Genomic DNA, 144,179 nt, shown 5'->3' on the forward strand with positions numbered 1-144,179 from the left:
AAAAGCTTGACTGGAGTCACAGAGTACTACAGCACAGAAACAGCCATTCAGCCCATCTAGTCTGTGCCAAACCATTATTCTGCCATGGTTCCTGAACAGTTATTACCCTGCCACCAAATCTTGTCATCAGCAAACTTACTAATTGGACAACATCACCCAAGACTGGTGCCTGGGGGTGTAACGGAGGCAGATCACTGCACACAGGCCATGTTCTCTTCAAAGTACTACCATCGGGCAGGAAGGACAGGAGCCTTAAATCCCACACCGCCTGGTTGAGGAACAATTATTACCCTGCAACCTTCAGCCTCCTGAACCAGAGAGGATAACTTTGCTCGTCTCAACACTTAACTGATTCCATAAGCTACAGACTCACTCAATCTACAACTCAGTACTATACATTTTTTTTTATTTACACATTGGTTGTCAGTCTTTTTCTCACATAAATTCTACTGTATTTCTTATTTTCCCTTATTTCCTTGGCTGCAAGAAAACAAATCTCAAGGTAGTATGCAGTAACATATACGTACCTGTTGAGACAGGGCCCGAAACAATGACTAGACTCTTTTCCACAGATGCTATCTGGCCTGCTGAATTCTTCCAGCATCCTGTGTGAGTTGCTCGGATTTCCAGCATCTGCAGATTCTCTCTTGTCAGGGTCATGCCTGCCAGTTCTGGTGTACTGGGTTACTGAGATCCATTGTAACATCTAACCATCAGGAAGGTGGTCCTGCAACACTCCGTGGAAAGGGAAGGGCATGATAATGCACAGAGGAAGTCATGGTCATCTACTGCATCAAGGAAGACGCCAGTTGTGATGACAACTCATACCACTGGATCTGGTCTTTCAAGGGCTAAAGTGTGTAACTGCCCCAGTGCAATAGCTTTACCGCTTTAAAAAGTCTCCCATTCAGGTTTCCTGTCATCATCAGATATGACAGACAACCACCATACATACTTTGATAATAAGCTTACCTCACTTTGCATGTTATGTGTTCTATCTGGAAATGTATGGATCTCCTTCGGTTCCAGTGGGCTCATATATTCACCCACCCAAGAGCAGTGAGAGAACTTCTTCTGTTACGTAACCGGCAACAATGAATATCAAACGAGACAGGTTATATAAAAACAACCAAACGTTTATTAAACACAGATAAACGATAAAAAAAACAAACAAAAACCTTAACCGGAAGTTAACCGTTATGTAGCTGTTCAACAAATCGTCTCTTGGCACTGGTTCTTAAAGTGTTAAATGCGAAAACAGTTCTTAAGGCGGTAAAGTCAGATATAGTTCTTAAAATGGTAAATTCGTAAGTCCAACAGATTTATATGTTCAATTGGGAGAGACTTCTCTGGAGAAGGATTTCTTCATAGACGTGACTTTCCTGCTGGTTCTGTCCAAAGGATTCACAATGCAGGAAATAAACAGTTTAAAACAACTGACCTTAATTTCTTTTAGAGAGCAAACCTTGCATGAACTCTTTTCTCTTTCAGCAAGAGTTATCTTCGATGCAGGTCACTACTCCTTCAACAAAGACTCAATAAGGTCAATCCTTTGTTAAATTGCTGAACGATACTGACTCCCCTCAATCCTTCGGGTCCTGTACTTCGATAAAGTCTTCACTCTCCCTTCTACTACTGCTGGAATAAGGTACATCAGCACATCTAGCCAAAAATTTCCAGTCCAGTAATATTGTACCTTGCAACAAAACGTACAACCGTTTTAAGAATGAAACTGCGTCATAAAAACAAATACGCAACAGAAACAGAGACACAGTACGTTCTAGCTGGAAATCTAAAAACTTAAATCTAAACTGCGTCATCTGAGGTCTTCCCTTATATACCCGTGGTGCACATGTCATCACGTGACCTCAGATCGGCGGGAAAATTACATCAGGTGACCTCCAAAAGACCATTACTTCATTCTCACAAAAAAAATCACAAATCTCCTTGAGGCATGTAACAATTCACAATAAGAATAGTTCAAGTTTAATTGTCATTCAACCATACATGAATACAGTGTTACTCTGGGGCTCAAGTGCAAATCACTGTACCCACAATCTTACACAGCACCAGGCATATACAGCATGTATAAAATAGCAAGTATGTATAAGTTATCAGTAAAATACAGCCACATAAAAAAGTATAGTCCATGGTCCCAAGTCCATAGATGTCGAACACGATACAGCTTGTTGTTTGATGAGTGAACACTAGGGGGCAGCACCAACTCCAGCTTGAAGGCTGTGCCACTCTACCTCCGGTGGAGCACACCAACTCTGACGCCCCTCTCCTGGGAGGCTGTAAACAGGAGACGCCACAGCTTGAGGCCTACTCCTTTTTTTACAGTAAATGCAGTCGTGAACCATAGCCAGATCAGAAATGCTGATCAAGTCAACTAGTTCCCAAAGAGAACTCTGATAGGCCAATCGGTTGGTTCACTGCTGCTCAGCAATAGAACACACAAAAAAAATCATACGTACAATTAAGAAACATTAAAAATTATTAGAGATACTGGAGTCATGATGATCATGATGAAGTCTGCTGGAGAGAGATATTTATACACGTGCTGTCCTCCATAATTCAAAGAGATTGAAGGGTGACAAAACGTGGCAGGAGAACATGGAACTAAAAACTAATCCCTACCGGGAGAAAACAGCACCTGCTCTTTCCGCACTGTTCTCCAGCAGTTTAAGGACTAAGTCCAGCCGGAACATAACTCACAAGTGCTCTTGAAAGTCAGGTATGACCAGGGTCATGCAGCTCCCTCACTGTCCAGCTCTACTGTCCTCCAATAAATCCGTGAATCAGACTTAGAACATAGAACATAGAATACTACTGCACAGTTCAGGCCCTTCGGCCCACAATGTTGTGCTGACCATCAAACCCTGCCTCCCATATAAGCCCCCACCTTAGATTCCTCCATATACCTGTCTAGAAGTCTCTTAAACTTCACTAGTGTATCTGCCTCCACCACTGACTCAGGCAGTGCATTCCATGCACCAACCACTCTCTGAGTAAAAAACCTTCCTCTAATATCCCCCTTGAACTTCCCACTCCTTACCTTAAAGCCATGTTCTCTTGTATTGAGCAGTGGTGCCCTGGGGAAGAGGCGCTGGCTATCCACTCTATCTGTTCCTCTTATTATCTTGTACACCTCTATCATGTCTCCTCTCATCCTCCTTCTCTCCAAAGAGTAAAGCCTTAGCTCCCTTAATCTCTGATCATAATGCATACTTTCTAAACCAGGCAGCATCCTGGTAAATCTCCTCTGTACCCTTTCTAATGCTTCCACATCCTTCCTATAGTGAGGTGACCAGAACTGGACACAATACTCCAAGTGTGGCCTAACCAGAGTTTTATAGAGCTGCATCATTACATCGCGACTCTTAAACTCTATCCCTTGACTTATGGAAGCTAACACCCCATAAGCTTTTTTAACTACCCTATCCACCTGTGAGGCAACTTTCAGGGATCTGTGGACATGTACCCCGAGATCCCTCTGCTCCTCCACACTACCAAGTATCCTGCCATTTACTTTGTACTCTGCCTTGGAGTTTGTCCTTCCAAAGTGTACCACCTCACACTTCTCTGGGTTGAACTCCATCTGCCACTTCTCAGCCCACTTCTGCATCCTATCAATGTCTCTCTGCAATCTTTGACAATCCTCTACACTATCTACAACACCACCAACCTTCGTGTCGTCTGCAAACTTGCCAACCCACCCTTCTACCCCCATATCCAGGTCGTTAATAAAAATCACAAAAAGTAGAGGTCCCAGAACAGATCCTTGTGGGACACCACTAGTCACAATCCTCCAATCTGAATGTACTCCCTGCACCACCACCCTCTGCTTTCTGCAGGCAAACCAATTCTGAATCCACCTGGCCAAACTTCCCTGGATCCCATGCCTTCTAACTTTCTGAATAAGTCAACCGTGTGGAACCTTGTCAAATGCCTTACTAAAATCCATATAGATCACATCCACTGCACTACCCTCATCTATATGCCTGGTCACCTCCTCAAAGAACTCTGTCAGGCTTGTTAGACACGATCTGCCCTTCAGAAAGCCATGCTGACTGCCCCTGATCAGACCATGATTCTCTAAATGCCTATAGATCCTATCTCTAAGAATCTTTTCCAACAGCTTTCACACCATAGATGTAAGGCTTACTGGTCTATAATTACCCGGACTATCCCTACTACCTTTTTTGAACAAGGGAACAACATTCGCCTCCCTCCAATCCTCCGGTACCATTCCCGTGGACAACGAGGACATAAAGATCCTAGCCAGAGGCTCAGCAATCTCTTCTCTTGCCTCGTGGAGCAGCCTGGGAAATATTCCGTCAGGCCCTGGGGACTTATCTGTTCTAATGTATTTTAACAACTCCAACACCTTCTCTTCCTTAACATCAACATGCTCCAGAACATCAACCTCACTCAGATTGTCCTCACGATCATCGTTCCCTCTCATTGGTGAATACCGAAGAGAAGTATTCATTGAGAACCTCGCTCACTTCCACAGCCTCCAGGCACATCTTCCCACCTTTATCTCCAATCGGTCCTACCTTCACTCCTGTCATCTTTTTTTTTCTTCACATAATTGAAGAATGCCTTGGGGTTTTCCTTTACCCTACTCGCCAAGGCCTTCTCATGCCCCCTTCTTGCTCTTCTCAGCCCCTTCTTAAGCTCCTTTCTTGCTTCCCTATATTTCTCAAAAGACCCATCTGATCCTTGCTTCCGAAACCTCATGTATGCTGCCTTCTTCCTCCTGACTAGATTTTCCACCTCACTTGTCACCCATGGTTCCTTCACCCTACCATTCTTTATCTTCCTCACTGGGACAAATTTATCCCTTACATCCCACAAGAGATCTTTAAAGATCGACCACATGTCCATAGTACATTTCCCTGCAAAAACATCATCCCAATTCACACCCGCAAGTTCTAGCCTTATAGCCTCATCATTTGCCTTTTCCCAATTAAAAATTTTCCTGTCCTCTTTGATTCTACCTTTTCCATGATAATTATAAAGGCCAGGGAGCGGTGGTCACTGTCCCCCAGATGCTCACCCACTGAGAGACCTGTGACCTGCCGGTTCATTACCTTGTACTAGATCTAGTATGGCATTCCCCCTGGTCAGCCTGTCCACATACTGTGACAGGAATCCGTCCTGCACACACTTAACAAACTCTGCCCCATCTAAACCCTTGGAACTAATCAGGTGCCAATCAATATTAGGGAAGTTAAAGTCACCCATGATAACAACCCTGTTATTTTTGTACCTTTCCAAAATCTACCTCCCAATCTGCTCCTCTGTATCTCTGCTGCTACCAGGGGGCCTATAAAATACCCCCAGTAGAGTAACTGTTCCCTTCCTGTTCCTGACTTCCACCCATATTGACTCAAAAGAGGATCCTGCTACATTACCCACCCTTTCTGTAGTTGTAATAGTATCCCTGACCAGTAATGCCACCCCTCCTCCCCTTTTTCCACCCTCTCTATCCCTTTTAAAGCACTGAACTCCAGGAATATTGAGAATCCATTCTTGCCCTGGTGCCAGCCAAGTCTCTGTAATGGCCACTACATCATAATTCCATGTATGTATCCAAGCTCTCAGTTCATCACCTTTGTTCCTGATGCTTCTTGCATTGAGGTACACACATTTCAGCTCTTCTACCTTACTGTCTTTACACCGTTTATTCTGCTTCTCTTTCCTCAAAGCCTCTCTGTATGTTAGATCTGGCTTTACTCCATGCACTTCTTTCACTGCTCTATCACTCTGGGTCCCATCCCCCTCGCAAATTAGTTTAAACTCTCCCGAACCATGCTAGCAAACCTACCTGCAAGGATATTGCTCCCCCTCGAGTTCAGGTGCAACCCATCCAATCTGTACAGGTCCCACCTTCTCCAGAAGAGATCCCAATGATCTAAAAATCTAAAATCCTGCTTCCTGCACAAACTCCCCAGCCACACATTCAACTGCCATCTCCTCTAATTCTTACCATCACTGTCACGTAGCACTGACAGCAATCCTTGAAGCACTCCGCATTAACAATGTCCAACAGGGTCTTGCCAGCACAAGAAAAGTGACTAAGGTGATCATTTGCTGCTACACTGCACACCTCCCTCGCGCACCGATGCCTCTGACTCAGGCAGCAGGACAGTCCGCACGAAGTCCAGCTCCTTCAATTTTTCTGCCATCACTGATGGGGTAGACCTGCAGTACTCTAAGTTCTTCATATCCAGCAGTGTCTTGCGATTGTAAAAAGTACATTTTAAAAGGACAATAACCCCTTTGGCTGACCCCGTCAAAGGCACTGCGATTGAATGTGCTGCCATCTTACCAGAAGAAATCTTAAAACTAGAAGAAGGTTCAAGGCAGCAGTTCATCACTTAAAGGTCAATTTTGGGTGAGTGCTAAAGACAGGCTTTGTTGTCCTGGGAATAAATGAAAAGAGGAGCAAAAGGAAAATCACGCAGATGCTGGAAGTCCAAAATTAATTATAATTGGGTGGCATGGTTGCAGTGTTTTACAGTAGAGGTGACCTGGGTTCAATTCCCGCCACTGCTTGTAAGGAGATTGTATGTTCCTCCCGTGACCACAAGGGTTTTCTCCTGGTGCCGTGGTTTCCTCCCACAGTCCAAAGACATACCAGTTGGTAGGGTAATCGATCATTGTAAATTGTCCCGTGATTAGGCTAGGATTAAGTTGGGGGATTGCTGGGTGGTATGGCTCCAAGGGCTGGAAGGGCTGAATCACAATAAAAAAAAATAAAATTGTTTATTTTTGTAAATGATAGCAATTTGTATGTATTAGACTATACTACTTCTGCAAAGCAACACATCTCATGGCGTACAGTCAGTGGATACTTTATTAGGTACACCACTACATGTGCTGATGAGGGAGGTCAGAGGAGAATGGCCGGACTGGTTCAAGCAGACAGGAAGGTGGCAGTAACTCAGATAACCACACGTTACAACAGTGCAGTGCAGAAGAGCACCTCTGAATGCACAACCTTGAAGCATCCTACAGCAGAAGACCATGAATATACACACTGTGGTTACTGTATTAGATACAGGAGGTAACTAATAATGTGGCCACTGAGTGTATGTCAGTGCTAATAAACTTGATTCTGAAACACTCAGCTGGTCAAACAGCATCTGTGGAGAAGAGAACAGTTAATATTTCAGGTTGAAGTCCTTTTCAAAACTCAAGTCATTGAGCTGAAATGTTAAAGAGCCTGTTCCTCTTTCTACAGACTCTGCTTAACTTGATGGATGTTTCCAGTTGGTTAAAGAACCAATAGCATTGGCAAGGAACCGTAACCATGGGAACAGAAGTTCACAGGAACTGAAAGATTATGGGATGGGGTTAGGGTATAGGCTGGAGATGGACAACTGAAGAGGGTTAGAAAGTGAACTGGGGCAAAGGGATTGGAAAGCAGGAATGAAGGGGTCTTCACTGGGAACAGCCTGATGATGGTTTCAGGAAAGATGACAATGGGTGGCTGGAATCCTGTGAGACGTCAAGAGCTATGAAGCAACTGCAGGTACAAAATTATTCAGCAGAGAGAGATGTAGATATGAACGTCATGTCCTCAGTGCTTTGTTCAAGAACTGTTTGTTACTAACTAATGATATGCCTATTTGGGTGTCTATCTACACACCTACCCCTCTGTTTATATGTCTACCTACCTCCACTGCTCTCTAAATAGCCATCCCCCTCTCTCTCTACATCCATTTTTTCACTCTCTCTGTCTATCTGTATCTAACTCTAGCTAAGTGCCTATCTCTCTCTCACTCTATCTATCTCTCTATCAACACTAGATACTGCAAATGCTGGAACCTGGAGCAGCAAACAGTCAGCTGAAGACCCTCAGCCGGTCAGGCAGCATCCGTGGAGGGAAATGGGCAGTCAACGTATTGGGTTGAGACTCTTCATCCCTCTCCCAGTCTATTTATTCCTGTACAGTACTGTGTATAGCCAGGGTGCCCAAGCCTTTTCCACAGCAACATATTTGCCAATGTGGAGCGGCGAGCAAGATTGTAAATCTGGTGGGACTCGAGGATGTTGGGAGTGGCGAGGGTGGAGTGCCACAGGAGGGGTGTGTGCCAGAGGTAAGGGGGAAGGGGGTGGTCTAGGTGCAGACTCATTCAGACCCAGTCCTGAGACACCAGGCAAGTTCATTCAGTTCCTAACAATTGGTTTATTAATCATTATAGAAAGTCTCTCTGGTGCTTCCCACCCTCCCCTCTCCCTTCCCCTTTTCCCAACCATGATTCCCCTCTCCCTGCCCCGCTTCCCACTCTCAGTCTAGAGACCCATATCAGAATCAGGTTTATCATCACTCACATATGTCATGTAATCTGTTTTTTTTTTGTGACAGCAGTACAGCACAATACAAAAAATTTCTACAGTACCGTGCAAAAGTCTTAAGCATCCTTGCTTTATACAGTATATGTGCCTAAGACTTTCGCACAGTAATATATAACTACATATATCTATTATCTCTATCTATTATCTATCAATGCCTATCTGTCTATCTGCCTCCCTACTTCCCTGCCCACCCCTCTCCCTGTCTAGGAGAGGACACAGGTTGAGTGGAACCAGCCTCGGTCCCTGTCCTCCAATGAAGGGTCTTCACTCTTGTGTCATCTGCCTCAGAGGCCGAGGAGGAAGTGAGTGTGGGTTAAAGTTAAATCTGGAGAGGACTGGCGACAGGTTGGAGAGACACTGAGTCAGAATAAAACCTCCCAGCATGCAAGAGCTGGCTGGAGGGTGTTATTATCTGGAACTGCACAGTCCACATTCTGGTGATACGTGCGCTGAAGTCTCAGGACAAGGTTTGCTGCTGTCTGACTTGAAGGTGATGTGTTTCACGTCAGTTAACGGACAATTTCAGAAGTTCTGAAGCAATCCCTGCTCCAAGCTTACTTAGAGGGAGAGAGGTGGACATGAAGTTCTCCAGCTCTGTGGTTCCAATCTGTTTGTTACTAATTAAAGGTCAGTCAATATGTCTATTCATCCAGCTTTTCAGCTGTCTACCCATCTCTCCATCTATCAGTCCATCTGCCCGTCTCTCCAACCTACCAGTCCACCTACCTGACCGTCTCTCCAATGCCCAGTCTATCTGACTATCTCTCCAACCCCCAGTCCGTCTACCTGACCGTCTCTCCAACCCCCAGTCCGTATATCTGACTATCTCTCCAACCCCCAGTCCGTCTACCTGACCATCTCTCCAACCCCCAGTCCATCTACCTGACAGCCTCCCCAACCCCCGGTCCGTCTACCTGACCGTCTCTCCAACCCCCAGTCCGTCTATCTAACTATCTCTCCAACCCCCGGTCCGTCTAACTGAACGTCTCTCCAACCCCCGGTCCGTCTAACTGAACGTCTCTCCAACCCCCGGTCCGTCTACCTGACCGTCTCTCCAACCCCAAGTCCATCTACCTGACCGTCTCTCCAACCCCCAGTCCGTCTACCTGACCGTCTCTGCAATGCCCAGTCTACCTGACCGTCTCTCCAAACCACAGTCCGTCTCTCTGACCGTCTCTCCAGCACCCCAGTCCGTCTATCTGACCGTCTCTCCAAACCACAGTCCGTCTCTCTGACCGTCTCTCCAGCACCCCAGTCCGTCTATCTGACCGTCTCTCCAATGCCGAATCTATCTGACCGCCTCTCCAAAGCTCAGTCCGTCTACATGACCGTCTCTCCAACCCCCAGTCCGTATATCTGACTATCTCTCCAACCCCCAGTCCGTCTACCTGACTGTCTCTCCAACCCCCAGTCCGTCTACCTGACCATCTCTCTAACACCCAGTCCGTCTACCTGACCGTCTCTGCAATGCCCAGTCTACCTGACCGTCTCTCCAAACCACAGTCCGTCTCTCTGACCGTCTCTCCAGCACCCCAGTCCATCTATCTGACCGTCTCTCCAATGCCGAGTCTACCTGACCGCCTCTCCAAAGCCCAGTCTGTCTACATGACCGTCTCTCCAACCCCCAGTCCGTATATCTGACTATCTCTCCAACCCCCAGTCCGTCTACCTGACCATCTCTCCAACACCCAGTCCGTCTACCTGACCATCTCTGCAATGCCCAGTCTACCTGACCGTCTCTCCAAACCACAGTCCGTCTCTCTGACCGTCTCCCCAGCACCCCAGTCCGTCTATCTGACCATCTCTCCAATGCCCAGTCTACCTGACTGTGTCTCAACGGATGTCAGTGCGGCTCAGGTGTGTGGAACGACTCGGGCTGAGCTGCTCGTCGGGCCCAGGCCCCGCAGCCTTACCCGAGAGACGAATCCACACAACTTGAGCCGTCTTTCATCAACACCCACAATCCCGTTCAGGGATGCAGGCAGGAGGTACCTTTATGGGCTGCTGCTCCACACCCTCCACTTCCTAGCATTTGTCCACCGTCCCGACACGCCATGGCGGTCGGTCTTTCCACCTGGAGGTGAGGGGGGTCCCCAGTGGAAGTCCCTCTACAAGGGAGTCCTTCCCATGCACCTTGGGGATCTCGGCTGGAGGGTGCTGCATAAAGCGATGCCCTGCAATAAGTTCTTTAGTTTGTACACGGATCTCCCAGCCACGTGTCACTTCTGCGGGCTGGAGGAGACCGTGTACCATATGTACGTGGAGTGTGTGAGGCTGCAGCCCCTTTTCGCGTATTTGCGTGGGCTGCTTCTCGCCTTCTGGTTGCATTTCAGTCCCACCCTATTCATATATGGTCATCCAGTAAGGAGGGGGGCACAGAGGGATGAGGATGTCCTTGTCAACTTGCTCCTGGGGCTGGCGAAAATTGCCATCCGTGGCTCCTGGAAAAGGGTGGCAGGAGGTTCTCCCCGGGCGGACTGCCTGGCTATGTTTAGGGGGTATGTTCGAGCCCGGGTGAACATTGAAAAGGAATACGCACAGTCCACGGCGACCATCGAGATGTTCCGGGACCGTTGGGCTCCGCGGGGTGTAAATGCCATCATTGATGAGGATGGCAATATATTGGTTTAACATGTATTGTCTGTTTGTAGTGTAGTAAATGTGTTATTCACTGGGTTTGTAAATATTGTATAGCACCGACATTTGTAATAAAGAATTTTGTTTAAATAAAAAAAAAGGTCAAAAAAAAAAGTCCATCTACCAGACCGTCTCTCCAACCCGCCCAGACTGTCTAACTGACCGTCCCTCCAACTCCCAGTCTATCTGAACGTCTCTCCAATGCCCAGTCCGTCTACCAGACTGTCTTTCCAACGCCCAGTCCATCCACCTGATCGTTTCTCGGACTCCCCAGTCCGTCTACCAGACCGACTCACCAACGCCCAGTCCGTCTACCTGATCGTTTCTCGGACTCCCCAGTCCGTCTACCAGACTATCTCTCCGACACCCTAGTCCGTCTACCAGACCGTCTCTCCAACCGCCCAGTCTGTCTATCTGACCGTCTCACCAATGCCGAGTCCGTCTACCAGACCGTCTCTCCAACGCCGAGCCGGTCTACCAGACCGTCTCTGCAATGCCTGGTCCGTCTACCAGACTGTCTCTCCAACGCCCAGTCTATCTGACCATCTCTCCAACCCCCAGTCTATCTGGCCATCTCTCCAACCCCCCAATCCATCTTCCAGACTGTCTCTCCAATGCCCAGTCCGTCCACCTGACCATCTTTCCGACCCTCAGTCCATCTACCAGACCGTCTCTCCAACCCACCAGTCCGTCTAACAGACCTACTCTCCGAGCCCCCAGTCCGTCTACTAGACTGTCACTCCAACCGCCCAATCTATCTGACCATCTATCCAATGCCCAGTCTGTCTACATGACCGTCTCTACAACGCGCAGTCCGTCTACCAGACTGTCTCTCCAACGCCCAGTCTATCTGACGGTCTCTCTAAAGACCTGTCAATCTGACTGTCTTTCCAACCCGCAGTCCGTCTACCAGACTGTCTCTCCAAACCTCAGTCCGTCTAATGGATCGTCTCTCCAACGCCCAGTCTGTCTACCAGACCGTCTCTCCAAAGCCCAGTCCGTCTACCTGACCGTCCCTCCAACACCCAGTCTATCTGACCGTCTCTCCATTGCGCCGTCTATTTGACTGTCTCTCCAACCCCCAGTCCGTCTACCAGACCGTCTCTCCAATGCCCAGTCCATCTAACAGACTGTCTCTCTGAGCCCCCAGTCTATCTACCAGGCCGGCTCTCCAACGCTGAGTCCATCTACCAGACCGTCTCTCCGAACCCCCAGTCAGTCTACCAGACCGTCTCTCCAACGCCCAGTCTGTCTACCTGACGGTCTCACCAACGCGCAGACCGTCTACCAGACCGTCTCTCCAACACGCAGACCGTCTACCAGACCGTCTCTCCATTGTCCAGTCCGTCTACCAGACGGTCGCTCCAACTCCCAGTCTGTCTACCAGACGTTCTCTCCAATGCCCCAGTCCGTCTACCAGACCATCTCTCCAACCCCCCAGTCTGTCTATCTGACCGTCCCTCCAACGCCCAGTCTATCTGAAAGTCTCTCCAACGCCCAGCCTATCTGACCCTCTCTCCAACGCCCAGTCTATCTGACCGTCTCTCTAACGCCTAGTCCGTCTACCAGACCGTCTCTCTAACGCCCAGTCCGTCTACCAGATCGTCTTTCCGACCCCCCAGTCCATCTACCTGACCGTCTCTCCAACCCCCGGTCTATTTGGCGATCTCTCCAACCCCTCAGTCTATCTGGTCATCTCTCCAAGCCCCAGTCTATCTGGTCATCTCTCCAACCTCCAGTCTATCTGGTCATCTCTCCAACCCCCAATCCGTCTTCCAGACTGGCTCTTCAATGCCCAGTCCATCCACCTGACCGTCTCTCCGACTCCCCCCCCCAGTCCGTCAACAAGACCATCTCTCTGACACCCCCAGTCCGTCTACCAGACCGTCTCTCCGACCCCCCTAGTCCGTCTACCAGACCGTCTCTCCGAACCCACCCCCCCAGTCCGTCTACCAGACTGTCTCTCCAACCCACCCAGTCCGTCTAACTGACCATCCCTCCAACGCCCAGTCTATCTGAACGTCTCTCCAACGCCCAGTCTATCTGACGGCCTCTCCAACCTCCAGTCCTTCTACCAGACCGTCTCTCCAACGCCCAGTCCGTCTACCAGGCCGTCTCTCCAACGCCCAGTCTATCTGACCGTCTCTCCAATGCTCCACCTACCTGACTGCCTCTCCAACCTCCAGTACGTCTACCAGACTGTCTCTCCAATGACCAGCTCGTCTACCTGACCGTCTCTCCAATGCCCATCCGTCTACCTGACCGTCTCTCCAACGCCCAATCCGTCTACCTGAACGTCTCTGCAACGCCCAGTCTATCTGACCATCTCTCCAATGCCCCGTCTATCTTTCTGTCTCTCCAACTCCCAATTCGTCTACCAGACCGTCTCTCCAACGCCCAGTCCATCTACCAAACCGTCTCTCCATTGCTTCAGTCCGTCTACCAGACAGTTCTTCCAATACCCAGTCCGTCTATCAGACTGTCTCTCCAACGCCCAGCCCATCTATCGGACCATCTCTCCAACCCCCCAGTCCGTCGAACAGACCGTCTCACCAACGCCCAGTCCGTCTACCAGAAGGTCCCTCGAATGCCCAGTCAGTCTGCCTGACAGTCTCTCCAACGCCCAGTCTATCTGACCGTCTCTCAAATGCCACGCCTATCTGACTGCCTCTCCAACCTCCAGTACGTCTACTAGACTGTCTCTCCAATGCCCAGTTCGTCCACCTGACCATCTTTCCGACCCTCAGTCCGTCTACCAGACCGTCTCTCCAACCCGCCAGTCCATCTAACAGACCTACTCTCCGAGCCCCCAGTCCGTCTACTAGACTGTCACTCCAACCGCCCAATCTATCTGACCATCTCTCCAATGCCAAGTCCGTCTACCAGACCGTCTCTGCAACACCCAGTCAGTCTACCAGACCGTCTCTCCAATGCCCAGTCCGTCTACATGACCATCTCTACAACACGCAGTCTGTCTCTCCAACGCCCAGTCGGTCTACCAGACTGTCTCTCCAACGCCCAGTCTATCTGGCGGTCTCTCTAAAGACCCGTCTATCTGACTATCTTTCCAACCCACAGTCTGTCTACCAGACTGTCTCTCCAAACCTCAGTCCGTCTAACAGATCGTCTCTCCAACGCCTAGCCTGTCTACCAGACCGTCTCTCCAAAGCCCAGTCCGTCTACCTGACCGTCCCTCCAACACCCAGTCCATCTGACCGTCTCTCCATTGCGCCGTCTATTTGACTGTCTCTCCAACCCCCAGTCCGTCTACCAGACCATCTCTCCAACGCCCAGTCCGTCTACCAGACTGTCTCTCCAACGCCCAGTCCGTCTACCTGACGGTCTCACCAACGCGCAGACCGTCTACCAGACCGTCTCTCCAACCGCCCAGTCTGTCTATCTGACTGTCTCACCAATGCTGAGTCCGTCTAACAGACCGTCTCTCCAACGCTCAGTCTATCTAACCATTTCTCCAACACCCCTTCTATCTGGCCATCTCTGCAACGCCCAGTCTGTCTACCAGACTGTCTCTCCAACACCCAGTCCGTCTACCAGACCGTCTCTCCAACGCCAATTCCGTCTACCTGACCGTCTTTACAACACGCAGTCTGTCTGCTTGACCGTCCCTCCAACGCCCAGTCTATCTGAATGACTCTCCAACCTCCCGTCTATCTAGCCATCTCTCCAACCCCCCAATCATACTTCCAGACTGTCTCTCCGACCCCCAGTCTGTCTATCTGACCGTCCCTCCAATGCCGAGTCCGTCTACCAGACCGTCTCTGCAACGCCCAGTCCGTCCACCAGACTGTCTCTCCAACGCCCAGTCCGTCTACCAGACTGTCTCTCCAATGCACAGTCTATCTGACGGTCTCTCCAAAGACGCGTCTATCTGACTGTCTTTCCAACCGGCAGTCCATCTAACAGACTGTTTCTCCAAACCTCAGTCCATCTACCAGATCGTCTCTCCAACACCCAGTCCGTCCACCAGACCGCATCTCCAACGCCCAGTCTGTCTACCAGACGGTCTCTCCAACGCCCAGTCCGTCTACCAGACGGTCTCTCCAACCCTCCCAGTTCGTCTATCTGACCGTCCCTCCAATGCCCAGTCTATCTGAACGTCTCTTCAACGCCCAGTCTATCTGACTGTCTCTCCAACGCCCAGTCCATTCACCCGACCGTCTCTCCGACTCCCCAGTCCATCTCTCCGACCCCCCAGCCTGTCTATCTGACCGTCCCTCCAACGCCCAGTCTATCTGACCGAATCTCCAACCCCCAGTCTATCTGGCCATCTCTCCAACCCCAAGACTATCTGGCCATCTCTCCAACCCCCCAATCCGACTTCCAGACTGTCTCTCCAACGCCCAGTCCATCTGAACGTCTCTCCGACTCCCAGTCCGTCAACCATACCGTCTCTCCAACCCGCCAGTCCATCTAACAGACCTACTCTCCGAGCCCCCAGTCCATCATCTAGACCGTCTCTCCAACCGCCCAGTCTGTCTATCTGACCGTCTCTCCAATGCCGAGTCCGTCTACCAGACCATCTCTCCAACGCCCTGTCCGTCTACCTGACTGTTTCTAAAACGCGCAGTCCGTCTACCATACCGTCTCTCCAACGCCCAGTCCGTCTACCAGACCGTCTCTCCAACGCCCAGTCCGTCTACCAGACTGTCTCTCCAACGCCCAGTCTATCTGACGGTCTCTCCAAAGACCCGTCTATCTGGCTGTCTTTCCAACCCGCAGTCCGTCTACCGGACTGTTTCTCCAAACCTCAGTCCGTTTACCAGACCGTCTCTCCAACGCCAATTCCGTCTACCTGACTGTCTTTACAACGCGCAGTCCGTCTACCAGACTGTCTCTCCAAACCTCAGTCCGTCTACCAGACCGTCTCTCCAACGCCAATTCCGTCTACCTGACCGTCTTTACAACGCGCAGTCCGTCTGCCTGACCGTCCCTCCAACGCCCTGTCTATCTGAATGACTCTCCAACCCCCAGTCTATCTGGCCATCTCTCCAACCCCGCAATCATTCTTCCAGACTGTCTCTCCGACCCCCAGTCCGTCTACCAGACCGTCTCTCCAACCACCCAGTCTGTCTATCTGACCATCTCTCCAAAGCCGAGTCCGTCTACCAGACCGTCTCTGCAATGCCCAGTCCGTCTACCAGACTGTCTCTCCAACGCCCAGTCCGTCTACCAGACCGTCTCTCCAACGCTCAGTCCGTCTACCAGACCGTCTCTCCAACGCCCAGTCTGTCTACCAGACTGTCTCTCCAACGCCCAGTCTGTCTACCAGACTGTCTCTCCAACGCCAATTCTGTCTAACTGACCGTCTCTCCAACGCGCAGTCCGTCTACCAGACTGCCTCTCCAACGCCCAGTCTGTCTGACGGTCTCTCTAAATACCTGTCTATCTGACTGTCTTTCCAACCCGCAGTCCGCCTACCAGACTGTCTCTCCAAACCTCAGTCCGTCTAATGAATCGTCTCTCCAACGCCCAGTCCGTCTACCTGACCGTCCCTCCAACACCCAGTCTATCTGACCATCTCTCCATTGCGCCGTCTATTTGACTGCCTCTCCAACCCCCAGTCTGTCTACCAGACTGTCTCTCCAATGCCAATTCTGTCTACCTGACCGTCTCTCCAACGCGCAGTCCGTCTGCCTGACCATCTCTCCAATACCCAGTCTATCTGACTGTCCCTACAACCACCCAGTCTGTATATCTGACCATGACTCCAACGCCGAGTCCATCTACCAGACCGTCTCTCCAACGCCAAGTCTGTCTACCGGACCATTTCTCCAATGCCCCGTCTATCTGATTGTTTCTCCAATGTCCCGGCTATCTGACTGTCTCTCCAACCCCCAGTCCATCTACCAGACAGTCCAACCAAGGCCCAGTCCGTCCACCAGACCACCTCTCCAATACCCAGTCCATCTACCAGACGGTCTCTCCGACCCCCCAGCCTGTCTATCTGACCGTCCCTCCAACGCCCAGTCTATCTGACCGACTCTCCAACCCCCAGTCTATCTGGCCATCTCTCCAACCCCCAGTCTATCTGGCCATCTCTCCAACCCCCCAATCGGTCTTCCAGACTGTCTCTCCAATGCCCAGTCCGTCCATCTGACCGTCTCTCCGACCCCCAGTCCGTCAACCAGACCGTCTCTCCAACCCGCCAATCCATCTAACAGACCTACTCTCCAAGCCCCCAGTCCGTCTACTAGACTGTCTCTCCAACTGCCCAGTCTGTCTATCTGACCGTCTCTCCAATGCCGAGTCGTCTACCAGACCGTCTCTGCAACGCCCAGTCCGTCTACCAGACCGTCTCTCCAACGCCCTGTCCGTCTACCTGACCGTTTCTCCAACGCGCAGTCCGTCTACCAGACTGTCTCTCCAATGCCCAGTCTGTCTAACAGATCGTCTCTCCAATGCCCAGTCTGCCTACCAGACCGTCTCTTCAAAGCCCAGTCCGTCTACCTGACCGTCCCTCCATCACCCAGTCTATCTGACCGTCTCTCCATTGCGCCGTCTATTTGACTGTCTCTCCAACCCTCAGTCCGTCTACCAGACCGTCTCTCCAACGCCCAGTCCGTCTAACAGACTGTCTCTCCGATCCCCCAGTCCATCTACCAGACCGTCTCTCCGGCCCCCAGTCCGTCTACCAGACTGTCTCTCCAACGCCCAGTCCGTCTACCTGACGGTCTCACCAACGCGCAGACCGTCTACCAGACCATCTCTCCAACCGCCCAGTTTGTCTATCTGACCGTCTCTCCAATGCCGAGTCCGTCTACCTGACCATTTCTCCAACGCGCAGTCAGTCTACCATACCGTCTCTCCAACGCGCAGTCCGTCTACCAGACCGTCTCTCCAACGCCCAGTCCGTCTACCAGACCGTCTCTACAACGCCCAGTCCGTCTCTCCAACGCCCTGTCCGTCTACCTGACCGTTTCTCCAACGCGCAGTCCGTCTACCAGACTGTCTCTCCAACGCCCAGTCTATCTGACGGTCTCTCCAAAGACCCGTCTATCTGACTGTCTTTCCAACCCACAGTCCGTCTACCAGACTGTCTCTCCAAACCTCAGTCCGTCTAACAGATCGTCTCTCCAAAGCCCAGTCCGTCTACCTGACCGTCCCTCCAACACCCAGTCTATCTGACCGTCTCTCCATTGCGCCGTCTATTTGACTGTCTCTCCAACCCTCAGTCCGTCTACCAGACCGTCTCTCCAACGCCCAGTCCGTCTAACAGACTGTCTCTCCGAGCCCCCAGTCCATCTACCAGACCGTCTCTCCGGCCCCCAGTCCGTCTACCAGACCATCTCTCCAATCGCCCAGTTTGTCTATCTGACCGTCTCACCAATGCCGAGTCCATCTAACAGACCATCTCTCCAACGCCCAGTCTGTCTACCAGACTGTCTCTCCAACACCCAGTCCGTCTACCAGACCGTCTCTCCAACGCCAATTCCGTCTACCTGACCATATTTACAAAGTGCAGTCCGTCTGCCTGATCGTCCCTCCAACGCCCAGTCTATCTGAATGACTCTCCAACTCCAGTCCATCTGGCCATCTCTCCAACACCCCAATCATTCTTCCAGACTGTCTCTCCGACCCCCAGTCCGTCTACCAGACCGTCTCTCCAACAGTCCAGTCTGTCTATCTGACCATCTCTCCAATGCCGAGTCCGTCTACCAGATCGTCTCTGCAACGCCCAGTCCGTCTACCAGACCGTCTCTCCAACGCCCAGTCCGTCTACCAGACCGTCTCTCCAACGCCCAGTCCGTCTACAAGACTGTCTCTCCAATGCCCAGTCCGTCTACCAGACTGTCTCTCCAACGCCCAGTCCGTCTACCAGACTGTCTCTCCAATGCCCAGTCTATCTGACAGTCTTTCCAACCGGCAGTCCATCTACCAGACTGTTTCTCCAAACCTCAGTCCATCTACCAGACCGTCTCTCCAACGCCAAGTCTGTCTACTTGACAGTCTCTCCAATGCCCAGCCCGTCTACCGGACCATTTCTCCAATGCGCCGTCTATCTGATTGTTTCTCCAATGTCCCGGCTGTCTGACTGTCTCTCCAACCCCCAGTCCATCTACCAGACAGTCCAACCAAGGCCCAGTCCGTCCACCAGACAGTCTCCCCAATGCCCAGTCCGTCTACCAGACCGTCTCTCCAACGCCCAGTCCGTCTAACAGACTGTCTCTCCGAGCCCCCAGTCCATCTACCAGACCGTCTCTCCGGCCCCCAGTCCGTCTACCAGACCATCTCTCCAATCGCCCAGTTTGTCTATCTGACCGTCTCACCAATGCCGAGTCCATCTAACAGACCATCTCTCCAACGCTGAGCCGGTCTACCAGAACGTCTCTGCAATGCCCGGTCCGTCTACCAGACCGTCTCTCCAACGCTCAGTCTATCTAACCATCTCTCCAACACCCAGTCCATCTGGCCATCTCTGCAACGCCCAGTCTGTCTACCAGACTGTCTCTCCAACACCCAGTCCGTCTACCAGACCGTCTCTCCAACGCCAATTCCGTCTACCTGACCATCTTTACAAAGTGCAGTCCGTCTGCCTGATCGTCCCTCCAACGCCCAGTCTATCTGAATGACTCTCCAACTCCAGTCCATCTGGCCATCTCTCCAAACCCCCAATCATTCTTCCAGACTGTCTCTCCGACCCCCAGTCCATCTACCAGACCGTCTCTCCAACCGTCCAGTCTGTCTAGCTGACCATCTTTCCAATGCCGAGTCCGTCTACCAGATCGTCTCTGCAACGCCCAGTCCGTCTACCAGACCGTCTCTCCAACGCCCAGTCCGTCTACCAGACCGTCTCTCCAATGCCCAGTCCGTCTACAAGACTGTCTCTCCAACGCCCAGTCCGTCTACCAGACTGTCTCTCCAATGCCCAGTCTATCTGACAGTCTTTCCAACCGGCAGTCCATCTGCCAGACTGTTTCTCCAAACCTCAGTCCATCTACCAGACCGTCTCTCCAATGCCAAGTCTGTCTACCTGACAGTCTCTCCAACCACCAGTCCATCTACCAGACAGTCCAACCAAGGCCCAGTCCGTCCAACAGACCACCTCTCCAATGCCCCGTCTGTCTACCAGACGGTCTCTCCGACCCCCCAGCCTGTCTATCTGACCGTCCCTCCAACGCCCAGTCTATCTGACCGACTCTCCAACCCCCAGTCTATCTGGCCATCTCTCCAAACCCCAGTCTATCTGGCCATCTCTCCAACCCCCCAATCGGTCTTCCAGACTGTCTCTCCAACGCCCAGTCCGTCCATCTGACCGTCTCTCCAACCCCCAGTCCGTCAACCAGACCGTCTCTCCAACCCGCCAATCCGTCTAACAGACCTACTCTCCAAGCCCCCAGTCCGTCTACTAGACTGTCTCTCCAACCGCCCAGTCTGTCTATCTGACCGTCTCTCCAACGCCCTGTCCGTCTACCTGACCGTTTCTCCAACGCGCAGTCCGTCTACCAGACTGTCTTTCCAATGCTCAGTCTGTCTAACAGATCGTCTCTCCAATGCCCAGTCTGCCTACCAGACCGTCTCTTCAAAGCCCAGTCCGTCTACCTGACCGTCCCTCCATCACCCAGTCTATCTGACCGTCTCTCCATTGCGCCGTCTATTTGACTGTCTCTTCAACCTTCAGTCCGTCTACCAGACCGTCTCTCCAACACCCAGTCCGTCTAACAGACTGTCTCTCCGATCCCCCAGTCCATCTACCAGACCGTCTCTCCGGCCCCCAGTCCGTCTACCAGACCGTCTCTCCAACGCCCAGTCCGTCTACCTGACGGTCTCACCAACGCCCAGTCCGTCTACCTGACGGTCTCACCAACGCGCAGACCGTCAACCAGACCATCTCTCCAACCGCCCAGTTTGTCTATCTGACCGTCTCTCCAATGCCGAGTCCGTCTACCAGACCATCTCTCCAACGCCCTGTCCGTCTACCTGACCGTTTCTCCAACGCGCAGTCCGTCTACCATACCGTCTCTCCAACGCGCAGTCCGTCTACCAGACCGTCTCTCCAACGCCCAGTCCGTCTACCAGACCGTCTCTGCAACGCACAGTCCGTCTCTCCAATGCCCTGTCCGTCTACCTGACCGTTTCTCCAACGCGCAGTCCGTCTACCAGACTGTCTCTCCAACGCCCAGTCTATCTGACGGTCTCTCTAAAGACCCGTCTATCTGACTGTCTTTCCAACCCACAGTCCGTCTACCAGACTGTCTCTCCAAACCTCAGTCTGTCTAACAGATCGTCTCTCCAAAGCCCAGTCCGTCTACCTGACCGTCCCTCCAACACCCAGTCTATCTGACCGTCTCTCCATTGCGCCGTCTATTTGACTGTCTCTCCAACCCTCAGTCCGTCTACCAGACCGTCTCTCCAACGCCCAGTCCGTCTAACAGACTGTCTCTTCGAGCCCCCAGTCCATCTACCAGACCGTCTCTCCGGCCCCCAGTCCGTCTACCAGACCATCTCTCCAACGCCCAGTCTGTCTACCTGACGGTATCACCAACGCGCAGACCGTCTACCAGACCATCTCTCCAACCGCCCAGTTTGTCTATCTGACCGTCTCACCAATGCCGAGTCCATCTAACAGACCATCTCTCCAACGCTGAGCCGGTCTACCAGAACGTCTCTGCAATGCCCGGTCCGTCTACCAGACCGTCTCTCCAACGCTCAGTCTATCTAACCATCTCTCCAACACCCAGTCCATCTGGCCAACTCTGCGACGCCCAGTCTGTCTACCAGACTGTCTCTCCAACACCCAGTCCGTCTACCAGACCATCTCTCCAACGCCAATTCCGTCTACCTCACCATCTTTACAACGTGCAGTCAGTCTGCCTGATCGTCCCTCCAACGCCCAGTCTATCTGAATGACTCTCCAACTCCAGTCTATCTGGCCATCTCTCCAACCCCCCAATCATTCTTCCAGACTGTCTCTCCGGCCCCCAGTCTGTCTACCAGACCGTCTCTCCAACCGTCCAGTCTGTCTATCTGACCATCTCTCCAATGCCGAGTCCGTCTACCAGATCGTCTCTGCAACGCCCAGTCCGTCTACCAGACCGTCTCCCCAACGCCCAGTCCGTCTACCAGACCGTCTCTCCAACGCCCAGTCTGTCTACCTGACGGTATCACCAACGCGCAGACCGTCTACCAGACCATCTCTCCAACCGCCCAGTTTGTCTATCTGACCGTCTCACCAATGCCGAGTCCATCTACCAGACCGTCTCTCCAACGCTCAGTCTATCTAACCATCTCTCCAACACCCAGTCCATCTGGCCATCTCTGCAACGCCCAGTCTGTCTACCAGACTGTCTCTCCAACACCCAGTCCGTCTACTAGACCGTCTCTCCAACGCCAATTCCGTCTACCTGACCATCTTTACAACGTGCAGTCAGTCTGCCTGATCGTCCCTCCAACGCCCAGTCTATCTGAATGACTCTCCAACTCCAGTCTATCTTGCCATCTCTCCAACCCCCCAATCATTCTTCCAGACTGTCTCTCCGGCCCCCAGTCCGTCTACCAGACCGTCTCTCCAACCGTCCAGTCTGTCTATCTGACCATCTCTCCAATGCCGAGTCCGTCTACCAGATCGTCTCTGCAACGCCCAGTCCGTCTACCAGACCGTCTCCCCAACGCCCAGTCCGTCTACCAGACCGTCTCTCCAATGCCCAATCCGTCTACCAGACTGTCTCTCCAATGCCCAGTCTATCTGACAGTCTTTCCAACCGGCAGTCCATCTACCAGACTGTTTCTCCAAACCTCAGTCCGTCTACCAGATCGTCTCTCCAACACCCAGTCCGTCCACCAGACCACCTCTCCAATGCCCAGTCCGTCTACCAGATGGTCTCTCCAACGCCCAGTCCGTCTACCAGACGATTTCTCCAACCGCCCCAGTCCATCTATCTGACCGTCCCTCCAATGCCCAGTCTATCTGAACGTCTCTCCAACGCCCAGTCCATTCACCCGACCGTCTCTCTGACTCCCCAGTTCATCTACCAGTCCGTCTCTTCGACCCCCCAGCCTGTCTATCTGACCAACTCTCCAACCCCCAGTCTATCTGGCCATCTCTCCAACCCCAAGTCTATCTGGCCATCTCTCCAACCCCACTATCCGTCTTCCAGACTGACTCTCCAACGCCCAGTCCGTCCATCTGACCGTCTCTCCGACCCCCAGTCCATCAACCATACCGTCTCTCCAACCCGCCAGTCCATCTAACAGACCTACTCTCCGAGCCCCCAGTCCGTCTACTAGACCGTCTCTCCAACCGCCCAGTCTGTCTATCTGACCGTCTCTCCAATGCTGAGTCCGTCTACCAGACCGTCTCTGCAACGCCCAGTCCGTCTACCAGACCGTCTCTCCAACGCCCTGTCCGTCTATCTGACCGTTTCTCCAACGCCCAGTCTGCCTACCAGACTGTCTCTCCAAAGCCCAGTCCGTCTACCTGACCGTCCCTCCATCACCCAGTCTATCTTACCGTCTCTCCATTGCGCCGTCTATTTGACTGTCTCTACAACCCTCAGTCCGTCTACCAGACCGCCTCTCCAACGCCCAGTCCGTCTAACAGACGGTCTCTCCGGTCCCCCAGTCCATCTACCAGACCGTCTCTCCGGCCCCCAGTCCGTCTACCAGACCGTCTCTCCAACGCCCAGTCCGTCTACCTGACGGTCTCACCAACGCGCAGACCGTCTACCAGACCATCTCTCCAACCGCCCAGTTTGTCTATCTGACCGTCTCTCCAATGCCGAGTCCGTCTACCAGACCATCTCTCCAACACCCTGTCCGTCTACCATACCGTCTCTCCAACGCGCAGTCCATCTACCAGACCGTCTCTCCAACGCTCAGTCCGACTACCAGACCGTCTCTCCAATGCCCAGTCCGTCTACCAGACCGTCTCTGCAACGCCCAGTCCGTCTACCAGACTGTCTCTCCACCACCCAGTCTATCTGACGGTCTCTCCAAAGACCCGTCTATCTGACTGTCTTTCCAACCAGCAGTCCGTCTACCAGACTGTTTCTCCAAACCGCAGTCCGTCTACTAGACTGTCTCTCCAACGCCCAGTCCGTCTACCAGACCGTCTCTGCAACACCCAGTCCGTCTACCAGACTGTCTCTCCAACGCCCTGTCCATCTACCTGACGGTTTCTCCAACGCGCAGTCCGTCTGCCAGACTGTCTCTCCAACGCCCAGTCTATCTGACGGTCTCTCTAAAGACCCGTCTATCTGACTTTCTTTCCAACCCGCAGTCCGTCTACCAGACTGTCTCTCCAGACCTCAGTCCGTCTAACAGATCGTCTCTCCAATGCCCAGTCTGTCTACCAGACAGTCTCTCCAAAGCCCAGTCCGTCTACCTGACCGTCCCTCCAACATCCAATCTATTTGACCGTCTCTCCATTGCGCCGTCTATTTGACTGTCTCTCCAACCCTCCGTCCGTCTACCAGACCGTCTCTCCAACGCCCAGTCCGTCCAACAGACTGTCTCTCCGAGCCCCCAGTCCGTCTAACAGACTGTCTCTCCGAGCCCCCAGTCCATCTACCAGACCGTCTCTCCGGCCCCCAGTCCGTCTACCAGACCGTCTCTCCAACGCCCAGTCCGTCTACCTGACGGTCTCACCAACGCGCAGACCGTCTACCAGACCATCTCTCCAACCGCCCAGTCTGTCTATCTGACCGTCTCACCAATGCCGAGTCCGTCTAACAGACCGCCTCTCCAACGCTGAGCCGGTCTACCAGAACGTCTCTGCAATGCCCGGTCCGTCTACCAGACCGTCTCTCCAACGCTCAGTCTATCTAACCATTTCTCCAACACCCAGTCTATCTGGCCATCTCTGCAACGCCCAGTCTGTCTACCAGACTGTCTCTCCAACACCCAGTCCGTCTACCAGACTGTCTCTCTAAACCTCAGTCCGTCTAACAGATCGTCTCTCCAACGCCCAGTCTGTCTACCAGACAGTCTCTCCAAAGCCCAGTCCGTCTACCTGACCGTCCCTTCAACATCCAGTCTATTTGACGTCTCTCCATTGCGCCGTCTATTTGACTGTCTCTCCAACCCTCAGTCCGTAAACCAGACCATCTCTCCAACGCCCAGTCCGTCTAACAGACTGTCTCTCCGAGTCCCCAGTCCATCTACCAAACCGTCTCTCCGGCCCCCAGTCCGTCTACCAGACCGTCTCTCCAACGCCCAGTCCGTATACCTGACGGTCTCACCAACGCGCAGACCGTCTACCAGACCATCTCTCCAACCGCCCAGTTTGTCTATCTGACCGTCTCACCAATGCCAAGTCCGTCTAACAGACCGCCTCTCCAACGCTCAGTCTATCTAACCATCTCTCCAACACCCAGTCTATCTGGCCATCTCTGCAACACCCAGTCTGTCTACCAGACTGTCTCTCCAACACCCAGTCCGTCTACCAGACCGTCTCTCCAACGCCAATTCCGTCTACCTGACCATCTTTACAACGCGCAGTCTGTCTGCCTGACCGTCCCTCCAACGCCCAGTCTATCTGAATGACTCTCCAACTCCAGTCTATCTGGCCATCTCTCCAACCCCCCAATCATTCTTCCAGACTGTCTCTCCGACCCCCAGTCCGTCTACCAGACCGTCTCTCCAACCGCCCAGTCTGTCTATCTGACCATCTCTCCAATGCCGAGTCCGTCTACCAGACCGTCTCTGCAATGCCCAGTCTGTCTACCAGACCGTCTCTCCAACGCCCAGTCCGTCTACCAGACCGTCTCTCCAACGCCCAGTCCGTCTACCAGACTGTCTCTCCAACGCCCAGTCCGTCTACCAGACTGTCTCTCCAATGCCCAGTCTATCTGACGGTGTCTCCAAAGACGCGTCTATCTGACTGACTTTCCAACCGGCAGTCCATCTACCAGACTGTTTCTCCAAACCTCAGTACGTCTACCAGACCGCCTCTCCAACGCCCAGTCCGTCTACCAGATGGTCTCTGCAACGCCCAGTCCGTCTACCAGACGGTCTCTCCAACCCCCCCAGTCCATCTATCTGACCGTCCCTCCAATGCCCAGTCTATCTGAACGTCTCTCCAACGCCCAGTCTATCTGGCCATCTCTCCAACCCCCCAATCCGTCTTCCAGACTGTCTCTCCAACGTCCAGTCCGTCCATCTGACCATCTCTCCGACCTCCAGTCCATCAACCATACCGTCTCTCCAACCCGCCAGTCCATCTAACAGACCTACTCTCCGAGCCCCCAGTCCGTCTACTAGACCGTCTCTCCAACCGCCCAGACGGTCTATCTGACCGTCTCTCCAATGCCGAGTCCATCCACCAGACCATCTCTGCAACGCCCAGTCCGTCTACAAGACCGTCTCTCCAACGCCCTGTCCGTCTATCTGACCGTTTCTCCAACGCCCAGTCCGTCTACCAGACCGTCTCTCCAACGCCCAGTCCGTCTACCAGACAGTCTCTCCAACCGCCCAGTTTGTCTATCTGACCGTCTCTCCAATGCCGAGTCCGTCTACCAGACCATCTCTCCAACGCCCTGTCCGTCTACCTGACCGTTTCTCCAACGCGCAGTCCGTCTATCATACCGTCTCTCCAACGCGCAGTCCATCTACCAGACCGTCTCTCCAACGCCTAGTGCGTCTACCAGACCGTCTCTCCAATGCCGAGTCCGTCTACCAGACCGTCTCTGCAACGCCCAGTCCGTCTACCAGACTGTCTCTCCAACACCCAGTCTCTCTGACGGTCTCTCCAAAGACCCATCTATCTGACTGTCTCTCCAACGCCCAGTCCGTCTACCAAACTGTCTCTCCAATGCCCAGTCTATCTGACGGTCACTCCAAAGACGCGTCTATCTGACTGTCTTTCCAACCGGCAGTCCATCTACCAGACTGTTTCTCCAAACCTCAGTCCATCTACCAGATCGTCTCTCCAACACCCAGTCCATCCACCAGACCGCCTCTCCAACGCCCAGTCCGTCTACCAGATGGTCTCTCCAACGCCCAGTCCGTCTACCAGATGGTCTCTCCAACGCCCAGTCCGTCTACCAGACGGTCTCTCCAACCCCCCCAGTCCGTCTATCTGACCGTCCCTCCAATGCCCAGTCTATCTGAACGTCTCTCCAACGCCCAGTCTATCTGACCGTCTCTCCAACGCCAAGTCTATCTGACCGTCTCTCCAACGCCAAGTCTATCTGGCCATCTCTCCAACCCCCCAATCCGTCTTCCAGACTGTCTCTCCAACGCCCAGTCCGTCCATCTGACCGTCTCTCCGACCTCCAGTCCATCAACCATACCATCTCTCCAACCGCCAGTCCATCTAACAGACCTACTCTCCGAGCCCCCAGTCCATCTACTAGACCGTCTCTGCAACCGCCCAGACGGTCTATCTGACCGTCTCTCCAATGCCGAGTCCATCTACCAGACCATCTCTGCAACGCCCAGTCCGTCTACAAGACCGTCTCTCCAACGCCCTGTCCGTCTATCTGACCGTTTCTCCAACGCCCAGTCCGTCTACCAGACCGTCTCTCCAACGGCCAGTCCGTCTACCAGACAGTCTCTCCAACGCCCAGTCTATCTGACGGTCTCTCCAAAGACCCATCTATCTGGCTGTCTTTCCAACCCGCAGTCCGTCTACCAGACTGTTTCTCCAAACCTCAGTCCGTCTACCAGACCGTCTCTCCAACGCCAATTCCGTCTACCTGACCGTCTTTACAACGCGCAGTCCGTCTGCCTGACCGTCCCTCCAACGCCCAGTCTATCTGAATGACTCTCCAAACCCCAGTCTATCTGGCCATCTATCCAACCCCGCAATCATTCTTCCAGACCGTCTCTCCGACCCCCAGTCCGTCTACCAGACCGTCTCTCCAACCACCCAGTCTGTCTATCTGACCATCTCTCCAATGCCGAGTCCGTCTACCAGACCGTCTCTGCAACGCCCAGTCTGTCTACCATACCGTCTCTGCAACGCCCAGTCCGTCTACCAGACTGTCTCTCCAACGCCCAGTCCGTCTAACAGACCGCCTCTCCAACGCCCAGTCCGTCTACCAGACTGTCTCTCCAACGCCCAGTCTGTCTACCAGACTGTCTCTCCAACGCCCAGTCTATCTACCAGACTGTCTCTCCAACGCCAATTCTGTCTACCTGACCGTCTCTCCAACGCGCAGTCCGTCTGCCTGACCATCTCTCCAATACCCAGTCTATCTGACTGTCTCTCCAACCACCCAGTCTGTATATATGACCATGACTCCAACGCCGAGTCCATCTACCAGACCGTCTCTCCAACGCCAAGTCTGTCCACCTGACTGTCTCTCCAACGTGCAGTCCGTCTACCAGACCGTCTCTCCAACGCCCAGTCCGTCTACCAGACCGTCTCTGCAACGCCCAGTCCGTCTCTCCAACGCCCTGTCCGTCTACCTGACCATTTCTCCAACACGCAGTCCGTCTACCAGACTGTCTCTCCAACGCCCAGTCTATCTGACGGTCTCTCTAAAGACCCGTCTATCTGACTGTCTTTCCAACCCACAGTCCGTCTACCAGACTGTCTCTCCAAACCTCAGTCCGTCTAACAGATCGTCTCTCCAAAGCCCAGTCCGTCTACCAGACCGTCTCTCCAACGCCCAGTCCGTCTAACAGACTGTCTCTCCGAGCCCCCAGTCCATCTACCAGACCGTCTCTCCGGCCCCCAGTCCGTCTACCAGACTGTCTCTCCAACACCCAGTCCGTCTACCAGACCGTCTCTCCAACGCCAATTCCGTCTACCTGACCAACTTTACAACGTGCAGTCCGTCTGCCTGATCGTCCCTCCAACGCCCAGTCTATCTGAATGACTCTCCAACTCCAGTCTATCTGGCCAGCTCTCCAACCCCCCAATCATTCTTCCAGACTGTCTCTCCGACCACCAGTCCGTCTACCAGACCGTCTCTCCAACCGTCCAGTCTGTCTATCTGACCATCTCTCCAATGCCGAGTCCGTCTACCAGATCGTCTCTGCAACGCCCAGTCCGTCTACCAGACCGTCTCTCCAACGCCCAGTCCGTCTACCAGACCGTCTCTCCAACGCCCAGTCCGTCTACAAGACTGTCTCTCCAACGCCCAGTCCGTCTACCAGACTGTCTCTCCAATGCCCAGTCTATCTGACAGTCTTTCCAACCGGCAGTCCATCTACCAGACTGTTTCACCAAACCTCAGTCTGTCTACCAGATCGTCTCTCCAACACCCAGTCCGTCCACCAGACCGCCTCTCCAACGCCCAGTCCGTCTACCAGATGGTCTCTCCAATGCCCAGTCCGTCCACCAGACCACCTCTCCAATGCCCAGTCCGTCTACCAGATGGTCTCTCCAACGCCCAGTCCGTCTACCAGACGATTTCTCCAACCGCCCCAGTCCGTCTATCTGACCGTCCCTCCAATGCCCAGTCTATCTGAACGTCTCTCCAACGCCCAGTCCATTCACCCGACCGTCTCTCTGACTCCCCAGTTCATCTACCAGTCCGTCTCTTCGACCCCCCAGCCTGTCTATCTGACCGTCCCTCCAACGCCCAGTCTATCTGACCAACTCTCCAACCCCCAGTCTATCTGGCCATCTCTCCAACCCCAAGTCTATCTGGCCATCTCTCCAACCCCACTATCCGTCTTCCAGACTGACTCTCCAACGCCCAGTCCGTCCATCTGACCGTCTCTCCGACCCCCAGTCCATCAACCATACCGTCTCTCCAACCCGCCAGTCCATCTAACAGACCTACTCTCCGAGCCCCCAGTCCGTCTACTAGACCGTCTCTCCAACCGCCCAGTCTGTCTATCTGACCGTCTCTCCAATGCTGAGTCCGTCTACCAGACCGTCTCTGCAACGCCCAGTCCGTCTACCAGACCGTCTCTCCAACGCCCTGTCCGTCTACTGACCGTTTCTCCAACGCCCAGTCTGCCTACCAGACTGTCTCTCCAAAGCCCAGTCCGTCTACCTGACCGTCCCTCCATCACCCAGTCTATCTTACCGTCTCTCCATTGCGCCGTCTATTTGACTGTCTCTACAACCCTCAGTCCGTCTACCAGACCGCCTCTCCAACGCCCAGTCCGTCTAACAGACGGTCTCTCCGATCCCCCAGTCCATCTACCAGACCGTCTCTCCGGCCCCCAGTCCGTCTACCAGACCGTCTCTCCAACGCCCAGTCCGTCTACCTGACGGTCTCACCAACGCGCAGACCGTCTACCAGACCATCTCTCCAACCGCCCAGTTTGTCTATCTGACCGTCTCTCCAATGCCGAGTCCGTCTACCAGACCATCTCTCCAACACCCTGTCCGTCTACCATACCGTCTCTCCAACGCGCAGTCCATCTACCAGACCGTCTCTCCAACGCTCAGTCCGACTACCAGACCGTCTCTCCAATGCCCAGTCCGTCTACCAGACCGTCTCTGCAACGCCCAGTCCGTCTACCAGACTGTCTCTCCACCACCCAGTCTATCTGACGGTCTCTCCAAAGACCCGTCTATCTGACTGTCTTCCCAACCAGCAGTCCGTCTACCAGACTGTTTCTCCAAACCGCAGTCCGTCTACTAGACTGTCTCTCCAACGCCCAGTCCGTCTACCAGACCGTCTCTGCAACACCCAGTCCGTCTACCAGACTGTCTCTCCAACGCCCTGTCCATCTACCTGACGGTTTCTCCAACGCGCAGTCCGTCTGCCAGACTGTCTCTCCAACGCCCAGTCTATCTGACGGTCTCTCTAAAGACCCGTCTATCTGACTTTCTTTCCAACCCGCAGTCCGTCTACCAGACTGTCTCTCCAGACCTCAGTCCGTCTAACAGATCGTCTCTCCAATGCCCAGTCTGTCTACCAGACAGTCTCTCCAAAGCCCAGTCCGTCTACCTGACCGTCCCTCCAACATCCAATCTATTTGACCGTCTCTCCATTGCGCCGTCTATTTGACTGTCTCTCCAACCCTCCGTCCGTCTACCAGACCGTCTCTCCAACGCCCAGTCCGTCCAACAGACTGTCTCTCCGAGCCCCCAGTCCGTCTAACAGACTGTCTCTCCGAGCCCCCAGTCCATCTACCAGACCGTCTCTCCGGCCCCCAGTCCGTCTACCAGACCGTCTCTCCAACGCCCAGTCCGTCTACCTGACGGTCTCACCAACGCGCAGACCGTCTACCAGACCATCTCTCCAACCGCCCAGTCTGTCTATCTGACCGTCTCACCAATGCCGAGTCCGTCTAACAGACCGCCTCTCCAACGCTGAGCCGGTCTACCAGAACGTCTCTGCAATGCCCGGTCCGTCTACCAGACCGTCTCTCCAACGCTCAGTCTATCTAACCATTTCTCCAACACCCAGTCTATCTGGCCATCTCTGCAACGCCCAGTCTGTCTACCAGACTGTCTCTCCAACACCCAGTCCGTCTACCAGACTGTCTCTCTAAACCTCAGTCCGTCTAACAGATCGTCTCTCCAACGCCCAGTCTGTCTACCAGACAGTCTCTCCAAAGCCCAGTCCGTCTACCTGACCGTCCCTTCAACATCCAGTCTATTTGACGTCTCTCCATTGCGCCGTCTATTTGACTGTCTCTCCAACCCTCAGTCCATAAACCAGACCATCTCTCCAACGCCCAGTCCGTCTAACAGACTGTCTCTCCGAGTCCCCAGTCCATCTACCAGACCGTCTCTCCGGCCCCCAGTCCGTCTACCAGACCGTCTCTCCAACGTCCAGTCCGTATACCTGACGGTCTCACCAACGCGCAGACCGTCTACCAGACCATCTCTCCAACTGCCCAGTTTGTCTATCTGACCGTCTCACCAATGCCAAGTCCGTCTAACAGACCGCCTCTCCAACGCTGAGCCGGTCTACCAGAACGTCTCTGCAATGCCCGGTCCGTCTACCAGACCGTCTCTCCAACGCTCAGTCTATCTAACCATCTCTCCAACACCCAGTCTATCTGGCCATCTCTGCAACACCCAGTCTGTCCACCAGACTGTCTCTCCAACACCCAGTCCGTCTACCAGACCGTCTCTCCAACGCCAATTCCGTCTACCTGACCATCTTTACAACGCGCAGTCTGTCTGCCTGACCGTCCCTCCAACGCCCAGTCTATCTGAATGACTCTCCAACTCCAGTCTATCTGGCCATCTCTCCAACCCCCCAATCATTCTTCCAGACTGTCTCTCCGACCCCCAGTCCGTCTACCAGACCGTCTCTCCAACCGCCCAGTCTGTCTATCTGACCATCTCTCCAATGCCGAGTCCGTCTACCAGACCGTCTCTGCAATGCCCAGTCCGTCTACCAGACCGTCTCTCCAACGCCCAGTCCGTCTACCAGACCGTCTCTCCAACGCCCAGTCCGTCTACCAGACTGTCTCTCCAATGCCCAGTCTATCTGACGGTGTCTCCAAAGACGCGTCTATCTGACTGACTTTCCAACCGGCAGTCCATCTACCAGACTGTTTCTCCAAACCTCAGTACGTCTACCAGACCGCCTCTCCAACGCCCAGTCCGTCTACCAGATGGTCTCTGCAACGCCCAGTCCGTCTACCAGACGGTCTCTCCAACCCCCCCAGTCCATCTATCTGACCGTCCCTCCAATGCCCAGTCTATCTGAACGTCTCTCCAACGCCCAGTCTATCTGACCGTCTCTCCAACGCCCAGTCTATCTGGCCATCTCTCCAACCCCCCAATCCGTCTTCCAGACTGTCTCTCCAACGTCCAGTCCGTCCATCTGACCGTCTCTCCGACCTCCAGTCCATCAACCATACCGTCTCTCCAACCCGCCAGTCCATCTAACAGACCTACTCTCCGAGCCCCCAGTCCGTCTACTAGACCGTCTCTCCAACCGCCTAGACGGTCTATCTGACCGTCTCTCCAATGCCGAGTCCATCTACCAGACCATCTCTGCAACGCCCAGTCCGTCTACAAGACCGTCTCTCCAACGCCCTGTCCGTCTATCTGACCGTTTCTCCAACGCCCAGTCCGTCTACCAGACCGTCTCTCCAACGCCCAGTCCGTCTACCAGACAGTCTCTCCAACCGCCCAGTTTGTCTATCTGACCGTCTCTCCAATGCCGAGTCCGTCTACCAGACCATCTCTCCAACGCCCTGTCCGTCTACCTGACCGTTTCTCCAACGCGCAGTCCGTCTACCATACCGTCTCTCCAACGCGCAGTCCATCTACCAGACCGTCTCTCCAACGCCTAGTCCGTCTACCAGACCGTCTCTCCAATGCCGAGTCCGTCTACCAGACCGTCTCTGCAACGCCCAGTCCGTCTACCAGACTGTCTCTCCAACACCCAGTCTCTCTGACGGTCTCTCCAAAGACCCATCTATCTGACTGTCTCTCCAACGCCCAGTCCGTCTACCAAACTGTCTCTCCAATGCCCAGTCTATCTGACGGTCACTCCAAAGACGCGTCTATCTGACTGTCTTTCCAACCGGCAGTCCATCTACCAGACTGTTTCTCCAAACCTCAGTCCATCTACCAGATCGTCTCTCCAACACCCAGTCCATCCACCAGACCGCCTCTCCAACGCCCAGTCCGTCTACCAGATGGTCTCTCCAACGCCCAGTCCGTCTACCAGATGGTCTCTCCAACGCCCAGTCCGTCTACCAGACGGTCTCTCCAACCCCCCCAGTCCGTCTATCTGACCGTCCCTCCAATGCCCAGTCTATCTGAACGTCTCTCCAACGCCCAGTCTATCTGACCGTCTCTCCAACGCCAAGTCTATCTGACCGTCTCTCCAACGCCAAGTCTATCTGGCCATCTCTCCAACCCCCCAATCCGTCTTCCAGACTGTCTCTCCAACGCCCAGTCCGTCCATCTGACCGTCTCTCCGACCTCCAGTCCATCAACCATACCATCTCTCCAACCGCCAGTCCATCTAACAGACCTACTCTCCGAGCCCCCAGTCCATCTACTAGACCGTCTCTGCAACCGCCCAGACGGTCTATCTGACCGTCTCTCCAATGCCGAGTCCATCTACCAGACCATCTCTGCAACGCCCAGTCCGTCTACAAGACCGTCTCTCCAACGCCCTGTCCGTCTATCTGACCGTTTCTCCAACGCCCAGTCCGTCTACCAGACCGTCTCTCCAACGGCCAGTCCGTCTACCAGACAGTCTCTCCAACGCCCAGTCTATCTGACGGTCTCTCCAAAGACCCATCTATCTGGCTGTCTTTCCAACCCGCAGTCCGTCTACCAGACTGTTTCTCCAAACCTCAGTCCGTCTACCAGACCGTCTCTCCAACGCCAATTCCGTCTACCTGACCGTCTTTACAACGCGCAGTCCGTCTGCCTGACCGTCCCTCCAACGCCCAGTCTATCTGAATGACTCTCCAAACCCCAGTCTATCTGGCCATCTATCCAACCCCGCAATCATTCTTCCAGACCGTCTCTCCGACCCCCAGTCCGTCTACCAGACCGTCTCTCCAACCACCCAGTCTGTCTATCTGACCATCTCTCCAATGCCGAGTCCGTCTACCAGACCGTCTCTGCAACGCCCAGTCTGTCTACCATACCGTCTCTGCAACGCCCAGTCCGTCTACCAGACTGTCTCTCCAACGCCCAGTCCGTCTAACAGACCGCCTCTCCAATGCCCAGTCCGTCTACCAGACTGTCTCTCCAACGCCCAGTCCGTCTAACAGACTGTCTCTCCAACGCCCAGTCTGTCTACCAGACTGTCTCTCCAACGCCCAGTCTGTCTACCAGACTGTCTCTCCAACGCCCAGTCTATCTACCAGACTGTCTCTCCAACGCCAATTCTGTCTACCTGACCGTCTCTCCAATGCGCAGTCCGTCTGCCTGACCATCTCTCCAATACCCAGTCTATCTGACTGTCTCTCCAACCACCCAGTCTGTATATATGACCATGACTCCAACGCCGAGTCCATCTACCAGACCGTCTCTCCAACGCCAAATCTGTCCACCTGACTGTCTCTCCAACGTGCAGTCCGTCTACCAGACCGTCTCTCCAACGCCCAGTCCGTCTACCAGACCGTCTCTGCAACGCCCAGTCCGTCTCTCCAACGCCCTGTCCGTCTACCTGACCATTTCTCCAACACGCAGTCCGTCTACCAGACTGTCTCTCCAATGCCCAGTCTATCTGAATGACTCTCCAACTCCAGTCTATCTGGCCAGCTCTCCAACCCCCCAATCATTCTTCCAGACTGTCTCTCCGACCCCCAGTCCGTCTACCAGACCGTCTCTCCAACCGTCCAGTCTGTCTATCTGACCATCTCTCCAATGCCGAGTCCGTCTACCAGATCGTCTCTGCAACGCCCAGTCCGTCTACCAGACCGTCTCTCCAACGCCCAGTCCGTCTACCAGACCGTCTCTCCAACGCCCAGTCCGTCTACAAGACTGTCTCTCCAATGCCCAGTCCGTCTACCAGACTGTCTCTCCAACGCCCAGTCCGTCTACCAGACTGTCTCTCCAATGCCCAGTCTATCTGACAGTCTTTCCAACCGGCAGTCCATCTACCAGAATGTTTCTCCAAACCTCAGTCCGTCTACCAGATCGTCTCTCCAACACCCAGTCCGTCCACCAGACCGCCTCTCCAAAGCCCAGTCCGTCTATCAGATGGTCTCTCCAACGCCCAGTCAGTCTACCAGACGATTTCTCCAAGCGCCCCAGTCCGTCTATCTGACCGTCCCTCCAATGCCCAGTCTATCTGAACGTCTCTCCAACGCCCAGTCCATTCACCCGACCATCTCTCTGACTCCCCAGTTCATCTACCAGTCCGTCTCTTCGACCCCCCAGCCTATCTATCTGACCGTCCCTCCAACGCCCAGTCTATCTGACCAACTCTCCAACCCCCAGTCTATCTGGCCATCTCTCCAACCCCAAGTCTATCTGGCCATCTCTCCAACCCCCCTATCCGTCTTCCAGACTGTCTCTCCAACGCCCAGTCCGTCCATCTGACCGTCTCTCCGACCTCCAGTCCATCAACCATACCGTTTCTCCAACCCGCCAGTCCATCTAACAGACCTACTCTCCGAGCTCCCACTCCGTCTACTAGACCGTCTCTCCAACCGCCCAGTCTGTCTATCTGACCGTCTCTCCAATGCTGAGTCCGTCTACCAGACCGTCTCTGCAACGCCCAGTCCATCTACCAGACCGTCTCTCCAACGCCCTGTCTGTCTATCTGACCGTTTCTCCAACGCGCAGTCGGTCTACCAGACTGTCTCTCCAATGCCCAGTCTAACAGATCGTCTCTCCAATGCCCAGTTTGCCTACCAGACCGTCTCTTCAAAGCCCAGTCCGTCTACCTGACCGTCCCTCCATCACCCAGTCTATCTGACCGTCTCTCCATTGCGCCGTCTATTTGACTGTCTCTCCAACCCTCAGTCCGTCTACCAGACCGTCTCTCCAACGCCCAGTCCATCTAACAGACTGTCTCTCGGATCCCCCAGTCCATCTACCAGACCGTCTCTCCGGCCCCCAGTCCGTCTACCAGACCGTCTCTCCAACGCCCAGTCCGTCTACCTGACAGTCTCACCAACGCGCAGACCGTCTACCAGACCATCTCTCCAACTGCCCAGTTTGACTATCTGACCGTCTCTCCAATGCCGAGTCCGTCTACCAGACCATCTCTCCAACGCCCTGTCCGTCTACCTGACCGTTTCTCCAACGTGCAGTCCGTCTAACATACCGTCTCTGCAACGCGCAGTCGATCTACCAGACCGTCTCTCCAACGCCCAGTCCGTCTACCAGACCGTCTCTCCAATGCCGAGTCCGTCTACCAGACCGTCTCTCCAATGCCGAGTCCGTCTACCAGACCGTCTCTGCAACGCCCAGTCCGTCTACCAGACTGTCTCTCCAACGCCCTGTCCGTCTACCAGACTGTCTCTCCAACGCCCAGTCTATCTGACGGTCTCTCTAAAGACCCGTCTATCTGACTTTCTTTCCAACCCACAGTCCGTCTACCAGACTGTCTCTCCAAACCTCAGTCCCTCTAACAGATCGTCTCTCCAATGCCCAGTCTGTCTACCAGACAGTCTCTCCAAAGCCCAGTCCGTCTACCTGACCGTCCCTCCAACATCCAGTCTATTTGACCGTCTCTCCATTGCGCCGTCTATTTGACTGTCTCTCCAACCCTCAGTCCGTCTACCAGACCGTCTCTCCAATGCCCAGTCCATCTACCAGACCGTCTCTCCAATGCCGAGTCTGTCTACCAGACCGTCTCTCCAATGCCGAGTCCATCTACCAGACCGTCTCTGCAACGCCCAGTCCGTCGACCAGACTGTCTCTCCAACGCCCAGTCTATCTGACGGTCTCTCTAATGACCCGTCTATCTGACTTTCTTTCCAACCCACAGTCCGTCTACCAGACTGTCTCTCCAAACCTCAGTCCGTCTAATAGATCATCTCTACAATGCCCAGTCTGTCTACCAGACAGTCTCTCCAAAGCCCAGTCCGTCTACCTGACCGTCCCTCCAACATCCAGTCTATTTGACCGTCTCTCCATTGCGCCGTCTATTTGACTGTCTCTCCAACCCTCAGTCCGTCTACCAGACCGTCTCTCCAACGCCCAGTCCGTCTAACAGACTGTCTCTCTGAGCCCCCAGTCCGTCTACCAGACCGTCTCTCCAACGCCCAGTCCGTCTACCTGACGGTCTCACCAACGCGCAGACCATCTACCAGACCATCTCTCCAACCGCCCAGTTTGTCTATCTCACCGTCTCACCAATGCCGAGTCCGTCTAACAGACCGCCTCTCCAACGCTGAGCCGGTCTACCAGAACGTCTCTGCAATGCCCGGTCCGTCTACCAGACCGTCTCTCCAACGCCAATTCCGTCTACCTGACCATCTTTACAACACGCAGTCCGTCTGCCTGACCGTCCCTCCAACGCCCAGTCTATCTGAATGACTCTCCAACTCCAGTCTATCTGGCCATCTCTCCAACCCCCCAGTCATTCTTCCAGACTGTCTCTCCGACCCCCAGTCCATCTACCAGACCGTCTCTCCAACCGCCCAGTCTGTCTATCTGACCATCTCTCCAATGCTGAGTCCGTCTACCAGACCGTCTCTGCAATGCCCAGTCCGTCTACCAGACCGTCTCTCCAACGCCCAGTCCGTCTACCAGACCGTCTTTCCAACACCCAGTCCGTCTACCAGACCGTCTCTCCAATGCCCAGTCTATCTGACGGTCTCTCCAAAGACGCGTCTATCTGACTGTCTTTCCAACCCGCAGTCCATCTACCAGACTGTTTCTCCAAACCTCAGTCCATCTACCAGATCGTCTCTCCAACACCCAGTCCGTCCACCACACCGCCTCTCCAACGCCCAGTCCGTCTACCAGACGGTCTCTCCAACGCCCAGTCCGTCTACCAGATGGTCTCTCCAACGCCCAGTCCGTCTACCAGACGGTCTCTCCAAACCACCCAGTCCGTCTATCTGACCGTCCCTCCAATGCCCAGTCTATCTGAACGTCTCTCCAACGACCAGTCTATCTGACCGTCTCTCCAACGCCCAGTCTATCTGGCCATCTCTCCAACCCCCCAATCCGTCTTCCAGACTGTCTCTCCAACGCCCAGTCCGTCTACCAGACCGTCTCTCCAACGCCCAGTCCATCTACCAGACTGTCTCTCCAACGCCCAGTCTATCTGACGGTCTCTCCAAAGACCCGCCTATCTGGCTGTCTTTCCAACCCGCAGTCCATCTACCAGACTGTTTCTCCAAACCTCAGTCCGTCTACCAGACCGTCTCTCCAACGCCAATTCCGTCTACCTGACCGTATTTACAACGCGCAGTCCGTCTGCCTGACCGTCCCTGCAACGCCCAGTCTATCTGAATGACTCTCCAACCCCCAGTCTATCTGGCCATCTCTCCAATCCCGCAATCATTCTTCCAGACCGTCTCTCCAACCCCCAGTCCGTCTACCAGACCGTCTCTCCAACCACCCAGTCTGTCTATCTGACCATCTCTCCAATGCCGAGTCTGTCTACCAGACCGTCTCTGCAACGCCCAGACCGTCTACCAGACCGTCTCTCCAACGCCCAGTCCGTCTACCAGACCGTCTCTCGAACGCCCAGTCCGTCTACCAGACCGTCTCTCCAACGCCCAGTCCGTCTACCAGACCGTCTCTCCAACGCCCAGTCCGTCTACCAGACCGTCTCTCCAACGCCCAGTCCGTCTACCAGACCGTCTCTCCAACGCCCAGTCTGTCTACTAGACTGTCTCTCCAACGCCCAGTCTGTCTACCAGACTGTCTCTCCAACGCCCAGTCTGTCTACCAGACCGTCTCTCCAACGCGCAGTCCGTCTACCAGACTGCCTCTCCAACGCCCAGTCTATCTGACGGTCTCTCTAAAGACCTGTCCATCTGACTGTCTTTCGAAGCCGCAGTCCGTCTACCAGACTGTCTCTCCAAACCTCAGTCCGTCTAATGAATCGTCTCTCCAACGCCCAGTCCGTCTACCTGACCGTCCCTCCAACACCCAGTCTATCTGACCATCTCTCCATTGCGCCGTCTATTTGACTGTCTCTCCAACCCCCAGTCTGTCTACCAGACTGTCTCTCCAACGCCAATTCTGTCTACCTGACCGTCTCTCCGACCCCCAGTCCGTCAACCAGACCGTCTCTCCAACCCGCCAATCCGTCTAACAGACCTACTCTCCAAGCCCCCAGTCCGTCTACTAGACTGTCTCTCCAACCGCCCAGTCTGTCTATCTGACCGTCTCTCCAATGCCGAGTCGTCTACCAGACCGTCTCTGCAACGCCCAGTCCGTCTACCAGACCGTCTCTCCAACGCCCTGTCCGTCTACCTGACCGTTTCTCCAACGCGCAGTCCGTCTACCAGACTGTCTCTCCAATGCCCAGTCTGTCTAACAGATCGTCTCTCCAATGCCCAGTCTGCCTACCAGACCGTCTCTCCAAAGCCCAGTCCGTCTACCTGACCGTCCCTCCATCACCCAGTCTATCTGACCGTCTCTCCATTGCGCCGTATATTTGACTGTCTCTCCAACCCTCAGTCCATCTACCAGACCGTCTCTCCAACGCCCAGTCCGTCTAACAGACTGTCTCTCCGATCCCCCAGTCCATCTACCAGACCGTCTCTCCGGCCCCCAGTCCGTTTACCAGACCGTCTCTCCAACGCCCAGTCCGTCTACCTGACGGTCTCACCAACGCGCAGACCGTCTACCAGACCATCTCTCCAACCGCGCAGTTTGTCTATCTGACCGTCTCTCCAATGCCGAGTCCGTCTACCAGACGATCTCTCCAACGCCCTGTCCGTCTACCTGACCGTTTCTCCAACGCGCAGTCCGTCTACCATACCGTCTCTCCAACGCGCAGTCCGTCTACCAGATCGTCTCTCCAACGCCCAGTCCGTCTACCAGACCGTCTCTGCAACGCCCAGTCCGTCTCTCCAACGCCCTGTCCGTCTACCTGACCGTTTCTCCAACGCGCAGTCCGTCTACCAGACTGTCTCTCCAACGCCCAGTCTATCTGACGGTTTCTCTAAAGGCCCGTCTATCTGACTGTCTTTCCAACCCACAGTCCGTCTACCAGACTGTCTCTCCAAACCTCAGTCCGTCTAACAGATCGTCTCTCCAAAGCCCAGTCCGTCTACCTGACCGTCCCTCCAACACCCAGTCTATCTGACCGTCTCTCCATTGCGCCGTCTATTTGACTGTCTCTCCAACCCTCAGTCCGTCTACCAGACCGTCTCTCCTGCCCCCAGTCCGTCTACCAGACCGTCTCTCCAACCGCCCAGTTTGTCTATCTGACCGTCTCACCAATGCCGAGTCCATCTAACAGACCATCTCTCCAACGCTGAGCCGGTCTACCAGAACGTCTCTGCAATGCCCGGTCCGTCTACCAGACCGTCTCTCCAACGCTCAGTCTATCTAACCATCTCTCCAACACCCAGTCCATCTGGCCATCTCTGCAATGCCCAGTCTGTCTACCAGACTGTCTCTCCAACACCCAGTCCGTCTACCAGACCGTCTCTCCAACGCCAATTCCGTCTACCTGACCATCTTTACAACGTGCAGTCCGTCTGCCTGATCGTCCCTACAACGCCCAGTCTATCTGAATGACACTCCAACTCCAGTCTATCTTGCCATCTCTCCAACCCCCCAGTCATTCTTCCAGACTGTCTCTCCGATCCCCAGTCCGTCTACCAGACTGTCTCGCCAACCATCCAGTCTGTCTATCTGACCATCTCTCCAATGCCGAGTCCGTCTACCAGATTGTCTCTGCAACGCCCAGTCCGTCTACCAGACTGTCTCTCCAATGCCCAGTCTATCTGACAGTCTTTCCAACCGGCAGTCCATCTACCAGACTGTTTCTCCAAACCTCAGTCCGTCTACCAGATGGTCTCTCCAACGCGCAGTCCGTCTACCAGACGATTTCTCCAACCGCCCCAGACCGTCTATCTGACCGTCCCTCCAATGCCCAGTCTATCTGAACGTCTCCCCAACGCCCAGTCCATTCACCCGACCGTCTCTCTGACTCCCCAGTTCATCTACCAGTCCGTCTCTTCGACCCCCCAGCCTGTCTATCTGACCGTCCCTCCAACGCCCAGTCTATCTGACCGACTCTCCAACCCCCAGTCTATCTGGCCATCTCTCCAACCCCAAGTCTATCTGGCCATCTCTCCAACCCCCCTATCCATCTTCCAGACTGTCTCTCCAACGCCCAGTCCGTCCATCTGACCGTCTCTCCGACCCCCAGTCCATCAACCATACCGTCTCTCCAACCCCCCCAGTCCGTCTATCTGACCGTCCCTCCAATGCCCAGCCTATCTGAACGTCTCTCCAACGCCCAGTCCATCTGACCGTCTCTCCAACGCCCAGTCTATCTGGCCATCTCTCCAACCCCCCAATCCGTCTTCCAGACTGTCTCTCCAACGCCCAGTCCGTCCATCTGACCGTCTCTCCGACCTCCAGTCCATCAACCATACCGTCTCTCCAACCCGCAGTCCGTCTACCAGACTGTTTCTCCAAACCTCAGTCCGTCTACCAGATCGTCTCTCCAATGCCCAGTCTGTCTACCAGACCGTCTCTCCAACGCCAATTCCGTCTCCCTGACCGCCTCTACAACGCGTAATCCGTCTTCCTGACCATCTCTCCAAAGCCCAGTCCATCTGACTGTCTCTCCAACCCCCAGCCTATCTGACCTTCTCACCAACAGCCAGTCCGTCTACCAGACCGTCCCTCCAACGCCCAGTCCATCTACCAAACAGCCTCTCCAACGCCCAGTCCATCTACCAGACCGCCTCTCCAACGCCCAGTTCGTCTACCAGACGGTCTCTCCAATGCCCCAGTCTGTCTATCTGACCGTCCCTCCAACGCCCAGTCTATCTCAACGTCTCTCCAACCCCCAGTCTATCTGGCCAGCTTTCCAACCCCCAGTCCATCTGGCCATCTCTCCAACCCCCAGTCCATCTGGCCATCTCTCCAACCCCCCAATCCGACTACCAGTCTGTCTCTCCAACTCCCAGTCCATCCACCTGACCGTCTTTCTGACCCCATAGTCCGTCTACCAGACTGTCTCTCCAACCACCCAGTCTGTATATCTGACCATCACTCCAACGCCGAGTCCACCTACCAGACTGTCTCTCCAACGCCCCAGTCCGTCTACCAGACCGTCTCTCCAACGCCCAGTCCGTCTGCCTGACCGTCTCACCAATGCCCAGGCTATCTGACCTGCTCTCCAACGCCCAGCCTATCTGACCATCTCTCCAAGGCCCAGTCCATCTACCAGACGGTCTCTCCAACGCCCAGTCCGTCCATCTGACCGTTTCTCCGACCCCCAGTCCGTCAACCAGACCGTCTCTCCAACCCGCCAATCCGTCTAACAGACCTATTCTCCGAGCCCCCAGTCCGTCTACTAGACCGTCTCTCCAACCGCCCAGTCTGTCTATCTGACCGTCTCTCCAATGCCGAGTCCGTCTACCAGACCGTCTCTGCAACCGCCCAGTCCGTCTACCAGACTGTCTCTCCAACACCCAGTCTATCTGACGGTCTCTCCAAAGACCCGTCTAACTGACTGTCTTTCCAACCCACAGTCCGTCTGCCAGACTGTTTCTCCAAACCTCAGTCTGTCTACCAGATCGTCTCTCCAACGCCCAGTCTGTCTACCAGACCGTCTCTCCAACACCCAGTCCGTCTACCAGACCGTCTCTCCAACGCCAATTCCGTCTACCTGACCATCTTTACAACGCACAGTCCATCTGACTGACCGTCCCTCCAACGCCCAGTCTATCTGAATGACTCTCCAACCCCCAGTCTATCAGGCCATCTCTCCAACCCTCCAATCATTCTTCCAGACTGTCTCTCCGACCCCCAGTCCGTCTACCAGACCGTCTCTCCAACCACCCAGTCTCTCTATCTGACCGTCTCTCCAATGCCAATTCCGTCTACCTGACCGTCTCTCCAACGCGCAGTCCATCTGCCTGACCATCTCTCCAACGCCCAGTCTATCTGCCTGACCATCTCTCCAACGCCCAGTCTATCTGATTGTCTCTCCAACCCCCAGCCTATCTGACCGTCTCTCCAACAGCCAGTCCGTCTACCAGACCGTCTCTCCAACGCACAGTCCGTCTACCAGACCGTCTCTCCAACCGCCCAGTCTGTCTATCTGACCATCTCTCCAATGCCGAGTCCGTCTACCAGACCGTCTCTGCAATGCCCAGTCCGTCTACCAGACTGCCTCTCCAACGCCCAGTCCGTCTACCAGACCGTCTCTCCAACGCCCAGTCCATCTACCAGACTGTCTCTTCAATGCCCAGTCTATCTGACGGTCTCTCCAAAGATGTGTCTGTCTGACTGTCTCTCCAACGCCCAGTCTGTCTACCAGACCGTCTCTCCAACGCCAATTCCATCTACCTGACCGTCTCTCCAACACGCAGTCCGTCTGCCTGACCATCTCTCCAATGCCCAGTCTATCTGACTGTCTCTCCAACCCCCAGCCTATCTGACCGTCTCTCCAACAGCCAGTCCGTCTACCAGACCGTCTCTCCAATGCCCAGTCCATCTACCAAACCGTCTCTCCAACGCCCAGTCCGTCTACCAGATGGTCTCTCCAATGCCCAAGTCCGTCTATCTGACCGTCCCTCCAACGCCCAGTCTATCTCAATGTCTCTCCAACCCCCAGTCTATCTGGCCAGCTCTCCAACCCCCAGTCTATCTGGCCATCTCTCCAAACCCCCAATTCGACTACCAGACTGTCTCTCCAACGCCCAGTCCATCCACCTGACCGTCTTACTGACCCCACAGTCCGTCTACCAGACCGTCTCTCCAACCGCCCAGTCTGTATATCTGACCATCACTCCAACGTCGTCCATCTACCAGACCGTTTCTCCAAAGCCGAGTCTGTCTACCTGACCGTCTCTCCAATGCCCAGTCCATCTACCAGACTGTCTCTCCAATGCCCAGTCTATCTGACGGTCTCTCCAAAGACGCGTCTATCTGAATGTCTTTCCAACCCGCAGTCCGTCTACCAGACTATTTCTCCAAACCTCAGTCCGTCTACCAGATCGTCTCTCCAATGCCCAGTCTGTCTACCAGACCGTCTCTCCAACGCCAATTCCGTCTACCTGACCGCCTCTCCAACGCGCAATATGTCTGCCTGACCATCTCTCCAAAGCCCAGTCTATCTGACTGTTTCTCCAACCCCCAGGCTATCTGACCTTCTCACCAACAGCCAGTCCGTCTACCAGACCGTCTCTCCAACGCCCAGTCCATCTACCAAACAGCCTCTCCAACGCCCAGTCCATCTACCAGACCGCCTCTCCAACGCCCAGTCCGTCTACCAGACGGTCTCTCCAATGCCCCAGTCTGTCTATCTGACCGTCCCTCCAACGCCCAGTCTATCTCAACGTCTCTCCAACCCCCAGTCTATCTGGCCAGCTCTCCAACCCCCAGTCCACCTGGCCATCTCTCCAACCCCCCAATCCGACTACCAGACTGTCTCTCTAACGCCCATTCCATCCACCTGACTGCGTTTTTGACCCCAGAGTCCGTCTACCAGACTGTCTCTCCAACCACCCAGTCTGTATATCTGACCATCACTCCAACGCCGAGTCCACCTACCAGACTGTCTCTCTAACGCCCCAGTCCGTCTACCAGACCGTCTCTCCAACGCCCAGTCCGTCTGCCTGACCGTGTCACCAACGCCCAGGCTATCTGACCTGCTCTCCAACGCCCAGCCTATCTGACCATCTCTCCAAGGCCCAGTCCATCTACCAGACGGTCTCTCCAATGCCCGGTCCGTCCATCTGACCGTTTCTCCGACCCCCAGTCCGTCAACCAGACCGTTTCTCCAACCCGCCAATCCGTCTAACAGACCTACTCTCTGAGCCCCCAGTCCGTCTACTAGACCGTCTCTCCAACCGCCCACTCTGTCTATCTGACCGTCTCTCCAATGCCGAGTCCGTCTACCAGACCGTCTCTGCAACGCCCAGTCCGTCTACGAGACTGTCTCTCCAACACCCAGTCTATCTGACGGTCTCTCCAAAGACCCGTCTAACTGACTGTCTTTCCAACCCACAGTCCATCTACCAGACTGTTTCTCCAAACCTCAGTCCGTCTACAAGATCGTCTCTCCAACGCCCAGTCTGTCTACCAGACCGTCTCTCCAACACCCAGTCCGTCTACCAGACCGTCTCTCCAACGCCAATTCCGTCTACCTGACCATCTTTACAACGCGCAGTCCGTCTGCCTGACGGTCCCTCCAACGCCCAGTCTATCTGAATGACTCTCCAACTCCCAGTCTATCAGGCAATCTCTCCAACCCTCCAATCATTCTTCCAGACTGTCTTTCCAACCACCCAGTCTCTCTATCTGACCGTCTCTCCAATGCCAATTCCGTCTACCTGACCGTCTCTCCAACGCGCAGTCCGTCTGTCTGACCATCTCTCCAACGCCCAGTCTATCTGCCTGACCATCTCTCCAATGCCCAGTCTATCTGACTGTCTCTCCAACCCCCAGCCGATCTGATCGTCTCTCCAACAGCCAGTCCGTCTACCAGACCGTCTCGCCAACGCCCAGTCCGTCTACCAGACCGTCTCTCCAACGCCCAGTCCGTCTACCAGACCGTCTCTCCAACGCCCAGTACATCTACCTGACCGTCTCTCCAATGCCCAGTCCGTCTACCTGACCATTTCTCCAATGCCCCATCTATCTGATTGTTTCTCCAATGCCCCAGCTATCTGACTGTCTCTCCAACCTCCAATCCGTCTACCAGACAGTCTATCCAATGCCCAGTCCGTCTACCAGACCGTCTCTCCAACGCCCCAGTCCGTCTACCAGACCATCTCTCCAACACCCAGTCCGTCTACCAGACCGTCTCTCCAATGCCCATTCCGTCTACCTGACCATCTCTCCAACGCCCAGTCCGTCTGCCTGACCGTCTCACCAACGCCCAGTCTATCTGACGGGCTCTCCAACGCCCAGCCTATCTGACCGTCTCTCCAAAGCCCAGTCCGCCCACCAGACCGCCTCTCCAACGCCCAGTCCGCCCACCAGACCGCGTCTCCAACGCCCAGTCCGTCCACCAGACCGCCTCTCCAACGCCCAGTCCGTCCACCAGACCGCCTCTCCAACGTCCAGTCTGTCTACCAGACGGTCTCTCCAACTCCCCAGTCCGTCTATCTGACCATCCCTCCAATGCCCAGTCTATCTGAACGTCTCTCCAACGCCCAGTCTATCGACCATCTCTAAAACGCCCAGTCTATCGACCATCTCTCCAACGCCCAGTCCATCCACCCGACCGTCTCTCCGACCCCCCAGCCCGTCTATCTGACCATCCCTCCAATGCCCAGTCTATCTGACCGACTCTCCAACCCCCAGTCTATCTGGCCATCTCTCCAACCCCCCAATCCATCAACCAGACCGTCTCTCCAACCCGCCAGTCCATCTAACAGACTGACTCTCCGAGCCCTCAGTCCGTCTGCTAGACCGTCTCTCTAACCGCCCAGTCTGTCTATCTGACCGTCTTTCCAATGCCGAGTCCGTCTACCAGACCGTCTCTGCAGCGCCCAGTCCGTCTACCTGACCGTCTCTCCAACGTGCAGTTCGTCTACCAGACCGTCTCTCCAACGCCCAGTCCATCTACCTGACCGTCTCTCCAATGCCAATTCCGTCTACCTGACTGTCTCTACAATGCGCAGTCCGTCTGCCTGACCATCCCTCCAACGCCCAGTCTATCTGCTTGGCTCTCCAACCCCCAGTCTATCTGGCCATCTCTCCAAACCCCAATCTACCTAGCCATCTCTCCGACCCCCAGTCCGTCTACCAGACCGTCTCTCCAACACCCAGTCCGTCTACCAGACTGTCTCTCCATCGCCCAGTCCGTCTACCAGACCGTCTCTCCAACGCCCACTCTATCTAACGGTCTCTCCAATGCCCACTCTGTCTGACGGTCTCTCGAAAGACCCGTCTATCTGACTGTCTTTCCAACCCACAATCCGTCTGCCAGACTGTTTCTCCAAACCACAGTCCGTCTAACAGATCTTCTCTCCAACGCCCAGTCTGTCTACCAGACCGTCTCTCCAACGCCCAGTCCGTCTACCAGACCGTCTCTCCATTGCTCAAGTCCGTCTACCAGACAGTCCCTCCAATGCACAGTCCGTCTGCCAGACCGTCTCTCCAACCCCCAAGTCCGGCGACCAGACCATCTCTCCGACACCCAGTCCGTCGACCAGACCGTCTCTCCAACACCCAGTCCGTCTACCTGACTGTTTCTCCAATGCCCCGTCTATCTGACTGTCTCTTCAACCCCCAGTCCGTCTACCAGGCAGTCTCTCCAACGCCCCAGTACGTCTACCAGACCGTCTCTCCAACGCCCAGTCCGTCTACCAGACCGTCTCTCCAACCCCCCAGTCCGTCTATCTGACCGTCCCTCCAACGCCCAGTCTATCTGAACGTCTCTCCAACGCCCAGTCTATCTGAACGTCTCTCCAACGCCCAGTCTATCTGAACGTCTCTCCAACGCCCAGTCTATCTGAACATCTCTCCAACACCCAGTCCATCCACCCGACCGTCTCTCCAACGTCCAGTCTGTCTACCAGATGGTCTCTCCAACTCCCCAGTCCGTCTATCTGACCATCCCTCCAATGCCCAGTCTATCTGAACGTCTCTCCAACGCTCAGTCTATCGACCATCTCTCCAACGCCCAGTCCATCCACCCGACCGTCTCTCCGACCCCCCAGCCCGTCTATCTGACCATCCCTCCAACGCCCAGTCTATCTGACCGACTCTCCAACCCCCAGTCTATCTGGCCATCTCTCCAACCCCCCAATCCGTCTTCCAGACTGTCTCTCCAACGCCCAGTCCATCCACCTGTCCGTCTCTCCGACCCCCAGTCCGTCAACCAGACCGTCTCTCCAACCCGCCAGTCCATCTAACAGACCTACTCTCCGAGCCCCCAGTCCGTCTGCTAGACCGTCTCTCCAACCGCCCAGTCTGTCTATCTGACCGTCTTTCCAATGCAGAGTCCGTCTACCAGACCGACTCTGCAGCGCCCAGTCCGTCTACCTGACCGTCTCTCCAACATGCAGTCCGTCTACCAGACCGCCTCTCCAACGCCCAGTCCGTCTACCAGATGGTTTCTCCAACGCCCAGTCCGTCTACCAAACCATCTCTCCAACGCCCAGTCCGTCTACCAGACTGTCTCTCCAACGCCCAGTCTATCTGACGGTCTCTCCAAAGACCCGTCTATTTGACTGTCTTTCCAACCCGCAGTCCATCTACCAGACTGTTTCTCCAAACCTCAGTCCGTCTACCAGATCTTCTCTCCAACGCCCAGTCTGTCTACCAGACCGTCTCTCCAACACCCAGTCCATCTACCTGACCGTCTCTCCAATGCCAATTCCGTCTACCTGACTGTCTCTACAATGCGCAGTCCGTCTGCCTGACCATCCCTCCAACGCCCAGTCTATCTGCTTGACTCTCCAACCCCCAGTCTATCTGGCCATCTCTCCAAACCCCAATCTACCTAGCCATCTCTCCGACCCCCAGTCCGTCTACCAGTCCGTCTCTCTGACCCCCTAACCCGTCTATCTGACCGTCCCTCCAACGCCCAGTCTATCTGACCGACTCTCCAACCCCCAGTCTATCTGGCCATCTCTCCAACCCCCATGTCTATCTGGCCATCTCTCCAACCCCCCAATCCGTCTTCCAGACTGTCTCTCCAACGCCCAGTCTGTCTACCAGACCGTCTCTCCAACACCCAGTTCATCTACCAGACCGTCTCTCCAATGCCAATTCCGTCTACCTGACTGTCTCTCCAACACCCAGTCCGTCTACCAGACCATCTCTCCAACACCCAGTCCGTCTACCTGACCGTCTCTCCAACGCGCAGTCTGTATGCCTGACCGTCTCGCCAACGCCCAGTCTATCTGACTGTCTCTCCAACCCCCAGCATATCTGACCTTCTCTCCAACAGCCAGTCCGTTTACCAGACTGTCTCTCCAACGCCCAGTCCGCCTACCAGACCGTCTCTCCATTGCTCAAGTCCGTCTACCAGACAGTCCCTTCAATGCCCAGTCCGTCTGCCAGACCGTCTCTCCAACCCCCAAGTCCGGCGACCAGACCGTCTCTCCAACCCCCAAGTCCGGCGACCAGACCATCTCTCCGACGCCCAGTCCGTCGACCAGACCGTCTCTCCAACGCCCAGTCCGTCTACCTGACCGTTTCTCCAATGCCCCGTCTATCTGACTGTCTCTTCAACCCCCAGCATATCTGACCTTCTCTCCAACAGCCAGTCCGTTTACCAGACTGTCTCTCCAACGCCCAGTCCGCCTACCAGACCGTCTCTCCATTGCTCAAGTCCGTCTACCAGACAGTCCCTTCAATGCCCAGTCCGTCTGCCAGACCGTCTCTCCAACCCCCAAGTCCGGCGACCAGACCGTCTCTCCAACCCCCAAGTCCGGCGACCAGACCATCTCTCCGACGCCCAGTCCGTCGACCAGACCGTCTCTCCAACGCCCAGTCCGTCTACCTGACCGTTTCTCCAATGCCCCGTCTATCTGACTGTCTCTTCAACCCCCAGTCCGTCTACCAGGCAGTCGATCCAATGCCCAGTACGTCCACCAGACCGTCTCTCCAACGCCCCAGTACGTCTACCAGACCGTCTCTCCAACGCCCAGTCCGTCTACCAGACGGTCTCTCCAACGCCCAGTCCGTCTACCAGACGGTCTCTCCAACGGCCAGTCCGTCTGCCAGACGGTCTCTCCAACGGCCAGTCCGTCTACCAGACTGTCTCTCCAACCCCCCAGTCCGTCTACCAGACTATCTCTGCAACCCCCCAGTCCGTCTATCTGACCGTCCCTCCAACGCCCAGTCTACCTGAACGTCTCTCCAATGCCCAGTCTATCTGAACGTCTCTCCAACGCCCAGTCTATCTGAACATCTCTCCAACACCCAGTCCATCCACCCGACCGTCTCTCCGACTCCCCAGTCCGTCTACCAGTCCGTCTCTCTGACCCCCTAACCCGTCTATCTGACCGTCCCTCCAACGCCCAGTCTATCTGACCGACTCTCCAACCCCCAGTCTATCTGGCCATCTCTCCAACCCCCATGTCTATCTGGCCATCTCTCCAACCCCCCAATCCGTCTTAGAGACTGTCTCTCCAACGCCCAGTCCGTCCACCTGACTGTCTCTCCGACCCCCAGTCCGTCAACCAGACCGTCTCTCCAACGGCCAGTCCGCCTCTCCAACGCCCAGTCCGTCTACCAGAACGTCTCTCCAACGCCCAGTCCGTCTAACAGACCGTCTCTCCATTGCTCCAGTCCGTCTACAAGACCGTCCCTCCAATGCCCAGTCGTCTACCTGACTGTCTCGCCAATGCCCAGTCCGTCTACCTGACTGTTTCTCCAATGCCCCGTCTATCTGACTGTTTCTCCAATGCCCCGGCTATCTGACTGTCTCTCTAACCCCCAATCCATCTACCAGACAGTCTATCCAATGCCCAGTCCATCTACCAGACTGTCTCTCCAATGCCAATTCCGTCTACCTGACTGTCTCTATAACACCCAGTCTGTCTACCAGACCATCTCTCCAACGCCCAGTCCGTCTACCTGACCGTCTCTCCAACGCGCAGTCTGTCTGCCTGACCGTCTCGCCAATGCCCAGTCTATCTGACTGTCTCTCCAACCCCCAGCATATCTGACCGTCTCTCCAACAGCCAGTCCGTTTACCAGACCGTCTCTCCAACGCCTAGTCCGTCTACCAGACCGTCTCTCCATTGCTCAAGTCCGTCTACCAGACAGTCCCTCCAATGCCCAGTCCGTCTACCTGACTGTTTCTCCAATGCCCCGTCTATCTGACTGTCTCTTCAACCCCCAGTCCGTCTACCAGGCAGTCTCTCCAACGCCCCAGTACGTCTACCAGACCGTCTCTCCAACGCCCAGTCCGTCTACCAGACTGTCTCTCCAACCCCCCAGTCCGTCTATCTGACCGTCCCTCCAACGCCCAGTCTATCTGAACGTCTCTCCAACGCCCAGTCTATCTGAACGTCTCTCCAACGCCCAGTCTATCTGAACGTCTCTCCAACGCCCAGTCTATCTGAACATCTCTCCAACACCCAGTCCATCCACCCGACCGTCTCTCCAACGTCCAGTCTGTCTACCAGATGGTCTCTCCAACTCCCCAGTCCGTCTATCTGACCATCCCTCCAATGCCCAGTCTATCTGAACGTCTCTCCAACGCTCAGTCTATCGACCATCTCTCCAACGCCCAGTCCATCCACCCGACCATCTCTCCGACCCCCCAGCCCGTCTATCTGACCATCCCTCCAACGCCCAGTCTATCTGACCGACTCTCCAACCCCCAGTCTATCTGGCCATCTCTCCAACCCCCCAATCCGTCTTCCAGACTGTCTCTCCAACGCCCAGTCCATCCACCTGTCCGTCTCTCCGACCCCCAGTCCGTCAACCAGACCGTCTCTCCAACCCGCCAGTCCATCTAACAGACCTACTCTCCGAGCCCCCAGTCCGTCTGCTAGACCGTCTCTCCAACCGCCCAGTCTGTCTATCTGACCGTCTTTCCAATGCAGAGTCCGTCTACCAGACCGACTCTGCAGCGCCCAGTCCGTCTACCTGACCGTCTCTCCAACATGCAGTCCGTCTACCAGACCGCCTCTCCAACGCCCAGTCCGTCTACCAGACGGTTTCTCCAACGCCCAGTCCGTCTACCAAACCATCTCTCCAACGCCCAGTCCGTCTACCAGACTGTCTCTCCAACGCCCAGTCTATCTGACGGTCTCTCCAAAGACCCGTCTATTTGACTGTCTTTCCAACCCGCAGTCCATCTACCAGACTGTTTCTCCAAACCTCAGTCCGTCTACCAGATCTTCTCTCCAACGCCCAGTCTGTCTACCAGACCGTCTCTCCAACACCCAGTCCATCTACCTGACCGTCTCTCCGACTCCCCAGTCCGTCTACCAGTCCGTCTCTCTGACCCCCTAACCCGTCTATCTGACCGTCCCTCCAACGCCCAGTCTATCTGACCGACTCTCCAACCCCCAGTCTATCTGGCCATCTCTCCAACCCCCATGTCTATCTGGCCATCTCTCCAACCCCCCAATCCGTCTTAGAGACTGTCTCTCCAACGCCCAGTCCGTCCACCTGACTGTCTCTCCGACCCCCAGTCCGTCAACCAGACCGTCTCTCCAACGGCCAGTCCGCCTCTCCAACGCCCAGTCCGTCTACCAGAACGTCTCTCCAACGCCCAGTCCGTCTAACAGACCGTCTCTCCATTGCTCCAGTCCGTCTACAAGACCGTCCCTCCAATGCCCAGTCGTCTACCTGACTGTCTCGCCAATGCCCAGTCCGTCTACCTGACTGTTTCTCCAATGCCCCGTCTATCTGACTGTTTCTCCAATGCCCCGGCTATCTGACTGTCTCTCTAACCCCCAATCCATCTACCAGACAGTCTATCCAATGCCCAGTCCATCTACCAGACTGTCTCTCCAATGCCAATTCCGTCTACCTGACTGTCTCTATAACACCCAGTCTGTCTACCAGACCATCTCTCCAACGCCCAGTCCGTCTACCTGACCGTCTCTCCAACGCGCAGTCTGTCTGCCTGACCGTCTCGCCAATGCCCAGTCTATCTGACTGTCTCTCCAACCCCCAGCATATCTGACCGTCTCTCCAACAGCCAGTCCGTTTACCAGACCGTCTCTCCAACGCCTAGTCCGTCTACCAGACCGTCTCTCCATTGCTCAAGTCCGTCTACCAGACAGTCCCTCCAATGCCCAGTCCGTCTACCTGACTGTTTCTCCAATGCCCCGTCTATCTGACTGTCTCTTCAACCCCCAGTCCGTCTACCAGGCAGTCTCTCCAACGCCCCAGTACGTCTACCAGACCGTCTCTCCAACGCCCAGTCCGTCTACCAGACTGTCTCTCCAACCCCCCAGTCCGTCTATCTGACCGTCCCTCCAACGCCCAGTCTATCTGAACGTCTCTCCAACGCCCAGTCTATCTGAACGTCTCTCCAACGCCCAGTCTATCTGAACGTCTCTCCAACGCCCAGTCTATCTGAACATCTCTCCAACACCCAGTCCATCCACCCGACCGTCTCTCCAACGTCCAGTCTGTCTACCAGATGGTCTCTCCAACTCCCCAGTCCGTCTATCTGACCATCCCTCCAATGCCCAGTCTATCTGAACGTCTCTCCAACGCCCAGTCCATCCACCCGACCATCTCTCCGACCCCCCAGCCCGTCTATCTGACCATCCCTCCAACGCCCAGTCTATCTGACCGACTCTCCAACCCCCAGTCTATCTGGCCATCTCTCCAACCCCCCAATCCGTCTTCCAGACTGTCTCTCCAACGCCCAGTCCATCCACCTGTCCGTCTCTCCGACCCCCAGTCCGTCAACCAGACCGTCTCTCCAACCCGCCAGTCCATCTAACAGACCTACTCTCCGAGCCCCCAGTCCGTCTGCTAGACCGTCTCTCCAACCGCCCAGTCTGTCTATCTGACCGTCTTTCCAATGCAGAGTCCGTCTACCAGACCGACTCTGCAGCGCCCAGTCCGTCTACCTGACCGTCTCTCCAACATGCAGTCCGTCTACCAGACCGCCTCTCCAACGCCCAGTCCGTCTACCAGACGGTTTCTCCAACGCCCAGTCCGTCTACCAAACCATCTCTCCAACGCCCAGTCCGTCTACCAGACTGTCTCTCCAACGCCCAGTCTATCTGACGGTCTCTCCAAAGACCCGTCTATTTGACTGTCTTTCCAACCCGCAGTCCATCTACCAGACTGTTTCTCCAAACCTCAGTCCGTCTACCAGATCTTCTCTCCAACGCCCAGTCTGTCTACCAGACCGTCTCTCCAACACCCAGTCCATCTACCTGACCGTCTCTCCAATGCCAATTCCGTCTACCTGACTGTCTCTACAATGCGCAGTCCGTCTGCCTGACCATCCCTCCAACGCCCAGTCTATCTGCTTGACTCTCCAACCCCCAGTCTATCTGGCCATCTCTCCAAACCCCAATCTACCTAGCCATCTCTCCGACCCCCAGTCCGTCTACCAGTCCGTCTCTCTGACCCCCTAACCCGTCTATCTGACCGTCCCTCCAACGCCCAGTCTATCTGACCGACTCTCCAACCCCCAGTCTATCTGGCCATCTCTCCAACCCCCATGTCTATCTGGCCATCTCTCCAACCCCCCAATCCGTCTTCCAGACTGTCTCTCCAACGCCCAGTCTGTCTACCAGACCGTCTCTCCAACACCCAGTTCATCTACCAGACCGTCTCTCCAATGCCAATTCCGTCTACCTGACTGTCTCTCCAACACCCAGTCCGTCTACCAGACCATCTCTCCAACACCCAGTCCGTCTACCTGACCGTCTCTCCAACGCGCAGTCTGTATGCCTGACCGTCTCGCCAACGCCCAGTCTATCTGACTGTCTCTCCAACCCCCAGCATATCTGACCTTCTCTCCAACAGCCAGTCCGTTTACCAGACTGTCTCTCTAACGCCCAGTCCGTCTACCAGACCGTCTCTCCATTGCTCAAGTCCGTCTACCAGACAGTCCCTTCAATGCCCAGTCCGTCTGCCAGACCGTCTCTCCAACCCCCAAGTCCGGCGACCAGACCGTCTCTCCAACCCCCAAGTCCGGCGACCAGACCATCTCTCCGACGCCCAGTCCGTCGACCAGACCGTCTCTCCAACGCCCAGTCCGTCTACCTGACCGTTTCTCCAATGCCCCGTCTATCTGACTGTCTCTTCAACCCCCAGTCCGTCTACCAGGCAGTCTATCCAATGCCCAGTACGTCTACCAGACCGTCTCTCCAACGCCCCAGTACGTCTACCAGACCGTCTCTCCAACGCCCAGTCCGTCTACCAGACGGTCTCTCCAACGGCCAGTCCGTCTACCAGACGGTCTCTCCAACGGCCAGTCCGTCTACCAGACTGTCTCTCCAACCCCCCAGTCCGTCTACCAGACTATCTCTGCAACCCCCCAGTCCGTCTATCTGACCGTCCCTCCAACGCCCAGTCTACCTGAACGTCTCTCCAATGCCCAGTCTATCTGAACGTCTCTCCAACGCCCAGTCTATCTGAACATCTCTCCAACACCCAGTCCATCCACCCGACCGTCTCTCCGACTCCCCAGTCTGTCTCTCTGACCCCCTAACCCGTCTATCTGACCGTCCCTCCAACGCCCAGTCTATCTGACCGACTCTCCAACCCCCAGTCTATCTGGCCATCTCTCCAACCCCCATGTCTATCTGGCCATCTCTCCAACCCCCCAATCCGTCTTCCAGACTGTCTCTCCAACGCCCAGTCCGTCCACCTGACTGTCTCTCCGACCCCCAGTCCGTCAACCAGACCGTCTCTCCAACGGCCAGTCCGCCTCTCCAACGCCCAGTCCGTCTACCAGAACGTCTCTCCAACGCCCAGTCCGTCTAACAGACCGTCTCTCCATTGCTCCAGTCCGTCTACAAGACCGTCCCTCCAATGCCCAGTCGTCTACCTGACTGTCTCGCCAATGCCCAGTCCGTCTACCTGACTGTTTCTCCAATGCCCCGTCTATCTGACTGTTTCTCCAATGCCCCGGCTATCTGACTGTCTCTCTAACCCCCAATCCATCTACCAGACAGTCTATCCAATGCCCAGTCCATCTACCAGACTGTCTCTCCAATGCCAATTCCGTCTACCTGACTGTCTCTATAACACCCAGTCTGTCTACCAGACCATCTCTCCAACGCCCAGTCCGTCTACCTGACCGTCTCTCCAACGCGCAGTCTGTCTGCCTGACCGTCTCGCCAATGCCCAGTCTATCTGACTGTCTCTCCAACCCCCAGCATATCTGACCGTCTCTCCAACAGCCAGTCCGTTTACCAGACCGTCTCTCCAACGCCTAGTCCGTCTACCAGACCGTCTCTCCATTGCTCAAGTCCGTCTACCAGACAGTCCCTCCAATGCCCAGTCCGTCTACCTGACTGTTTCTCCAATGCCCCGTCTATCTGACTGTCTCTTCAACCCCCAGTCCGTCTACCAGGCAGTCTATCCAATTCCCCGTCCGTCTACCAGACCGTCTCTCCAACGCCCCAGTACGTCTACCAGACCGTCTCTCCAACGCCCAGTCTGTCTACCAGGCAGTCTCTCCAACGGCCAGTCCGTCTACCAGACGGTCTCTCCAACGGCCAGTCCGTCTACCAGACGGTCTCTCCAACGCCCAATCCGTCTACCAGACTGTCTCTCCAATCCCCCAGTCCGTCTATCTGACCGTCCCTCCAACGCCCAGTCTATCTGAACGTCTCTCCAACGCCCAGTCTATCTGAATGTCTCTCCAACGCCCAGTCTATCTGAACATCTCTCCAACGCCCAGTCTATCCACCCGACCGTCTCTCCGACTCTCCAGTCCATTTACCAGTCCGTCTCTCTGACCCCCTAACCCGTCTATCTGACTGTCCCTCCAACGCCCAGTCTATCTGACCGACTCTCCAACCCCCAGTCTATCTGGCCATCTCTCCAACCCCCATGTCTATCTGGCCATCTCTCCAACCCCCCAATCCGTCTTCCAGACTGTCTCTCCAACGCCCAGTCCGTCCACCTGACTGTCTCTCCGACCCCCAGTCCGTCAACCAGACTGTCTCTCCAACGGCCAGTCCGCCTCTCCAACGCCCAGTCCGTCTACCAGAACGTCTCTCCAATGCCCAGTCTGTCTAACAGACCGTCTCTCCATTGCTCCAGTCCGTCTACAAGACCGTCCCTCCAATGCCCAGTTGTCTACCTGACTGTCTCGCCAATGCCCAGTCCGTCTACCTGACTGTTTCTCCAATGCCCCGTCTATCTGACTGTATCTCCAATGCCCCGGCTATCTGACTGTCACTCTAACCCCCAGTCCGTGTACCAGACAGTCTATCCAATGCCCAGTCCATCTACCAGACTGTCTCTCCAAACCCCAAGTCCGTCTATCTGACCGTCCCTCCAACCCCCAGTCTATCTGACCATCTCTCCAACCCCCAGTCTATCTGGCCATCACTCCAACCCCCCAATCCGTCTTCCAGACTGTCTCTCCAACGCCCAGTCCGTCCACCTGACCATCTCTCCGACCCCCATTCCATCAACCAGAGCGTCTCTCCAACCCACCAGTCCATCTAACAGACCTAATCTCCGAGCCCCCAGTCTGTCTGCTAGACCGTCTCTCCAACCGCCCAGTATGTCTATCTGACCGTCTCTCCAATGCCGAGTCCGTCTACCAGACCGTCTCTCCAACGCCCAGTCCGTCTACCAGACCGTTTCTCCAATGCCCAGTCCGTCCACCAGACCGTTTCTCCAACGCCCAGTCCGTCTACCAGACCATCTCTCCAACGCCCAGTTCGTCTACCAGACCATCTCTCCAACGCCAATTCCGTCTACCTGACCGTCTCTACAATGCGCAGTCCGTCTGCCTGACCGTCCCTCCAACGCCCAGTCTATCTGACGGTCTCTCCAAAGACCCGTCTATCTGACTGTCTTTCCAACCCGCAGTCCGTCTACCAGACTGTTTCTCCAAACCTCAGTCCGTCTACCAGATCTTCTCTCCAATGCCCAGTCTGTCTAGCAGACCGTCTCTCCAACACTCAGTCCATCTACCAGACCGTCTCTCCAACGCCAATTCCGTCTACCTGACCGTCTCTACAATGCGCAGTCCGTCTGCCTGACCGTCCCTCCAACGCCCAGTCTATCTGCCTGACTCTCCAACCCCCAGTCTATCTGGCCATCTCTCCAAACCCCAATCCATCTTCCAGACTGTCTCTCCAACGCCCAGTCCTTCCACCTCACCGTCTCTCCGACCCCCAGTCCGTCTTCCAGACCGTCTCTCCAACCCGCCAGTCCATCTGACAGACCTACTCTCCGAACCCCCAGTCCTCTTCTAGACCGTCTCTCCAACCGCCCATTCTGTCTATTTGACCGTCTCTCCAATACCGAGTCCGTCTACCAGACCGTCTCTCCAACACCCAGTCCGTCTACCAGACCGTCTCTCCAACACCCAGTCCGTCTACTAGACCGTCTCTCCATCGCCCAGTCCGTCTACCAGACTGTCTCTCCAACTCCCACTCTATCTGACGGTCTCTCCAACGCCCACTCTATCTGACGGTCTCTCCAAAGATCCGTCTATCTGACTGTCTTTCCAACCCGCAGTCCGTCTACCAGACTGTTTGTCCAAACCACAGTCTGTCTACCAGATCGTCTCTCCAACACCCAGTCCGTCTACCAGACCGTCTCTCCAACACCCAGTCCGTCAACCTGACCGTCTCTCCAACGCACAGTCTGTCTACCAGACGGTCTCTCCAACGGCCAGTCCGTCTATCTGACCGTCCCTCCAACGCCCAGTCTATCTGAACGTCTCTCCAACGCCCAGTCTATCTGAACGTCTCTCCAACGTCCAGTCTATCTGAACGTCTCTCAACGCCCAGTCCATCCACCCGACCGTCTCTCCGACTCCCCAGTCCGTCTACCAGTCCGTCTCTCTGACCCCCAGCCCGTCTATCTGACCGTCCCTCCAACGCCCAGTCTATCTGACCAACTCTCCAACCCCAAGTCTATCTGGCTATCTCTCCAACCCCCATGTCTATCTGGCCATCTCTCCAACCCCCATGTCTATCTGGCCATCTCTCGAAGCCCCCCAATCCGTCTTCCAGACTGTCTCTCCAACGCCCAGTCCGTCCACCTGACCGTCTCTCCAACCCTCAGTCCGTCAACCAGACCATCTCTCCGACGGCCAGTCCGCCTCTCCAACGCCCAGTCCGTCTATCAGAACGTCTCTCCAACGCCCAGTCCGTCTAACAGACCGTCTCTCCATTGCTCCAGTCCGTCTACCAGACCGTCCCTCCAATGCCCAGTCCGTATGCCAGACCGTCTGTCCAACCCCCCAGTCCATCGACCAGACCATCTCTCCGACGCCCAGTCCATCTACCAGACTGTTTCTCCAATGCCCCGTCTATCTGACTGTTTCTCCAATGCCCCGGCTATCTGACTGTCTCTCTAACCCCCAGTCCATCTACCAGACAGTCTATCCAATGCCCAGTCCATCTACCAGACTGTCTCTCCAACCCCCAAGTCCATCTATCTGACCGTCCCTCCAACGCCCAGTCTATCTGACCGTCTCTCCAACGCACAGTCCATCCACCTGACCATCTCTCCGACTCCGCAGTCCATCTACCAGTCCATCTGTCCGACCCCCCAGCCCGTCTGACCGTCCCTCCAACGCCCAGTCTATCTGACCGACTCTCCAACCCCCAGTCAATCTGGCCATCTCTCCAACCCCCATGTCTATCTGGCCATCTCTCCAACCCCCCAATCCATCTTCCAGACTGTCTCTCCAATGCCCAGTCCGTCCACCTGACCGTCTCTCCGACCCCCAGTCCGTCAACCAGACCGTCTCTCCAACCCGCCAGTCCGTCTAACAGACCTACTCTCCGAGCCCCCATTTCGTCTACTAGACCGTCTCTCCAACCGCCCAGTCCATCTATCTGACCGTCTTTCCAATGCCGAGTCCGTCTACCAGACCGTCTCTGCAATGCCCAGTCCATCTAACAGACCGTCTCTGCAACGCCCAGTCCATCGACCAGACCGTCTCTGCAACGCCCAGTCCGTCTACCAGACTGTCTCTCCAACGCCCAGTCCATCTACCAGACTGTCTCGCCAACGCCCAGTCTATCTGACGGTCTCTCCAAAGACCCGTCTATCTGACTGTCTTTCCAACACGCAGTCCTTCTACCAGACTGTTTCTCCAAACCTCAGTCCGTCTACCAGACCGTCTCTCCAACGCCAATTCCATCTACCTGACCGTCTCTCCAATGCGCAGTCCTTCTACCAGACTGTTTCTCCAAACCTCAGTCCGTCTACCAGATTGTCTCTCCAAAGCCCAGTCTGTCTACCAGACCGTCTCTCCAACACCCAGTCTGTCTACCAGACCGTCTCTCCAACACCCAGTACGTCTACCAGACTGTCTCTCCAAAGCCCCATCTATCTGACTGTCTGTCCAACACCTAGCCTATCTGACTGCCTCTCCAAGGCCTAGTCTGTCTATCTGACTGTCCCTCCAATGCCCTGTCTATCTGACCGTCTCTCGAACGCCCAGTCTATCTGAATGACTCTCCAACCCCCAGTCTATCTGGCCATCTCTCCAACCCCCCAATCCGTCTTCCAGACTGTCTCTCCGAACCCCAGTTCGTCTACCAGACCGTCTCTCCAACCACCCAGTCTGTCTATCTGACTGTCTCTCCAATGCCGAGTCCGTCTACCAGACCGTCTCTGCAACGCCCAGTCCGTCTACCAGACTGTCTCTCCAACGCGCAGTCCATCTACCAGACCGTCTCTCCAACGCCCAGTCCGTCTACCAGACCGTCTCTCCAACGTCCAGTCTATCAGACGGTCTCTCCAAAGACCCGTCTATCTGACTGTCTTTCCAACCCGCAGTCCGTCTACCAGACTGTTTCTCCAAACCTCAGTCCGTCTACCAGACCGTCTCTCCAACGCCAATTCCATCTACCTGACCGTCTCTCCAACGCGCAGTCCATCTGCCTGACCATCTCTCCAACGCCCAGTCCGTCTACCAGACCGTCTCTCCAACGTCCAGTCTATCAGACGGTCTCTCCAAAGACCCGTCTATCTGACTGTCTTTCCAACCCGCAGTCCGTCTACCAGACGGTCTCTCCAATGCCCCAGTCCGTCTATCTGACTGTCCCTCCAACGCCCAGTCTATCTGACTGTCTTTCCAACCCGCAGTCCGTCTACCAGACGGTCTCTCCAATGCCCCAGTCCGTCTATCTGACTGTCCCTCCAACGCCCAGTCTATCTCAACGTCTCTCCAACCCCCAGTCTATCTGGCCAGCTCTCCAACCTCCAGTCTATCTGGCCATCTCTCCAAACCCCCAATCCGACTACCATACTGTCTCTCCAACGCCCAGTCCATCCACCTGACCGTCTTTCTGACCCCACAGTCCGTCTACCAGACCGTCTCTCCAACCGCCCAGTCTGTATATCTGTCCGTCACTCCAACGCCGAGTCCATCTACCAGACCGTCTTTCCAACTCCGAGTCTGTCTACCAGACCGTCTCTGCAACGCCCAGTCCGTCTCCCAGACCATCTCTGCAACGCCCAGTCCATCTACCAGACCGTCTCTCCAAAGCCCCATCTATCTGACTGTCTGTCCAACGCCTAGCCTATCTGACTGCCTCTCCAAGGCCTAGTCCATCTATCTGACCGTCCCTCCAACGCCCTGTCTATCTGACCGTCTCTCCAACGCCCAGTCTATCTGAATGACTCTCCAACCCCCAGTCTATCTGGCCATCTCTCCAACCCCCGAATCCGTCTTCCAGACTGTCTCTCCGACCCCCAGTTCGTCTACCAGACCGTCACTCCAACCGCCCAGTCTGTCTATCTGACCGTCTCTCCAATGCCGAGTCTGTCTACCAGACCGTCTCTGCAACGCCCAGTCCGTCTACCAGACTGTCTCTCCAACGCCCAGTCTATCTGACGGTCTCTCCAAAGACCCGTCTATCTGACTGTCTTTCCAACCCGCAGTCCTTCTACCAGACTGTTTCTCCAAACCTCAGTCCGTCTACCAGATTGTCTCTCCAAAGCCCAGTCTGTCTACCAGACCGTCTCTCCAACACCCAGTCTGTCTACCAGACCGTCTCTCCAACGCCAATTCCATCTACCTGACCGTCTCTCCAACGCGCAGTCCATCTGCCTGACCATCTCTCCAACGCCCAGTCCGTCTATCAGACCGTCTCTCCAACGTCCAGTCTATCAGACGGTCTCTCCAAAGACCCGTCTATCTGACTGTCTTTCCAACCCGCAGTCCGTCTACCAGACGGTCTCTCCAATGCCCCAGTCCGTCTATCTGACTGTCCCTCCAACGCCCAGTCTATCTCAACGTCTCTCCAACCCCCAGTCTATCTGGCCAGCTCTCCAACCTCCAGTCTATCTGGCCATCTCTCCAAACCCCCAATCCGACTACCATACTGTCTCTCCAACGCCCAGTCCATCCACCTGACCGTCTTTCTGACCCCACAGTCCGTCTACCAGACCGTCTCTCCAACCGCCCAGTCTGTATATCTGTCCGTCACTCCAACGCCGAGTCCATCTACCAGACCGTCTTTCCAACGCCGAGTCTGTCTACCAGACCGTCTCTGCAACGCCCAGTCCGTCTCCCAGACCGTCTCTGCAACGCCCAGTCCATCTACCAGACCGTCTCTCCAAAGCCCCATCTATCTGACTGTCTGTCCAACGCCTAGCCTATCTGACTGCCTCTCCAAGGCCTAGTCCGTCTATCTGACCGTCCCTCCAACGCCCTGTCTATCTGACCGTCTCTCCAACGCCCAGTCTATCTGAATGACTCTCCAACCCCCAGTCTATCTGGCCATCTCTCCAACCCCCCAATCCGTCTTCCAGACTGTCTCTCCGACCCCCAGTTCGTCTACCAGACCGTCACTCCAACCGCCCAGTCTGTCTATCTGACCGTCTCTCCAATGCCGAGTCCGTCTACCAGACCGTCTCTGCAACGCCCAGTCCGTCTACCAGACTGTCTCTCCAACGCCCAGTCTATCTGACGGTCTCTCCAAAGACCCGTCTATCTGACTGTCTTTCCAACCCGCAGTCCTTCTACCAGACTGTTTCTCCAAACCTCAGTCCGTCTACCAGATTGTCTCTCCAAAGCCCAGTCTGTCTACCAGACCGTCTCTCCAACACCCAGTCTGTCTACCAGACCGTCTCTCCAACACCCAGTCTGTCTACCAGACCGTCTCTGCAACGCCAATTCCGTCTACCTGACCGTCTCTACAACGCGTGGTCCGTCTGCCTGAACGTCCCTCCAACGCCCAGTCTATCTGAATGACTCTCCAACCCCCAGTCTATCTGGCCATCTCTCCAACCCCCCAATACGTCTTCCAGACTGTCTCTCCGAACCCCAGTTCGTCTACCAGACCGTCTCTCCAACCACCCAGTCTGTCTATCTGACTGTCTCTCCAATGCCGAGTCCGTCTACCAGACCGTCTCTGCAACGCCCAGTACGTCTACCAGACCGTCTCTCCAACGTCCAGTCTATCAGACGGTCTCTCCAAAGACCCGTCTATCTGACTGTCTTTCCAACCCGCAGTCCGTCTACCAGACTGTTTCTCCAAACCTCAGTCCGTCTACCAGACCGTCTCTCCAACGCCAATTCCATCTACCTGACCGTCTCTCCAACGCGCAGTCCATCTGCCTGACCATCTCTCCAACGCCCAGTCCGTCTACCAGACCGTCTCTCCAACGTCCAGTCTATCAGACGGTCTCTCCAAAGACCCGTCTATCTGACTGTCTTTCCAACCCGCAGTCCGTCTACCAGACGGTCTCACCAATGCCCCAGTCCGTCTATCTGACTGTCCCTCCAACGCCCAGTCTATCTCAACGTCTCTCCAACCCCCAGTCTATCTGGCCAGCTTTCCAACCTCCAGTCTATCTGGCCATCTCTCCAAACCCCCAATCCGACTACCATACTGTCTCTCCAACGCCCAGTCCATCCACCTGACCGTCTTTCTGACCCCACAGTCCATCTACCAGACCGTCTCTCCAAAGCCCCATCTATCTGACTGTCTGTCCAACGCCTAGCCTATCTGACTGCCTCTCCAAGGCCTAGTCCGTCTATCTGACCGTCCCTCCAACGCCCTGTCTATCTGACCGTCTCTCCAACGCCCACTCTATCTGAATGACTCTCCAACCCCCAGTCTATCTGGCCATCTCTCCAACCCTCCAATCCGTCTTCCAGACTGTCTCTCCGACCCCCAGTTCGTCTACCAGACCGTCACTCCAAACGCCCAGTCTGTCTATCTGACCGTCTCTCCAATGCCGAGTCCGTCTACCAGACCGTCTCTCCAACGCGCAGTCCGTCTTCCAGACCGTCTCTCCAACGCGCAGTCCATCTACCAGACCGTCTCTCCAACGCCCAGTCCGTCTACCAGACCGTCTCTCCAACGCCTAGTCTATCTGACGGTCTCTCCAAAGACCCGTCTATCTGACTGTCTTTCCAACCCGCAGTCCGTCTACCAGACTGTTTCTCCAAACCTCAGTCCGTCTACCAGACCGTCTCTCCAACGCCAATTCCATCTACCTGACCGTCTCTCCAACGCGCAGTCCATCTGCCTGACCATCTCTCCAATGCCCAGTCTATCTGAATGTCTCTCCAACCCCCAGCCTATCTGACCGTCTCTCCAACAGCCAGTCCGTCTACCAGACCGTCTCTCCAACGCCCAGTCCATCTACCAGACTGTCTCTCCAACGCCCAGTCCGTCTACCAGACGGTCTCTCCAATGCCCCAGTCCGTCTATCTGACTGTCCCTCCAACGCCCAGTCTATCTCAACGTCTCTCCAACCCCCAGTCTATCTGGCCATCTCTCCAAACCCCCAATCCGACTACCATACTGTCTCTCCAACGCCCAGTCCATCCACCTGACCGTCTTTCTGACCCCACAGTCCGTCTACCAGACTGTCTCTCCAACCGCCCAGTCTGTCTACCAGACCGTCTTTCCAACGCCGAGTCTGTCTACCAGACCGTCTCTGCAACGCCCAGTCCATCTACCAGACCGTCTCTCCAAAGCCCCATCTATCTGACTGTCTGTCCAACGCCTAGCCTATCTGACTGCCTCTCCAAGGCCCAGTCCGTCTATCTGACCGTCCCTCCAACGCCCTGTCTATCTGACCGTCTCTCCAACGCCCTGTCTATCTGACCGTCTCTCCAACGCCCAGTACGTCTACCAGACTGTCTCTCCGAGCCCCCAGTCTGTCTACTAGACAGTCTCTCCAACCGTCCAGTCTGTCTATCTGACTGTCTCTCCAATGCCAAGTCCGTCTACCAGACCATCTCTGCAACGCCCAGTCCGTCTACCAGACTGTCTCTCCAACGCCCAGTCTATCTGACGGTCTCTCCAAAGACCCGTCTATCTGACTGTCTTTCCAACCCGCAGTCCGTCTACCAGACGGTCTCTCCAATGCCCCAGTCCGTCTATCTGACTGTCCCTCCAACGCCCAGTCTATCTCAACGTCTCTCCAACCCCCAGTCTATCTGGCCAGCTCTCCAACCTCCAGTCTATCTGGCCATCTCTCCAAACCCCCAATCCGACTACCATACTGTCTCTCCAACGCCCAGTCCATCCACCTGACCGTCTTTCTGACCCCACAGACCGTCTACCAGACTGTCTCTCCAAAGCCCCATCTATCTGACTGTCTGTCCAACGCCTGGCCTATCTGACTGCCTCTCCAAGGCCTAGTCCGTCTATCTGACCGTCCCTCCAACGCCCTGTCTATCTGACCGTCTCTCCAACGCCCACTCTATCTGAATGACTCTCCAACCCCCAGTCTATCTGGCCATCTCTCCAACCCTCCAATCCGTCTTCCAGACTGTCTCTCCGACCCCCAGTTCGTCTACCAGACCGTCACTCCAAACGCCCAGTCTGTCTATCTGACCGTCTCTCCAATGCCGAGTCCGTCTACCAGACCGTCTCTGCAACGCCCAGTCCGTCTACCAGACCGTCTCTCCAACGCGCAGTCCGTCTTCCAGACCGTCTCTCCAACGCGCAGTCCATCTACCAGACCGTCTCTCCAACGCCCAGTCCGTCTACCAGACCGTCTCTCCAACGCCTAGTCTATCTGACGGTCTCTCCAAAGACCCGTCTATCTGACTGTCTTTCCAACCCGCAGTCCGTCTACCAGACTGTTTCTCCAAACCTCAGTCCGTCTACCAGACCGTCTCTCCAACGCCAATTCCATCTACCTGACCGTCTCTCCAACGCGCAGTCCGTCTACCAGACGGTCTCTCCAATGCCCCAGTCCGTCTATCTGACTGTCCCTCCAACGCCCAGTCTATCTCAACGTCTCTCCAACCCCCAGTCTATCTGGCCATCTCTCCAAACCCCCAATCCGACTACCATACTGTCTCTCCAACGCCCAGTCCATCCACCTGACCGTCTTTCTGACCCCACAGTCCGTCTACCAGACTGTCTCTCCAACCGCCCAGTCTGTCTACCAGACCGTCTTTCCAACGCCGAGTCTGTCTACCAGACCGTCTCTGCAACGCCCAGTCCATCTACCAGACCGTCTCTCCAAAGCCCCATCTATCTGACTGTCTGTCCAACGCCTAGCCTATCTGACTGCCTCTCCAAGGCCCAGTCCGTCTATCTGACCGTCCCTCCAACGCCCTGTCTATCTGACCGTCTCTCCAACGCCCTGTCTATCTGACCGTCTCTCCAACGCCCAGTACGTCTACCAGACTGTCTCTCCGAGCCCCCAGTCTGTCTACTAGACAGTCTCTCCAACCGTCCAGTCTGTCTATCTGACTGTCTCTCCAATGCCAAGTCCGTCTACCAGACCATCTCTGCAACGCCCAGTCCGTCTACCAGACTGTCTCTCCAACGCCCAGTCTATCTGACGGTCTCTCCAAAGACCCGTCTATCTGACTGTCTTTCCAACCCGCAGTCCGTCTACCAGACGGTCTCTCCAATGCCCCAGTCCGTCTATCTGACTGTCCCTCCAACGCCCAGTCTATCTCAACGTCTCTCCAACCCCCAGTCTATCTGGCCAGCTCTCCAACCTCCAGTCTATCTGGCCATCTCTCCAAACCCCCAATCCGACTACCATACTGTCTCTCCAACGCCCCATCTATCTGACTGTCTGTCCAACGCCTGGCCTATCTGACTGCCTCTCCAAGGCCTAGTCCGTCTATCTGACCGTCCCTCCAACGCCCTGTCTATCTGATCGTCTCTCCAACGCCCAGTCTATCTGAATGACTCTCCAACCCCCAGTCTATCTGGCCATCTCTCCAACCCCCCAATCCGTCTTCCAGACTGTCTCTCCGACCCCCAGTTCGTCTACCAGACCGTCACTCCAACCGCCCAGTCCGTCTACCAGACCGTCTCTGCAACGGCCAGTCCGTCTACCAGACCATCTCTCCAACGCGCAGTCCATCTACCAGACCGTCTCTCCAACGCCCAGTCCGTCTACCAGACCGTCTCTCCAACGTCCAGTCTATCAGACGGTCTCTCCAAAGACCCGTCTATCTGACTGTCTTTCCAACCCGCAGTCCGTCTACCAGACTGTTTCTCCAAACCTCAGTCCGTCTACCAGACCGTCTCTCCAACGCCAATTCCATCTACCTGACCGTCTCTCCAATGCCCAGTCTATCTGACTGTCTCTCCAACCCCCAGCCTATCTGACCGTCTCACCAACAGCCAGTCCGTCTACCAGACCGTCTCTCCAACGCCCAGTCCGTCTACCAGACTGTCTCGCCAACGCCCAGTCTATCTGACGGTCTCTCCAAAGACCCGTCTATCTGACTGTCTTTCCAACCCGCAGTCCGTCTACCAGACGGTCTCTCCAATGCCCCAGTCCGTCTATCTGACTGTCCCTCCAACACCCAGTCTATCTCAACGTCTCTCCAACCCCCAGTCTATCTGGCCAGCTCTCCAACCTCCAGTCTATCTGGCCATCTCTCCAAACCCCCAATCCGACTACCATACTGTCTCTCCAACGCCCAGTCCATCCACCTGACCGTCTTTCTGACCCCACAGTCCGTCTACCAGACTGTCTCTCCAACCGCCCAGTCTGTCTACCAGACCGTCTTTCCAACGCCGAGTCTGTCTACCAGACCGTCTCTGCAACGCCCAGTCCATCTACCAGACCGTCTCTCCAAAGCCCCATCTATCTGACTGTCTGTCCAACGCCTAGCCTATCTGACTGCCTCTCCAAGGCCCAGTCCGTCTATCTGACCGTCCCTCCAACGCCCTGTCTATCTGACCGTCTCTCCAACGCCCTGTCTATCTGACCGTCTCTCCAACGCCCAGTACGTCTACCAGACTGTCTCTCCGAGCCCCCAGTCCGTCTACTAGACAGTCTCTCCAACCGTCCAGTCTGTCTATCTGACTGTCTCTCCAATGCCAAGTCCGTCTACCAGACCATCTCTGCAACGCCCAGTCCGTCTACCAGACTGTCTCTCCAACGCCCAGTCTATCTGACGGTCTCTCCAAAGACCCGTCTATCTGACTGTCTTTCCAACCCGCAGTCCGTCTACCAGACGGTCTCTCCAATGCCCCAGTCCGTCTATCTGACTGTCCCTCCAACGCCCAGTCTATCTCAACGTCTCTCCAACCCCCAGTCTATCTGGCCAGCTCTCCAACCTCCAGTCTATCTGGCCATCTCTCCAAACCCCCAATCCGACTACCATACTGTCTCTCCAACGCCCAGTCCATCCACCTGACCGTCTTTCTGACCCCACAGACCGTCTACCAGACTGTCTCTCCAAAGCCCCATCTATCTGACTGTCTGTCCAACGCCTGGCCTATCTGACTGCCTCTCCAAGGCCTAGTCCGTCTATCTGACCGTCCCTCCAACGCCCTGTCTATCTGATCGTCTCTCCAACGCCCAGTCTATCTGAATGACTCTCCAACCCCCAGTCTATCTGGCCATCTCTCCAACCCCCCAATCCGTCTTCCAGACTGTCTCTCCGACCCCCAGTTCGTCTACCAGACCGTCACTCCAACCGCCCAGTCCGTCTACCAGACCGTCTCTGCAACGGCCAGTCCGTCTACCAGACCATCTCTCCAACGCGCAGTCCATCTACCAGACCGTCTCTCCAACGCCCAGTCCGTCTACCAGACCGTCTCTCCAACGTCCAGTCTATCAGACGGTCTCTCCAAAGACCCGTCTATCTGACTGTCTTTCCAACCCGCAGTCCGTCTACCAGACTGTTTCTCCAAACCTCAGTCCGTCTACCAGACCGTCTCTCCAACGCCAATTCCATCTACCTGACCGTCTCTCCAATGCCCAGTCTATCTGACTGTCTCTCCAACCCCCAGCCTATCTGACCGTCTCACCAACAGCCAGTCCGTCTACCAGACCGTCTCTCCAACGCCCAGTCCGTCTACCAGACTGTCTCGCCAACGCCCAGTCTATCTGACGGTCTCTCCAAAGACCCGTCTATCTGACTGTCTTTCCAACCCGCAGTCCGTCTACCAGACGGTCTCTCCAATGCCCCAGTCCGTCTATCTGACTGTCCCTCCAACACCCAGTCTATCTCAACGTCTCTCCAACCCCCAGTCTATCTGGCCAGCTCTCCAACCTCCAGTCTATCTGGCCATCTCTCCAAACTCCCAATCCGACTACCATACTGTCTCTCCAATGCCCAGTCCATCCACCTGACCGTCTCTCTGACCCCACAGTCCGTCTACCAGACCGTCTCTCCAACCGCCCAGTCTGTATATCTGACCGTCTCTCCAAAGCCCCATCTATCTGACTGTCTGTCCAACGCCTAGCCTATCTGACTGCCTCTCCAAGGCCCAGTCCGTCTATCTGACCGTCCCTCCAACGCCCTGTCTATCTGACCGTCTCTCCAACGACCTGTCTATCTGACCGTCTCTCCAACGCCCAGTACGTCTACCAGACTGTCTCTCCGAGCCCCCAGTCCGTCTACTAGACAGTCTCTCCAACCGTCCAGTCTGTCTATCTGACTGTCTCTCCAATGCCAAGTCCGTCTACCAGACCATCTCTGCAACGCCCAGTCCGTCTACCAGACTGTCTCTCCAATGCCCAGTCTATCTGACGGTCTCTCCAAAGACCCGTCTATCTGACTGTCTTTCCAACCCGCAGTCCGTCTACCAGACGGTCTCTCCAATGCCCCAGTCCGTCTATCTGACTGTCCCTCCAACGCCCAGTCTATCTCAACGTCTCTCCAACCCCCAGTCTATCTGGCCAGCTCTCCAACCTCCAGTCTATCTGGCCATCTCTCCAAACCCCCAATCCGACTACCATACTGTCTCTCCAACGCCCAGTCCATCCACCTGACCGTCTTTCTGACCCCACAGTCCGTCTACCAGACCGTCTCTCCAACCGCCCAGTCTGTCTACCAGACCGTCTCTGCAACGCCCAGTCCATCTCCCAGACCGTCTCTGCAACGCCCAGTCCATCCACCAGACCGTCTCTCCAAAGCCCCATCTATCTGACTGTCTGTCCAACGCCTAGCCTATCTGACTGCCTCTCCAAGGCCTAGTCCGTCTATCTGACCGTCCCTCCAACGCCCTGTCTATCTGACCGTCTCTCCAACGCCCAGTCTATCTGAATGACTCTCCAATCCCCAGTCTATCTGGCCATCTCTCCAACCCCCCAATCCGTCTTCCAGACTGTCTCTCCGACCCCCAGTTCGTCTACCAGACCGTCACTCCAACCGCCCAGTCTGTCTATCTGACTGTCTCTCCAATGCCGAGTCCGTCTACCAGACCGTCTCTGCAACGCCCAGTCCGTCTACCAGACTGTCTCTCCAACGCCCAGTCTATCTGACGGTCTCTCCAAAGACCCGTCTATCTGACTGTCTTTCCAACCCGCAGTCCTTCTACCAGACTGTTTCTCCAAACCTCAGTCCGTCTACCAGACCGTCTCTCCAACACCCAGTCTGTCTACCAGACCGTCTCTCCAACACCCAGTCTGTCTACCAGACCGTCTCTCCAACGCCAATTCCGTCTACCTGACCGTCTCTACAACGCGTGGTCCGTCTGCCTGACCGTCCCTCCAACGCCCAGTCTATCTGAATGACTCTCCAACCCCCAGTCTATCTGGCCATCTCTCCAACCCCCCAATCTGTCTTCCAGACTGTCTCTCCGACCCCCAGTTCGTCTACCAGACCGTCACTCCAACCGCCCAGTCTGTCTATCTGACTGTCTCTCCAATGCCGAGTCCATCTACCAGACCGTCTCTGCAACGGCCAGTCCGTCTACCAGACCGTCTCTCCAACGCGCAGTCCATCTACCAGACCGTCTCTCCAACGCCCAGTCTATCAGACGGTCTCTCCAAAGACCCGTCTATCTGACTGTCTTTCCAACCCGCAGTCCGTCGACCAGACGGTCTCTCCAATGCCCCAGTCCGTCTATCTGACTGTCCCTCCAACGCCCAGTCTATCTCAACGTCTCTCCAACCCCCAGTCTATCTGGCCAGCTCTCCAACCTCCAGTCTATCTGGCCATCTCTCCAAACCCCCAATCCGACTACCATACTGTCTCTCCAACGCCCAGTCCATCCACCTGACCGTCTTTCTGACCCCACAGTCCGTCTACCAGACCGTCTCTCCAACCGCCCAGTCTGTATATCTGACCGTCACTCCAACGCCGAGTCCATCTACCAGACCGTCTTTCCAACGCCGAGTCTGTCTACCAGACCGTCTCTGCAACGCCCAGTCCGTCTCCCAGACCGTCTCTGCAACGCCCAGTCCATCTACCAGACCGTCTCTCCAAAGCCCCATCTATCTGACTGTCTGTCCAACGCCTAGCCTATCTGACTGCCTCTCCAAGGCCTAGTCCGTCTATCTGACCGTCCCTCCAACGCCCTGTCTATCTGACCGTCTCTCCAACGCCCAGTCTATCTGAATGACTCTCCAACCCCCAGTCTATCTGGCCATCTCTCCAACCCCCCAATCCGTCTTCCAGACTGTCTCTCCGACCCCCAGTTCGTCTACCAGACCGTCACTCCAACCGCCCAGTCTGTCTATCTGACCGTCTCTCCAATGCCGAGTCCGTCTACCAGACCGTCTCTGCAACGCCCAGTCCGTCTACCAGACTGTCTCTCCAACGCCCAGTCTATCTGACGGTCTCTCCAAAGACCCGTCTATCTGACTGTCTTTCCAACCCGCAGTCCTTCTACCAGACTGTTTCTCCAAACCTCAGTCCGTCTACCAGGTTGTCTCTCCAAAGCCCAGTCTGTCTACCAGACCGTCTCTCCAACACCCAGTCTGTCTACCAGACCGTCTCTCCAACACCCAGTCTGTCTACCAGACCGTCTCTGCAACGCCAATTCCGTCTACCTGACTGTCTCTACAACGCGTGGTCCGTCTGCCTGAACGTCCCTCCAACGCCCAGTCTATCTGAATGACTCTCCAACCCCCAGTCTATCTGGCCATCTCTCCAACCCCCCAATCCGTCTTCCAGACTGTCTCTCCGACCCCCAGTTAGTCTACCAGACCGTCACTCCAACCGCCCAGTCTGTCTATCTGACTGTCTCTCCAATGCCGAGTCCGTCTACCAGACCGTCTCTGCAACGCCCAGTCCGTCTACCAGACCGTCTCTCCAACGCGCAGTCCGTCTTCCAGACCGTCTCTCCAACGCGCAGTCCATCTACCAGACCGTCTCTCCAACGCCCAGTCCGTCTACCAGACCGTCTCTCCAACACCTAGTCTATCTGACGGTCTCTCCAAAGACCCGTCTATCTGACTGTCTTTCCAACCCGCAGTCCATCTACCAGACTGTTTCTCCAAACCTCAGTCCGTCTACCAGACCGTCTCTCCAACGCCAATTCCATCTACCTGACCGTCTCTCCAACGCGCAGTCCATCTGCCTGACCATCTCTCCAATGCCCAGTCTATCTGACTGTCTCTCCAACCCCCAGCCTATCTGACCGTCTCTCCAACAGCCAGTCTGTCTACCAGACCGTCTCTCCAACGCCCAGTCCGTCTACCAGACTGTCTCTCTAACGCCCAGTCCGTCTACCAGACGGTCTCTCCAATGCCCCAGTCCGTCTATCTGACTGTCCCTCCAACGCCCAGTCTATCTCAACGTCTCTCCAACCCAGAGTCTATCTTGCCAGCTCTCCAACCTCCAGTCTATCTGGCCATCTCTCCAAACCCCCAATCCGACTACCATACTGTCTCTCCAATGCCCAGTCCATCCACCTGACCGTCTTTCTGACCCCACAGTCCGTCTACCAGACCGTCTCTCCAACCGCCCAGTCTGTATATCTGACCGTCACTCCAACGCCGAGTCCATCTACCAGACCGTCTTTCCAACGCCGAGTCTGTCTACCAGACCGTCTCTGCAACGCCCAGTCCATCTACCAGACCGTCTCTCCAAAGCCCCATCTATCTGACTGTCTGTCCAACGCCTAGCCTATCTGACTGCCTCTCCAAGGCCCAGTCCGTATATCTGACCGTCCCTCCAACGCCCTGTCTATCTGACCGTCTCTCCAACGCCCTGTCTATCTGACCGTCTCTCCAACGCCCAGTACGTCTACCAGACTGTCTCTCCGAGCCCCCAGTCCGTCTACTAGACAGTCTCTCCAACCGTCCAGTCTGTCTATCTGACTGTCTCTCCAATGCCAAGTCCGTCTACCAGACCATCTCTGCAACGCCCAGTCCGTCTACCAGACTGTCTCTCCAACGCCCAGTCTATCTGACGGTCTCTCCAAAGACCCGTCTATCTGACTGTCTTTCCAACCCGCAGTCCGTCTACCAGACGGTCTCTCCAATGCCCCAGTCCGTCTATCTGACTGTCCCTCCAACGCCCAGTCTATCTCAACGTCTCTCCAACCCCCAGTCTATCTGGCCAGCTCTCCAACCTCCAGTCTATCTGGCCATCTCTCCAACAGCCAGTCTGTCTACCAGACCGTCTCTCCAACGCCCAGTCTATCTGACGGTCTCTCCAAAGACCCGTCTATCTGACTGTCTTTCCAACCCGCAGTCCGTCTACCAGACTGTTTCTCCAAACCTCAGTCCGTCTACCAGACCGTCTCTCCAACGCCAATTCCATCTACCTGACCGTCTCTCCAACGCGCAGTCCATCTGCCTGACCATCTCTCCAATGCCCAGTCTATCTGACTGTCTCTCCAACCCCCAGCCTATCTGACCGTCTCTCCAACAGCCAGTCCGTCTACCAGACCGTCTCTCCAACGCCCAGTCCGTCTACCAGACTGTCTCGCCAACGCCCAGTCTATCTGACGGTCTCTCCAAAGACCCGTCTATCTGACTGTCTTTCCAACCCGCAGTCCATCTACCAGACGGTCTCTCCAATGCCCCAGTCCGTCTATCTGACTGTCCCTCCAACGCCCAGTCTATCTCAACGTCTCTCCAACCCCCAGTCTATCTGGCCAGCTCTCCAACCTCCAGTCTATCTGGCCATCTCTCCAAACCCCCAATCCGACTACCATACTGTCTCTCCAACGCCCAGTCCATCCACCTGACCGTCTTTCTGACCCCACAGTCCGTCTACCAGACTGTCTCTCCAACCGCCCAGTCTGTATATCTGACCGTCACTCCAACGCCAAGTCCATCTACCAGACCGTCTTTCCAACGCCGAGTCTGTCTACCAGACCGTCTCTGCAACGCCCAGTCCATCTACCAGACCGTCTCTCCAAAGCCCCATCTATCTGACTGTCTGTCCAACGCCTAGCCTATCTGACAGCCTCTCCAAGGCCCAGTCCGTCTATCTGACCGTCCCTCCAACGCCCTGTCTATCTGACCGTCTCTCCAATGCCCAGTCTATCTGAATGACTCTCCAACCCCCAGTCTATCTGGCCATCTCTCCAACCTCCCAATCCGTCTTCCAGACTGTCTCTCCGACCCCCAGTTCGTCTACCAGACCGTCACTCCAACCGCCCAGTCTGTCTATCTGACCGTCTCTCCAATGCCGAGTCCATCTACCAGACCGTCTCTGCAACGCCCAGTCCGTCTACCAGACCGTCTCTCCAACGTCCAGTCCGTCTTCCAGACCGTCTCTCCAACGCACAGTCCATCTACCAGACCGTCTCTCCAACCGCCCAGTCTGTCTACCAGACCGTCTCTCCAACGCCAATTCCATCTACCTGACCGTCTCTCCAACGCGCAGTCCATCTGCCTGACCATCTCTCCAATGCCCAGTCTATCTGACTGTCTCTCCAACCCCCAGCCTATCTGACCGTCTCTCCAACAGCCAGTCTGTCTACCAGACCGTCTCTCCAACGCCCAGTCTATCTGACGGTCTCTCCAAAGACCCGTCTATCTGACTGTCTTTCCAACCCGCAGTCCGTCTACCAGACTGTTTCTCCAAACCTCAGTCCGTCTACCAGACCGTCTCTCCAACGCCAATTCCATCTACCTGACCGTCTCTCCAACGCGCAGTCCATCTGCCTGACCATCTCTCCAATGCCCAGTCTATCTGACTGTCTCTCCAACCCCCAGCCTATCTGACCGTCTCTCCAACAGCCAGTCCGTCTACCAGACCGTCTCTCCAACGCCCAGTCCATCTACCAAACCATCTCTCCAACGCCTAATCCGTCTACCAGACCGTCTCTCCAATGCCCAGTCTGTCTACCAGACGGTCTCTCCAATGCCCCAGTCCGTCTATCTGACTGTCCCTCCAACGCCCAGTCTATCTCAACGTCTCTCCAACCCCCAGTCTATCTGGCCAGATCTCCAACCTCCAGTCTATCTGGCCATCTCTCCAAACCCCCAATCCGACTACCATACTGTCTCTCCAACGCCCAGTCCATCCACCTGACCGTCTTTCTGACCCTACAGTCCGTCTACCAGACCGTCTCTCCAACCGCCCAGTCTGTATATCTGACCGTCACTCCAACGCCGAGTCCATCTACCAGACCGTCTTTCCAACGCCGAGTCTGTCTACCAGACCGTCTTTCCAACGCCGAGTCTGTCTACCAGACCGTCTCTGCAACGCCCAGTCCGTCTACCAGACCGTCTCTGCAACGCCCAGTCCGTCTACCAGACCCTCTCTGCAACGCCCAGTCCATCTACCAGACCGTCTCTCCAAAGCCCCATCTATCTGACTGTCTGTCCAACACCTAGCCTATCTGACTGCCTCTCCAAGGCCCAGTCCGTCTATCTGACCGTCCCTCCAACGCCCTGTCTCTCCGACCGTCTCTCCAACGCCCTGTCTATCTGACCGTCTCTCCAACGCCCAGTCCGTCTACCAGACCATCTCTCCAACACCTAGTCCGTCTACCAGACCGTCTCTCCGACCCCCCCAGTCTGTCTATCTGACCGTCCCTCCAACGCCCAGTCTATCTGACCGTCCCTCCAACACCCAGCCTTCTGACCATCTCTCCAACTCCCCGTCTATCTGACTGTCTAGCAGACCGTCTCTCCAACCCCCAGTCCATCTACCAGACCATCTCTCTAACGCCCAGTCTGTCTACCTGACCGTGTCTCCAACTCCCAGTCCATCTGACCATGTCTCCAACGCCCGTCTATCTGACTGTCTCTCCTACGCCCAGTCCGTCTACCAGACCGTCTCTCCTACGCCCAGTCCGTCTACCAGACCGTCTCTCCAACGCCCAGTCCGTGTACCTGACCGTCTCTCCGACTCCCAGTCCGTCTACCAGACGGTCTCTCCAATGCCCAGTCCATCTACCAGACGGTCTCTCCAATGCCCTGTCTGTCTACCAGAGTCTCTCCAATGCCCAGTCTGTCTACCAGACCTTCTCTCCAACCCCCCAGTCCGTCTTTCTGACCGTCCCTCTAACAACCAGTCTTTCTATCTGACCATCTCTCCAACGTCCAGTCTATCTGACCATCTCTCCAACCCCCCCAGTCCATCCACCTGACCATCTCTCCAACCCCCCAGTCCGTCCACATGACTGTCTCTCCAACCCCCAATCTCTCTACCTGTCCGTCTCTCCAACCCACCAGTCCGTCTACCTGACCGTCTCTCCAACCCCCCAGTCAGTCTACCAGACTGTCTCTCCAATCCCCAGTCCATCTACCTGACCGTCTCTCCAACCCCCCCCAGTCCATCCACCTGATCGTCTCTCCAACCCCCCAGTCCGTCCACCTGACCAGCTCACCAACCTCTCAGTCCGTCTACCTGACCTTCTCTCCAACGGCCAGTCCATCTGACCGTGTCTCCAACGCCTGCCTATCTGACTGTCTCTCCTATGCCCAGTCTGTCTACCAGACCATCTCTCCAACGCCCAGTCCGTCTACCTGACCGTCTCTCCGACCCCCAGTCCGTCTACCAGACGGTCTCTCCAATGCCCAGTCCATCTACCAGACAGTCTCTCCAATGCCCCGTCCGTCTACCAGACAGTCTCTCCAATGCCCAGTCTGTCTACCAGACCGTCTCTCCAACCCCCCAGTCCGTCTTTCTGACCACCCCTCTAACAACCAGTCTGTCTATCTGACCATCTCTCCAACGTCCAGTCTATCTGACCGTCTCTCCAATGCCCCCAATTCCATCCACCTGACCGTCTCTCCAACCCCCAGTCCGTCCACCTGACCGTCTCTCCAACCCCCAGTCCGCCCACATGACCGTCTCTCCAACCCCCCCCAGTCAGTCCACCGGACCTTCTCTCCAACCCCCAATCTCTCTACCCGACCGTCTCTGCAACCTCCCAGTCCGTCTACCTGACAGTCTCTCAAACCCCTAATCTCTCTACCTGTCCGTCTCTCCAATCCCCAGGCCGTCTACCTGACCGCCTCTCCAAACCCCCAGTCCATCCACCTGACCGTCTCTCCAACCCCCCAGTCCGTCCACCTGACCGTCTCTCCAACCGCGCCCCCCCCCCCCCCCGTCTGCCTATCTGACCGGCTCTCCAACTCCCCAGTCCGTCTATCTGACCGTCTCTCCAATGCCCAGTCTATCTGACCGTCCCTCCAACGCCCAGTCTATCTGACCGTCTCTCCACCACCCAGTCTTTCTGACCGTCTCTCCAACCCCCAGTCCCTCTACCTGACCGTCTCTCCAACCCCCCAGTTTGTCTATCTGACCGGCTCTCCAATCCCCCAGTCCGTCTATCTGACCGTCTCTCCAGCACCCAGTCTATCTGACCGTCTCTCCAACCCCCAGTCCGTCTACCAGACCATCTCTCCAACCCCCAGTCCATCTACCTGACTGTCTCTCCATCCTTCAGTCCATCTATCTGACCGTTTCTCTGTCAATCAGTCTTTCTGTCTGCGCATCTCTCCATCCATCAATCTGACTGTCTGCGTATCTGCCCGTCCATCCATCCAGTCTACCTGGCTGTCTATTTTCCCATCTCTCCAACCATAATTCTGTCTACCTGACCATTTCTACATCCTTCAATCTGTCTGACTGTCTATCTATCTGTCCATCTCTCCAACCATCTATCTATCTGGCCATCTCTCCATCTCTCTATCTGTCCATCTATGTGAATATTTGTCTATTAGAACACAGGACAGTACAGCACATGAACCAAACCCTTTGGCCCACAGTACCTGTAACAAACACCATACCAGATGAAACTCAATCTCTCCTGCCTACGCATGACCCATCCCCCTCCATACCCTGCACATTCATGTGTCTAAGCCACGGTAACACCACTATCCTATCTGCCTTCACCACCCTTTCCTGATTCTGATATGGGTCTCTGTTGGGACTGAGAGTGGGAAGGGGGTAGGAAGAAGGGAATCATAGTTGAGGAAGGGAAGGGAGAGGGGAGGTAGTGGGAGGCACCAGAGAGAATCAGAATCAGGTTTAATATCACTGGCATATGTGGTGAAATTTGTTATTTTGTAGCAGCAGCACAACGCAATACTTAATAAAATAATAAAAACTGAATTACAGGAAATATATAATCGTTAAATTAAATGAGTAGTACAAAAATAGAAATAAAAATGTAGTGAGGTAGTGCTCATGGGTTCAATGTTCATTCAAAATCAGATGGCACAGGGGAAGAAGCTGTTCCTGAATCGCTGAGTGTGTGCCTTCAGGCTTCTGTACCTCCTTCCTGATGGTAGCAATGAGAACAAGGCATGTTCTGGGTAATAGGGGTCCTTACTGATGGACGCCTCCTTTCTTGGGCATCACAGCTTGAAGATGTCCTGGATATGATAGAGGCTAGTGCCCATGATGGAGCTGTTTGGGTTGACAACCCTCTGCAGTTCCCCCCCACCATCCCACCCTCACCCATACCAGACAGTGATGCAGCCAGTTGGAATGCTCTCCATGGTACAGCCGTAGAAGTTTCTAACTGTTTTTGGTATCATACCAAATCTCTTGAAACTCCTAATGAAATATAGCCATCGCTGTAGCTGCATCGATATGTTGGACCCAGGATAGATCCTCAGAGATTATGACAACCAAGAACTTCAAGTTGCTCACACTTCTCTGTAATCCACGAGCCAATTGCTTAGAATCAAATGACCTTGCCCTGGTATCTCAAGGCTAGGTGTGTCTGCACGTCGGCCACCAAACCCCCCACACCCCCCTGCACTCCTCCTCTGCCACCTGTCCCACACACCGCCACCCCCCACCCCCCACCCCGCGGCACTCCATGCATGCCATTCCCAACAACATTTGCTCCCACCAGGTTTACAAACCCACTCTCTGCTCCACGCTGACAAATACAGTAGAAAGTGATGGATGCCTGGAATATGCTGCCTGGAGTGGTGGTAGAGGCAGAGGCAGACATGATAGAGACACTTCAGAGATCCTTGAATAAGCACATGAATTTGAGGAAATTTATAGAATATGGACATTGTGTAGGCAGAATCGATTAGTTCAGTTGGCCATTTGATTACTAATTTAATTGGTTCACCACAGCATTGTGGGCCGAAGGGTCTGATCTTCTGCTAGGCTTGACCTTATACCTTAACCCTTTCAAACTTGAGATCTTCCCCATCACACTTGCTTACCCTCACCACGGTTACTTCTTCCTCTTGCCTCTACAGGGCTCCTGGTTCGAGGAGGGATCCATCAGTCGCCAGCCTTACTCAAGGTCCCAGCGGGGGCCAGTGTGGAACTTGGCTGCCTCTTTGATGAGCCGGCAGTAGCGCCGACTGTAGCCGCTTTCCAGTGGGACCTCCCCAATGGGAGGCTCTACCACGTGCTGCCTGCCGGCAGGGTGGGAGGCAGTACCAGCTGGCGCGTCCACCTCCAGGCAGAGCTGAAGGCGAGGAGCAGCAGGCTGAGCATTAGCAGGGTCTCCTCTGCAGACAGTGGGCTCTATGTGTGTGTTGTCCAGCTTCTGGAGCCATTGCCCATTGTCCAGATGAAGGGAACAGCAACTCGTCTTCATATCATCCCAGGTATTGGCTAGGCACACTCATATTCCCCCTGGCTCTACATGGGACTCCCTCCTGAGCCAGGTTGGATGGAGAAATAAGGTTCTTGGGAGTATCCAACACACAGACAAGCCATTCATCCCAACTAGTCCAAGCTAAGGTGTCCATCCAAGATAGAAGATACAATACTGTGCACCCTAGCATACATTATTGCTAGAGTGCCCAAGACTTGTGCACAATACTGTATTCGTCAACATGGAGCAGAGAGTGAGTTTGTAAATCTGGTGTGAGCAAAGGATGTTGGGAATGGCGAGGGTGCAGCGTCACAGGAGGGTTGTGGGATTGGTGGCAAAGGAGTGTCAGGGCAGCGGGTGGTACGGATGCAGACACACCCAGTCCTGAGAAACCAGGCAAGGTTTGATTCCAAACAACTGGTTTCTTCATCATTACAGTATGTCCCTCTGGTGCTTCCCACTCTTTTCCTGTCTCCTTTTCCCAACCATGATTCCCCTCTCTCTGCCCTCAGTCCACAATAGAGACCCATATCAGAATCAGGTTTATCATCACTCACGTCATGAAATTTGGTTTATCTTGTGACACATCCTTATCGACTCCAGCATCTTCCCAGCCACTGAGGCCAGGCTAACTGGCCTATCATTTCATTTTTTTGCCCTCTCACTTCTTGCAGAGTGGAGTGACACTTGCTATTTTCTGGTCTTCCAGAAACTTGTGATCCTTGATAGATTATTACTAATACCTTGACAATCTCCCCAGCCACCTTTTTCAGAACAGGGGGTGTAGTCGATCTGGCCCAGGTGACATACCTACCTTCAGACCTTTCAGCTTCCCAAGCACCTTCTCGCTAGTAATAACAACAGGACTTACTTCTGCCCCCTGACACTTCAAACTTCCGGCATACTGCTAGCACCTTCCACAGTGAAGATGGATGCAAAACACTTTAGTTCGTCAGTCATTTCCTTGTCCTCCATTACTACCTCTCCAGTGTCATTTTCCCATGGGCCGATATCTACTCTCACCTCTCATTTACTCTTTATGGAACATGAAGTGAAACGCGGCATTTGTGTCAAGTCAAATCAGTGAGGATTGTACTAGGGAAGCCTTCAAGTGTTACCACGCTTCTGATACCAACATAGCATCCCACAACTTACTACAATGACACTTTACAATGACCAATTAACCTACTCGGTACGTATGAGTTTTGTGTCCTTTTCTATCCAGAATCCACTCCAGTCCCAGGATGGGTTTCCCAGTCCCCTGCCTCCCTCTCGGCGAGGGAAGGAGAGCCCGTTACACTGACGTGTATCTTACAGACAACGGCGACGGAGGCGGAAGAGATGTCATTCATTTGGATGTGGGGGACTTCCTTAACCACCTGCTCCACAGTGCCCGGCGCCACCAGCAGGTGGCAGTGTGCTCCGGTTCCTGATCCGGGAGTCCTTATCACAGCTGATTTACAAACTAAATCATCAGAGTTCAGCATCACCCAGGTTTCTCTAGATCACAATGGAACTTATAAGTGTGATGTTGCGATCACCAAACCTCTGGCAAGGGTAATTTTACATGGAAATGGATCGACATTACTGGTGGAAGGTAGGTAAAGTTACATTTCATTCACTTCACTCTTGTTCTTTCTGCATGTACGCTGTGGCTTCCTTCATTCAATCGATTTTTCTTTCAATCTTTCGTGATACAGAGAGGAGTAGGCCCTTTGAGCCACACAATCCCCATCAACCCAATCCAGGACACTTTACAATGACCAATTAACCTACTCGGTATGTCTTTGGACTTGCGGGAGGAAACTAAAGCACCCTGGGGAAAGTAAAGCGCCCCGGGGAAAACCCACGCATTCCACGGGGAGGACAGACGAGACTCCTTAAGTAGCTCCTGAACCTGTTTAAGTACCACTTATGCTGCCCATCCTCTTTCAGGTTTGATGAGTTGTGCATTCAGAGATGCTCTTCTACACTCCACTGTTGTAATCTGAAGTTATTTAAGATACGGTCACTGTGCTGCCTTAAGTCAGTTATTTTATTTGTCTTTTAGCACCCTTTGCTGGCAGTTTTGTATAGCAGTCATTGAGGTCAAGTGATCTGTGTCTCTAGTTGATGACATCATCAGTAGGCATCGAGACAGTTCTCCATGTAGAGTTGAGGGAGAGCTTGTATCTTTTCATCTGACATCATCCTGACATTCAGGTCTTTGAAAGCATCGTCAGTATGTAAAAGTAATCTTTTGGGTTTATTATTTATTGATGTATATGCATATTTCCACAAATCAGAGATATTTGAACGGTTTGTGTGGAGATAAAATACAGATGGAATATTCATGCAGGCCAGATGTTCTGGCTAACCTGTAGTGAGAAAATGTGCATAAGATACATTGTATGTAGCAACATCTTGCTTACCAGTGGTCTATGATACAGTTGGAACTTATTTGTATACAAAATAATACTCAAGATACTGTATCATTTGTGGTATACTTAATGCTTGCCTTGTACTTACCATAATGGGAATTTGGACACCTTTTTTTCTTTCCATCAGTTTCACCCTACCGCCAGTTGTTACATTAAAGCACATCAATTTGGAAGGTCTTTGTCAGTGTAGTAATTGGGGGTGTCAGTGTAGTAATTGGGGGTGGAGTTCATCTGCCTGTCAGTTCATGCAAGGCGTGTGAAGAGGGCAGGACAGTAGAACGATACTTTCTGGAGTACAAAGGCAATTCTCTTTTCAAGATGTCACACAAAAAATCATCAGGATCTCAGTCACTACAGACAAGGTCTTATGCCTCAGATTCATCTTCATCCAAACGATCGTATGGCTCCTCCATCCGTGCAGCCGCAGCCTTAGCTCGTGCTGAAGCCCAGGCGGCTAAAGTGGAGACAGCATTTGCAGAAAAGGAACACCAAATCAAAATGGAACAAGCACGCTTAGAGGTAGCACTTGATGCCCTTCAATGGGAGAAAAGAGCTGCAGCTGTGGTAGCTAAAGCTGAAGCGTTAGAGGCAGCCATGGAAGAGCAAAATGAGGACCTCAGCTCCAAAATTGATCTTCAAACCCATGATCCAGCAGAGTGCACAGAAGGGTATGTGGAAGAGCAGGGAAAGCATGCTACCTATCAGTCAATACCTACATTAGAAGGAGTCTCTACTAACAGTGTTAGTCAACCAGCCTGTTGTACAGCGTGCACCCAAAGCTACTGTGCAGTGTCATGTTCAGGATGAGAAGCCCAGTCATAACCATCATCCTCAGGAGCATGTTTCATTGGTTGGAAGTCAGTTAAAGCACACCAACGCTCACATGTCACACCCTTCGGGTAGAAAGCCCCAGATAGTGTGGAGTTCAAGGGGAGCCGTGGATCGCATGAGTTACACAGAGGTGTCCAATGACAGAGATCATCCTCAAGCACACCAGTATGCAGGAGCCGAACAGACTAATCCTGCTGATAGTCAGAGCATGTTGGACTGTCAGGTTTCTTGCAAGACACGAACTTGTGTCCTCAGAGCTTCTGCAGTTTAGTGACCGTCCTGAGAGTTACAGGGCTTGAAAAGCAAATTCCTGAATGCCATACGAGGTCTAATCCTTACAGACAGTGAAGAGATGGACCGCTTGGTGAAGTGGCCAGGTACTGAGCCAGCTGAACATGTGAGAAGGATAAGAGCTGAGCGTGTTCACCACCCACAGAGAGGGCTCAAAATGGTTTACGGGTCACCAGAAGTCATTGAGAATGTGCTGTTCAGGAGAGTGGATAGCTTCCCTAAGATCTCTAACAAGGACCACAGGAAGTTAAGAGAGCCAGGTGACTTGTTAATGGAGCTTGAAGCCACTAAATCTGATGGGGACCTGCCGGGACTCACCTACTTAGACACAGCCCGTGGTATCAACCCCATTGTGCAGAAGCTGCCATATAATTTGCAGAAGAGATGGCTCTCACATGGTTTTAAGTTCAAGGAAGAGCGTAATGTTCCCTTTCCCCCTTTTGCCTATTTTGTGGAGTTTGTTTGTCAGCAAGCCAAGATGTGAAATGATCCCAGCTTCTCTCTCATTGCAGGTAGTACTGACCCTCCAGTGATGGGAAAGTCAGCTCTTAAGTACAGCAGTCAGAGGCCTCCAGTCTTAGTTCACAAGGCTGAAGTGTCTCCTTACACCTCCTCTTTGGCTGGCACAACATGCAAGAGTAAGGTGGATCCTGCTAAGCAATGCCCCTTGCACAACAAACCGTACCCCCTCCAAAAATGCCGTGGATTTAGGGAGAAGTCCATGGAGAACAGGAAAGCCTTTTAAAAGCAGCATGGCAGCTGCTACAACTGCTGTGCATCATCAGCACAGCGAGCCAAAACCTGTGACAGCAGCATGACGTGTGCCGAGTGTGGAAGCGAGAGTCACAGCTCAGCCCTGCACCCTGGGCCTGCTCCTTGGTCCTCAGAGGCCCAAACCCCTGCACGTGAGCATGGCAGGGTGGAAAGGAATAATATTGATGTCACAACAGGGTGCTGGGAACAGACCCAAATGCAAGACACAGACACTGAAGTATAAGGAACAGGACTTGAGTAGGGACGTGACAGGATTCAGACCAGGAGCAGGGACAAGAACACAGACTTGGGCTAGGGAAAGCAGGACCAGGACTAGGAACCATAGACTAGGAGACAAGGCTTCAACTCCTAGCCCGAGACGGGGCAAGGACCCAGAACCTGGGTCTTGCCTTGGGCTCAGACCCCAGAACCAGGCGAGGACATGACATGGCTTCAGGACAGGACATGGCTGAGGTCTAGAGGCCTGAGTATAGAGACAGGCTGGAATCTTTGCTCTTGAGGCTTGAGGCTGGGGTCTTGGGTCTTGAGCTTGGCTTGGGATCCTCAAGGCTTGGGTTCTTGAAGCTCAGAGACAGACTGGGAACCGAACATCAACATGGAGCCAGGACTTATCCTTCAACAAGCCAGGACTCATCTTTAACACAACACTGACATGAGACAGGACAGAGCATAAACATAGAGCCAAGACTTATCCTAAGAGAAGCCAGGACTCAACTTCATCTCCACACCAAGGTGGGACAGGTCTCTCCATCAGGTAATGGCAGAACAGCCAGACTTACCCAACAGAGGCAAGGACAAGACAGGACAGGACAGGACAGGTCCCCCCCCCCCCACCATAGCAGCCTGGCTCACACCACAGAGGCAAGGATAAGACAAGACAAGACAAGACAAGACAAGACAAGACAGGACCCCCCCCCCCCCCCCCCGACAGGGCAAAAGCAGACCAGCCTGACTTACCCCACAGAGGCAGGGACAAGAAGAGACAAACACCAAAGAACAACACAGTTCCATCTCTGCTCTGGGGTAGCTCCAAGTCTCAGTTCAGCCAGCAACCTCAGCTGGCCACAGAAACTGCTGGATCCCTACCTAGCTCAGAGTGGCTGGCTGCCACTCAGCTGGCCCAGGAAACAGCCAAATCCATACCACAAAGACTACCCCAACAAGTGGCAACAAGGCTCCATGAAGCAGTGGTCCTCCAACCAGGCATAGAGATTACAAATGGTTTCACTAGCCTTCCATCAGCAGGTTGCTCCAAGGGGGACTGACAAGACAAACCAGCAGCCCACACTCAATCCCAAGGCTACTTATATTGCAAGCCCAAAGATGGGAATCAGGTGCCTATGATTAACTCAAACAAGGGACAGTTGGAAGACCCGGAGTCCTGAGTCCACGGACCGGACCATGACAATTGAAGAAGCTACTGTTTCCTCAAGCTGCACCCAGTTCTGTGTGGGAGACCTCACTGGAAAATTGTGCTCAAAGATTTGTCTCGTGAAAGTCTACCCAGCTGGCCAGCAGGAAAATGCAATCCAGTTATTTGCGATACTGGACGATCAGAGTAATCGCTCATTGGTAAGGTCTGAGTTCTTTGACCTTTTTAACATCAAAGACCACAATTCTCCTTACTCCCTCAAGACATGAGCTGGTGTGATTGAGACAGCAGGCAGAAGAGTGCATGGCTTTCAGGTGGAATCCATGGACGGACAGGTTATTCTCTCTCTCCCAACACTGATTGAGTGTAACGCGATCCCGAATAATCACTCTGAAATCCGCACACCGGAAGCAGCACTGCATCAGGCTCATCTGAAATCACTGGTGCAAAAGATCGCAGAGCTCGACCCTCAGGCTCCCATCGTGATCCTGCTCGGAAGAGACATCATAAGGATCCACAAAGTACGGAAACAGATAAATGGGCCACATGACTCCCCATGCTCAAAAACTGGACTTGGGGTGGGTAATTGTTGGCAATGTCTGTCTAGGAAATGTCTACAAGCCGGCCACTGTGAGCACCTACTATACCAACACTCTGGAAAATGGCCGCCATGCCGTCTTTCAACCATGCCCTAATCACTATGTCGTGAAGGAAAAGTGGTATGGCAGCAAGGCCTCAGGTCTGCCCGCATTTGTCCCTGTGGAGGGTCCCACATGTGAGGACTATGGAGAAAAACCTGGGTTGCAGTGTCTTTCAACAGACAAAAGATGATGACAAGATGGGCCCTTCAGTTGAGGATATACTTTTTCTGAAGACGATGGAAGAGGGAGCCTATAAAGATGAGGACAATAGCCGAGTAGCTCCCTGCCATTCAGACAGCCATGACCTCACCTTCCCAACAGCAGGTCACAAGCAGCAGACCGTCTTTCTTCACTGCAACACTCCTTTAACAAGAAGCCTGAGTTGAAGAATCATTTCATCTCATTCATGGAAAACATATTCCAGAATGGCCACGCAGAGGTAGCTCCTCCCCTTGGAACAGATGAAGAATGTTGGTACCTCCCTTGCTTTGGGGTTTACCATCCAAAGAAACCAGGCCAGATTCAAGTGGTCTTTCATTCAAGTGCTCAACACAAGGGAGTCTCACTGAATCAGGTCCTCCTGACTGGCCTGGACCTCAACAACAGTCTTCTTGGGGTACTTATCCGCTTTCGTAAGGACTCCATTGCCATCACAGTGGACATACAACAGATATTCCACTGTTTTCTTGTCAGGCCGGAAGACAGGAATTTCCTGAGGTTCCCTTGGTATCGAGAGAACAACCCAGAAAATGACATCACAGAGTATTGCGTGAAAGTGCACGTCTTTGTGAATAGTCCATCGCCAGCAGTCACCATTCACTGTCTCAGACGAGCTGCTGAAGAAGGGGAGAGAGAATTTGGCAAGGATGCAAGGCAGTTCGTTGAAAGAGACTTTTATGTTGATGATGGACTTAAGTCCCTGTCCACATCAGAGGCTGCTATCGACCTGCTCAAAAGAACACAGAACATGCTGGCTTGCTCCAACCTCAGGCTACATAAAATAGCCTCAAACAGCAGAGGGGTCATGGAGACATTCCCCGCTGAGGATCACACCAATGACCTTAAAGATCTGGATCTTGGTGTCGACTCCCTACCTGTACAGTGCAGCCTTGGACTCTGCTGGGACTTGAAGACAGACACTTTCCTATTCCAGGTAGCAGGAGAAGGGAAGCCGTTCACTCGCCAGGGTGTATTATCAACAGTGAACAGCTTATGTGACCCGTTGGGATTCGTAGCACCTGTCACTATACGAGGCAAGGCCTTACTTCGAGAACTCTCAATGGAAATGAGTGATTGGGATGCTCCATTACCTCCAGACAAAGAAGAACTATGGGAAAATTGGAAAGAATCCTTAAAAGAGCTTCAGCACCTGAAGATCCCAAGACCATACACAAGTGTGTCTCCAATGGAGGCCCAGCACAAGGAACTCTATGTCTTTTCAGATGCTTCAGATAAGGCAATAGCTGCAGCTGCCTATCTAAAGATCTCAGATGCAGAAGGGAACTGCCACATCGACTTTATATTAGGCAAGACAAGATTAGCTGCACGTCCAGAGCAAACTATACCTCGGTTGGAGTTGTGTGCTGCGGTGATGGCTGTGGAAATGGCGGAGCTCATTACCTTTGAGATTGACATCGAGTTTGATGCGGTCACTTCCTATACAGACAGCAAGGTAGTTCTGGGCTACATTTATGATGAAAAGTGGAGATTCAACGTTTATGTCAACAATTGGATCCAGAGGATCAGGAGAGGCACACAGCCACAACAATGGCATTATGTGTCCACTGAACACAACCCTGCAGACCATGCCACAAGGTCCATCCCTGCAGCCCGTCTGAAAGACACCACCTGGTTTACCGGGCCTGCGTTCTTATCTCAGCCAGAGAAAACTTCTCTCAAGACAGCCGTCTTTGAACGAGTGGACCCAGAACAAGATAAAGAAATTCACATGCAAGTGACAGTGCTCACCTCCACCGCCCAAGACAGCCGACTTGGATCTCAGCGCTTTCAGCACTTTTCTAACTGGAGGGCTCTTACTCATGTCATATCTTGTCTCAGACATATTGCATGCCTTTTCAAGAAGACTTCAGAAGATTCTACAGGGAGCTGCAAGGGATGGCATCGTTGTGAGACACCATACACAGTGGAAGAACTCAGTCAGAGCAAAAATGTCATCATTCGATCCGTGCAGCAGGAAACTTACGCTGAAGAAATGGAATGCATCAGGACCCAAAGAGATATCCCTAAGGACAGTCCTCTGAGGATGCTGGATCCATTTATTGGTGAGGACGGCCTATTAAGAGTCGGAGGACGTATACAGGAATCACAGTTGGGACATGAAGAGAAGAGGCCCCTCATCATTCCCAAATGGCATCATCTTGCATTACTCCTTGTGCAACATTGCCATGTGGAGTCACAACATCAAGGACGCCATTTTAATGAAGCGCTGTCCGCTCAGCTGGTTACTGGATTGTGGGTGCCAAAAGGTGTGTAATCAGTTTCATCTTCATGTACATCACCTGCCGTAAGCTTCGGGGGACATGTGAAGTCCAGAAAATGGCTGACTTACCTCCTGATAGACTCAGCATGGAACCGTCTTTCACATATGTTGGTATTGTATTTGAACCCTGGACCATCTCTGTGCGCCATGCAAGAGGTGGCTAGGCCAAAAGTAAAAGATGGTCAGTTTTATTTACCTGCTTATGCATCAGAGCCATCTACCTCGAGGTCATAGAGTCCATGGGCAGCTCAAGTTTTATAAATGCCCTGAGGAGCTTCCTGGCGATCCGTGGGCCAGTCAAGCAAATTCGTTCTGACTGGGGAATGAACTTCATCAGAGCATGCAAAGATCTAGGAATGTCCTCCAATGTTGACGAAAATGTGGTGAAGAGGTATCTCTCAGAAAAGGGCTGTACCAGGACATTCAATCCGCTCCATTCCTCCCATATGGGAGGAGCATGGGAGAGAATGATCGGCATCGCCTGCAAAATCCTGGACTCCATGCTTCTGCAGTCAGGGCCTTCTAGACTCACTCATGAGGTTCTCACCACCTTTATGGCCGAGGTGATGGCCATTGTGAACAATAGACCTCTAAGGCCCATGTCTACAGACGCAGAAGATCCATTCATTCTCACTCCTGCCACACTGCTCACACAGAAAAGCAGCCCTTATCCCATTCTTCCAGGTGAGTTCGAGAGCGAGGACCTGTGCAAGAGACAGTGGCGACAGGTACCTTCTGGGACAGATGGCGCAAACAATACTTGCCTTCCTTGCAGTTACGAAGGAAATGGATGTCCTGTAGGCCAAACATTACACCAGGATCTGTGGTGCTCATGAGGGATTGTCAATCCAGGAGAAGTGACTGGCCTTTAGGAGTCATAACTCGGATATTTCCCAGCAAGGACGGAAGAGTCCGTAAGATTGAGGTGAAGATCAACAGAGGTGATGGAACAAAGCTGTTACTCAGGCCTGTGGCTGAAGTAGTCTTGCTGCTCTCCCCTAAGGACTAGGAACGAGGGACTTCCTCATTTAGAGGTGAATTGTGAAAGTGTTATATTGTTTTATCTAGGGATACCAGGCTGCGAGTGTGCTGCCTTAAGTCAGTTATTTTATTTGTCATTTAGCACCCTTTGCTGGTAGTTTTGTATAGCAGTCATTTAGGTCATGTGATCTGTGTCTCTGGTTGATGACATCATCAGTAGGCGTCGAGACAGTTCTCCATGTAGAGTTGAGGGAGAGCTTGTGACTTTTCATCCAACATCATCCTGACATTCAGGTCTTTGAAAGCATTGTCGGTATGTAAAAGTAAACTTCGGGTTTATTATTGGGGATGGAGTTCATCTGCCTGTCAATTCATGCAAGGCATTTGAAGAGGACAGGACAGTCACCTTCCTGTCAGTTTGAACCAGTCCGGCCATTCTCCTCTGTCCTTTCTCTATCAGAAGGAGGTGGCTGGGAATGGATCCAAGTGCAAGACACAGACACTGAAGGACTAGGGACAGGACTAAGATACAGGGTGAGGGCTAGGACATGGACACGAAAACTATGAACCCGGAACAGGACTGGACAAGAAAGCTAGGAGCCCAGGCTAGGACTCCGAGCCAGAGACTGGACAAGGACCCAGAACCTGGGTCTTGCCTCTGGCTCGGACCCCAGAACTAGGCAAGGACGTGACTTGGCTGGCAGGCAGGATGAGGCTGGAGTCTTCAGACTTGAGGCGAGGCTGGAGACCGGAGACTTGAGGCAAGGCTTGAGACTAGAGGCTTGAAGCTTGGGGTCTTGAAGCTTGGCTTGGGGCGAGGCTTGAGGCTTGAGGCTTGGGGTCTTGAAGCTTGGCTTGGAGCGAGACTCGAGGCTTGGGCTCTTGAAGCTCCTCCTGGGCAGGGCAGGGATCTCCACCTGACGGAGGCAAGGGACAGGAAGGGATAGAACCAACCGCAGGGTAACGGCAATCTGGCCTGACTTACCCGACGGAGGCAAGGGACAGGAAGGGACAGAACCCACCGCAGGGTAACGGCAATCTGGCCTGACTTACCCAACGGCAGCAAGGGACAGGAAGGGACAGGACCCACCATAGGGTAACGGCAATTTGGCGTGACTTACCCAACGGAGGCAAGGGACAGGAAGGGACAGGACCCACCGCAGGGTAACGGCAACCTGGCCTGACTTACCCGACGGAGGCAAGGGACAGGAAGGGACCTAGGTTCAGGATGGTTCCAGGACAAGACTTCAGGTGAGATGAGGCGAAAGTTACCAATAAGACAAGGCAAGGCTTCAGGCAATGCAAGGTGAGACAAGAACTACAGGCAAGGCGAGAGTTACCGGCAAGACAAGGCAAGGCTTCAGGTGAGGAAACAGAAGGCAGGGGAAGGGATACAAGGAGTAAGGACAAGAGCAATCCAGCCACCATGCCCTGGTCTCTGGAGGTATTTATGAAGCTAGCCCCAACGAGAATCAGCTGCCTCAATTAGTGCTCAACAGGAACAGAAACAGGACAGACAGGAAAACCTGGAGCACGAGTCGATGGACCAGACCGTGAACCGGAATGCAGACTTCATGGACCGGACCATTGCATTCTTAATTAACAAGTAATTTTTGCCCACACGAATACTGCTCACTGGATGATTTTCCTTGTTTTTGCAACATTCTCTGTAAACTCTGGAACTGTTGTGCCTGAATATCCCAGGAGATCAGCTGTTTCTGAGATACTCAATCCACTGTATCTGGCACCAACACTCATTCTACGATGAAAGTTGCTTAGATCACATTTCTTCCTCATTCTGATGTTTGGTCTGAACAACAACTGAACCTCTTGACTCTGTCTGCATGCTTTTATGCATTGAGTTGCTGCCACGTGATGGGCTGATTAGATGTTTGCATTAACGAGCAGGTGTACCTCATAAAGTGGCCACTGGGTGTATGTGTGGTCTAATTTTTGTCAGCCTGTGCTTTCCAGAATCACAATCAAGTTTATTATCTCTGATATGCAGCATGTGTTCTTTTGTGGCAGCAGTACAGTGCAAGATATAAAAAATTACTGTGTTACAGTAAGAGATATAAAAGATAAGTAGTGAAAAAAGCAAGCAAAATCATGAGGTAGAGCTCATGGTTTCATGGGTCATTCACAAATCTGGTGGCTGAGGAGAAGAAGCTGTTCCTAAAATGTAAAGTCTATGTCTTCCTCCTCCTTGATGGTAGCAATGAGAAGCGGGCAGCCCTGGGGGGTGGGGGGTCCTTAATGAAGGATGCCACCTTTTTTTAGGGTGTCACTCCTTGAAGATGTCCTCGATGCCAGGGTGGTTAGTGTCCTTGCTGGTGCAGACTGAGTTTGCATCCCACTGCTGCTTATTCTGATCCTGTGCACAGTGATGCAGCCAGTCAGAACTCTCTCCATGGTACATCTGTAGAAATTTCCTCAGTCTTTGGTGACACACCAGACCTCCTCAAACTCCAGATGAAATATAGCCAACATCGATATGTTGAGTGTGCGATAGATTTTCAGAGATGTTGATACCCAAGGACTTGAAATTTCTCACTGTGTCCACTTCTGACCCCTCGATCAGGACTGGTGTGAGTTCCCTGGACTCCCCTTTCCTGAAGCCCACAAGCAATTCCTTGATCTTACTGAATGCTGAGTGCAAAGTTGTTGTTGTGACAACACTCAACCAATTGATTTACCTCGCTCCTGTACACCTCCTTGTCACCATCTGAGATTCTGCCGACAAGAGTGTCATTGGCAAACTTTATAGATGGCATTTGAACTATGCCTAGCCACACAGTCAGGAGTGTAGATTGAGCCATGTAGCAGGAAAGAGAGAGAGAGAGAGGGAGGAATCTTGAGCAACATGCACAAAAGTTCTGGAAAAGCTCAGCAGGTCAGGTAGAGAAAATGTTGGAATGAAATGATCTCCATGGATTGCATGCAAAACCAAGTTTTTCAAGGAGAGAGCAATAACAAGTTGCAGAATAGAGTGTAACAGCTACAGAGAAAGGGCAGTGCAGTTAAACAATAAGGTGCAAGGGTCAGAAAGATAGATTATGAGGTCACGACACTGTTATACAGGAGGCCCATTCAGAAGTCTTATAACAGTGGGATTCAAGCTGCCCTGGAGCCTGGTGGTACATGCTGTCAGGCTTTGGTATCTTCTGCTCAATGGGAGGAGGGTGAAAAGAGAACGTCCGGGGTGAGTGAGGTCTTTGAGTATATTGGCTGCTTTACCAAGGCAGCGAGAAGTATAGACAGGGTCCATGGAGGGACGGCTGGTTTGCGTGATACACTGAGCTGTGTTCACAACTCTCTGCTGTTTCTCGTGGTCCCTGGGACCCGGATATACCAGGTCAAAGCATCATACAGTGCCACTGGGGCCTTCGATGTTGACATTGCCCTACGGGCACCATTTCGTATTGATCCCATCTTCCGACAGCAGGCCTATACTCTGGACACTGAAGGACTGGTCTAGGTACTTAGGTAGTTTCACAGTTCCTCACCACTCTCTGGGTGGGAACGTGGGTCCCCTCTAATGCCTCGCTGGGCCCTATATCTGGTTAACATGGTTCAATCAATCCGGGCCTTCTGCACCTGGAATTCGTCTCTCATTCCCTCACCCAGCTGTGGCCCTCTCCACGTCTCTTTACCCAGAGTCCCCGCTGACAGTCTCCCAGCTGCCCTCCCTCATCACGGTGATGGAAGGAGAAGACGCCAGGTTGACCTGCAGCCTCCAGCAAGAGGCCGCCGATGTGAGGAACCTCAGCTTCACCTGGTCCAGCGAGAGCGCTGAGGTGACCTGCCCCATTGTGGTCCCCGGACAGGAGTCGAATTGGTGCAGCAGTTGGGATGGAAGGCTTTCTGTCATGGCTCACGGCTGGAATAAATCCTCGGTTCTGACCATCAAGGAAGTTTCTGTCGTGGACAACGGTACCTACAGGTGTGGGGTTACGCTCCTTGATCCCCCCGGGGACAAGACGGTTTATGGAAATGGCTCTGTGCTGTTGGTTCTCGGTGAGTGTTTCTGATATTTTACTGATCTAAGTGCTCTCCCCTCCCCCCACCGTTACTCCCTCGTCACTCACTGCTCCTCTCTGTCCAGCCAGTCCCCCCGTTGGGTCCTCAGCCTCCCTGACAGGTGGAGCTCAAATGCACGTGATGGGTCTTTTTCCATTTGTACATTCATTGCCACAGTCAGAGTCTCACATCAGGGAGTAAGACCATCTGACCCATCACGTTTTGTGCTGCTCAGCGGGTACCCGTCGTTTTGATCCCATCTTTAGCGCTTGGCCCAGTGCTTTCTGTGCCTGGGTGTCTGTACACCTCTTCAACCCTCTAGGTGACCATGAAAAGAAGGAGAGAGAGGGAAATATAAGGAGGGTGAGAGGAGAAGGGGAAGGTGAAAGAAATGGAGGGGGAGGAGGGGGAGAGAGAGAGAAATAGAGATGGCGAGGAGGAAAGGAGAAGGGAAACTGGAGAGAGTGAGAGAGACCAAGAGAGGCAGAAAGAAATATGGAGAGGGGAAAAGCAGAGAGAGAGAGAGAGAGAAGGTAAAAGAAGGAAGAAACATAGAGAAGAATAGAAGAGGGAACTAAGAGAGAGGGGGAAATGAGATAGAAGCACTGCAGAGCAAACTGACATGGAATAATGAACAAGTTGCAAATAAGTGCAGTATAAAATCAACTTCTCCCTCTGAACTCTCAGGCGAAGTGGAATCTCCAGGGACCAATAAGTCTGAAGATCTTCACCTGCTTCCTGGTAAGTTCATGTAACCTTTCAGGAAGGAGTGAACCAGAACGGATTCCGGGTTATCTGGATGTTGCTGCTAGATAACAAGCATTCTGTTTATAAAATCCCTGTACTATCCTAAAGCCCTTCATCACTCCTGATCACTCATAGATCATTGGAGAAGGACCAGGGTCAAATTCAAGGGTTACTGTCATTCAACGGTACACATGTGTGCAGATAAGTGAAAACAACATGCCTCTGTTATTTACTGATAAGCCCTTTCGGCTCCTCAAGCAGTGCCGCTCAACAATCTCCCAATTTAATCCTACTCTAAACATGGGGCAATGTCCAATGACTATGTAACCTACCAACTGGTAGGCTTTGTACTGTGGGAAGTAACCGGAGCGCATGGAGGAAACCACGTAGTCACATGGAGAACATACAAACTCCTTACAGGCACTGTTGGGAATTGAACCTGGGTTGCCTGTATTGTAAAATGTTGTGCTAGCCACTACACTACTGAGCAGCCCTGCAGCAAATGTAGGTACAATCAGTTGAAAAATAACACTGGGATAACGGATTAGTTTGGTGGCCTTTCTAATCCCACACTACATAAAACCATGAGATATAGGAGCAGAATTAGGCCATTTGGCCCATCGAGTCTGCTACACTATTTCATCATGGCTAATCCATTTTCCCTCTCAGCCCCAATTTCCTGCCTTCCTCCCATAACTGTTCATGCCCTGACTAATCAAGAGTCTATCAAACTCTGCCCTAAATATAGCCAATGCCCTGGCCTCCACAGCCACCTGTGGCAATAATCTGCACGGATTCACCAATCTACATTAGTCCCAGATTAAACCAACTGTTTCTCTCCCTCCCCATTCCCCAGTACAGATCCCCAACTGATCTGCTCTCTCTCTCTGCCTTCATCCTTAATCTGATTTTTTTTGGGGAGAGAGAGAGCTTGTGGCATGCCGAATGATCAGGTGAAAGATTAGCTTTTGTTGCACTGCAGATCGTGGTCTTTATGGGGGGTTTTGCTATTGCTTGCTTGGTGGGTGGAGGATGCTGATGCTTTTTAGCAGTCATGAGTGGAGGCGGGGAGGGGCGTTGCTTTGCTGCTGCTTGTGTGTTGGAGGGGGAGCTGGGGGGCTTTGGGGTTCTAACGTTTTAACTGTCACTCATCCTTTGGGGCACTCTTCTGTTTTTGTGGATGTCTGCAAAGAGCAAGAATTTCAGGTTGTATACTGTATACATTTCTCTGATATTAAATGGAACTATTAAACTATTGATTTGTACAGTTTATAAAGACATTGTGCTGGTCTTGTTTTCCCCAATGGTCACCTGACATGGGGAGTTCCCAGTAAAGCAATAAAATGGAAACTTACCATTTTGAGTTCTTGTCAAGGAAATGACTTCAGCTTCAAATTATACTCATGAAGGACAAATTGCAGTGAGAGAGTAAAACAAAGACCAGGGGACTTTGTGTGTGTGAGAAAGGGGAGGGAGGGGGGAGAGAGAATACAACAGGAAAGGGAGACAGAGCAAAGAGAGAGAGACAGAGAGAGAACAGAACATAAAGGGAAGAGAGAGATAACACAGGAGTTAAGGAAGAGAGAAATAGAGACAGAGAAAGAGGGAGGGGAGAGAGAGAGAGAGAGAGAGAGAAAAAACATCAGGCAGTAGAATGACAGATCAACTTTATTAATGTGGACCATTCCAAATCTGTTTATACTCCTACATATTCACCCACCCGAATGGTATGGTTACCAATAATATTTATCTGTCAATGTCTGCCACGGTCCTTCCTTCCACTGTGTTCTCGGTTTCTCAATCACACTCTCATTTTTCCCTTTCTCTTATCTCTCTCTGTCTCACAGTCTCTCCTTTCCTTTCTCTCTCTCTATTTCTCTCGTTATCTCTCACTCATTCTCTTTTTTCTCTCTTTCTCTTCCTCTCCTTCCTTCTTTCTCTCACCTCTCTAATTCTGCCGCATTCTCTTTCTCACTCTTGTTCTCCCTTTCCTTGTCACATCCTCTCAATTTCCCTCCCTCCCCCTCCCTGAATCATTTCACCCCTCTCTCTGTCCCTGCCCATCTCCACCCCTTCAGCTCTCTCTCCTCGTTCTCTCCCCTCTCTCCCCCTCCTTCCCTCCCTCTCCTTCCCCCTCCCTCTCTCCCTTTCTCTCCCAGTCTCTCCATGTCTCTCTCCCTGGCTAGGTTTCTCCCAAACCTGGAGGCTATCAGAGGCTGCCACTTGCTACATGTTCCCCTGTAGGGTCAGTTCTGGCACTGTGATTGGCTGGTAGAGGGGTAGGTCAGGATTGGTGGGGGAGGGTGCCCCAGGGTAGGGCAAGGAGATGGTTGTTGAGTGGGTCTGATAGTAGAGGCAATGGTGACAGCTCTGTTTTTCTCCCACACCCACCAGTAAACACGCACCGGGAGATGCCAAAGAGAAGGATGGAGCCCTGGTTCTTCATTTCACTGTTGTGCACAGTCGGTGTGAGCCTCACCGCAGGACTCATCTTCTCCTACTGCATTGCGAGGAGGACACGTGCAACAGATGCAGGGAGTAGCAGGGAATGCTGTGGCAAGACAGCCACTTCCTCTGCATCAGTCGCCGTGAGTCATGGTGAGATCCCAAGCCTTGTGAGGGGACTGTCATGGTGCACGGAGAGCCAGAGTGGGATAGCTCAGTTCTGTAAGGGCAAGACAGCACAGGAATGACTTCTGACCCATCGAGTCCATGCCAACCCTAGAACCACACATTTATACAGATCCTATACAAATCCAGTTCTCCTCACGTTCCTGATAATTCAGCTGCAACCAGATTCCACCCCTCAACCCCTCTCAATATGGTGTAGAGAGAGAGTCACTCCGTGTCTGATCCTGGGAGTGTGTGATGGGACAGTGTAGAGGGAGATTCACTCTGTGTCTGACCCTGGGAGTGTGTGATGGGACAGTATAGAAGGAGCTTCACTCTGTGTCTGACCCAGGGTGTGTGTGATGGGACAGTATAGAGGGAGCTTCACTCTGCGTCTGACCCTGGGAGTGTGTGATGGGACAGTATAGAGGGAGCTTCACTCTGTGTCTGACCCAGGGTGTGTGTGATGGGACAGTGTAGAGGGAGCTTCACTCTGTGTCTGACCCAGGGTGTGTGTGATGGGACAGTGTAGAGGGAGCTTCACACTGTGTCTGACCCTGGGAGTGTGTGATGGGACAGTGTAGAGGGAGCTTCACTCTGCGTCTGACCCTGGGAGTGTGTGATGGGACAGTATAGAGGGAGCTTCACTCTGTGTCTGACCCAGGGTGTGTGTGATGGGACAGTGTAGAGGGAGCTTCACTCTGTGTCTGACCCAGGGTGTGTGTGATGGGACAGTGTAGAGGGAGCTTCACTCTGTGTCTGACCCTGGGAGTGTGTGATGGGACAGTATAGAGGGAGCTTCACTCTGTGTCTGACCCAGGGTGTGTGTGATGGGACAGTGTAGAGGGAGCTTCACTCTGCGTCTGACCCTGGGAGTGTGTGATGGGACAGTGTAGAGGGAGCTTCACTCTGCGTCTGACCCAGGGTGTGTGTGATGGGACAGTATAGAGGGAGCTTCACTCTGTGTCTGACCCAGGGTGTGTGTGATGGGACAGTGTAGAGGGAGCTTCACTCTGTGTCTGACCCAGGGTGTGTGTGATGGGACAGTGTAGAGGGAGCTTCACTCTGTGTCTGACCCTGGGAGTGTGTGATGGGACAGTGTAGAGGGAGCTTCACTCTGTGTCTGACCCTGGGAGTGTGTGATGGGGCAGTGTAGAGGGAGATTCACTCTGTGTCTGACCCTGGGAGTGTGTGATGGGGCAGTGTAGAGGGAGCTTCACTCTGTGTCTGACCCAGGGTGTGTGTGATGGGACAGTGTAGAGGGAGCTTCACTCTGTGTCTGACCCAGGGTGTGTGTGATGGGACAGTGTAGAGGGAGCTTCACTCTGTGTCTGACCCTGGGAGTGTGTGATGGGACAGTGTAGAGGGAGCTTCACTCTGTGTCTGACCCAGGGTGTGTGTGATGGGACAGTGTAGAGGGAGCTTCACTCTGTGTCTGACCCAGGGTGTGTGTGATGGGACAGTGTAGAGGGAGCTTCACTCTGTGTCTGATCCTGGGAGTGTGTGATGGGACAGTGTAGAGGGAGCTTCACTCTGTGTCTGACCCTGGGAGTGTGTGATGGGACAGTGTAGAGGGAGCTTCACTCTGTGTCTGACCCAGGGTGTGTGTGATGGGACAGTGTAGAGGGAGCTTCACTCTGTGTCTGACCCAGGGTGTGTGTGATGGGACAGTGTAGAGGGAGCTTCACTCTGTGTCTGACCCAGGGTGTGTGTGATGGGACAGTGTAGAGGGAGCTTCACTCTGCGTCTGACGCCAGAACTGTGCGATGGGATGGTTTAGGGCAAAGTTTACCCTGTTCCCAATTCCTTTTCTCTGTTCTAAGAGTGAGTGATAGAGCTGTATTCTGCGAGTTTAACGTCGTTCACCCAGGAATACTGCCAATGAGTGGAGGTTCTTGGTAAAGAGGTCAGTGAGAACAGGGAGACCACTCTGGGTTTTGGAATTTGCATCACCATCAGAGCATTTTAGTATTGGTTTATTATTGTCACGTGTACTACGATACAATGAGAAGCTTGTCTTGCCTGCTGTCATTACACAGTGCATCAAGGTAGAATAAGGTAAAAGAATAACAATGCAGTATAAACTACCTTAAACATGCAGTGCTGGTAAACAATAAAGGGCAAGGTTACAACAAGGTGCCAAGGGACCATCTTATTGATCAGTCAAGGGTCTGATAACAGAGGGATGGAAGCGGTCCTTGAGCCTGGTGGTACCCGCTTTAAGGTTTTGTATCTTCTGACTGATGGAAGAGGGGAGAAGAGAAAATGTCTGGGGTTAGTGCATCTACCCCTCCTCATGGCCCATTACACTGGACAACAAAGATTTTGCTTCCTGAATACCTTTAGGTGTATCTTATGAATTTTGGGCTACTGATCATGAAAATCACCATGAAATTTCCCTATCAGGCACCATTTTTAAATAAACTTATGTTTATTATTTCAATTCATAATTCAAGTCAATTAAAATGTTGCCCACAATGTAAGCTGGAAAGTTTCCTATCTTGTCCAGGCATGCTTGGGCATGCTTAGGCAGCACGGCTGCTACATGGCAGGACAGGTTTTAGTAATAATTATTGGGTTCAGGACTGTAAGGATGGAATTCTCTATCACCAGGCACAAAAATTTCTATGAAGGATTTTGATGTTTGAGACAGATGCTTTCCAGAATAACTGATGCCAAGATGAAGAAAAGCATTTTTGTTGGTCCACAAATCAACAGGTCATCAATGACAGGCAATTTGAAGAATTTCTAGTGGGACCGGAGAAAATCACATGGAAGGCATTGAAGGAAGTTGTTGAAATTTTTCTCGGCATCTACAGAGCACCAAACTACATGCAGCTGGTTGAAAGCATGCTTCAAGCATATAAAAGCATGAAATGCAACATGTCACTAAAGATTCATTTTCTGCATTCCCATTTCGGCACGTTCCCTGCAAATCTTGGTGCTGTTAGTGACGAGCATGGTGAAAGGTTTCACCAGGACATTGCGGTCATGGAGAAAAGATACCAGGAAAACTAGAATCCATCAATGCTGACGAACTATTATTGGACACTTAAGCGAGAAACCTCGGACACTGAGTACAAATGAAAATCATTAACAAAATATTTTTAACTTAGTTGAACTATCGCAAAGCATCAGCACCATTATGCAATTAAACACATTATATTCAATAAAAGTTAATTTGTCGCTTCTCCAAATTCCTATGTGATACAAGTAGTCTGAAATTATATTTGTGTTCATCTTCAAGCAGTCTATCATAAACAAAAAAAAATTCTGAGGAAGCAACACTTCTGAAAAAATTTGTTGTCCCGTATTAGAGATATCCCTAACATTTCCTGGAATCACTTTCCATAGACCATAGACACAGGACCAGAATTAGGCCATTCAATCCATTGCGTCTGCTCTGCCATTCCATCATGGCTGATTTATTATCCCTCTCAACTCCATTTCTTCTCCCTGTAAACTTTAACACTCTGACTAACCAGGAACCTATCAACTTCCGTTTTAAATACACCCAATGAGTTGGCCTTTACAGCCATCTGTGGTCATGAATTCCACAGATTCTCCACACTCTGGCTAAAGAAATTCCTCCTCATCTCTGTTCTAAACAGACATCCTTGTATTCTGAGGCTGTTCCCTCCCATCCTAGACTCCCGCCACTATATGAAACATCCTCTCCATGTCCACTTTATCAAGCCCTTTCAATATTCAGTAGGTTTTAATGAGATCCCCCCCCCCTTTTTCTTCTAAACTCCAGAGAGTACAGGCACACAGCCGTTAAACCTTCCTCATAAGTTAATCCTTTCATTCCTGGGATCATTCTCATGAATCTCCTCTGGAATGTCTCCAATGCTAGCACCTCCTGTCTGAAATCAGGGGCCGAAAACTGCCGCCTGACCAATACCTTGTAAAGCCTCAGCATTCCAGACACATTCCAATGACGTGTGGGGTCGGAGGGTTAATTGTCCCCCTGCGTATGGGTGAGGGGTGGAATCGGGGGGGTGCAGTTGGTGGGTATATGGGGAGTACAGAGATAGGGAATGGTGTTGATGTATGAGCTAGTGTAGCTTCGATGGGCTGAATGACCTTCTTTTCTGTTGTAGGGGAATAGGTTTACTGGTGCCCCTGTCAGTCAATGTCAAGTTGGCAAGCTTGAGGGAAGCAATGGTTTGCAGGGATGTACGGAGAAGGGCAGGGTGATTGAGAATGATGGGAGCCAGAATGGATTCGGTGTCCTCCTCAGCCATTAAGATTTCCTCCTACATCCCTACGGGGTCGGGGGGTTAATTGGCCAATGTGGATTTCCCCCAATTCCTGGTGTGGGTGAGGGGTGGAATTTGAGGAGAGTTGATGGGAATGTGGAACAGAGATGAGGAGGAATTTCTTCAGGCGGAGGGTGGTGAATCTGTGGCATTCACTGCCACGGATGGCTGTGGAGGGCAAGTCATTGGGTATACCTGAAGTGGAGGTTGATAGGTTCTTGATTAGTAAGGGTGTCAAAGTTTATAGGGAGAAGGCAGGAGAATGGGGTTGAAAGGAATAATAAATCAGCATGTATGAATGGAGGTGCAGACTCAATAGGCTGAATGGCTTAATTCTGCTCCTATGTCTTATGCTCTTATGGTGTCTACGGCCTGGATTTTTTTAGGTCAGATATTTGTAGCAGGATATCCTGCTAGACCATGAGAACTCAACTGCCCTGATTAATCAGTAGCTGTACTTAAAGTGGCAGTTGATTGGTCCTGGATTAGTTAGGGTTTCAAAGTTTACGCGGAGGAAGCGGGAGAATGTGGTTGAGAGAGAAAGTAAATTAGCCATGATCGAATGATGGAGCAGACCTGATGTCCCAAGTGGCCAAATTATGTTCCTATGTCTTACAGTCTTAAGTACACAAGAGATTCTGCAGATGCTGGAAGGCCAGAGCAGCATACAAAATGCTGAACGGTTCACTTTTTTGGGCCAGAAGCATTGACTGTCCATTCCCCTCCATAGATGCTGCTTGACCTGCTGAGTTCCTCCAGTGCTCTGATGTTCTTCTGGATTGGTATCAGTGGGTGGCTGATGCTCAGCATGAGCTTGACGGGCTGAAGGGCCTGTTTCTGTGCTGTGAGGCCCTGTTACTCAACCACAGAGGTTTCAAGAAGGAAACAGAGATGAACTCCAACCGCTTCCTTTTTCAATAAAGCTTCCTCAACCCGTCTGTCAGCTTCCTGACTTGTTACACCGCAGCTTGTGACTATACTGGGTCAAAGAGTCACAGCACTGCCTTAGGCATACAGCCACTGCTCCTTTAATGGCTCAGTCTAACGCGTTCTTGCTGCCGGTATCTTTGCACACCTTCATAGCTCTACATTTCTATAATCCAGCACCCTGTCCTCTTTTCCCTCCCGTCCCACCTTTTTATTCTGATGGCTTCCTCCTTCCTTTCCAGTTCTAAAGAAGGGCCTCGGGCCAAAATATTGACGGATTATTCATTTCCATAGATGCTGCCTGACCTCCTGAGTTCCCCCAGCTTTCTGTGTGTATTGCTCTGCATTTCAAGCCTCTGCAAAATATTTTGTGTTTAGGCTTTAACCCTTTGCTCTTTGGTGGGTTCAGAATCAGGTCTATTGTCACTGATGTGCACACAGTGGTCAACTCCTGCACTTAATAAAGTGACCGGTGAGTATCTGTTCATGGTCTTCTGCTGCTGTAGTCCATTCAGAATCAGGTTTATTATCACCAGCATGTGTTGAGACATTTGCTCAAGGTGTTGTGCGTTCACAGGTGCTCTTCTGCACACCACTGTCATAACGTGTGGTTATTTGAGTTGCTGTCGTTTTCCTGTCAGCTTGAACCAGTCTGACCTCTCTCATTAACACTGTGCTTTTGGTCTCAGAACTGTCACTCACTGGATAGTTGTTTGTTTTTCACTCCACTCCTGTAAACTCTAGAGACTGTTGTGAATGAAAATCCCAGGAGATCAGCAGCGTCTGAGATACTCAGTCCATCCCACCTGGCACCAACCATCGTTCCACAGTCAAAGTCAAATATCTTCCCCATTCTGATGTTTGGTCTGAACAACAACTGAACCTCTTGACCATGTCTGCATGCTTTTATGCATTGAGTTGCTGCCACACGATTGGCTGATTATTTATTTGCATTAGTGAGCAGATACACTAATAAAGTGGCTACTGAGTGTATGTTGTGAAACTTATTGTTTTGTGGCAGCAGTACAATGAAATATATCAAATATTACCACAAATTAATAAGAAATATATTAAAAATAAATTTGTGGTATGAAAAGAGCAAAGTAACGAGGGAGTGTCTGTGTGTTCATGCATCTGAAGGCAGAGGAGAAGATTAAAGTCACAGTGGGGGGGCACTAGAAGCAAGGGTGGACCCAAATGCAAGACCCATCTTGTAAGGTTAATTAAGTTGAGATTACTGTTCGATACCAGGAGAACAAAACAGAAGCAGGAATAGCGAACTGGACAAGGACTCAAGATTACGACTAGGCTGGGACTAGGGGTCTGGGCTAGGACTCAAAATTGGATCCCAGAACTAGAGGAGACATGAAGAGGCTAGGATATGGACTCCGAGCCCGAGACTGGGCAAGGACCCAGTACCTGGGTCTTGATCTGGGCTCAGATCCCAGAACCAGGCATGGACATGACATGGGCTAGGGAGAGGAGGAACATGGAAAAACAGAGCCTCGGTCTCGGGAGAGCAGGTACATGGAACCATGGACACATACACAGAACAGAGAGCCGGGACCCCCCCTAGGGTACAGGACATAGGGCCGGGACTCATGACCCCCTGCGGGGCAACGGCAAGATGGCCTGACTTACCCCACAGAGGCGAGGACAAGACACGACAAGTCATGAACACCCATGGGGCAACGGCAAGACGGCCAGACTTACCCCACGGAGGCGAGGACAAGACAAGACCAACACGAAAGAACACCAGACAGTACCTATCTAGCTCCGGCGATAGAACTGGACCGAAGTGCAGGCAAGGGCTGCAGACGAGGGCTAGAGGCGAGAGGGGCAGAGAAGGGATTCAGACAGTGGGGTAGGGCAGGAATCACAGACCGCCAGGGCCAGGACTTGACTCAGAACTTGGGTGCCGCCAGGACCAGGACTTGACTTGGAACTTGGGTGTCGCCAGGGCCAGGACTTGACTTGGTACTTGGATGCCCCCGGAGCCAGGACTTGACTTGGAGCCTCCGGGTAGTGGCGAGCTCTCAACTCGGCCCGGGAACAGTAGACAGCGGTTCTTGATTCCCTCCGGCGGGTTAACTGACGGACCCACCTTGATGAGGAAACTTTGCAGGCTCGCTTCAGTGAGGTAACTGGACAGGGTTGCTCCGATGAGGAAAGGCGAATTACCGGCACTCGCTTCGGGCGGAGACTAGGCTTGCTCCGGCCAGATGACAATGGCACGCCGTACCTTTGGTAACTTTGCAGATGCTCTCGCACCGAACAGCTGAAAGCCAGAGACTATGAACTCCCAGTTCAGTCGAGACTAAATTGCCTCCAATCACCAAAGCTGAGGGACACAGGAAAACAGGGAACCAAAGGGAAACAGGGAGTCAGCGGTCCGGATCGTAACGTAAACAACGTAAATTTAAAGGGACCCCGATCCGGACCATGACAATTAACACACAAAAATGCTGGATGAACTCAACAGGTCAGGCAGCATCTATGGAGAGGAACAAACAGTCAATGTTTTGAGCTGAGACCCTTCATCAGGACTTGGGCAGAGAGGAAGAAGCTGTTCCTAATACCTTGAGTGTGGATCTTCAGGCTCCTGTACCTCCTCCCTGATGGTTGTGATACAAAGAGGGCATGTTCGGGGTTGTGAAGGTCCTTATAATGGATGCCATCTTGTGAAGATGGTCCAGGTGGTGGGGAGGTTGCCTGGACTATTGAAACCCCCAGAAAAGAAGCTGATGGGCTTGAAAGCAGAATAGGAGTGGCTCTTGGTGGGTTTATAAAGAATGCTGGAGCCCTTTGAATGCTGAATCAATGACAATTCACATTAGCTGGATGGCGGATTTTCAAAGTTTTGCTGAAGAGTACAAGGAGAGGCCATTTGTCCCCAGCAGCCCCACAACTGATGCTCTTGTTCAGGCCAGTCACTCAGTCACCCTTCACCCTCCTCTTCCCCCCACCCCCATCAGCAGCCCCACAACTGATCCTCTTATTCAGATTGATAATAATTTATCTATCATGTGTACATCAAAACATACCATACCATACTGTGCAAATGCCTTGAGCACTCTAGCTGTACTAGATATATGTGGTGAAGAGTTTTGCACAGTGCTGCAGAAATTTTACGTATTGCACTGTACTGCTGCCACAGAAAAAATAATTTCATGACATATGTGAGTGATGATAAACCTGATCCTGATCTGGGTCTCTATTGTGCACTGAGAGTGGGACGGGGACAAGGAGAGGAGAATCATAGTTGGGAAAAGGGGAAGGGAAGGGGGAGGGAGCACAAATCACCAGAGACACATTCTGTAATGATCAAAAGACCAGTTGTATGGAATCAAATGATTTTGCCTGGAGTCTCCGAGCTGGGTGTGTCTGCACCTGCATTCACCCGCCACCCCTGGCACTCCTTCTCTAGCACCTGTCCCACGTCCTTCCCACCGCGCTCCGCTCTCGCCATTCCTGATTAGGGTTCTCAGCTCGAAAACACTGACTGTTACAAGAACAAAGAAAGAACAAGCCAAGAGAACAAAAAAAGAGAATAGGGTGAGCAAAGAATGTTGTTTTTTCTTTCTTTTCAAATCTTTTTATTCTAATATTATACAGAAACAATAACATGAGTACATTGAAGTAACGACACTTACAATGTCTCAAAAAAGACTATCTTAAAGATTGAAAAAAGATTTTATGATAACAAAAAAAACCTACTAAGCAGAAAAGTGAGAAAAAAAAGAACCCATTAGGTATACAACCCTGGAGTCATGTGTCATACAAAAAGCTTCTAAAAATAAACCAAGCCACCAGCAAGAAAAGAAAATATACTAAAAAGTTTACAATTAGATCATGGAAAAATTATATCAATTAGCTCAGATGATAATAACGAGCAAATGAGCCCCATCTTTTCTCAAAATCAAATAAAGGTTCAAAGGTTCGACTTCTAATTTTCTCCAAACTAAGACATAACATCACTTGAGAGAACCATTGTGACAAAGTGGGAGTCGATGTATCCTTCCACTTCAACAAAATAGCCCTCCTAGCTATCAATGTAACAAATGTAATAACATGTTGGTCAGACACAGAAATACTATGAATATTTTGAGGAATTATTCCAAAAAGCACAGTTAATTTATTAGGCTGTAGATTAATTTTAAGTGCTTTAGAAATTGTTGAAAAAACCGACTTCCGGAACTGTTCCAATATAGAACAAGACCAAAACATATGTATCAGTGTAGCTATTTCAGTTTTACATCTATCACAATGACTATCAACATTAGAAAAGATTTTAGAAAGTCTCTCCTTCGTCAAATGATAACGATGTACAATTTTAAATTGAATCAATGAATGGCTGGCATAAATTGAAGAAGAGTTAACCAACTTCAAAATCCGCATCCAATCCTCCATCATAAAAGTCAAATAAAGTTCCTTTTCCCAAGGACTGCATTGGCGCTGCTTCCTGCACGCATGCAGAACTTGTTGACTTTATCAACTTTGCCTCCAACTTTCACCCTGCCCTCAAGTTTACCTGGTCCATTTCCGACACCTCCCTCCCCTTTCTAGATCTTTCTGTCTTTGTCTCTGGAGACAGCTTATCCACTGATGCCTACTTTAAGCCTACTGACTCTCACAGCTATCTGGACTATTCCTCTTCTCACCCTGTCTCTTGCAAAAACGCCATCCCCTTCTCGCAATTCCTCCGTCTCCGCCGCATCTGCTCTCAGGATGAGGCTTTTCATCCTAGGACGAGGGAGATGTCTTCATTTTTTAAAGAAAGGGGCTTCCCTTCCTCCACTATCAACTCTGCTCTTAAACGCATCTCCCCCATTTCACGTACATCTGCTCTCACTCCATCCTCCCGCCACCCCACTAGGAATAGGGTTCCCCTGGTCCTCACCTACCACCCCACCAGCCTCCGGGTCCAACATATTATTCTCCGTAACTTCCGCCACCTCCAACGGGATCCCACCATTAAGCACATCTTTCCCTCCCCCCCTCTCTCTGCATTCCGCAGGGATCGCTCCCTACACAACTCCCTTGTCCATTCGTCCCCCCCATCCCTCCCCACTGATTTCCCTCATGGCACTTATCCTTGTAAGCGGAACAAGTGCTACACATGCCCTTACACTTCCTCCCTTACCACCATTCAGGGCCCCAAACAGTCCTTCCAGGTGAGGCAACACTTCACCTGTGAGTCGACTGGGGTGATATACTGCGTCCGGTGCTCCCGATGTGGCCTTTTATATATTGGCGAGACCCGACGCAGACTGGGAGACCGCTTTGCTGAACATCTACGCTCTGTCCGCCAGAGAAAGCAGGATCTCCCAGTGGCCACACATTTTAATTCCACATCCCATTCCCATTCTGACATGTCTATCCACGGCCTCCTCTACTGTAAAGATAAAGCCACACTCAGGTTGGAGGAACAACACCTTATATTCCGTCTGGGTAGCCTCTAACCTGATGGCATGAACATCGACTTCTCTAACTTCCGCTGAGGCCCCACCTCCCCCTCGTACCCCATCTGTTACTTATTTTTATGCACACATTCTTTCTCTCACTCTCCTTTTTCTCCCTCTGTCCCTCTGAATATACCTCTTGCCCATCCTCTGGGTCCCCCCCCCCTTGTCTTTCTTCCTGGACCTCCTGTCCCATGATCCTCTCGTATCCCCTTTTGCCTATCACCTGTCCAGCTCTTGGCTCTATCCCTCCCCCTCCTGTCTTCTCCTATCATTTTGGATCTCCCCCTCCCCCTCCAACTTTCAAATCCCTTACTCACTCTTCCTTCAGTTAGTCCTGACGAAGGGTCTCGGCCTGAAACGTCGACTGCACCTCTTCCTACAGATGCTGCTTGGCCTGCTGCATTCACCAGCAACTTTGATGTGTGTTGCTTGAATTTCCAGCATCTGCAGAATTCCTGTTGTTTTTCCTTTTCCCAATCCTGTTTAATCTTAGATAAAGGACGCTTATCCCATTGTAATAATAAATTATAAATTCTTCTAATAGAACCCTTGATCGAAGGATTCATACTCATAATAGTATCTAACAGGTCAGCCTCCAATATGTAAGGAAAATTACATTCCGGTAGAGCTCATGGAGTGAAGTCGTGTTCTTGACTCGCTCCATTACCTCTGAGTTTTTTTCCTATGATCAGCTACATTTAAGCTAACCATTAAGGCACCGACTTTTATAATACTTTGAAATAAATTGTGTTTTTTGATATTTGGATGTTTTTAAGGTCTGCAATGTCTAAGAATGGGAAAGACGGCAAACCTCCGGTGAGACCGAAAGGTACCGATCTTCCTCTGACTGAACCACCGTTAACTTTGAAAGCTATATCGGATCTAATTCAAACAGAAATTTCAACCTCTATAATGGAGCTGATTCGTGCAGGAATCTCAACTAATCTCCAAATATATCCAAAAAAGAATTAATACCTTTATTTTTCCAAATTAAAAAAATTGGATCACTCAAAGAAGACCTAAAAAAGTAATTTTGATAAATTAAACTACAAAGTTCAAAATTTAAACTTTGTAGAATGTTGTTATTTAAGTTTTACATGTTGGGACATCTTAAAATTTGAACAATTTCTGTTGCTGTGCTAAAGAAGTGAGGGTAACAACAAGCTGTTTTGGAGACTGGGAGGTGAACTTCCATTAGTCATAGTCATTGTCATAGTCATAATCATAGTCATACTTTATTGATCCTGAGGGAAATTGTTTTTTGTTACAGTTGCACCATAAATAATTAAATAGTAATAAAACCATACATAATTAAATAGCAATATGTAAATTATGCCAGTAAATTATGAAATAAGTCCAGGACCAGCCTATTGGCTCAGGGTGTCTGACCCTCCAAGGGAGGAGTTGTAAAGTTTGATGGCCACAGGCAGGAATGACTTCCTATGACGCTCAGTGTTGCATCCTGGTGGAATGAGTCTCTGGCTGAATGTACTCCTGTGCCCAACCAGTCCATTATGTAGTGGATGGGAGACATTTTTCAAGATGGCATGCAACTTGGACAGCATCCTCTGTTCAGACACCACCGTCAGAGAGTCCAGTTCCATCCCCACAACATCACTGGCCTTACGAATGAGTTTGTTGATTCTGTTGGTGTCTGCTTCCCTCAACCTGCTGCCCCAGCACACAACAGCAAATATGATAGCACTGGCCACCACAGACTCGTAGAACATCCTCAGCATCGTCCAGCAGATGTTAAAGGACCTCAATCTCCTCAGGAAATAGAGGCGGCTCTGACTCTTCTTGTAGACAGCCTCAGTGTTCTTTGACCAGTCCAGTTTATTGTCAATTCGTATCCCCAGGTATTTGTAATCCTCCACCATGTCCACACTGACCCCTTGGATGGAAACAGGGGTCACCGGTACCTTAGCTCTCCTCAGGTCTACCACCAGCTCCTTAGTCTTTTTCACATTAAGCTGCAGATAATTCTGCTCACACCATGTGACAAAGTTTCCTACCTAGCCCTGTACTCAGCCTCATCTCCCTATGACTATGGCAGAGTCATCAGAAAACTTCTGAAGATGACAAGACTCTGTGCAGTAGTTGAAGTCCGAGGTGTAAATGGTGAAGAGAAAGGGAGACAAGACAGTCCCCTGTGGAGCCCCAGTGTTGCTGATCACTCTGTCGGACACACAGTGTTGCAAGCACACGTACTGTGGTCTACCAGTCAGTTAATCAAGAATCCATGACACCAGGAAAGCATCCACCTGCATCGCTGTCAGCTTCTCCCCCAGCAGAGCAGGGCGGATGGTGTTGAACGCACTGGAGAAGTCAAAAAACATGACCCTCACAGTGCTCGCTGGCTTGTCCAGCTGGGCGTAGACACGGTTCAGCAGGTAGATGATGGCATCTTCAACTCCTAGTCGGGGCTGGTAGGTGAACTAGTGGGGATCTAAGTGTGGCCTGACCATAGGCCGGAGCAGCTCCAGAACAACTCTCTCCAGGGTCTTCATGATGTGGGAGGTCAATGCCACCGGTCTGTAGTCATTGAGGCCGCTGGGGCGCAGTGTCTTCGGCACAGGGACGAGGCAGGACGTCTTCCACAGCACAGGAACCCTCCGGAGCCTCAGGCTCAGGTTGAAGACATGGCGAAGTACTCCACGTAGCTTTATTACACATGGATATTGGAATGGGATACCCTTCAATTTTTTACACTGTTATCTAATGTACTGCAGCCGAATAACCGCTCCACCCTCCGGGTGGAGGGAGAACCCACACAGTCATATCAGAGAACATGCAAACTCCACGCTAGTGGTCAGAATCAAACTTGAAGCAAGGCCACGGTACTAACTTTCCAAATTCCAGGTATGGCAGACATTCTTTTATTCGATTAATTTTATTTATTGAGGTATAGTGCAGAGTAGGCCCCTTCTGTGAGCCAAACCGCCCAGCAACCCCTGATTTAACCCCAGCCTAGTTACAGGACAACTCACAATGACCAATTAACCTACTAACCGGTATGTCTTTGGACTATGGGAGGATACCAGAGCACCCAGGAGAAAACCCCCAGCATTCCTTGGGGAGGACACACAGACCCCTTACAGAAAACACCGGGATTGAACTCTAAACTTTGATGAGAAATACTTCCAAAGAGAGGGAGATAGCCGGTATAAAGAGGTGGGGGGAAGGGGATGGGAGGCATCATTTTAAGGTGATTGGAGGGAAGTATAGGGGGTAATGTTAGAGGTAGGGTTTTTACACAGAATGGTGGGTGCATAATAGTGCAACACTAACCACTACACTATGTTTCAAAGGTACATTTAATGCCAGACAAACGTATACAATATACATCCTGAAATACTTTTTCTTCACAACCATCCACGAAAACAGAGGAGTGCCCCAAAGAATGGATGGCAGTTAAATGTTAGAACCCCCAAAGCCCTCCCAGTTCCCCCTCCCACACGTAAGCAGCAGCAAAGCAACGATCTCACCAGCAAAAAAAACATCGGCACCCCCCCCCCACAATGAGCACTCAAGCATGCAGCAAAGCATCAATAAAGACACAGACTTGCAGTACCCCAAAGACTACTCGATCACCCAGTAATTCGACATACCACAGGCTCTCTCTCTCCCTAATAAGGGAAAAAGAGGTGTGTCCATTTCACAGCAAGAGGGGAGACATAACAAACAACTCGCTGCTTTACGATGTTAACAGTCCTTTGTGTCACTTTTTCCAAGCTCTGTGCCCGAAGAACTTGGCTCTCTGGGCACACAGCCAGAGATCTGTCTCCCACAACACTGGTAGGCAGAGGATGGTGGAGGCTTTGAGGCAGCCAAGGGGAATCAGAGGTCTCCTAGAAACACATTAAGAGGATGGACAGTGAACAGATTTCCAGTTGCTTAATTTCTGTTATCTCTTTAAGGAAATTAAAATAATTCGAAGGAGAGATTGGATAGGCTGACTGGAATATTGAAGGCTGAGGCATGACCTTAATGAACAGGGGTTCCCAACCTTTTATTAAGCCATGAACCCCTTCAATTTTGTGAGGATTGTTATAGAGGATTTTAAAACTAACAATCAGAGACCATATGACATAAGAGCAGAATTAGGCCATTTGGCCCATTGAGTCTGTTCCAGTACTATGGGTGATTTATTAGCTCTCTCAACGCCATTCTTCTGCCTTCTCGTCAAATTGATGTCCTCACTAATCAATAACCTATCAACCACCGCTTTGCATACACCCAATGGCTTGCCCTCTACAGCCATCTGTGGCATTTAGTTCCACAGATTCATCTCCCTTTGGCTAAAGAAATTGCTCCTTATCTCGGTTGTAAAGGGACGTCCTTCTTTTCTGAGGCTGTGCTCTCTGATTGTAGATTCACTCACTACTGGAAACATCTTCACCACATTGATTCGATATAGGTTTTTCAATATTTGACAGTTTCAAAAAGATCCCTCTCCCCCATTCTTCTAAATCCAGCGAGTACAGGCTCGGAGCCATTAAAAGCTCCTCATACCTTAACCCTTTCAATTCCAGGATCATTCTCATGAACTTCCCTGGGATCCTCTCCAATGTCAGCAGATGCTTTCTTAGAAAAGGGGTCTAATTGGACTTGGCTGCCGGCGCAATGACATCAGCGCCGGACCCGAGAGCGGAGGCTCCCGAGTTCGAACCCAGCTGGGTCCGCTCCCGAGTATGCTTTCCACCCATGCCGGGTTGAGATCGCAACTCGTAAAATAAAGGGAAATATGCTGCGAAATGTCTGTGTGAGGAGTGGCGCGCCACACAGTCTCTCTCTCTCTCTGAGGTGTATCTGAGGGGTATTCTTCACACAAAGTGTGGTGGTTATCTGGAATAAGCTGACAAGATGAGGTGGTGCAGGTGCGGGCAGGTGTACAGCACTGTGCAAAAACAAAAACATCTTCGGCACATACCTACAGTTAGGGTGCCTAAGACTTTTGCACTGTTCTGTATTTGTCAACGTGGAGCAGAGAGCGGGTTTGGTGGAAGCAAAGGATGTTGGGAATGGTGAGGGTGAGGGGTGCGGGACGGGAGAGGGCATGCCGGGGTGGGGGGGAGGGGGTGTGGCACCGGTGCAGACACACCCAGCCCTGAGATACCAGGGAAGGTCATTTGATTCCAGCCAACTGGTTTATTGAGCGTTACAGAACGTCTCTCTGGTGCTTCTCATTCCTTCCCCTCTTCCCAATCATGATTCTCCTTCAATACACAACAGAGATACCGCACATTTTAATTCCACGTCCCATTCCCATTCTGATATGTCTATCCACGGCCTCCTCTACTGTCAAGATGAAGCCACACCCAGGTTGGAGGAACAACAATATTCCGTCTGGGTAGCCTCCAACCTGATGGCATGAACATTGACTTCTCTAACTTCCGTCAATGCCCCTCCTCCCCCTCGTACCCCATTCGCTATTTATATATATATATATATATACACACACACATATATATATATATATATTCTTTCTCTCTCTCTCTCCTTTTTCTCCCTCTGTCCCTCTCACTATACCCCTTGCCCATCCTCTGGGTTTTTCCCCCCTCCTCTTTTCTTTCTCCCTAGGCCTCCTGTCCCATGATCCTCTGATATTCCTTTTGCCAGTCAACTGTCCAGCTCTTGGCTCCATCCCTTCCCCTCCTGTCTTCTCCTACCAGTTTGGATCTCCCCCCCCCCCACTTTCAAATCTCTTACTAGCTCTTCTTTCAGTTAGTCTTGACAAAGGGTCTCGGCCCGAAACATCGACTGTACCTCTTCCTATAGTTGCTGCCTGGCCTGCTGCATTCACCAGCAACTTTTATGTGTGTTACCCATATCAGTATCAATTTTATCATCAGTGCAAAACATAAAATTACTACAGAACTATACAAAAGTCTAAGGCAACCTTGCTTTATAAATATGTGGCTAAGGGTTTTGTACAATACTGTAATTGCAGTGTTTCAAACGCATCTGGGTAGGAAAGATGTGGGGGAATACAAGTGTAATCTTGGCAGTTTAATTGATGTAGCTAAAATCTCAGTTGACATGGATGAAGTGACATGTTTGAAATCCATGACTTGATGTGTCAGGGTGCTGAGTGTAAACCCAGAGCTGATATATCACAGTTGTATAAGGTGTGTGGGTGGGACCACGTTTGCAATACTGTATTCCTCTGATTTGTGGTCTCCCTGCTGTCGGAAAGATGCGGCAAAGCTGGAAAGGGGATTTACGAGGATGTTGCTGAGACCCAAGGCTCTGAGTTGTGGAGAGAGGTTGAGCAGACTGGGGCGTTACTTACTGGAGAGTAAGAGAATGAAGGGTGGCCTTGCAAAGGTGTATAAAATCACGAGGGGTATGGATAGGGTGAATGCACGCACTCTTTTTCCCAGGACTGGAAAATCAGGAACTAGAAGGCATGCTGTAGATTTGAGGTGAGAGGTGAGGTTTGATAGCAACTTGAAAGGCATCTTTCTCACCCTGCAGGTGGTCAGTAAATGGAACAAGCTGCCAGAGGAAGAAGTTGAGGCAGATACATTCACAACGTTTGCAAGACACGTGCATGCATAGGAAAGGTTTAGAGAGATGTGGGCCCAAAGCTGACAAGTGGACTGGGTTAGTTGGGAATCTTAGTCAGCATGGACCAGTTAGGCCAACGGGCCTGTTCTGTCCTGTCTGACTCTATGACTGTAATTCTCTGTATAACTCCAGCTGAAGCCAGATTCAGGGGAGAAGCAGCCTCTGTGAAAATGTTAAATAACTCACGCAGACACCAGTGTTATACAGACTCAGGACTCTGATCTGAATGGAGAGCAACAACAACAAGTGTGGCTGGCTGTTTTAACTCTGAGTCTGTAACCTCTGCCCAACAGCGGACCCTGAAATAATTCATCTGCCATGAAGTTCTGCTGCTCTGCTTTTTATAGATGCTGGTCAGTCAATGGCAGGTTCACTGTTAGCCAAAGGGTCATGAGTTCCAGTCCAACTCTGGGTTTCGAGCACCAATGTCCAGGATGGTCCCACATACACACTCACCCACACTGGAGGTTGGGTCCCACATACACACTGACCCACACTGGAGGTTGGGTCCCACATACACACTGGCCCACACTGGAGGTTGGGTCCCACATATACACTCACCCTCACTGGAGGTTAGGTCCCAAATACACACTGACCCACACTGGAGGTTGGGTCCCACATACACACTGACCCACACTGGAGGTTGGGTCCCACATACACACCTCCACTGGAGGTTGGGTCCCACATACACACTCACCCTCACTGGAGGTTGGGTCCCACATACACACTCACCCACACTGGAGGTTGGGTCCCACATACACACTCACCCTCACTGGAGGTTGGGTCCCAAATACACACTGGCCCACACTGGAGGTTGGGTCCCACATACACACTGACCCTCACTGGAGGTTGGGTCCCACATACACACTCACCCTCACTGGAGGTTGGGTCCCACATACACACTGACCCACACTGGAGGTTGGGTCCCACATACGCACCTCCACTGGAGGTTGGGTCCCACATACACACTCACCCTCACTGGAGGTTGGGTCCCACATACACACTCACCCACACTGGAGGTTGGGTCCCACATACACACTCACCCTCACTGGAGGTTGGGTCCCAAATACACACTGGCCCACACTGGAGGTTGGGTCCCACATACACACTGACCCTCACTGGAGGTTGGGTCCCACATACACACTCACCCTCACTGGAGGTTGGGTCCCACATACACACTGACCCACACTGGAGGTTGGGTCCCACATACACACTGACCCACACTGGAGGTTGGGTCCCACATACACACCTCCACTGGAGGTTGGGTCCCACATACACACTCACCCTCACTGGAGGTTGGGTCCCACATACACACTGACCCACACTGGAGGTTGGGTCCCACATACACACCCCCACTGGAGGTTGGGTCCCACATACACACTCACCCTCACTGGAGGATGGGTCCCACATACACACTCACCCTCACTGGAGGTTGGGTCCCACATACACACTGACCCACACTGGAGGTTGGGTCCCACATACACACTGTCCCTTACTGGAGGTTGGGTCCCACATACACACCCGCACTGGAGGTTGGGTCCCACACATAGACACTGACCCTCACTGGAGGTTGGGTCCCACATACACACTCACCCTCACTGGAGGTTGGGTCCCACATACACACTGACCCACACTGGAGGTTGGGTCCCACATACACACTGACCCACACTGGAGGTTGGGTCCCACATACACACTGACCCACACTGGAGGTTGGGTCCCACATACACACTGACCCACACTGGAGGTTGGGTCCCACATACACACTGGCCCACACTGGAGGTTGGGTCCCACATATACACTCACCCTCACTGGAGGTTAGGTCCCAAATACACACTGACCCACACTGGAGGTTGGGTCCCACATACACACTGACCCACACTGGAGGTTGGGTCCCACATACACACCTCCACTGGAGGTTGGGTCCCACATACACACTCACCCTCACTGGAGGTTGGGTCCCACATACACACTCACCCACACTGGAGGTTGGGTCCCACATACACACTCACCCTCACTGGAGGTTGGGTCCCAAATACACACTGGCCCACACTGGAGGTTGGGTCCCACATACACACTGACCCTCACTGGAGGTTGGGTCCCACATACACACTCACCCTCACTGGAGGTTGGGTCCCACATACACACTGACCCACACTGGAGGTTGGGTCCCACATACGCACCTCCACTGGAGGTTGGGTCCCACATACACACTCACCCTCACTGGAGGTTGGGTCCCACATACACACTCACCCACACTGGAGGTTGGGTCCCACATACACACTCACCCTCACTGGAGGTTGGGTCCCAAATACACACTGGCCCACACTGGAGGTTGGGTCCCACATACACACTGACCCTCACTGGAGGTTGGGTCCCACATACACACTCACCCTCACTGGAGGTTGGGTCCCACATACACACTGACCCACACTGGAGGTTGGGTCCCACATACACACTGACCCACACTGGAGGTTGGGTCCCACATACACACCTCCACTGGAGGTTGGGTCCCACATACACACTCACCCTCACTGGAGGTTGGGTCCCACATACACACTGACCCACACTGGAGGTTGGGTCCCACATACACACCCCCACTGGAGGTTGGGTCCCACATACACACTCACCCTCACTGGAGGATGGGTCCCACATACACACTCACCCTCACTGGAGGTTGGGTCCCACATACACACTGACCCACACTGGAGGTTGGGTCCCACATACACACTGTCCCTTACTGGAGGTTGGGTCCCACATACACACCCGCACTGGAGGTTGGGTCCCACACATAGACACTGACCCTCACTGGAGGTTGGGTCCCACATACACACTCACCCTCACTGGAGGTTGGGTCCCACATACACACTGACCCACACTGGAGGTTGGGTCCCACATACACACTGACCCACACTGGAGGTTGGGTCCCACATACACACTGACCCTCACTGGAGGTTGGGTCCCACATACACACTCACCCTCACTGTAGGTTATGTCCCACATACACACTGACCCACACTGGAGGTTGGGCTCCACATACACACTGACCCACACTGGAGGTTGGGTCCCACACATAGACACTGACCCTCACTGGAGGTTGTGTCCCACATACACACTCACCCTCACTGTAGGTTAGGTCCCACATACACACTGACCCACACTGGAGGTTGGACTCCACATACACACTGACCCACACTGGAGGTTGGGTCTCACACATAGACACTGACCCTCACTGGAGGTTGGGTCCCACACATAGACACTGACCCTCACTGGAGGTTGGGTCCCACACATAGACACTGACCCTCACTGGAGGTTGGGTCCCACATACACACTGTCCCTTACTGGAGGTTGGGTCCCACATACACACCCGCACTGGAGGTTGGGTCCCACATACACACTCACCTTCACCAGGGTTTCACACACACAGAATAACACTCACTGGGGTACAGTCTCTCTGTCTGTCTCTCTCACTCTCTCTCTCTCTCTCTCTCAGACACACATTGACCTTCACTAGGGGACAGTTCCCACACACTCACAAACTGACCGTCACTAGGAGACAGTCCCCTCCCTACCACCCACACACACACACACACACACACACACACACACTCACAAACACACACAGATCCTCTCCGGGGGAAGGTCCCACACACACACAAACTGACTGTCACCAGGAGACAGACTCTCTCTCTCTCTCTCTCTCTCTCTCTCTCTCTCTCTCTCTCTCTCACGCGCACAGATTGCACAGATTGTCTCCGGGGGAAAGGTCACACACACACACACACACACACACACACTCACAAACCGGCCGTCACCAGGATACAGTCCACACATATACTGACCTTCACTAAAGGACAGTTCCCACACACACTCCCAAACTGACTGCCACCAGGAGACAGTTCCACACACAAACACACAGATCCACTCTGGGAGAAAGGTCCCACGCACACACACTGACAAACCGACTGTCACCAAGAGGCAGTATCTCTCTCTCTCTCCATATATATATATATATCGATATCTCTATCTTTCTATCTCTCTCTCTATATCTCTACCTCTCTATCTCTCTATATATATCTCTCTCTATATCTGTCTCTCTACATCTCTCAGATATTTCCCTACAACCATCAGGCTCCTGAACCAGCAAGGATAACTTCTCTCACCCCAACAATGAATTGATTCCACGAACTCCGCACTCACTTTCAAGGATTTTACAACTCATGTTCTCAGTATTATTTGTCTTCTTTTGCATATTGGTTGTTGGTCAGTCTTTGTTCATGTATAATTTTTGAAAAATATTATTGCTTTTCTTTATTCCCAATATCTGCCGTAAAATGAATCGCAGGGTAGTATATGGTGACATACACATACTCTGCAAAATCCATAGGCTCATATATATTGCAGCATACTCTAGTGATTTTATGTTTTGCACTGTACTTTTGCACAAAATAAAAAGATATTTCATGACATATGTAAGTGATGATAAACCTGATTCTGATCTGGGTCTCTATTGTGGACTGAGAGTGGGAAGGGGTCAGGGAGAGGGGAATCATGGTTGGGAAAAGGGGAAGGGAGAGGGGAGGGAGTGGGAAGCACCAGACAGACAATCTGTAATGATCAATAAACCAATTGTTTGGGATCAAATGACCTTGCCTGGCTTCTCAGGACTGGGTGTGCTTGCACCTGTGCCACCCCTCACCCCTGGCACTCCTTCTCTGCCACCTGTCCCACACTCCTCCCACCCTCACCATTCCCAACACCCTTTGCTCCTGCCAGATTTACAAACTCGCTCTCTGCTCCACATTCACAAATACATCACCATGCAAGAGTCTTAGGCACCCTAGCTTTATATACTGTATGTGCCTGAGACTTTTGCACAGAGCTGTCTATGTACTTTGACTTAACATTGAGAGAGAAATTCTGACCACCTTCACATTCCATCAACCCTACCATCAGCATCTTGTGGGGCGGGAGGGGAGTCACACCATTGCCAGAAACTCAAACAGACCTACAGGAGCAGGACCAAAGTTGGGGATCCTGTGGGGAAGGTCTGACCTCCTCCTAAGGCTTTTCCCCCATCTACAAGGCACCGGTCAGAAGTACGACAGGACATGCTCCACCTGCCTTGGTCAGTGTGGTTCCAGCAGATCTCGAAAGGCTCAATACTGTCCAGCCCTCCCCCTTGTTTGGGGCCCCATCCACCCACTAAACACTCCCTCCTCCACCGTGGCTGCAGTATGTACTGTCTACAAAATCCTTCATGGTTCATCACCCAGGTTACATGAGCAGCCCCTCTCAAACCCCTCACCTCTCTCATCGGGCAGAACAAGGACAAGAAGGTACAAGCGACATGGGCCACCTGTGGGTTCTGCAGGTCCCACACCATCCTGACTGGGAAATATTTCATTCTTCCGTCACTATCACCGGCTCCAAATTGTGGACCGCCCTCTCCGACAGCACTGTGAAAGGCCCTTCAGCAGAAGGACAGCAGCTGGCCAAGAAGGCAGCTCGCACCCACCCTTTGAACGGTCATTTCGGGATGGGCACAAAATATGGCCAGTCATAGAGCTGCTATGGCTCAGCAGCAATTGAGATGAACACCAGTTGAGCTTTTATAAAATAAACAACGACATTTATTAACCTCTACTCAAATACAAAAAAAATGGATCAGTAAATGAACGATTAACTTAAACGAATGTTAACAATGTTATGCTTCTATAGTTATCAAACGGTCGAACTTAAAGACAATTCTCAACAGATCTCATTTATGCACAGTCTCAAGGTGGTAGTTTACTAAGTCTATATGATTTATGAAATAACTGAGAGGAGAGACTTCCCGAACCTTGCAATGAAAAGTCAAAACTGCTGACGCCGGTTCCAGCCGAGAAATACCTTTTCCGAAGTTATGACGCAGAATACGAGTTCTCAAAGTAACTGACCTTTCTGCCGGAAGCGGTCATCACACAGTACCCAAACCATGTCAGCATTAACAAAACGTGCGTGCCACGTACAGACAGTTCCAAGTGTCAGTGACACCCGTAATGCGCCGAGTGCCGCTGGTTAACCCCAATCTCTCTGGAGTTCGCTTGGATTCTTTACTCTCACTCTCTCTTCTTCTCCGATGGTGTAACTACCAATGATGAGTTCCCACCAAAACGAACTGTGCAACAACTGTGGTCTTCTCATATACCAGTTAGAACATACCATCACTTGACATCACGTCAGCCCACTATCACAAGACAATTACATCATTCTAATGGCTCAAGACCATTACATCATTTCAGTAGCATAAGGCAATTACATCATATTCATGAGATACTCACGGGATATGTAACAAAGCACTACGGCACAGTGGCCCTTTGGCCCACCTAGTTCATGCTGACCCGATTTTTCAGCCTGGTCACATCTATCCGCACACACACTACAGCTCTCCATAGCACTCTTATCCAAGCTTCTCTTAAATGTTGCATTTGAGCCTGCATTCATAACTTCTGTGTGTTGCACTCTCACCGCCCTCTGAGTGAAGAAGTTCCCCCCCACCTCAGGTTCCCTTAAATACTTCACCTTTCAATTTAATCCTGTAACTTCTAGTTCCCGTGTCAATAAGCTGAGGCATGTATTTCCCTTTTCTATAGCCCTCATAGTTTGTTTGCCTCCATAAGTTCACCACTCATTCTCATGCACTCTAGGGAATAAAGTCCAAACCGATTCAGCCTTGCCCTATAATCAAAACCTGGCAACACCCTTGTAAGTTTTCTCTGCACTCTGTCAATTGTATTGATATCTCCCTGTAGGTAGGTGACTGGAACTGTGCACAAAGCTCCAAGTTCGACCTCACCGATGTCTGATACAACTTCAACATAACATCCCGACAGGCCACTGTGCCAAAAAAGTTCAAAGTAAATTTATTATCAAAGTACAAACTCATCACCATTGAAAGGCTTCTTTATGACTCTATCCACCTGTGATGCCACTTTGATGGAATTATGGGTCTATATCCCCAGATTCCTTTGATCATACTCTGGTTGAACTTACACCGCCTTGAAAATGAAAATAGGATTGACATTTTTATATAAATATCAGGTTCACATATTACAAGGCATCTTGAGGAAATCGCTTCTGACCACAGACGCTGAGTCAACCCACACATGATTCGGAGCATGACTGTGGTGATTACATAGACCTCACTCTGTTGCAACTTCTTCCAACGACTGTTGCAGAATTAGATAATGTTTTGACAACCATGCTTTTTGCAGAAGATCCCCTCCATACGTGGAGGCCCTTGTTAACCAACACCGCCCAGGCTGACTGATCCTCAATAAAATCCTTCAAAAATATCAACTCAGTTTGATACGGAAACCACCCACACTTCCGTATAACAAAGACCTTAATGGTTATACCATTTCTTCAGGTAAAAACTCTTAGCAGACGCTTCCCAATGATGCATTCCACTCTGAGGGGCCTTCGGCTCGAAAGTCGATTGTTTATTCTGTCCCTACCATCCATCAGGGACTCTTATCAGGGCCCTTGGTATTAGTAAGGATCCCACCCATCCATCCATCATCCTCTTTGACTTTCTACCATCAGGCAGGAGATTCCAATACATCAAGACAAGAACGGTCAGGATGGGAAACAAATTCTTCCCTCAGGCCATTAGGCTTCTCAAATGCCTGCAGCAATGCATGTGAAGTGTCACTGGATAATTTGTACTGTACCATACTTTATGCACTTCAGCACATTGTTTATCTATGCATAATTAATTTGTAGATTTAATTCTTACTTTCCCATGTTATTGTGTTGTAAGTGTGTTATGTGTACTACTGCGCTTTACACCCTAGTCTGGAGAAACATGTTTCATTCGACGGTATACATGTATATGGTTAAATACAATAAACTTGAGTTGACTTATTCCCCTCCATAGATGCTGTTACCTGAGCTCCTGCGTTTCTCCAGCATTTTCTGTGATTTGACTACATTTGTCCCTTTGGCTCTACAAACATAGAACAGCACAGGCTCTTCAGTCCATAATGTTGTGCTGATTTTTTAACCTACTCTAAGTTCAACCTAACCCTTCCCTCCCACATACGGTTCTGTGCAAAAGTCTTAGGCACATTTATACAGCCAGGGTGCCTAAGACTTTTGCACAGTACTGCATTTGTCAACGTGGAGTTGAGAGTGAGTTTTCAAAACTGGCAGGAGAAAAGGATGTTGGATGCGAGGGTGGAGCGAAGTGGGAGCGGGGTGCAACATGTGGCAGAGAAGGAGTGCCAGAGACGGGGGGAGGAGGTGGTGTAGATACAGATTCACCCAGCCCTGAGACACAAGGCAAGGTCATTTGATTCCAAACAATTGGTTTATTGATTATGAAACAGGCTCACCTCTTTTTCCCTTATTAGGGAGAGAGAGCACCTGTGGTATGTCGAATTACCAGGTGAATGAGTAGTCTTAGGGGTACTGCAAGTCTGTGTCTTTATTGATGCTTTGCTGCATGCTTGAGTGCTTGGTTGGGGGTGCCGATGATTTTTTGCTTGTAGGGGAGGGGAGGTCGTTATTTTGCTGCTGCTTATGCGTGGGAGGAGAGAGTCGGCGGGGCTTTGGGGAATCTAACAGTTAACTGTCATTCATTCTTTGGGGCACTCCTCTGTTTTTGTGGACGTCTGTTGTTACGCACCCTGTAACTGGGTTGCCAAACCAGCAGAAATGGACCACTTAGTTGGAGTCTGGATTACTGGAACTAAGAAAGTTTTATTAAAGAAATAAGCAACACAGTACTCTAATAGTAAGGATATAAATGCAACAGGTTAGCAATGATAAAACACACATGTACACGGAACTATGATAATAGGGTCAATCAAGCTCTATCGCAGTCTAGGGATAAATGACCAGTTTCAAATGACGCAAAGTTCAGTTCAGTTCACAGTAATCACTGTTGTGCCGTTGGGGCGGAGAGAAGAGAGAGAACGAATGAATATGCAAATCGGATTCCAAACAGACCTTCGATATTCCTCACAGTTAGCTTTCGGGCGAGCCCTTTGTAATGTCTTCTGAGGTCACCGACTGTGACTCCTCCGTTCCAGATACGATCGTTCTTCTGCGGTGAACCTGGCACCCAGGTAAGGGCGAACACACACACCAGGTTCCCGCCCGACTGTATCTTTCCACCCTGTGCATCTATGGCTGGTCCCGCGACCAGACCTCCAAAAACTCCCACCAAGTTGTGGGTGCACACCGCTTCCAGGGTCTCGTTACCTCGTGGTGTCATGTGTCTGTTGCCTTAGCGAACCTGTCCCTTTTTATCCCCCTGCTGGGGTATCGCCTGTCCATCAGACTTCAAACAGTTCAGGGTTCAAATCCACCGATCACTGACAATACTCAGAACCGTGTCTCCTTTCGGTAATCCCTCTCGTCTCTCTAGTATTAGCACCTTGCATGTTCCCCCATTGTCCTCTTATCGGCATCAATCTTCTGATAACCGGTTCTTTTATCACACTGTGAAGAAAAAGAATTTCAGGATATATATTGTCTACATTTCTCTGACATTAAATGTACCTCTTGAAACCTATTGATTACAGAATGTCTCTCTGGTGCCTCCTGCTCTCTCCCCTCTCCCCTCCCCTTTATCCAACTGTGATTCCTCTCTCCCTGCCCCCTTCTCACTCTCAGTCCATAATAGAAAACCCATAACAGAATCTGATTGATCATCACTCACATATGTCATGAAATTTGGATATTTTTGTGGCATATAATTACTACAGTACTGTACAAAAATCTTAGGTACCCTAGCTACACATTTTGCACAGTACTGTAACTCTCCATTTTTCTATCATCCATGTGCCTATCTAATGGTCTCTTAAGTGCAGATATACCACCTCTCCCGGAAGTTCCAGGAGTCTCCCGCATATTGATAGCAGCTCCCTGACACTCGCAAGTTATATACAATACCCCGGAAATCGATTTTTTGAGAGCGAGCGAGCAAGAGGGAGAGAGAGAGAGTGAGAGAGAGAGCAAGAGAGTGAGACAGAGAGAGAGAGAAAGACAGACAGAGAGAGTGAGTGACAGACGTAGCGAAAGAGTGACAGAGAGACCATCCTGATTGGTCTCTCTTTGTGCTAAGTAGATCTATCAGTTTTCTCTGTGGGCTGGCTTTACAGTCGACCTCTCTCTCTCCATCTATTTCCTTGTCCATCACTTCAGTTTAGTGTCCTGCAGCGCCATGACAGAGTGTTTAAAAATAGAAAATATGAAATGCACTTCACCCCAGACTACACTAAAGTGTACCCCTGCCTAACAGGGGTCAAAGATAATGTTGCCAAATTCTAATTGTGATGTAGAAAGAGCATTCCGCATGGTGCATCACATTAAGACAGAATTCAAAGGTCAAGTGTCTCACAAAGCACTTGTCAATCTGATGTCTTGCAAAATTAACAAATTCATTGACACAGACTGCTCTGAGGTTGAAACTTCCGGCAAAATGCTCAAATCTGCCAAGCAAACCACATCACAGTACAAGGAAGGTTTGCAAAAGAAATAGAAAAGCTATTTGCATTAGCATTTAGCTATTAGCATTGAGACTGCCAACAAAATACTCAACAAGGAATATACATATATATATGTGTGTGTGTGTGTGTGTGTGTGTGTGTGTGTGTGTGTGTGTGTGTGTGTGTGTGTGTGTAAGTAGTTTCTATGTGATCAAATAAATTGTTGCACTCTTTCATAATCAAATGTTCTGTATACATACTTGGAGGTCGACCGGGGGAGGGGGGGAGTGGATATGGGGTTGCGGGGGGTGGGGGTGGTGGTGCTACCTCCCTGAAATGAGTTTTTGCACGATGGGATGTCTGTAAATGTCTGTAGTGTTTCTGCCTCTACCACCACCCCCAGCTGGCCATTCTACGCACCCACCATTCTGTGCAAAAACCTTACCTCTAGCAACCCTCCCCAACTATACTTTCCTCCAATCACCTTAAAATTATGTCCCCCATATTAGTTCCTCCCATTTTAGCCACCTCTTCGAGAATATCTCCCACTCATGACTGTGTGACCGGATCCCACTATAACTCCCTCTGCAGCATGAGTTCCTAACCTGGGGTCCACGGCATAAAAAAGTTTGGGAACCCCTGATCTACAGGTTTGAAGATGATACCACTGTCATCAGTTAACAATGAGAAAGGAGGTAGGGCGCTAAAGGGGACTGTCTATGGAAAAGAGGGGAAAGTGGGAGAGAGGATGAGGGGTGAAGATGGGGGTCACAATGGGCCACAGATGGTGGGATCTTTGGCTGGTAAACCTGAAGGTGTTTGGGAGATACAAGAGACTGCAGATACTGGCATCTGGAGCATATAAACAAGATTCTGGAGAAACTCAGCGAGTCAGGCAGCCTCTGTGGGGGGAAACAGACAGTGACCCTTCAACTGGACTAAAAGACGGAAGAGAGATAATGAGTAGAAAGAAGCAAGGGCGAAGAAGTGGAGAAGAAGATGGCATAATTCTGCTCCTATGTTTTAAGGTCTTATAAATTTTGTGTTTTTTTCTCTTACTAGTTTTTTGATGCTATTCATTATGCACTGGGGCTACAGTTACAGTATCCAGTGATTTGCATGTATTTTTTGATTTGCAGATAATGGACCGAATGGCTTAATTCTACTGCCTATGTCTTATGGCCTAAAGTCAATATTTGCAATTACAGAACTTGTTTATTATCTGCAAAGTCTTATATCCTAAGCCCATGCCCTCTAGTGAAATTTCAAATTTCAAACTTCAGAGTACATTTATTTTCAATACATTATACAACCTTGAGATTTGTCGTCTCACAGGCATCCACAAAGCAAAGAACCCGAATAAAACCCGTTAAAAAAAGACCATCAAACACCCAACATACAGGGGAAAAAAAAACAAATCATGCAAACAATAAAAGTAAGCAAGTAGCTTTCAGAACTGAAGCTCACTGAAGTGAGTTCACAGTCACGAAGCCAGGCATCACTGCAGCCAATTCAGGAGCTCGTTATTTGCAGGCCACAGCCTCAGGTCAGCGCAGAGACGAGTAAACCTCACGGAGCAGCAATCTAAACCAGCCTGTCCCTCACCTCCAGCCCTGACACCCTGACGTTTGCAACCTGGCCCTGCGCTTAAATCGTCCAAACCTCAGGGTACAGTCCCTGCCACTTCACTACACTCTTGTGCCCAGGCCCACCATCCTGATTCGGTCATACCCAACCTTTCCATTTCGGCCTGGCACTTAAGTTGATCAAACCTTGGATCTTTCCTCGCACTCAGGCCTGGGCCCTGCCATCTCTACTCTTGCCTCGCCTCAGTTCTGCCACATTGAATTGCCTCCAAGTCCACTCCAGCAGTGGCCAACCATCGCTTCATTCTCAGCTCTCCTGACCTGATTCGGCCCACACTACACCGCAGCCGCCCTACACCCGCGAGACCTCAGTTCAACCGCAAAAATGCGAGGTTGCACAGGCAGTTCAGCAGCTCAGCTCTGAAAGGGAAGTTACAGGCGACTGATCGCAGGGAGTGTGTCCAAGAAAAAGTGTAGTTAAGTAGTTAATAATTGTGTTTGCTGCCACAAGTCATTGCAGCGCCTCACCAGTCATCTTAAACAGCTCCTCTTGGAGCTCCTCTTGTCTTCATCCCCATAATTATAACCTTTCAACCTTATCTATCCTCCTGATAATTTGGTAGCCTTCACAGACTCCTGGTAAAACAAACCCGATGACCGAATGACATAGGTAGGAAAGGGGATGAGGTCCTGAAAGGAGAATATAGGGAGCTAGGAAGGGAGTTGAGAAAAAGGACCGCAAAGGTACTAATCTCGGGATTACTGCCTGTGCCACGCGACAGTGAGAGTAGGAATGCGATGAGGTGGAGGATAAATGCGTGGCTGAGGAATTGGAGCAGGGGGCAGGGATTCAAGTTTTTGGATCATTGGGACCTCTTTTGGCGCAGGTGTGACCTGTACAAAAAGGACGGGTTGCACTTGAATCCTAGAGGGACCAATATCCTGGCAGGGAGATTAGCGGGGGCTACTGAGGTGACTTTAAACTAGAATGGTTGGGGGGTGGGAATCAAATTAAAGAGGCTAGGCGTGAGGAGGTTAGTTCACTACAGAGGGATGGGAACCAGTGCAGAGAGGCAGAGGGGTGTAAAGTGAGGGTAGAAACAAAAAGTACTATGGAGAAAAGTAAAAGTGGCAGGCCGACAAATCCAGGGCAAGCATTAAAAAGGGCCACTTTTCAGCATAATTGTATAAGGGCTAAGAGAGTTGTAAAAGAGCGCCTGAAGGCTTTGTGTGTCAATGCAAGGAGCATTCGTAATAAGGTGGATGAATTGAAAGTGCAGATTGTTATTAATGATTATGATATAGTTGGGATCACAGAGACATGGCTCCAGGGTGACCAGGGATGGGAGCTCAACGTTCAGGGATATTCAATATTCAGGAGGGATAGACATGAAGGAAGGGGAGGTGGGGTGGCGTTGCTGGTTAAAGAAGAGATTAACACAATAGAAAGGAAGGACATAAACCGGGAAGATGTGGAATCGATATGGGTAGAGCTGCGTAACACTAAGGGGCAGAAGACGCTGGTGGGAGTTGTGTACAGGCCACCTAACAGTAGTAGTGAGGTCGGAGATGGTATTAAACAGGAAATTAGAAATGTGTGCAATAAAGGAACAGCAGTTATAATGGGTGACTTCAATCTACATGTAGATTGGGTGAACCAAATTGGTAAAGGTGCTGAGGAAGAGGATTTCTTGGAATGTATGCGGGATGGTTTTTTGAACCAACATGTCGAGGAACCGACTAGAGAGCAGGCTATTCTGGACTGGGTTTTGAGCAATGAGGAAGGGTTAATTAGCAATCTTGTCGTGAGAGGCCCCTTAGGTAAGAGTGACCATAATATGGTGGAATTCTTCATTAAGATGGAGAGTGACATAGTTAATTCAGAAACAAAGGTTCTGAACTTAAAGAGGGGTAACTTTGAAGGTATGAGACGTGAATTAGCTAAGATAGACTGGCAAATGGCACTTAAAGGATTGACGGTGGATATCCAATGGCAAGCATTTAAAGGTTGCATGGATGAACTGCAACAAATGTTCATCCCAGTTTGGCAAAAGAATAAATCAAGGAAGATAGTGCACCCGTGGCTGACAAGAGAAATTAGGGATAGTATCAATTCCAAAGAAGAAGCATACAAATTAGCCAGAGAAAGTGGCTCACCTGAGGACTGGGAGAAATTCAGAGTTCAACAGAGGAGGACAAAGGGCTTAATTAGGAAGGGGAAAAAAGATTATGAGAGAAAACTGGCAGGGAACATAAAAACGGACTGTAAAAGCTTTTATAGATATGTAAAAAGGAAAGACTGGTAAAGACAAATGTAGGTCCCCTGCAGGCAGAAACAGGTGAATTGATTATGGGGAGCAAGGACATGGCAGACCAATTGAATAATTACTTTGGTTCTGTCTTCACTAAGGAGGACATAAATAATCTTCCAGAAATAGTAGGGGACAGAGGGTCCAGTGAGATGGAGGAACTGAGCGAAATACATGTTAGTAGGGAAGTGGTGTTGGGTAAATTGAAGGGATTGAAGGCAGATAAATCCCCAGGGCCAGATGTCTGCATCCCAGGGTGCTTAAGGAAGTAGCCCAAGAAATAGTGGATGCATTAGTGATAATTTTTCAAAACTCGTTAGATTCTGGACTAGTTCCTGAGGATTGGAGGGTGGCTAATGTAACTCCACTTTTTAAAAAAAGAGGGAGAGAGAAACCGGGGAATTATAAACCGGTTAGCCTAACGTCGGTGGTGGGGAAACTGCTGGAGTCAGTTATCAAGGATGTGATAACAGCACATTTGGAAAGCGGTGAAATGATCGGACAAAGTCAGCATGGATTTGTGAAAGGAAAATCATGTCTGACGAATCTCATAGAATTTTTTGAGGATGTAACTAGTAGAGTGGATAGGGGAGAACCAGTGGATGTGGTATATTTGGATTTTCAGAAGGCTTTTGACAAGGTCCCACACAGGAGATTAGTGTGCAAACTTAAAGCACACGGTATTGGGGGTAAGGTATTGGTGTGGGTGGAGAGTTGGTTAGCAGACAGGAAGCAAAGAGTGGGAATAAACGGGACCTTTTCAGAATGGCAGGCGGTGACTAGTGGGGTACCGCAAGGCTCAGTGCTGGGACCCCAGTTGTTTAATATATATATTAATGACTTGGATGGGGGAATTAAATGCAGCATCTCCAAGTTTGTGGATGACACGAAGCTGGGTGGCAGTGTTAGCTGTGAGGAGGATGCTAAGAGGATGCAGGGTGACTTGGATAGGTTGGGTGAGTGGGCAAATTCATGGCAGATGCAATTTAATGTGGATAAATGTGAAGTTATCCACTTTGGTGGCAAAAATAGGAAAACAGATTATTATCTGAATGATGGCCGATTAGGAAAAGGGGAGGTGCAACGTGACCTGGGTGTCATTATACACCAGTCATTGAAAGTGGGCATGCAGGTACAGCAGGCGGTGAAAAAGGCGAATGGTATGCTGGCATTTATAGCGAGAGGATTTGAGTACAGGAGCAGGGAGGTACTACTGCAGTTGTACAAGGCCTTGGTGAGACCACACCTGGAGTATTGTGTGCAGTTTTGGTCCCCTAATCTGAGGAAAGACATCCTTGCCATAGAGGGAGTACAAAGGAGGTTCACCAGATTGATTCCTGGGATGGCAGGACTTTCATATGAAGAAAGACTGGATGAACTGGGCTTGTACTCGTTGGAATTTAGAAGATTGAGGGGGGATCTGATTGAAACGTATAAGATCCTAAAGGGATTGGACAGGCTAGATGCAGGAAGATTGTTCCCAATGTTGGGGAAGTCCAGAACGAGGGGTCACAGTTTGAGGATAGAGGGGAAGCCTTTTAGGACCGAGATTAGGAAAAACTTCTTCACACAGAGAGTGGTGAATCTGTGGAATTCTCTGTCACAGGAAACAGTTGAGGCTAGTTCATTGGCTATATTTAAGAGGGAGTTAGATATGGCCCTTGTGGCTATGGGGGTCAGGGGGTATGGAGGGAAGGCTGGGGCGGTGTTCTGAGTTGGATGATCAGCCATGATCATAGTAAATGGCAGTGCAGGCTCGAAGGGCCGAATGGCCTACTCCTGCACCTATTTTCTATGTTTCTATGTTTCTATCCCAGATAATGTCCTAAAATTGACATAAAATCATGAGAGGCACTGATAGGGTAGGCAGTCAGAATTGGGGTCCTAATGCCAATTCTCGAGAAGGTGAATTTCGAAGGTCAAACGTTCAATGTAAGTTTATTATCAAAGTACATATATGTCTCTGTATACTACCCTGAAATTTATTTTCTTGCAGGCATTCACAATAACTATAAAGAAACACAGCAGAATCACTGAAAAACCACACACAACAAAGATGGACAGACAGTGTGCAAAAGGCACCAAACTGTAAATACAAACAGAGAGAAATGTTAATAAATAAACAAACAATAAATATTGGGAACATGAATTGAAGACCTTGAAAGCTGCTCCATTGGTTGTAGGAACATTTCAGTGATGGGGCAAGTGAAGTTGAGTGGAGTTATCCTCTGTGGGTAAACAGCCTGATGTTTGAGGGGAGATAACTGTTCCTGAGCCTGGTGGTGTGGAACCTGAGACTCCTGTACTTTCCTTGATGGCAGCAGCGAGAAGAGAGCAATTTAAGGGCGGCAGTGGGGAAGTATTTTTACATAGTGGTGTGTGCCTTTTACTGGCTGCATAGTGTGGCAGTGGGACCATATCCAATAGGGGGGTTTAAGAGGCTGTCAGACAGACACATAAATATAGAGAATGGAGGGATATGGACCATGTACAGGCTGAGGTTTAATTGGACATGCATTCAGCACAGACACCGAAAGGACCAAAGGGCTTCCTGCTCTATTGTGGTGACCCCCCTCTCCAATTTAATCATGCTTTTGTTTAATATATATAATTCTCCCACGAGTCTTGTCAGAGTCCATGATCTACAGTTGCGCTCAAAACGCGTTCTTCATGATCGGTGAGTTCTCGTTTTTCGGAACTCTTCAAGCAACGAGAGCTTCCATATCTTTAGGATCGGCTTGGAAGACGACCTTCGGGGTGTGGCCCTGAAGCCAACCCGATCCCGCGCCAACTGAAGCGTTGGGGGAGATGGAAACATCGCGACAGTGCTATGGCTGTCAGAGGTCTCTCTCTCTCCCCTTCCCTCTCTCTTTCTCTCGTGAGTGAGATTCTTCAGGCTCTCGAGTCGGGGGGAGAAATACGTGATGCTGCAGACTGTAACAACGAAACAGCGAGCTGTTGGCCACCTCTCTCACTGTGGCGGGAGCAATATGGCTCTTTCCCTCATCAGTGAGAGAGGGCCTGTTGAGATGTCGAAGTGTTGGGATGAACTGTAGTTTTTGATGGATTCTAGATCCTGGTCTCTGGGGGCCTTTGCGATTGCTTGCATGGTGGGTGTGGTGTTTGATGTTTTCTGCTGGAACAAGTGGGGGAGGGTGAAATGGTAAGGTCGATGCTTTGCTGCTGCTTGCGTGTGGGAAGGGGGGAGGGGCCTTTGGGATTCCAACATTTTTCTGTCATTCATTCTTCGTGGGTTTTTGTCTCTCTGTTTCGTAGATGTCTGCGGAGAGTAAGAATTTCAGATTTATACTGTATGCATTCTCTGACATTATATTACATCATACCATTCAATATGATTGGTGTATTATTTTGCGGTCTTCTTGGAGGACGGAGATGGGGTGAGAGGAGGGAAAAGAGAGTAAGTGTCATTTGGTTTCAATAGTCAACATTAATTGGAATCAGAACCAGAACGACCACCAAGAACCTGCCTAGGTGCAAAGTGAAACCAGAAGAGAGTGAAACTAAAATCAGTAATGACATTGAGTTTTTATAGTGCCACATGAAATGATTGTGCAAGTTATGGCTCGTGTTCTGACGTCACTCTGACACGGTTGGCTGAGTGACCAGCTTCTCTTTTGTATTCTCATAACTGTTCCACATTACGGTAAACTTAATCTGATCCAAGGACCGAGAAATTCTTCCTCTAAAGTTCATTCCTTCATTATGTGTTGTTGGCGACCACGGTTTTGCTATGACTGTGATTGTTCATGACACTTTTTTTCTGCAGAAGTGGTTTCCCGTTGCCTTCTTCTGGGCAGTGTCTTTTCAAGATGGGTGACCCCAGCCATTATCAATACTCTTCAGAGATGGTCTGACTGGCATCAGTAGTCACATAACCAGGACTTGTGATCTGCACCGGCTACTCATACCACCCTGACATGTGGCACACGTGAGTGTGTGTGTGTGTATGTGTGTATACTCTGTGTGTGTGTTTATATACACTGTGTATGTTTGTATATTGTGCGTGTTTGTGTTTCTATACTGTGTGTGTTTGTGTATGTTTGTATACTGTGTGTATATATTTGTATACTATGTGTGTGTGTTTGTGTATTGTTATGTACCCCGTAACTGGGTTGCCAAACCAGCAGAAATGGATCACTCAGTTGGAGTCTGGATTACTAGATCTAAGAAAGTTTTATTAAAGAAACAAGCAACACAGTAATCGAAAGGATAATAAATGCAACAGTTCAGCAATGATAAACACACATGTGCACAGAATTAAGATAACAGGATCAATCAAGCTCTATCATTGTCTAGGGGTAAATGACCAATTTCAAAGTGACACAAAGTCCAGTTCAATTTAGTTCAGTTCGCAGTAATCGTTGCCATGGCGATGGACAATGTGGGGGGAAGGAGAGAGAGAACAAGAACGAATGATCATTCAAAACGGTTTCCACACACAATCCTGCGATATTGCTCACAAGCAGCTTTCGGGCGGGTCCTTTGTGATGTCATCTGAGGTCACCGACTGTGACCCCTCCTCCAGATGCGGTCGATCCTCTGCAGCCAAGCAAGGGTGGACACACACCGGGTTCCCGCTGATCGTACCTTTCCACCCTGTGCGTCTATGGCTTGGCTCCGCAATCAGCCTTCCAAACGACTCCCGCCGACTTGCGGGGGGGCACCGCTTCCAGGGTCTAGTTACCTCGTGGTGTCGTGTGTGTTTTGCCTTAGCGAACCTGTCTCTTTTTATCCCCCTGCTGGGGTATCGCCTGTCCATCACTTCAAGCAGTTCAGGGTTCAAAGGGGGAGCCGCTCTAGACAGCTCTCTCTCCCGTCCCAGCATTACACATCTCCAAATGCTGCTCATTGTCTTCCTTATCTCTCTCTCTCCCGAAGACAGGTGGCAGACCAACTGCTGATCACACAGGACAGCTAACATCTATGTGTATTCTTGTCACAGTATGTATACTGTGTGTGTTTGCATATGTTTGTGTACTCTGGGTGCTTGTATGTGTTTCTGTACTGTATGTGTGTGTATGCTTGTATTGTGTGTGTGTGTGTGTGTGTGTGTATGCTTGTGTGTGTTTGTGTGTGTGTATGCTTGTGTGTGTGTGTATGCTTGTATTGTGTGTGTGTGTGTGTGTGTGTTTTCAGTGACCGGGTTGTGTTTCCCCGGGGGCTCCTCTTCCCTCCCACATTCCAAGCACGAACGGAAAATCGGTGGAGTAATCAGACGCTGTAAATAACCTCCAGAGTAGATCACGGGGAGGGAGCATGTGTTTGCGAAGGGAGTTGGACATCTAGAATGCCAAATACCTCGACCTTTAGTCTAGAAAGTCTCAAGTTACAATAATCGCGATTTCCCCAAGAAAATACAACAGGAAGTTGGCTAAGGCGATCTAACAGATGCGGTATTTCTGTATGTTTGGAGATGATCCACATGTAAAGTGAGGTTGGGATTCCCCTCCCATGCCCACCAAAATATCCTGTCAATAACCGGCGGCTACTTACGTCTAGTCACATGGGCGATGTGGCATTACGTTAAGACAGCTCATAAATAGCTGCCAGCATTCCAAGTCACTGAGTCTGATTCTGGTCGGGTGTGTTGTTGAAGTTTTCCCGAAGTTCCGATCCTCAGTCGGCTATTCTCTCGCACAGTTTTCGCCAGGTCGGTTGTCTTTGTGGATTTACGCTGCTTAGCAAGTACTGCCAAACTCCGGTCCTCTGGTTGGTAAATTGACGAATAGTTTTTATTATTGTGAAAAATTAGCTTACGCACTGTTCATGTAGACCGATTCGTGACATCGGTGGGAAAACAATAACAGAATGCAGGATAAAGTGCTACAATGCAGACGGGCAATAAGGTGCAAGGTCGAGTTAATCTTACGGTACTAGGGTTTACTGTTAGGGTTTGGCGTAGAAGCGGTGCTTGAGACTGGAGGTACGTGCTTTCGGGCTTTTGTATCTTCTGCCCGATGAGCGGGGTGGAGGGGGGTGGGGAGAGAAGACAGAATGTCGGGTTGGGTGGGGTCTTTGGTCATCCCAGCTGTTTTCCCGCGGCAGCGAGAAGAGTGGAGAGTCAGTGGAGAGGAGGCCGATTTCCGTGACGTATTGAGCTGCGTCCACGACTCTGCGGATTTTCACGGTCTTCAAGCTGAGATGTTTCCCTGTGTGCATTGATAAAAAAAACGAGTGGCCACATGAACGTAGAGGCGCGGGCGCGCTTTCTTGGCAATTTCTACGTTTCTACATTTGGCATTTGCAGAGTCTGGCTTCATTTCTTTTTGGTCCGTGTTCCATCGTACATTGTTTCATAGAGGGGGTGGAAATTCGGGGGGAGGGCGGGTTCTTGGCACGGTTGGTGGGTTAACACGGTCCCTTCTGCGTCTTCAGACAGAATCGGCAGTCGTCGCAAGGATGGTTTCTCGGGGCGTAATCGCTGCTCTGAGCCTTCTCCTGATCTCTGGCTGTTCATACTGTGGTAAGCCATATGTGTTGTATGCCAATGCGGGTAGTAGGGGGTGGGGGTGGGGGCGGCGGCGCAGAGAGAGGTAGCAATCAGAATCAGAGAGAAGTCAGGAGCCGCTTATCAGGATGCTGACTGAATTAGAGGTGTGTGTGTGTGTGTGTGTGTGTAAGACGGTGCAAAATTATTGGACATGTACAATTTTGCCTAATGTAAGGATGCCTAAGAGATGGGGAGAGAGACTGAGGCAGATTCAAAAGGACAATGAGAAGAGAAATAGAGGGAGATGTGGGGAGAGCGGGGAAAGAGCGAGATGGGGAGAGAGCGCGCGCGAGAGAAATGGAAAGATAGAGAGAGAAAGCGCAGGGGAGAATTGGAAAGCCCGGAGAGCGAGGGAGGAGGGGGCAATCGAGAAAAAGCAAGGGAGATGGAAATACGGGGAGAAAGGGAGGGAGACAGAAGGGAGAAAGAGAGGGAGACAAAGGCAGAGGAAAGAGGGAGGGAAAGAGAACATGAAATTACGACGGAGAAAGAAGAAGTGAGAAGGAACAATGGAAACGTAGAAAATGGAAGCAGGGAGGCCGTTCGGCCCTTCTAGCCTGTGCCAGAATTCAGTTGAGGTTGGGTGGAGGCGGGCAGCTGAAACATCCAACCAGAGGTTTGTGGGGCTCCACTTCGGGATGGCCGTACTGCGCTTCTGGAGAAGCTTGTTAGGGGGATTAGTCATGTAGAGGATGGTGACTTGTACTCACTGGGTTAACAAATCCTGTTTCACAGAAGGTATCTACTGCAAGTTCATCTCAGATCAGCTGTCGGTCAAGTCTAGTGCAGACGTCGTCTTGCCCTGTGCCTTTAACTCCTCTGGGCATTCGGCCATCACCCTGGTCTGGCAGATCGGGACAAACAGGTCAGTGCTGAGGGCCAGTGAGACGAAAGAAGCGAAGATCCTGGACGAGTCATTCCGCGGACGCGCTAGCGTGCCCCGGGAGTGGTACCAGAGCGGCAATGCCAGTCTACAGATCTCACGGCTACAGGCCACGGACGCTGGAACCTACAACTGCATCATCAGAGGGGAGGGTCTTGCGGAGTACTGCACCAAACTGAAGATGGAGGTGATCTCAGGTAAGGGGCTGGCCGACTTTGCCCATCCTCTCTTGACCACATTTGCCTCTCCAATCCCCCAGGTGCTCTGGTTCCCTCCACATCCCAACGACATGCAGGGTGGGTGGGTTAATTGCCGCCTAGTGTGTGGACGAGGGGCAGAATCGAGGGGGGGGGATAGAAATGTTGGGGAGAATGGATTACATGCAATAAAGTTATGTGCTGGTATTAGTTTGAGGGCGGCACGGTAGCTTAGTGCATGGTGGTGCTGGTTGTCCATCGTGTTCGACGATGACAGCAAACCTGTGCTGGGGAGTTTTTTAAAGGGGAAAGGCGGTTGCATTGGGGCAGTTCCACTCTCCCGATCTCAGAACTCCAACCAAGAGAAGGTCTTCCTTGGTTACAGAGGATGACTGTGACGCCTCCCGTGCCTCGTCATGGTCATCCACTCTCCGCAGTGCGTTGCAGTACCGCCTCCCTGGCCGCTGGATCTCACTGTGCCTCTCACCCGCCCAGTCTGCCGGGGCTGACTTCACATGCTGGGGCAGGCATGTCCCTACCTCATCGGGGTATAAGGACGCCGGCTACCCTCACCTGCTTGCCGAAGCAGTGTCATTGCGGTTAGCGTAACGCTATTATAGCGCACGCTGTAAGATCGCCGGACAATTGAGAAAGGTCAGAAGGTTTCTGCTGTGGAATAAATACACAGTGATGACCCAGTTTGATTTTGTCGTCGCCGATTAAGTAGACCGAATACTCGCACTTGTCCGAGTCCCTGCGCGACCTCCCATGTCCGTTCGTCCCTCCCCACTGATCTCCCTCCCTCTTGAAAGCGGGACAAGTGCTACACCTGCCACTATATCGCCTCCCTCACTACCACTGAGGGCCCCAGACCGTCATTCCAGGTGATGTGACACTTCCACTGTGAGTCTGATGGGGTTGTCTACTGTGTCCAGTGCTCCCGGTGTGGCATTTAGTATCTGAGGGAGGCCCGACGTAGATTGGGAGACCGCTTCGCCAAGCACCTATGTTCCGTCCGCCAGAGAGAGAAAAAAAAGCGGGATCTCCCAGTGGCCACCCATTTAAATTATAATTCCTAATCCCATTCCGACATGTCATTCCATGGCCTCCTCTACCACCGCGATGAGGCTCTATTTGGAGGAGCAACACCCTATATGGCATGAACATCGATTTCTCGAACTTCCAATAATGCTCCCCCTCCTTCACCATTCCCCATTCCTATTTCTCTCTCTCTCACCTCACCTCCTTAACTGCTCAGCACCTCCCTCTGGAGCTCCCCCTCCTTCCCTTTCTCCCATGGCCTTCGGTCCTCTCCTATCAGATTTCCCCTTCTCCAGCCCTGTATCTCTTTCACCAGTCAACTTCCCAGCTCTTTCCTTCACCCCCTCCCCCTCTCCAGGGGACCCAGGGGAAGTTGATAGGCAGGTGAGAAGAGATAAGAGGCAAAAGTAGAGGATAGAAGAAGGGGGGAGGGGTTGAAATTTTTTTAACCAGAAGGAAAAATCAATAATCATGCCATCAGGTTGGAGGCTACACAGACAGAATATAAGGTGTTGCTCCTCCGCCCTGAGTGTGGCCTCATCGTGGCACAAGTATATATATGTCACCATATACAATGCTGAGTTTCATTTGCTTGTGGGCATACTCAATAAATCCATAATAGAATAATAACCATAATAGAATTAATGAAATATCATACCAACTTGGGTGTTATAAGCAGTATATCTCAAGGAAATGAAATGTAGAGTCCTTGAAAGTGAGTCCATTGGTTGTAGGAATATTTAAATGATGGGGCAAGTGAAGTTGAGTGAAGTTATCTGCTTTGGTTCAAGAGCCTAATGGTTGAGGGGTAATAACTTCCTAAACAAAGTGGTGTGGGTCTCGAGGCTCTTGTACCTTCTTCCTGATCACAGCAGCAGGAAGAGAGCATTTCCTGGGTGGTGGGGATCTCTGATGATGGATGCTGCTTTCCCGCAACAACATTTGGTGTAGATGTGCTCAATAGTGGGAAGGGCTTTACCCACAATGGAATAGCCCGTATCATAAACTACTTTGTAGGATTTTCCAATCAAGAATATTGGTGTTTCCATACCAGGTTGTGATGCAGCCAGTCTATCTAAGACCACAAAACCGTAGTAGAGACAATATGCTCTCCACTACACAACTACAGAGGTTTGTCAAAGCTTAATCTCTTTTGTTCCTAATTCACTCTGCTTCTGTTCTGTTTCTCTGTCAACAGCTGGGCATTCCCAATCCTATGGACTTTCCTCTGTCTGGATGTCAGTGCTACTCCTGGCATGGAGCAGGTTTTCATTTTGAAATGCGGCCCCTAGGGAACTGGGAGAGGTTGCCATCGTGGACTGAATGGAGGCATTTTGCAAGGCAGTCACCCCATCTGCATCTGGTTTCAGGAGACTGCAGAACTTCTACACTGTCCAGACACATCCTAGGTTCCAAGTGGAAGTCTCGCTGCACAGAACTCCTCCCTCCACTTTATCTCTGGATGACTCTGGATGGAGAGTTTTGCACAGAGCAGTGGCGTCTAACTGGTTTTTAATTCCACTCACAGACTCTTGTATTTATATGGGAGCAGTGCCGGCTTAAGCATCAGAAGGGGCTGCTTTTCAAGTTCGAGCTGCACTTGGACGCCACTCTCTTTAACCACTCAGTGCGGATAAGGGAGAGGAGAATCAGTCAGAAGAACCCCCTTGTGGGTCTGCCACTGGGCCTGGCCAGGATGGATATTCCCGAGTCCAAGCCGGGGTCTATTGAGGACTCTGTCTGAGCCAACTACCTGCCCCTCTTCCTAGTTGCTGTGTCTGTTTGGATCCAGTAGGCACCTCAGTAGCTGGGGTGCACACTGGACAATGGGACTTGTATTTTATCCTAATCATATAACTAATAAATAAATAAAGTTATTTATATCTAAACCAAGGCTCCTAGGATATTCAATGTATTCAGTGTACATTCACACACGCACACCTCCACAAAGTTTTGGCCCGCCGATTGTACTCTTTTCCTAGATGCTGCCTGGCCTGCTGAGTTCCTCCAGCATTTTGTGCGTGTTGCCACAATTTAACTCTTCAGTCCTACACAGTCCATAACCATCCAGTTTTCTTACATCCATATGCCTATCCGAGGGTCTGTTAAATGTTCCAAATGTACCCGCCTCTGCCACTTACCACTGGCAGCGTATTCCAGGCACCCACCGCCCTCTGTGTGTTAAACAAAACATCCCCTAAACTTTCTCCCCCTCACCTTAAACTCATGTCCTCAAGCACTAGATATTTCTACTCTGGGAGAAAGATTCTGACTGTCTACTTCATGTCTGGCCCTCTAGCTTACCACAATGGAGGAAGTTAAGGTGGGGGGTTATATGGGAGGCAGGGTTTAAGGGTCGGCACAACATTGTGGGCTGAAGGGCCTGTACTGTGCTGTACTGTTCTATGTTCTATGTAATATGTTCTATGTTCTATGAATTATTTGGTCTAATGACCACAATGACTGTGCCAAATACAATGCTGGGTTAAACTAAATCTCTTCTGCCTCCATATCTCTCAATTCCCTGCTATTTTCTTAGCAGCTCAGGCACAGTGAGTGTCAGAGCCCAACCAAAGGTCAGGAGAGAGAGAACATAAAAGGAGCAGATCTGGGCAAGGCCAGTCTTCTCAGCTGCGCGGGCGCACTAAGTGTCCGTATCAGAAACCTAAACTCAGCAGCAAATAAAAGGAAGGCGGGGACAAGTGGAGTGGCCATTGTTGGGGTGTGCCAGTGATAGAGTGGGAAGGCTTTGGCGAGAACAGGCAGAGGCACAGATAAGAAGAGGTAAGCCTTTTTTGAGTACAGAGTAAACAAGATGGTGTGCTCCTCCTGTCAGGTGTGAGAATTCAGGAGTCCTGACTGTTTCCCTGATGACTACATCTGCAGGAAGTGCACCCAACTTCAGCTCCTGACTGACCAGTTCAAGGAATTGGTGCTGGAGTTGGATGTTTTCAAGATCATTTGGGAGGCTGAAGATATTATAGATGAGACATCTGAAGAGGTCACACTCAGAGTACAGGCTTTGGGCAGTACATTAGTGACCACCAGGAGAGGTAAGGGGATTAAGAAGTCAGTGCAGGGTTCCCTTGTGGCCATTCCCCTGTGGCCATTCCCCTCAGCAACAAGTATGCATCTTTGGATACTACTTGGGAGAGGGGGGGGACCCATCGGGACATGGCAAAAGCACCCAGGCTGGTGGCGCTGTGGTCAGCTCACAGCATGGAATGGTAAAGTCAAGCAGTGTGTAGTTATAGGAGCCTCAATTGTTAGGAAATGAGGTAGGAGGTTCTGTGGCTGCAAAAGAGACGCCAGGATGGTGTGTTGCTTCCCGGGTGCTCAGGTCCATGATGTTTTGGAGCAGCTGCAGGATATCCTCAAGGGGGAGGGCGAACAGCCAGAGGTTGTGGTGCATATTGGTACCGATGTTATGGGCAGAAAAGGGGAAGAGGTCCTGCACAGTGAGTATATAGAGTTAGGAAAGTGGCCGAAGAGAAGGACCTCCAAGATAGGTAATCTCCAAACTACTCTCAGTGCCATGGGCTAGTGCAGGTAGGATTGGGGTGATAGCACGGATGAATGAGTGGCTATGGAAATATTACGGGGATAGGGTTCAAGTTCTTGGATCACTGGAATTTCTTCTGGGGAAGGGGTGACCTATATAAGAGGGACGGATTGCACCTGAACTGGAGGGGAACCAGTATTCTGTCTGGGAGGTTTGCTGATGCTGTTCGGGAGACTTTAAACTAGTTTTGCAGGGGGCTGGGAACTGGATCCCCAGGTCAGAAATTGAAGGATCAAACCAGAAGGTAGATGTCAGGGAAAGTATTGAAAGGCAACATTGAAATAACAGGTTTGATGGATCGGATAGTTTGAAGTGTGTATATATTTAATGTTAGGAGTATTATGAGTAAGATTGATGAAATTAGAGTGTGGATCGGTACATGGAACTAAGAAGCTGTGGCCATTACTGAAACTTGGTTGCAAGAGGGGCAGGAATGGGTGATTGATGTACCAGGTTTTCAAAGTTTTAGAAAAGATAGAGAAAGAGGTAAAAGAGTGGGATGTAGTTCCGCTGCTAATCAGGGACAATATCACAGCTGCACTCAGGGGTACATAAAAGCGGGTTCAGAAACCGTCCATTTAGGTAGAACTCAGAAGTGGAAGGGTGCAATCACACTGATGGGATTGAACCACAGACCATCCCCCACACAGCACTGAGGAACAGGTGTATAATCAGTTCAAGGAAATGCGTAAAAACAATAGGGTTGCTGTCATGGGGATTTCAACTTCCCTTATATAAATTGAGACCTTCTTAGAGCAAGCAGTTTGGAAAGGACAGATTTTTTCAGTGTATCCAGGAGGGTTTCTTAAATCAATATGTGGACGGTCCAATGAGAGGAGGGGCTGAAGTGGACCTTATGTTGGGTAATGAACCTGGCCAGATGACTGATCTTTCAGTGGGTGAACAGTTAGGGAACATTGACCACAACTCCCTAACTTTCAGGATAGCTGTAGATAAGGATAGGTATGGTCCTTGCAGGAGAGTTTTAAGTTGGAGTAGGGCAAATTATGAGGGTATTAGGTAGGGTCTAAGAGGGGTCAATTGGGAACACCATTACTTTGGCAAGTCCACATCAGATATATGGAAGGTGTTTAAAGATCATTTGCACAGACTACAGGAAAGGTATGTTCCTGATAGAAGGAAGGACAGGATGGAAAGATAAGAGAACCTTGGATATCTAGAGAAGTGTTGAATTTAGTCAAGAAGAAAAAGGCTTAGTATGTAAAGCTTCTGAAGTTAGGATTAAATGGAGCACATGAGGAATATAAAGAAGCCAGAAAAGAACTAAAGAAAGGAATTAGGAAAGCCAGGAGGGGCCATGAAAAGTCCTTGGCAAGTAGGATTCAGGTGAATCCCAAGGTATTCCATACATACATCAAGAACAAAAAGTGATCTAGGGAAAAGGAAGGCATTCAAGGATAAAGGTGAAACATTTGCTTGGATGTGGAGAATGTGAGTGAGGCACCTAATGAGTAATTCAGTATTTACCAAGGGAAAGGACATGGAGGATCAGGAGATCAGTGCTGAGTGTATAAATAAGTTAGGATATTTAGAGGTCAAGGAGGAGGAGGTGTTGGGCCTGCTGATGAGAATTAAGATGGATAGGTCCCCAGGGTTTGATGGGATTTACCCCAGGTTTGTTAAAGGGGGCAAGAGACATGATTGCTGGGGCCTTGACCTGTATCTTCATGTCCTCTCTAGGCATGGACGAGGTCCTGGAGGGCTCACAAGTGGCTGATGTTGTACCTCCATTTTAGAAGGGAACAAGGGAAAATCCTGGAAACTATAGACTGGTGAGTCTCACCTCAGTTCTAGGGAAATTGGTGGAGAAAATTCTTAGGGTTAGGATATATGAGCATTTGGCCTCCCGTGGCCTTATTAGGGAGAGTCAGCACAGCTATGTGCAGGGCAGGTTGTGTCTTACCAACTTGACTGAGTGTTTTGACATGGTGATGAGAGAGATTGATGAAGGTAGAGCAGCGGGTGTTGTCTACATGGATTTTAGAAAGGTGTTTGACATAGTCCCTCATGTGAATCTAATCCAGAAGATTAAGATGCATGGGGTCTATGGTGAATTGGCCGCTTGGATTCTGGACTGGCTAGCACATCGGAGACAAAGGGCAGTGGTTGAAAGGACTTATTTGAGCTGGAGGTCTGTCATTAGTGGTGCTCCGCAGAGATCTGTGCCGGGACCTCTGCTGTTTGTGATGTATATAAATGACCCAGATGAAAGTGTAGATGGGTGGGTTAGTAAATTTGCAGATGATACCAAGATTGCTGGAGTTGTGGATGGTATAGAAAACTGGCAAAGTGTACAGAGCGATATAGATCGTTTGGAGATATGGGCAGAGAAATGGCAGATGGAGTTTAATCCAGATAAATGTGAGGTATTTCACCTTGGTAGGGCAAATACAAGGAGACAGTACACTGTTAAAGGCAATATTCATAACAGTTTTGCTGAGCAGGTGGATCTTGGGATCCAATTTTAGAGCTCCTTGAAAGGGGCTGCACAGGTCGACAGGGTGGTTAGGAAGGCTTATTGAATGCTTTCTTTTATTAGTTGAGGCATCGAGTTCAAAAGTCAAGGGGTTATGTTGCAACTTCATAAAACTCTAGTTAGGCCATATCTGGAGAACTGCAAACAGTTCTGGTTGCCTCACTATAGGAAGGATGTTGAGGCTTTGGAGAGGGTGCAGAAGAGATTTACGAGAATGCTACCTGGTTTAGAGGGTATGTCTCATCATGAGAAGCTGGACAAACTTGGGTTCTTTCCTCTGAAGCAGTGGAGGCTGATGGGACATCTGATAGAGCTTTATAAGATTATGAGAGATGTAGATAGAGTAAGCAGGGAGTATCTGTTTCTCAGTGTAGAAATGTCTAATACCAGAAGGCGTGCATTGAAGGCAAGGGGGGGTAGGTTCAAAGGGGATATGAGGGGTGAGTTTTTTACTCAGAGAGTGGCGGATGCCTGGAATGCGCTACCTGGTATGGTAGTGGAGACAAATACATTAGAGGCAAGATGAGGAAAATGGAGGGATATGGACATGGTGTAGGTAGGAGGG

General features: G+C 51.8%; 3 protein-coding genes across 12 annotated transcripts in view; all 3 read left to right on the forward strand.

Moving 5' to 3' along the window:
• Positions 1-8,823: 8,823 nt before the first annotated feature.
• On the forward strand, positions 8,824-108,994 carry LOC140197865 (immunoglobulin superfamily member 3-like). 7 transcript variants are annotated; one of them, XM_072258398.1, is made up of 7 exons: positions 8,824-9,000; positions 79,793-80,149; positions 81,365-81,736; positions 93,607-93,966; positions 94,657-94,710; positions 97,111-97,314; positions 108,757-108,994. In XM_072258398.1, exons 1-7 carry the CDS (start codon positions 8,952-8,954, stop codon positions 108,798-108,800), a joined length of 1,440 nt encoding a protein of 479 aa, XP_072114499.1. In that variant the 5' UTR covers positions 8,824-8,951; the 3' UTR covers positions 108,801-108,994. The 7 variants fall into 7 exon arrangements, with proteins under 7 accessions (XP_072114499.1, XP_072114503.1, XP_072114496.1 ...); XM_072258402.1 differs by lacking the exon at positions 108,757-108,994 and adding an exon at positions 102,319-102,500; XM_072258395.1 differs by lacking the exon at positions 108,757-108,994 and adding an exon at positions 100,246-100,513 and having other exon boundaries at positions 97,111-97,313.
• A 23,665-nt stretch (positions 108,995-132,659) lies between these two features.
• Positions 132,660-139,444, forward strand: LOC140197866 (programmed cell death 1 ligand 1-like). Of its 4 annotated transcripts, none has more exons than XM_072258407.1 (4): positions 132,660-132,872; positions 135,320-135,407; positions 136,170-136,514; positions 138,754-139,444. In XM_072258407.1, exons 2-4 carry the CDS (start codon positions 135,344-135,346, stop codon positions 138,831-138,833), a joined length of 489 nt encoding a protein of 162 aa, XP_072114508.1. In that variant the 5' UTR covers positions 132,660-132,872; positions 135,320-135,343; the 3' UTR covers positions 138,834-139,444. The 4 variants fall into 4 exon arrangements, with proteins under 4 accessions (XP_072114508.1, XP_072114507.1, XP_072114505.1 ...); XM_072258406.1 differs by lacking the exon at positions 132,660-132,872 and adding an exon at positions 134,350-134,657; XM_072258404.1 differs by lacking the exon at positions 132,660-132,872 and adding an exon at positions 134,353-134,653.
• A 1,285-nt stretch (positions 139,445-140,729) lies between these two features.
• Positions 140,730-144,179, forward strand: part of LOC140198376 (uncharacterized) — a 141,538-nt gene continuing 138,088 nt past the window's right edge. The window contains exon 1 of the mRNA XM_072259471.1: positions 140,730-140,782. Within this exon, the coding sequence (XP_072115572.1) occupies positions 140,730-140,782 (53 nt within the window). The remainder of the gene's footprint in view (positions 140,783-144,179) is intronic.

This window comes from Mobula birostris, chromosome 5 (assembly GCF_030028105.1).
Source record: "Mobula birostris isolate sMobBir1 chromosome 5, sMobBir1.hap1, whole genome shotgun sequence".
NCBI lineage: Eukaryota > Metazoa > Chordata > Chondrichthyes > Myliobatiformes > Myliobatidae > Mobula > Mobula birostris.

Coding starts and splice junctions, on each gene's coding strand:
- LOC140197866 (XM_072258407.1), top strand. CDS start 135,344: ATGGTTTCTCGGGGCGTAATCGCTGCTCTGAGCCTTCTCCTGATCTCT. Junction 135,408..136,169: donor CTCTGGCTGTTCATACTGTG/GTAAGCCATATG, acceptor CCTGTTTCACAG/AAGGTATCTACTGCAAGTTC. Junction 136,515..138,753: donor GAAGATGGAGGTGATCTCAG/GTAAGGGGCTGG, acceptor CTCTGTCAACAG/CTGGGCATTCCCAATCCTAT.
- LOC140197865 (XM_072258395.1), top strand. CDS start 8,952: ATGAAGTTCTCCAGCTCTGTGGTTCCAATCTGTTTGTTACTAATTAAA. Junction 81,737..93,606: donor ATCGACATTACTGGTGGAAG/GTAGGTAAAGTT, acceptor CTCTTTACCCAG/AGTCCCCGCTGACAGTCTCC. Junction 94,711..97,110: donor AGATCTTCACCTGCTTCCTG/GTAAGTTCATGT, acceptor CACACCCACCAG/TAAACACGCACCGGGAGATG.